The 121,896-nt window shown below is 36.5% G+C and overlaps 7 protein-coding genes and 1 non-coding gene across 8 annotated transcripts in view; 4 read left to right on the top strand and 4 right to left on the bottom strand.

Moving 5' to 3' along the window:
- The first annotated feature begins 251 nt into the window (after positions 1 to 251).
- LOC144446744 (uncharacterized) lies at positions 252 to 9,414 on the top strand. The gene is made up of 8 exons (XM_078136569.1): positions 252 to 335; positions 2,498 to 2,609; positions 3,456 to 4,299; positions 5,294 to 5,388; positions 6,373 to 6,652; positions 7,151 to 7,296; positions 8,036 to 8,141; positions 8,819 to 9,414. Exons 1-8 carry the CDS (start codon positions 319 to 321, stop codon positions 9,007 to 9,009), a joined length of 1,791 nt encoding a protein of 596 aa, XP_077992695.1. The 5' UTR covers positions 252 to 318; the 3' UTR covers positions 9,010 to 9,414.
- A 4,473-nt stretch (positions 9,415 to 13,887) lies between these two features.
- LOC144446322 (L-ectoine synthase-like) lies at positions 13,888 to 14,637 on the top strand. The gene has a single exon (XM_078136070.1). The coding sequence runs from the start codon at positions 13,888 to 13,890 to the stop codon at positions 14,635 to 14,637; it is 750 nt and encodes a 249-aa protein (XP_077992196.1).
- Positions 14,638 to 14,909: 272 nt separating this feature from the next.
- Positions 14,910 to 14,981, top strand: Trnah-gug (transfer RNA histidin (anticodon GUG)). The gene has a single exon. It is a non-coding gene; the product is annotated as a tRNA-His (tRNA).
- Positions 14,982 to 21,761: 6,780 nt separating this feature from the next.
- On the bottom strand, positions 21,762 to 43,523 carry LOC144446440 (uncharacterized). Its single transcript, XM_078136201.1, has 11 exons — positions 43,421 to 43,523; positions 41,165 to 41,329; positions 38,326 to 38,379; positions 36,190 to 36,294; positions 33,502 to 33,618; positions 27,780 to 27,952; positions 26,940 to 27,012; positions 26,167 to 26,251; positions 25,392 to 25,536; positions 24,630 to 24,721; positions 21,762 to 23,611 (listed from the first exon to the last, which is right to left on the bottom strand). Exons 1-11 carry the CDS (start codon positions 43,475 to 43,477, stop codon positions 22,434 to 22,436), a joined length of 2,244 nt encoding a protein of 747 aa, XP_077992327.1. The 5' UTR covers positions 43,478 to 43,523; the 3' UTR covers positions 21,762 to 22,433.
- Positions 43,524 to 49,254: 5,731 nt separating this feature from the next.
- On the top strand, positions 49,255 to 61,424 carry LOC144446759 (bone morphogenetic protein 2-like). The gene is made up of 4 exons (XM_078136587.1): positions 49,255 to 49,600; positions 59,478 to 59,750; positions 59,799 to 60,161; positions 60,624 to 61,424. The coding sequence occupies exons 1-4, from the start codon at positions 49,255 to 49,257 to the stop codon at positions 60,872 to 60,874; spliced, it is 1,233 nt and encodes a 410-aa protein (XP_077992713.1). The 3' UTR covers positions 60,875 to 61,424.
- A 7,093-nt stretch (positions 61,425 to 68,517) lies between these two features.
- LOC144446081 (glutaminase kidney isoform, mitochondrial-like) lies at positions 68,518 to 83,980 on the bottom strand. Its single transcript, XM_078135775.1, has 16 exons — positions 83,775 to 83,980; positions 81,714 to 81,816; positions 79,710 to 79,822; positions 79,263 to 79,392; positions 78,786 to 78,865; positions 78,219 to 78,382; positions 76,004 to 76,095; positions 75,241 to 75,299; positions 74,279 to 74,399; positions 73,670 to 73,846; positions 73,010 to 73,141; positions 72,538 to 72,633; positions 71,549 to 71,610; positions 71,255 to 71,331; positions 70,605 to 70,668; positions 68,518 to 70,158 (listed from the first exon to the last, which is right to left on the bottom strand). Exons 1-16 carry the CDS (start codon positions 83,837 to 83,839, stop codon positions 69,984 to 69,986), a joined length of 1,710 nt encoding a protein of 569 aa, XP_077991901.1. The 5' UTR covers positions 83,840 to 83,980; the 3' UTR covers positions 68,518 to 69,983.
- Positions 83,981 to 94,169: 10,189 nt separating this feature from the next.
- LOC144446321 (uncharacterized) lies at positions 94,170 to 103,175 on the bottom strand. The gene is made up of 8 exons (XM_078136069.1): positions 103,153 to 103,175; positions 101,365 to 101,485; positions 100,087 to 100,669; positions 98,906 to 99,003; positions 96,823 to 97,108; positions 96,002 to 96,105; positions 95,617 to 95,722; positions 94,170 to 94,213 (listed from the first exon to the last, which is right to left on the bottom strand). The coding sequence occupies exons 1-8, from the start codon at positions 103,173 to 103,175 to the stop codon at positions 94,170 to 94,172; spliced, it is 1,365 nt and encodes a 454-aa protein (XP_077992195.1).
- A 14,385-nt stretch (positions 103,176 to 117,560) lies between these two features.
- Positions 117,561 to 121,896, bottom strand: part of LOC144446320 (uncharacterized) — a 14,109-nt gene continuing 9,773 nt past the window's right edge. Inside the window, exons 5-8 of the mRNA XM_078136068.1 lie at positions 120,715 to 121,000; positions 119,161 to 119,264; positions 118,717 to 118,822; positions 117,561 to 117,751 (exon numbers count right to left, since the gene is read on the bottom strand). Of these exons, the coding sequence (XP_077992194.1) occupies positions 117,561 to 117,751; positions 118,717 to 118,822; positions 119,161 to 119,264; positions 120,715 to 121,000 (687 nt within the window). The remainder of the gene's footprint in view (positions 117,752 to 118,716; positions 118,823 to 119,160; positions 119,265 to 120,714; positions 121,001 to 121,896) is intronic.

Here is a 121,896-nt window from a genome sequence, read left to right as displayed (position 1 = left end):
TAAGGTCGACACAAACCTTAAACATCGCTACTACAGTGCCATATGAGTGGGAAATACTTATAGCATTTATAGTCCGATTACGGTGCCTAAAAAGTACCCACAGCGAGAAAGTGCGTACGTGTAAATTAATGTGTTCTTTGTGCACATCGCGTATAAGTACGTTGACCTCACAACACATTCTAAATCTCTCTTGTTGTGATTGTCTTCGTCACTGATTACATCACATCACGTGCTGTACAGTCAAGTTATTACTCAGTTCACAAAGATACTTGACACACTAAAGTTCTTGGAGTCTGTTAAAACGCTGTTACAATCGGTATGAAGATTAGAGGAAGGTGAGTCTCCATCTTCTGTACATGATCATATTGCATAGACTATATAATACGTCGAATGACCAGATAACCCACTGCACTGATATATGATGGACGGAATTATGGTATGACGTCACATGAGCAATAAATGCTGCCAGAATTCGACCCTCTTTAGTATGTTATTGGAATTTCTGATGATCTCAAATTACAGGTATCCACAGAAGAATCACAGTTGATGGTTTAATTGCCAATATCTTAGCAAAATTTGTTCATTTGATTCTATCTTCGTATCTAACGAGTCTAGTTATAAACTAGTGCCTTCGTCTTAGCTTAATGTCTGTCTTAATGTTAGAAGGCGATTTTTTGCAAACTGAGACTCAGTTCATGGTCTCAGTTTAATGTTTTATACAAACACATGAATACATTCATTCATTGAGTATACCAACATAATTTATAAAAAAATGTGATACATGGTGGTTATAAACATTTTGACTCATATTTTTAACACTGCAAAACTAATGACATATGTTTCATGTATTTTTTGTCTGAACGTGTTTAACTTGGCTTGTATAAGCTTTGTATTCATCAATTATTTAATGTCAAATGAAATACACTACACCTGACTATAGTATACTATGTTGTGTAGCAAATTATATGTAACCAATTTCCTGTTGCCCAGCTATGAACAAGTACCAGTTGCATATAATAATTTATATTGGGGCCTGAGGTGTCACCGTTGGCTTTGTTTGGGATGCAAGTTCTAAGTGTACAGTTATGAAGAAACAACAACCACACAAAGTCTGAGTTTTCAATGTTCACATCTATAATTGCAATCGGCACAAGAGATACAAATACATACAAAAAATACTCAATACATACAATTACATACATCAAACATCTAATTAATACAATAGGTGTCATCAATTAATTGTAATCCAACTGGACAGTATGCTTTGATGGATTAATGACTTATGCCAAGTATATAAATAGTTCAATATTCAAATACTTTAGTCAAACACAATAAATTCTAACATCTACTTCAATTAATTTCCAATGAATTCTGAGTCTCGTCGAGGTAGGATACCGGCTTGTCAAAATCTCAATTTAGAATGCAACGCTTCAATGAAATACTTAGTAGCTGTAGGAAACTCGGTATATTCCCACGTAACACTCTATAAATTCAATCTAGATTCTATTATTGTTTTATTGTCTTCATTCACCAATCAAGGTGCTCAAAATCAGAGGTTAAGTATCAATAAAGTTAATCAATTATTCGACGGAATTAATGTATTCAGTGACAATATAATTAATCCATAGTTCAGATCAGCTATATGAAGAATCAAATACAAACTAATTAATTATTCAAAGGAATCAATATCTTCAATGACAATATAATTAATTCATAGTTCAGATCAACTGTATCAGGAATCAAATACAAACTAATTAATTATACAATGGAACCAATTCATTCAGTGACAATATCATTAATTCATAGTTCAGTTCAACTGCATGAGGAATCAAATACAACTAATTAATCATTCAATGGACAGTGACAATATCATTAGATTTACAGGCAAAATAAGTAATTTACTGAACATGCACTCCACATGTGTAGAAATACATGTACTTGCAGACGAGTAGCTCTCTGTACCATTCAACTTCATAATTCAGCTCAGTAGCTTCAGCAACATGCCTTTTCTGCTCCTTCTCCTCAGCTTCAATTCTCTCTCTCTCTTTGTCTAACTCCTCTATCTTCTACCATTCTTTGCGTCTCCTCTGCTTCATACGTGCTTCATGCTTCCACTAAGTTCTAGCTAAAAGTTACAACTGCCCAAGGTCAAGTCCCAGGGTTCCTTAGTTAGGTCGAGTCATAGCGCCCTCGTGGTAGAGCTGCCAATACTTTTGTTTATATCATCTGGTTACATATAGAATCCAGTTGTAACCAGAAATGGCCATCTAATATCTACATGATTTGATGACCTCACATTAGCCTATTTCATTGTAGTGTTCTTCAATATCTTTAGTACAATTATCAAGTTATGTACCTGAATAGAATTGTCATTCAATTTTCTGTACAGTTGTAATAAAGTTATATCTAATCTATTAAAAAAATTGCACTACATTTGTCTTGTTCTTCGTATAGGCTCTGCTTAATATCTCTTGATCACTGTGTTTGTTTTCAATAGAGAGAAGCCTGGTGTGGCTCGAAATGTTGGAGATTTTGCTAATATCTTCAAAGCTTTCATTGGTGCAAATTTCCTATCTGTACCCTTTGACTTTATGCAGAGTGGTATGGTGGTAAGTTGAATTTATGCAGAGCATACATTTTATATTTAAACATGAATTACTGTGCAGAGAATGTATGCATTAGTTGGGAAAGTTTATTGCTCATAAATAAATGTCATTCAGGGCCACTCGAATGCATGCCAACTGTGGTATATTATGATTTTAACACAGTTTAACAGTTATTTTTTTGTCTTGACCAGTAACAGATCTAGATTTGTACCATCAAGGTTCTGGTACAGTAATTGAGATCTAAGTCTTTGTATTCCCACAGTAATTGATAATTCAACATTAAAACATCCGTCGCTGTCAATGTATGAGACTCACTCTCAATTTTAACTTATCAATTTGAAGAAAACTACCAACCAAGCTAACCAACCCATCAGTGCTAAGCAATCTACCAACCAGAGCTAACCTAGTACTTCAGTGTTTTTGCAATCCAAAATGGGTATTTGAAAAGTTTTGAGTTCACACCTCATGTCAGTGTCTGTGTCTTGATACAACACTTTTTTGTCAGTGTTTGTTAATTATTCAAATTCATTGTTGTTGTCATCACTATCATTATTATCATCATCAATGTTATAAACATGTAAAAAGAAAATCAATTATAATTCAGTGTAAATTTCATAGTAACAGTAAATTGATTGTTATCATGAGTAGAATAAAATCTTTATTGCATCCGTTAAGAAAACTACATTATTTCATTGGATTTTCTGCAATAAGTATATGGTGCTAAACAAACTAGTAAATATATAAACTAGAGTAATAATAAAATAACAAGATAAAGTTTATACAGAAGTGTAAACTTTTGGTTAGATAAGTGTAATGTATTTCTTTGCACTATTTCGTTTTTTCCACCAGCTTGGTATAATTGGACTCATCATCATTGCATCCATGACAGATCATTGTTGTCATCTCATTATTAAATGCAAAAATGAAGCCATCAGTCGTCTACATTCAATTCATTACACTCCATCTAAAGTTGATTTAGAAGCAGAGGACAGTAATGATGGTGAATTGGCAAAGAGTGGTGAAGAACTTCTGGAGCATTTTGAAGCATCTCTTACCTATGGTGACCTTGGAAAACTTTGTATGGGTGAGATAGGGATTGTGTTAGTTAATATTGGATTATGTATAACACAGCTGGGTTTCTGCACTGCTTATTTAATTTTTCTTGGAACAACAATCGGATCATTCTTTCCTCTCCAAGATGTTGTGAATAATGTAACAGAAGATGCTACACATATGAAAACCATATCACCATCCCTGTCTGTCAGTTTCAATCTTCAAGCAGTGGTTGAAACCGATTTACATATTCGCCATGGCAACAAGAGTGAAGCAGCTGATTTTGACATTACTCAGATATTGAATAACGAATCGTATATAGAGACAAAGAAAACGAATACAAGTCCAACGACACAGAAAATTGTACATAGATTAAATATGTATCTAGCCTCCAATTTGACCACACCTTCTCAAGATATGGACATTGCTTCAACAGAATCTACTGCAAACAGTACAGAATGTGAGAGTCCACTTCAAGAGTCAACAGCGCCATCATTTTATTTCCTTGTCTTGATACCTTTTCCAATTTTTATAATATTTTCCTTCGTACGTAACATGCGTACCCTTGGACCAATGAGTGCAATTGCTAATTTAGCACTTTGTCTTGGATTTCTAGCTTTGTTACTCTATCTAATCATTGGTAAGGATGTTTTTAGTTTTTCAAACATGCAAAAATATTAAAAAATAAATAAATAGATAATAAATAATGATTTTGAATTTATTTGGAAAGATAGTAAAATAGATAGTGGATTTATTGACCAATGTTTTGCTTTATGTGTGTTCAGACATTGTAGGATTAGAATTATAAATGAATAGATATCTAGATTTAGCATTCAAAGTGATCATTATGTGTTTCTATAAGTTTTTATTGCATTTAGAGTTGTATAATGTTGTACAAGGATTCATCAGTGCACAAAAGTCACAGGACAGGACAATACAGTAGCAGTATAGTGCCATGCTATACAGCACAGTGCAGCACAGCACGGCACAGCACAGTACAACAATACAGTACAGTGCAATACAAAACAGTTCAGTAACGGGACACAACAGTGGAATACAGTACAGTACAGTGTGATGCTGTACAGCATTACACAGTTTGATACCACAGTACAGTATATTACAGTAGAGTGTAGTGCAGTACATTTATATAGAACAATACAGCAGACACAAAGTACAGAACAGTGCCGTACAGTTCAACGCACTACAATAGAGAATAGCATTGTACATGGTACACAGCACAGATTACTGCAACACAGATGATGTTGTGCTACATGATAAGATGATTACTATCAGTGAATATCTGAATCATAGAATTCTTACTATTTACAGTTATATTAGAATGGTCCTGGATTACTACAGTAACTTTGTTTCCAATGCAGCTATGTCGATTAAATATACCTTTCCTTTTTTTGAGGATCAAATTTTTCAATAGCTCTGGCAGGCAACTTTTTCCACAACCTAATTTTAATCAGAATTTGACATTGTCTACAGGAATTAAACTTTTGACTGTCGATAGGTGTGACATTTTAAAATCATTCTCATTACATTTCATATGCTTATATCTTGTGTCATAAAACTTTACATCATCGATAAATATTTTTGCTCTGCTAATATTTATTGTTGAAATCTTTCAGATCTTGAAATACATGAAGATGTAGTGTTATTTAGGTGGGCAACATTTCCTGTCTTTTGGGGACATATGACTGCAGCTTATGAAGGCATTGGAGTGGTAAGTATTGGAAATGCTGTTACTACCAAACTGGAGAGAGTATAGAGTTTTAATCGGTCAACATGATGTTTTTACGTCTCATACAATTTATTTGTTGTGAGTTACACAAACAAAATACAGACACTGATAATGCACATGCATATAAGATGTTACATTTTATCTGACTGAAAACAAATAAACAGTGTATTTGAATTTGAGTCTTCCTTGTTTCATTCCACAGTGATGGGGTTTATGTCCAAAGTGATATCAAATGTATCACTGTATATGCTTGTGCACTTATCTGTGTCAGTATTTTGTTGTATATAATGTGCAACAAAACTAATCTTGCGTGAGACACACAAACATTGTGCTGCCTAAATTGAAACTCTGTAGTCTCAGTAGTAGTAGTAGTAAATACCACACCACCTGTTTCTCTGATAGTTTGGAGTGCAAAGTATCATAAAATTGACAAATCACAGTTGATAAAATGCAAAATAAATTAAGTAGATAAATGAGCAAAGTGAATGCATTATAACTTTATAAATTGTTATTTGCCATGTACAGTTAATAGTCATGATTATGAAATGATAAAAGTTACTGGCCTTGAAACTGCAATTCACTGCTGCAGGCCTTGCCACTGCCATTTGTTTCAAAATGGCTAAGATCCCTCTTCCAAGATTTGAACCATGATTGTACCCCAGCCGGTTACCCTCCACGTGATGAGGGTCTATGGAGGGTCTATGAGTCAACCCAGCTGTGTCATTTTGGACCTGGTAGGATAGAGGTTGCTATATGAAGGATTTAGTCTTACACATTTACGGAGGTTGCAATGGATGGCTGTTGTACCGTTATAGGTCTGTGCCAGGGTAATAATTGAGCACAATGTTGGAAAGCACTATAGAAGCACAATTACGTTACACTACATTACATTACATTACACTACATTATACATATTTATTCCACGGCTAATTGAGATGTATTTTTTTGTGTACCATTTTATACAAGGTGATACCAGTTGAATCTAGCATGAAAGGCAACCGTACAAATTTCCCAGCATTCCTTCATGGAGCTGTGCTGCTGTTGACAGTCATACTGGGTTTGTTTGGTGTGATTGGTTACTTTCATTATGGAACAGATGTCAATCAAATAATCACAGAGAACTTCCCACCACAATCAGAAGTTGTTTATATCGTCAAGGCAACTGTATGTGTTGGTATACTACTTACATATCCACTGCAAATGTTCCCAGTGATTGAGATCTTTGAAGCAATTCTGTTTGCCCCAGGTAAGTCAATCAGATGGATCTGAGTTTCCTGCAACTGAATACATAATTTAGCGATACCCAAGTCACGTAAGTGTTTTGAAAGGCATAATACATTTTTGCAGAAGTAGAACCTCCCCTTCCCTCCCCCACCCTCATACTTGAAGATGAGATGTTAATAGAACTTGCAAGTTGCAGTAAATCTTCCCTTACCTATTCCAGTGTTCAGAGCTTGGACCCCCTCCCCCATATTATACTAGAAATGGCAAGTTATGTCAACGACTTGACAATACAACAGGTTTCATGAAAATCTTACAAGAAATATTGAATTTCTCATGTTTCTTGTTTCCGATATATTCCTATTAGTACTACATTAGAAAACTGAATTTTCACTTTGAGATATCGGAAAAAGATTTGAGGACCTTTCTTTTAGTATTCATCTATTATGTTGGATGTCAGGTCAATAATCCCTCTATCATCTTTGTAAATGTATTTCTCTTTTCATCTTCCAAATTTTCCAAGGACGTATTTTTGGACCAAAGAAGGATAAAGTGAAAGGAGATGAAGATGAAGCATCACCCCTTATTAAATCAGAACCCAAGGGTCAAAGGTCATCTGATGACCACTTTCATAGCCTCCACACTGTAGCAGTACCTATACCAAACTCTGTAAGTAAAGTTTATATACTGTGTTCATTTCTGTGTCTGACTAAAAATTTATATACATATACAAACAATGTACTATGTTCGTTCCTGTATCTGACTCAGTAAGTGAAAGTTTGTAAACAGTAGCAGTTGCTATACTAGACTCTGTCTTTTAACGCTACGACTGTAACATTTAAAAAAGAAAGGTTGTTAGGTACAGTAACTAATAAGTAATATCATACACTGTGAAAAGTATTGCATCACCTGTCAGTGAACACATTTTTGTAGCTGTATACAAGATAAATCGAATCAAATTGATGTTTGGGTCTGCACCCAAAAATCAGCACCCTCAACGATGATCATGATTTCAACCTGTTTCTGTACTGGTTATGGAAAATATTTATCACTGATTAACATGCAAAATGTCTAATTATTGGTATTTTTAACAATTTTCAGTGAATATATTATGGTTGTCTGATTGAAAATGATACTTCATGTGACAACTAGTACAGTTTTAATAAGATTTCAACTTGTCACTACACTACCTACAGATAATATTGACCAACTTGACAATTAACATACGAACATACGTAATTGACCAATTTTTAGTGAATATAAAAATGTTTTTTAAAAAGTCCCACTTGCAGCGAGTGCAGTTTTAAGTGATAGAAGTTTAATATATGTTCATGTATTGATATTGTTTCAGTCATTTCAACAGATAGTTATACATGTAGTTATATATAATCTTTTTTGTGTATTCCAGGTTTCCGCATGGAAACGTAACATTCTGAGGATATTCTTGGTAATCACTACACTGGTTTTTGCCATCCTGTTCTCTGACTCATTTGCATATATTACAGCTGTTGTAGGTATGTTCATTTCACCAGTTGTCATAGCAACATCATCATTTTAGTACTGACCCATATCTACTATGATACATATGATCAGTCCTGATGGTCGTACAGTCACACAAGTTCAGTAATCAAAGTTTGTTCATTTAGGACAAAACCACCTCCCCTAAACAAACATTCACAACTTAGACATCAACACTATGTATGGTGTAAACCATGATGAAAATTGTAAAGGTCACACCACTACAATCGATGCAATGTAAAAAACATGATGGTAAACACATTAAAATACTAACCAGAAACCCAACACTGTATATCACATTAGAAGTAAATTTTAATCAACTTATCCACAGCTTCAGTAGTAAATACAGAACCTGTTATCATTGAAGGCATGAAAGTTTTCGAATTTGGTTGGAAGTGCGAAAATGAAGTCAGCAATTGCATTGATGCTCCCTAAACAAAAAAAAGTTCATTTATTGAGCTTGTGTGACATTGTGTGTGATCGTCCCTATGAAATATTGATTCAGTGAAATAGTATCTGACACTGGAAAAGTCAAAGGGGTTGATTTTTGAATGCCTTTGTCAAGACCAAACAAATTGGTAAATGAAATTATCATGTACATTAAAGATGAGGATCACACGTTTATTTGTCAAGTCATTGTAAAGTTAACTTTTGTATGTCTCTCTTTTGTCAGGTGCTGTTGGCAGCTCATTATTGGCCTTCATCCTACCATGTATCTTCCATTTGAAGTTAAAATGGAATGAGTTGAGCAAAGCACTCATAGTCAAAGATATATCCATAATTATTGTTGGTACTACTGGTGGTATTGTTAGTTTGGTAGTTGTCATTCAACAAATGGTACTAATGAGACAGGGACAATTATAGTCATTGTATTTTATGTCAGTATGGGTTAGTTTTAAATTCTCTGTGGCTATTTGACTAGACATATCAGCTATTCTAGCAAACAGTGTGTTGCCAAATCAGAAAGCTAAATCTCTGTCCATTTGTGATTAGGCAGGGAGAGTTATTGTTATTTTTCACCAAAATTGGAATGTTGAAATCTTGGAGGGTTGCAATTACTATTTATCTGCACCTAATTAATGTCATTTACAGTACATGTACTTGAATTTCTGGTACAAGTTACAGTCAGATTTTAATCTAGTGTTAAGTATGTGTGACCTTGGAATTATTTGAATTCTACAGTACTACTCAGATATGGATTTTGGGGAATGAGGTTGTATTCGGATATTAGGCAGAAGGGTCTGACCTTTTTAAAGACCTGTAAACACACACACACACTGTGACAGACAGACACACACACACACACACACACACACACACACACACACACACACACACACACACACACACAAGCTGCTATGTACAATATAAATAAACCATAAATAATAATACAATGTCCACTGAACACTACAGATTTTACATAGTTTAGTAACTCTATAGAAATATTTCATTGAGGGAATTTTGAATTGGGTATTAAGCTTTTATAATGTTAGGTATATCTGATGGTTGACAATAGAAATTGTCATATAGGGCTGAGTGTGGTAAGTAAAATGGACAATACATGTATACAAGTGACGGTGTTAGATGAAAATAGACAATGTTAAATTCCATCATTTACTGATAAGGCTAAATAAAAAAAGTTGTTTGGTTCTGGTTACCTGACCCCGACCTAGTTTTTCACGCTGACCCTAAATTTTTTTTACGTATTCAAGAAAAAAAAAAAGAAAATCACCAAAATTGTGAAGTCTCACAAGAAATAATGGATGTGGAAACTGACATCAACTTGAAAAGACAATATAAAACTGTTCTTCCAATCTGTAATGGCTGTACATCTGATGAGAAGAAACCAATAACACAGAGACCATATGGAAAACATCGGAAAACATAACTACCTGAACTAGACACTCACATATGAAAAAAAATATAAAAACTTAAAAAAATAAAATAAAAAAAATCTACCTACCCCACCAATTCTAAAATTGAATGTAATCGGAACCACACATTTTTTTTTTTACACCTAAGCAGTTTCCTTTGAAATGCGTTAGTTATTGTGAAATTTTATTCAGAAGTACATGTAGTTTGAAAACATTGTATTTACAACAAGATGTCCTGTACACGTTACTAGTATTGTAAATATATAACTGTTTAACAGTCAAATAAACATTGACATTTAGATAAATTTATATAAACATGCATGTGAGTTGAGCCAGGGCGGGCACCCTCTCATATAGGTCAAGTTGGTCAACCCTTTTCAGCAGGAATTGTACAGTTGTAAATTGAGTATACTAGGAGCAAAGCTGGAGGCCAGCTCCTTTCAGATAGCACAGGCTGATGACCTTTGTTGTATTGTGTGTACTGTATTGTGCTCTCTTTGGTCAGTACAGCCCCTCTATCATAAACAAGTCATTGAGAATGACATATCCCCACAATTATCACTACTCTGATCACGCAACAACACTTGTGAACCTAAATCAAACAGACTTAGATATGTTGTGTCTGCTTGTTGGACATGGAACATGCCTACAACAATAAAGGATTGGTCAGGTATGGGGGATCATATCACGATGAAAATGGATATGCACATGTATGTCATAGAACACTGTTCTAATACCAACTTTGAATGTGATCTGTTCAAGCATGTCTGAGTTATGGCTTTGGACATAGAAAAATTGCAAACAAAATGTCTGCCAGGTGGCCATATTAGATCATATTACAACAACAATGAATATGCACATGTATGTCATAGAACACTGTCATAGAACTTCACACTGTCATAGAACACTGTCCTAATACCAACTTTGAATGAGATCTGTTCAAGCATGTCTGAGTTATGGCTTTGGACATGGAAAATTCACAAACAAAATCGCATCTCCAAGAAACAGCTGCGGATGCACGGACAGACGGAACCCAATCCATAAGTCCCCGTCCCGGACTTTGTCGAGATCGAGAGAGAGAGAGATCGAGAGAGAGAGAGAGAGAGAGAGAGAGAGAGAGAGAGAGAGAGAGAGAGAGAGAGAGAGAGAGAGAGAGAGAGAGAGAGAGAGAGAGAGAGAGAGAGAGAGAGAGAGAGAGAGAGAGAGAGAGAGAGAGAATACAGCTCAGATGTTGTATCACATTGATTATCCAAGTAGGAAGCCATGATATAATTGTTTTATAAATATAAAATCCAAAATAAATACCAAAATCCTCCATCCATACGGCCACTTTTAAGGACCGTATATCTTGTCAGTGTATGACTGTACTTTTATGTTTTCGGTTTCTATCATTGCTGACATCGGCTAGCTAGGTACTTTGAAACATTCTAACACCTTCTTTTAATATGGGGGATTGCACTCTACTAGTCCAATCTGATTAAAATCTGATGTGGTGCGTTTTGTTTATTTACCTTTATCGGAAGGCGGCGATCACTCCCGAAACAAACAAAACGAAAAAACGACAAAATTAAACTAAAATAAAGAAATCGAGCCGTATTCACCACATCTCAGATTTTAATCAGATTGTCTTCTAGTCTTGCTGCATACCTTAGGTCGACTATCGTATCCTCAGACCAGTAGTCTGAGTTGAATCGGGAAAAAAGCCTGATGGTCGAGCAACATACGGAGTGCGTGCACCCTTACCATGCTTACTAGCGCTCCGAGGTACGAGTGCACTCGTAAACTTTATGTGACAGTGCCACGAGTTGATTGGGTCAGTGTATGTCCTTGAACGATCAAGATCGTTCATGCAAAACAAGGTGTAGTCTCAAACATTAAAAAATCGGCCTTTAGGGACCAGTCAGTTTCTCCAGCCTGGGGGGGGGGGGGGGGGCGGTGGATTCTTAAATTGGGCCGACAAAAAGTCACTGACCCCCCCCTATCTGTAAAACCCAAACAGAAAAGTTTAATACCATTATGACAGTAAAAAGGTTGTTGGTGCATCTGATTGTTGGTTGAATGCATGAGTGACCTCTGGGGGTGAGGAAGTCCTTGGGGCTTTCCCCTGGCAGATATGGAGTTTTTTGCTTGAGATACTAAGGCAATGTTTAGGTTATTCATAACCTTTGAGGTAATATTTCCAAGCTTCGAAAAGCTAACGTAAATGTACGTTTTAAATGAGTTTCCTATATCACATAAAATAGACATGTAACATTAGTATAGGGGCATTAATATATGTATAATAAAGTCACCGGTATGTTAGAGAACTTTAGTTGGTCATACCTAGTGTATAATAGAAACTGGAATCTGATGAGATGTGGTGATTTGTAGTGTCAACAACATGACGAGTAGAACAATTTAGATTAACTTCATTTATAAACTATCTATGAAAATTGCCATTACGAAACCTTCAAGTTCACTTTTGCCCCAAACTGCACTATAAGTGAAGCATTGATTGTGAAACAGCCAAGTATTTACATGACATGTTCTGTAACTAGTGTGGTAGCTAGGTAATACATGTATATGTATATGTTTGAACTAATAAGTAATATTAAAGAATTCATGTAAGAAACAGGGACAAGAACAAATATTGACATGTACCACATTTCAGACAAGGCTATATGCCATTGTAGAAAGGATTTTTTCTTCCATCAGAATTTAAAACACAATGACCCCCCTATCCACAATTTTCAAAACAGCATGACCCCCCCCCCTACTACCAATTTCAAAAACAGGGTGACCCCCCCCCCCCCTACCAATCCACCGGACCCCCCCCCCAGGCCGAAGAAACTGACTGGTCCCTTATGTCGCTCATGTACGAAGACTGGGTCGTTTTACGGTACGAGTCACAACCGAGATTGACTATTAGGTATTGTAATTTGGATATTTGTAAATTGGACATGTTAGAAGGGCCCTCAGGCTCTGATCTATCACATTACGGACAAGGAATCGCATATGTATAGACAGTAATGTGACGTTTGATAATGAATATTGTGAATGTTGTCCTTATAGCTCAGGTCACAAGTTCTGTAGCATAGAGGGTCAGGGGTATGTGATCCCGATTTTGGGCTGTAACGAAACGTAGGAAACCTGAAACAAACATCGTCTTGTTTGACAAAAAATCTCTCCAACACTGCTACACTTTTCTACCAAACCAGAGTGATCAAGTTTATGTATCATCTCGTGCTAGGAGTTTTGATAGATTATAATGAATCTATAACGAATTTGATACGAAATATCCAATATACAAGTAAGAACAGGGTGTGTCCTTCCCGATATGCTAACCCATGCATATGAAAATAGCTATTTGCACAGAACGAAGACTTTGTACAGAAATGTACATATACATTTGTCATTTGTACCCTGATCGACTTCATCTTGCAACAGAAAGACATCATTCATCCTGGCACCCAATCAAGTCTGCATGAATGTAAGTGTCCCTAAACCTGTATGATATGCCACATATCTACGTTGAATTGAATTAATGTAAAGAGGATTTTTTGTATGGAATGATTGTCAGTACACAGTGCTGTGTGGTATTCAAGGTCATTAATTGTCAAAAGTGCAGGTCATTGGCAAATTACACTATATACTACAGTAATATGTATATTAAAGCGAGAAGGTGGTATACATATAATCCAAGGAATTAAGTCACAGGCCGTGTGTGTGTGTGTGTGTGTGTGTGGGGGGGGGGGGCTTTATCTTTGAACGTAGAATAGTTAGTATTGTCATTAGTCTACTTTTGAATTGAAATGAGAGAATGTGTCCTTTCTATGATATTGCAGTTGTTGTATTCCAAGGCTTGTTGAATACCTACCCAAATTTAAACATGATTGTCCGTCATTCAGAAGACGTCCTGATAACCACACTCCCTAATACAGAATTAGAAGGGAAAGAGCTGATAGCTGATGGTGATGGAATGGGTTGCATGTCTTACGAGGTATTCATTGAAACCAAGATGACAGTGATATTGAAATCTCCAGAGAACCCAAAACTGAATCACATGTACTATTGTATTTCTGGTTCTGGAAGTATCAAGACTTGCAATAGTCAAACGTATGCTATGAAACCTGACCAATTTATAGCAATGTCTTCTGGTGTATCTGCTCAACTATCAGCTGAGACACGCATGAGAGTGTACATCGTCTACTGTGAAGATTCTGACCCCTCAAATGATCGTATCGTGTCTCGGTCCTTGAATGATGTCATTGGTACCGAACGAGATATCGACTGGGGGCATGGATACAGTCGACGTCTACTAGTGAAAAAAGATGGATTCCCAGTGAGTTTCCATAGCTCTTTGGCTAAAAGTGGACACACCACGAAGCTTGGATATTTGTATCACATGGAGTCTACCTACTTCATCACTGGAAAGGTTACTTATGAATGGAACGATGGCAGAGAAATGATACAAACTCGTGTTGGTCGTGACAGTGGTACTATTTACAATATGAATGAACACGATAAACATATTTTGGTGGCGGAAGAAGATGCCAAGGTACTCACTGTCTTCTACCCGGTGCTCAAAGGGACAGAGAACCATGTCCACGATGGTAGTTATTCCAGTTATGATCCATAAACGTACCAATCTGCTATTTCTTTTTTTCGCAGTCCTACTCTGCAATACTTTGATTGTCTTTTTATTGTACTTTATGATAATTTCTAAATTGGTTTCGTAATCAATGTATTCATTGCATTGAAGAAAGGACAATGAATTGTGAGAATGAACAAAAGAAAACCTAGCTGTAACAACCATAATATGAATCTTTCAGACAATGCCAATTTTTATTGTACGTCTTTTTGGTACTTATAATTTGCTATTCTAATGTCAATCAATGAGGTGTTTAGCTCGCCGTGATCGTATAGTGGTTAGTACATTGCGTTGTGGCCGCAATAACCCAGGTTCGAATCCTGGTCACGGCATGGAACTCCCAACATATTTTTTTTACACATACGGTGGTCAAAACATTTATCTAGATGACAGAGCCTCATAAATTTAAAATTGTTTTCCATTCTCAGTCGACATTATCATTATATGATCTCATCCGATGGAACATGTAGTTACTAGTAACTTTGCAGGAGAGGTATTGCATCATCCATATTCCTCCCATTCATGTATAAACTTACAATATTAAACACTAAGTACATGTTTTTTTGAATGGCAGTATATTTTCTGGATTTTCTGATTAGAAATAGATATTGCAATCGCCTTTCAATCGCTATATCTATAATTCCCATGGAAACATCAATCCTGACTTCCCAGTCATAAACAAATGTGACCACAAGAGGGCACTGTTTTCAACATACAAGATCGTGTTCTTGTGAATCGTAAATCAACCACTAAGTGGAATTGTTTTGTTGGTTTTTTTTGCAAAAATTCTAACATTTCACACCCAGAAAGGAAGGATAAATTATACAAGAACAGTTTAAATATCACCTGTGTGGATACATTTCAATGAAATATGATGTGAGCTCCATACCATTTGTACAAGTTGTGTTTTGTCACCACAGTAACCAAGTATGTTGGTTTAGCTTTGTAACCCCTGACATACATACACTTGGAATAAAATGGATAGCTTTCCTACACTATAATTTATTATGATCTAACTGATGTTTATATACATGTGTTCATTTTAGAGTAATTTCAAGCAGTGAAAGTCAAGGTAAGATGCCTTTCTGAAAGAATAACAGAAGTGAGGCTGGCTTTGACTTCGGTTAATTTTTCAGTAACTGTAAAGCACTGACACTACCACATACAATCTCTCTGAAATGGAGATACAATAGTTGCCAAATCTTGAAGAGCTGTTTTACACTGGAGTGAGGCATCATGGGTAAATAAACAATATTTGAAGCTTCACACTTCTTAAAACCTTGACCAACAATTGACACCAACTATCATTGTTTACTTACCCATGATGCTTTGCCCCAGTCTCAGGCAGGTCTCTCCTATGCCAGATTTGTAAATTTGTCTAATTCTGTTCTAGAGAGGTTGATGGAAATGCCTTTTCTGGGTTTAATAAAGCATGAGAAATGCTACTTAGGGCCAAACCAGCCTCATTTGTAGTCTATCTGCTAGACCGCGGATGTTCTTCCGATACAATACGACACACGACCGAACATCGCTATCGAGGATGGAACATCCGAGGTCTAGCAAAAGTCGTCTCTGCAGTTCTGGGATGTAAATAACTCCCAATCAGAGAACCGCATTGGTGACAAGCACAAACAGAGGACAACGGTTATTTTTCATGCATATTCAGCTTAAGGAGGGGCTTGTAAAAATAACCACCAATGCCTTAACTGAAATGCGTGAATGACAATGTCTACACACTCATCAAACTCACAATTACCATAAATTGATAACACATAATAGTTAGTAATTTGTTATCATCATGTGATATTGGACATTAGTATTATAGAGCATTAGCATTATAGAGGTCATGGGTTATTGAATATATTAACATATATATATGCATACATGGTCCAACCCACGGCCATATGTCATCTCAATGGAATGTGAAGTCTGAAAATGACATTAGCTTGACGTTCGGGCAAGCCCTCAATGCGAACTTTGTTCGCTTATCGTATAGGAAGAAAGCCTGAACGTATAGCAGCAAGACTACCTCATTTGTGTTAGTAAAAACTACATAGACTGGACTGGTGGAATGAAATATGACTTTATTGTATGACCCTATGTATATGTAGTATTATTTACACCCTACCTACATAATACTTGTCTTAATGTACATGCTATCAGACATGCTAATATTTACATTGCTGGATCACCAGGAAGAAAAACAAATCATTTATATCAAATTCCCATTTACTCAATGTAAAAACTATCCTGTACACAAATAATTTTGCAATTTTAATTTGAAAAAACCCCCAATAAAATGGGTAGAGCCTTGACTATCCCATCCAAATCTATTCTCATTGCACTAAACGTACGGTATAATTAAAAAAGTCAAAAGGAAAAAAGTACATGGATTTCTAGTACTTGTTAGAGTGGTATCCAATTTCTTCATATTTCAGATAATAGAACAGCGTTCAAATTACTGTAGTGTAATCCTTATCCCATTTTCTGTTAACTGAGATTTGTTATTTTGTATAATACACCTGGCTACAGGGAAGTACTCAGAAACCATATAAAGGGTTTGGACTAAGTTGATACCTCCACCCATGAAAAATACTCTTTACATGCTTTTTTGTCTCGATTGCAAACATCCGTACATTACATTACTTACTGGAATAACTTCACAAAGTATCTACTTAAAATAAACTATAAATAAATTATATGACAAATACAATTTATAACTTAAATAATCACACTTATTGTACCTGAATGTACTACTAAATCAAAGATGTAACGTTTGTATGTATGTGTATGATTTTGGGAAAACGTTGGATATATAAATGCTGCCATACTAAGTGATAAAGTCAATATTACATCAATTTATCATAAAACTGAGTACATTTCCATTATTGCACATTATAAGCCGACTACAGGATAGCTGAGTTTCCAAGGTCTTTTAAGTCTATCCTACACTAACTACATTGAAATAGAAAATCTAACACTGAATGGGTGATCTGGCTAGTTTTTCTTCAGTCTACACATTACTGGACATGAAAATAGTTGAAAACTGGACAGGTGAGTGTGTCGAGTCTCTGTATCTTTTTCTGAGCTAGACAGAATGGTCAGCAAATATAAGAATGCAGCATTATATTATATAGCATAATGACAGCATATGCAGCAATGCTGTACGTGTAGATATGAAGGTGACTTTCACAGCAAATGCCAAGGTCAATATCCAATATCTACCTACATATACAGTTGTCATAGTAACAGAAGATGTACAGTTTTCTGTACAGTTGTGTTGTTCTTCATATCTATTTAAGAAAACAAGTCCTCTGAGTACCGGTCAAATAACTTCATCTCTCTGTAAAGTTCACATCTATCAAATGGTGTTATTTCAGTTTTTAAACACTGCCCAAATTTCTGTGGAACTGAAGCACAAAATTTACAATTTACAATCACTCATGTGTTGTTAAAGTCAGTTTCGAGAAGGTCAAAGGTTAAGGGTTAAATGTCAGCCCACTTGACAAAAGGTGTCACAAATGAAGAACTGGTAACATTTTGCATGTGAAGCATGGCATGGCGATGTATGTATGTATGTTACTTGTCCTGGCGTACATTAGCTGATTAAGTAGGTAAGGAGCTATTTCATTGGCAAATATTCACAACTTTTATCTTGATTCTGTAACACATTCATTGATTAGGAATAAGAAGTCAGCGGTATCCTTGAATTTCAGTAACTGTTGTAGTAACTCTGTATAGAATTTTAAAACTATTTCTAACCAATATGGTGGCGACCTTATGTACCATCTACTAAATAATGTATGATCACCAAATGATCAAGCTGTATATTTACCCAACAAATGTCACAGGTCATTACGCTGAAAAAGAAAACTGACCTTAAACTGAAATTTACAATATAGAAAATCAACAGCATTACATAGTGGGAGTGAAGTGTGAATTCTTACTGTCAGCCATTTGTTGTCATGGGCTTAGCATGTACAGTCATTGACAAGTACATCAACATTTTAAACAAACTTAACAGATTTGGGTGATTTCCAAGCAGAGTAATGGCTTGTAGTTACTATGGCAATGATTTCAAGATTGTCCCATGAAATGGAGAAGGACGTGAAATTATGATTTATATGACAAAAACCTTGATGTAATATGTGTTAACACAGCCATATAAACCCACACTAAGGATTTGAACAAGCCAATGATATGCTTGACATGACAGCATGCTATTTTATAAGTATGTCCAACCCCTAAAGTACACTTATTTCTACCATTATGAGGAAACAATAGATTTGACTTGGCAGTTTGTTAGCTTTCAAGTATGTCCAATGTGACACCAATGTACACTCCACCCAATGTGACTGTAGTACATTCTACCCCTATGGCACGTACACCCCACCCGATGTGAAACTTACACTCGTACACCCCACCCAATGTGACAATTACACCCCACCCAATGTGAAACTTACTCTCTACCCCTATGGCATGTACACCCCACCCAATGTGAAACTTACACTCTACCCCTATGGTATGTACAACCCACCCAATGTGACAATTACACCCTACCCAATGTGACAACTACATGCTATCCCTATGACATGTACATCCCTACCCAAATTAATATGACACGTTACCCATACGGCATATATATCCCAGGTAATGTGACACTTTCATACTACCCTAGGGCCTATGGCACATGTACCCCAGCCATTGATACAGTTATGCCCTCACTCCTATGACAGAGTTTATTCACCTTGTCACGCTCTATGTTCATATCTCATAGCAAATATACTCTATTTCAGCAGAGATTATATTGGACAAGGATAATATAACATAACATTACTTCATTTCAAATTTTCATAATACTTAAAATATCAAATAATACAAGCAAGGAGTACTTTGAAATATAAGTGACCACAACATTTCAAGTAGCTGGCAGGGAAAGAAATCCTTGCCAAAGTTTGTAAGATTTTTGAGCGAGGATTTTTGCTGTATATCTGTAGTATTTTACTAACTGAAACATACTTTACTATCACTTGGTATTGGCAAAACTAAAACCAGGTATTGAGGCATAATATGTAGACAATTTGATGATATTATTTAGTATGCGTATACTGAAATACTGGGGAAACCCACATGCTAACAATGTCAGAAGATAATCCTAACGGCATCAATTAATATCAAACTTGTATACTTTAAATAAATATATATACTTTAAGGTTTTTTATAAGTATTTTCACTGGAGTAAAGAATGTTTTCAGCTCAGCTTGTGATAATTAAGTATGAGATATTTCAGACATAGAACAGAATGTATAACTCATTTTCTTCATCAAGGTTTACTTATCAAGTGTACATTATTTGTGAAGTCACTAAATGTGGTCAATGAACACAAAGCCTTACAAACCATGTCAAAAACTTGACTTTGAAAGTAGTGTTTGACATTTCTTGCTAGTTATCTAACCAACACTTTAAAACTAAACACTGAGGTTTCAAGATTAAAATGACAAATTATATATTTTTATAATCATCAAGCTGATTTCATCACATTAAAGCTGTTAAAAATAGGAAAAACTAAGGCTTATACATGGAAGGAAAGTTAGACTAAATCTCTGTTAAAATAAATGGATATTAAAATAACTCAAAACTGATGTAATAATATAACAATTCAGATTATGAAGACAGTACACTGCTCAACAATCTTAAAACCTGTGGAACTATAGATCTTGGAACAAATACAATACCCTGATATATTTTTTATAACTACAGAAACAATATGGTTTACTCCTAATTCTCCTTGCGCTTCACAAATATCAATTGGCACAAGCTTTGATTTAGCTAACTGTCACCAAACTAGGAAAACTTTGGTGTTTCTCACAAAAAAAAATCTTCCCAAGTTGCGACTTTGTAAGTAAATTTCAACCAATGAATCACCTGCATTTTTTTTTTAGTTTTTCTTTAAATAGGAACACAGTGTAAAAATAGTCAATTATTTGTAACCAGTGAGTCTTGCATAATAATTTATCATTCTGTTTCACTTGTAAGTTGTAATTGCAATGGTTATCCTACATTAACCAATACCACTATGGCACGATTAATTTCAAGAGACTCACAGAGACATAAAGTATGGCTATTATCATACATATAGTAGCTTACATATATGGGTGATAGCAGTGACTTGGTAATGTGTATATGATTACCATGTACTAAAGATAGTTGAAACACGGTACGTCCCCGAAATGTACACTGGAAATCTAAACACACAGCTAGCAGCATAGATCTTCCAATAGATAGAATCACTCCTACTCATCAGCCTCTTTTACGGTACCGTTCATTTCACAGTGTCGTGAAAGAAACATCACCTCTGGTTTGCGAGAACTACTGTGAGTGTAATCATATCAATGTCTATGGTAGCTATAATAAGTTTCGTTTGTTTCTGTCTTAGCTAGTTGAAAGTGATTTTGCTGGCGTAATATCACATTCCAAGATGACTCTTAGGCATATGATATTGCTCCATGTGAGTAATAACTTGGAAGTTTGCAATAATATCTGGTAATTTGAGCGATAAAGTAAAATCCCATGATAAAATGACTGAATGATTCACTGATTACAAAAGTAATAATCTTCCTCACAGTGGTGTTCCTTTCTTGCTAAATAATACTTAGAACTTTGATATAACAACTAAGGAAATATTTTCACATCCACAAAAATAAATATATTCTAACAAGTAATAAATACGACTTAAATACATTATATATTTTGTACATACAAAAAAGAGAAACTTTTGCACTAGATGTAACAATGGTTCTAACTGGTTGTCAGAATTAGAATAATTAAATTCCATGGCTAATTAGCCAATCAACAATCACATTACATTTTTAGACGATGAGCTATCATTAATGCTGAAAACCCAAATATAACTTGTAAATAATTCCGATATCAAGTTATGTAAAAAGTCTGCGGAAAGCAAGGTTTACAATTTTTATGATGTTAGCATTACACTGGTATAGAAAGATAAGTTTTGCATTGGTAGATTGACGACGCTTTGGTCATCTAATAAACATACTGGGAAAGTCTGGTAATATTATCTCTATATCTAGAACATTCAACCACAACTACAGTGGGCTCCCTGGTAAAATGATAAACTAATAAGTTAAAGTAAAGTTTACATACTAATGACATAAAATATTGATATATGATATATATAAATCAGTACTCAATATACAAGTTCACATCCCAGCTGCATTGATTTCATGATGATCTTGTTAGATTTACTTAGATATGAGCTGTGTCACTTGTTTCTTAGATTTAACTATTTCTAGAAAGTCAATTTTAACAGTAAATATTTCATTGAAAGTCATGGATGTGACCTGTATGGCCCCTAAACTGTAGGTTACAAATACTAAACACATTGTAAATAAGGAAAGGGACACATTTGGATTGTCTGGAAAAAATGGAGGAATTTTTCAACTAAATAATATTTGTCCTAATGTCAAATTCTACAACAATTACCAACACCCCAATCTTTAAAATTAAAACATTCCAATTACAAATCATATACCAGGGATCATTTGTACCCTATATTTTGTGTGGATTGCTTGGCTAATCATGTATAGCATCCAAAGTAAAACTTGTAAGATGTATTGCAACAAAACCCAATCATGTAAATATTTACAATGTTCATGTTGGCAGTCAGTTATATATATGTTGTAGCTAGTGGGGGTTTGTATCTAGACTACACTTCAACATCTTGTGCCGGTGTTGCTGGCAGTGGTGCTGGTTGTGGATGTTGTTTAGACTTCCACATCTCGTGCTGGTGGTGGTGGTGGTGGTGGTTGTGGTGGTTGTTTATTCAACAATGGTGAGCTAGGTCTGGCTGATTTCTCTCCATCTTTATTTTGTGATTCTGTCGATGTCTTGTGTGTTTTCTGGATAGCTAGTTTGTTAGCCACATCATCAAAGATATCCTCTATGAGTTCACCAACTTCATTTAATGTCTCCTGGTTTTCATTCATATCTGTTGACTCTAAAAATGGATTTGAATTCTGTGCTTCATCTGAAGAATTTACACTTTCTTCTTCGTCAAATGGATTTGCACCTGGTTCTTCATCAAATGGATTCACACCTGGTTCTTCATAGAATGGATTTGCACCTGGTTCTTCGTCAAATGGATTTGCACCTGGTTCTTCATCGAATGGGTTAGGCCCTTGAGTTTCATCAAATAGATTGCCACTAGATATGTGATCACTTAATCTAGGTGAAGTATTTTCAGAGATTAAATCAGCACCTGATGTTTCTTCCCTTGTATCTGAGTTGGAAGGATCTATATTCTGATTTGCTATGCAGTCTTGTATACTATTCTTATCAACAAATTCTCCCTGTGTTACTGACTGACAAGCTGCAACATCTGGTGTCACATCAATGTTGTTTTCCTTGATACTAGTTTCACTCTCGCTCTCTGTTTGTTTTCCAATGACATTATTAGTACCCAAGTTGTTGTCGTTAGGAAAGTCATCAACTTGAATCAATTCATCAACATTGTTTTCATCATGACAAACAGTGCTAGTGTCATTTGTTTCGTCTAAAAGTTCCACCAAGTCAACTTTTGTTATTTTCTTAGATATCTCTGGTTTTTCACTGTGTATGGAATTTGAGATACTTAGTTCCTCTGTCTTTTCATTTTGCACTGAATCTGACACACTAGAGGTATCACCTTGAGGAGATAACAGGTCTAGATCCAAGGACATGAGACTGTCTGTATCACTGCATGTAGTTGTAGTTTGACTTTTGACTTCATGCGATGGACTTGCCTGACTACTAGTTGGTGGTGTGGTACCATCCCGACTACTAGTGGGTGGTGTCATACCATCATCTGACTCCTGATCACTGGTGGCAGCTAGTCGTGGTGTTAATGCTTTAATACCTGCTTTCATCTCTTCGTTTTCAGCAATCACTGAGGCTAATGTTTTACCTTGGAACGAGAGAGAGGATAAAAACACATTAAAGAATATACTACTAATATCATATATAAAAGATCTAAGCATCAATTAATATCATGCAAAGGGATTCAGGGGTTGCCAGGCAAAATTCTGGATTACAGAACAAAGTGATTCATTCTCAACTTCATTCTTTCAAGGCTGTTAGAGTGTGTTACACATACTTGACAAATTGAAATAAGACAAAGTTCCACTTTCTTATGATAGGTGTGGCAAAGTGTCCCTTTGTTTGTTTGCATTGGAATATATTTAAGGCTACATGTATGAGTGAGAATGTGGAGGTGTGTGTGCATGCATAAAGTTGTGTGTGTATGTGAGTGTGTGTTGGGGGTGGGGGGGTTATTAGTCACTGGGGTATGTATGTGTGTGTGTGTGTGTGTGTGTGTGTGTGTGTGTGTGTGTGTGTGTATGGGTAGATATGTATGCTTATATGTTAGTGTGTACGTGTGTTTATTACGTGCCTCATATATTCGACCACCTTGCATTACATTGTTTTCTATGGAGAAAATAATGGTGATCTAGTGCTCCATATATTATGCTACTGACTGAAATCAACCCAGAACTGTTTTCTGTATTGACTGAAATCAAACTGGAACTATTTTCGATAGATATAAAAAAGAAAGTTTTTGTTGTAATACTGTAGCATAGAATGGCATTGGAATATTAAATTTGTATACAGCAATACATCACAACAGTTTATCAATGTAACTTTGTTCTAATGCACAATCATTGAGTATGATGTCAATCATGCCATGATTGACAAACCGAACTATTTTCCCGTCAAAATTATGCAAATGAGATTGACAGCGTAACAGCACATCTAAATATAGTAATCTGTTGTTGTTTTTATAACTCCGCTACATGTCGTGCTGAGTGTTATCCTTGCCTCAGGCATATAACCCAATACCAAGGCAATAATATATGATGTGTCTGCACATGTTTTTGAATTCATGCACATATGTCAATATATTAAACATTTCTAAATCCAATTACCTTTCAATTGACTTGTAGGCAAATTCCAAAATCCTGATACTTCCAGTGTTTTTAGCTTCTTTTCAAGTTCTGCAACTCTCTTTCCTAGAATCCTGTAAACACAACATGAAGTCAACACCTTGTGAAACTGTCAAAGCAAACATTAGAAAGTTTGATTGTGCAGCAAATATATGAATATTTATTAGATGTACACTGAATATTCATGACTCCTTTGAGTTTCTTTCCTTCACATAAATTAGGTGTTGTGAAATCATGAAATGATTCAACTTTAAATCATGATTTCATGGTATATAGTATTGTTTACATCATGTTACTAAATCTTACAACTTTTAGATCAAGTTCATAATTATGTCTCTGATGACAGACATTCATTTTGCAATTGCTTTCATTCTCTCTCTCTCTCTCTCTCTCTCTCTCTCTCTCTCCCTCTTTCTCTCTCTCTCTCTTTCTCTCTCTCTCCCCTCTCTCTCTCTCTGTCTGTCTCTGTATGTCTGTATGTCTGTCTGTCTGTCTGTCTGTCTGTCTGTCTGTCTGTCTGTCTGTCTCTCTCTCTCTCTCTCTCTCTCTCTCTCTCTCTCTCTCTCTCCTTATAACTGTTTGTAGAAACTACTAATTTCTTTGTGTTGGATTCAAACTGGATGACAAATTGATGTTTTCTGATGGTAGACAATGATTTTATAAAAATGTTTCACTGTATCAATTTCTTCAAGTTTGTGTGAATTATTAATTCCACTGTGTTGAAATTCAAGCTGGATAACTTACTTGTTTGTATTTCGTTGGTGATTTAAAGCTAAGTTTTTGTCGTTGACTGTATCCAATAAAGCTGAGGCTAAGTTCTGTAAATCTGCTACAGAAGATGGTGTGGCAGGAATGCCTGTACCTTTACCCTCAGCCAATAGTTGCTGAACTGAAACATTAACAATTATTCTGATATCAACATATATTCAACATCTATATCCATATCTACATGCAGATTTTGATTTACATTCAAACAAATATACTAAATACAAATTTGAAATTTTGATGAAATTACTGATTAAAACTACAGTACACATTTCTTTTCAAATTATTCAAATCAGAATATATCAGATGTAGCCATTTTGTTGTTGCATTTCATTTCTTTGATAGTCAAAAATTAATAATGAAATGGTCCTATTTCTCTACAATTATTATCATCCTACTACTAACAGTGTAGCTCATTTTAGTCTTGTTTTGTATATTACATGAGGTTTACTTCAAGACTTGTGATCAAAATAAAACATCAACTCAAGAGCACAGCCAATCTATAGCGCCCTCTCTAGACTACATTTATGATATCTATTGTTTTCAATACTTGGGCTGCTAACATCATTTATGGAGGTATTTCACAGCTTCTGTTTCCAAAACCAGGACTGCTAACACCAATAACGTTTTCCAATATGAAACAAAAACAATCTTGAAAGTTTCCTGCAATCCAAGCTGTCCTGTATTTAATGAAATCAACTGTAACCAGTGTTTATTTAAGGCTACACAACTGAAAACTTTAAAACTTTCCTACCTTGTTTTTGTGAGATTACAACTCCTCCTGTTCGATTACCTCCTAATTTCATGGTTCCTTTCCCTCTTCTTCTGTCCAATGCATTCTACAACAAATTATACATGAATCACACATCATTAGTTTAAAACTTGTGTCTGTTCTGATTGTATGAAATTGTCAAAGTATACATAAATATCACATCATCTATTTAAAACAATGTGTTGACCATTCAATCATTGTAAACTAAATGAAAATTTGCAGAAAAATGCTGATAGGATGTCTAGGTTCACATATGCTTCACTAAGTAAATAAGTTGAAAGTAAGAACAAAAAGCATGAAAAAGATATTCCAGTCACAACTACCATTTTTCACTTGGAATATCCATTAAGAGGCATATACTCATATTACATGTACACTCGCCCAGAGACCCGTCTTGGTATTCCTATCTCCAGAAGCTCTCCACACCAAGCCATGGCAGAGTTTAGAAAGCTCAGAAATATGTCTTGAATTTAAAATTACCACCAACAGCTTTGCTAATATCTAAGTGATTCTCTATATTGACTTAGGCATTTGTAATTGGCTACTCTCCTAATTTAATTTTCACACTTGGCTGCATTTACACCATAGGTTTACATACCAAGATCAACATAGATTTTAGCAAGGCTTTTTGGTGGTAATTTTCAAATTCAGAAAGTTTCTAAACTGTATCTGCCTTGGTTTGGTGTAGAGAGTTGTATGTAACACCAAGATAAGTCTCCGGACTGCAAATATACATGTACACTATATCAACTTACCTTATATTTAGCAAGAGTTTGATTGGCAAGATCTTTTTCTTCCTGACACTGCTTCAGTCTTTCCTTTAAATATCTGAAGGAGACAGAATATAATAACATTTTCAAGTCTTCTGTTTCACAAACATACAAAATAAATCTGGTAGGGGTGTTAAATATTTCTATGTTTTGAGTTTGACAAATTGATAAACTTCGTTATTTTATTCCAACTGAAATTATCAACTCTACTACAAAATCTAAAAATACCCAACATAATAATAATCTCCTGTGATTCATTTATCAATTGTCATTCTTATCTAGTGTGTCACTTTTTCATTCCATAGTTTAATAAACAACACAGCAGGCTTATGACTTCCTCCACCTCAGAACAGTACATCTTTAAAACCTCATTGGTTTCATACACCATGTCAATTTCACAGTAAATTCACTTTTTTTTTCACCTATCCACTTTATTCCCATCAGACCTTACATCAATACGTGCGTGCATATATGCCATTGAAAGATATCACATAGGATTTTATGAGGTCAAAGTTCACACTGAAAATTTAAAAGTCCACGGCAATGTACCCTCTAAGTCATTTTCATGCACCACTGGCACAAAGCGATTTCTTTTGACCCTCCAATATTTGGTGTTCCCTTATCCCTTAGTATATGGTGACCACCGTGTCCTGTAAGCTAATTTGATGTGCAACTGATGCACAGACATTTCTTGTAATGGATCAAAATTTGGTGTTCCCCTATCATACAAGAAAATCCACATTTTATTAATGAGGGGAGCGTGACATGACATATCTTTAATACAGTCTAACTATACTAAACTATAAGTATAAAACTCTGACGTACTGGTTCTCCATACACAGAGCATCAATATCTACAATTCTCTTCTCATCTCCACCAAGTATATAGTTCAACTCTTGGTTCAGTCGTTCTGCCTTTTGTCTGTAGTGTTCCTTCTCAGATAATATCTCCTCCTCATCATCTATTTTAGCGGTCAGTTCTCTGTCCAGTGAAACATTCTGAACAAAAAAATTCACATCAATCAAAAATTCATATTAACAAAATTTCAGGTGTCTGGCATTATTGAAATTCTCTATTGAGTAAAATAGCCTGTATGAAAAATACAAATTTTTCAAACATCTCCTTTTTTGGGAAATCAGTTCTGTACATTAAGTTGTAAATGAGATGCACACAAAAGTTGTATTAAATCAGTATCTCATTTAGAAATTTTCTATTGTGAGTTTAGGATTGTTAATTCGTGTACATTTAACTATTCTGGCTAGCTGTATTGTCTGTGACCAGTGTAACAGCCTGTACTGGGAGATCTAAATATATATCCAAATATTGCGTTTCATGATAGATTGTGATGTCTGGTATCCATTGCATGGCATTATATTAAGTATGATACCATGAACATCTGTGCATAAACAAAATATTATTTCAGAAGATTGAATGTACAACATAATACTGTTGATGAGATGTACACACTATGATATGATATTACATGTATGATGGATATGATGTATAATATATATACCAGTGATTACTTGCATTGGTTTGTGTGATTGCTATCAGTACTTGCACTACGATGCAATACCAATAACATACTGTCAACCTAGATATTTTCACCAATTTTTTTTATAGTCTTAAGCTAGTTCTCAAAGACTAATTTTTACAATGTGTTCAGATACAAGAAGACATATTGGTAACTACTTATTTATACATTTTTGTTTTCTGGTGAAGTAAGTGAAAATAAGTCTATAACGAAAACTTTATAGTATCGCATGCCTTTATGTGAACGAGTGTGCAATTGTTGCCATGTATGCGACATCAAGTGAATGCGTTGTTGTATGTTTTATGAAAATTTTTGCTGTTTTATGTGTTAATAAGAGAACCCCACAGACGTGTTTGTGCTGGTGTGGGCATTTGCACTCATGCTTGCTTTCTGTTGCACTTTCTTTCACTATGCTTGTCAAAGTATGGTTGCATCGAACACTACAAACTTGACTAATGTGAACAGCCTGAGTACTCTACATGAACAATTATACCAAGCAGGAGCCAAGCTGAACAAAAAATATGGAATATATAACCTGGTTGTTCTATGTCACGACAACACATGTCTCCGTCACTGGTTCTACTGTCTTCGAAATATGAGTCAAAACATTCAAAATTACCATTAGTTTCCCCAATTTTTCTTTGCTATTACTGCCCCTGGTATAATTATGTTATTCTCCAATATTTTTCTTCATTCAGCCGGAAAATTCTCATGACCTAAGGGCTGTCACTATTCGTCTATCGACTCATAGTTACAAAGACCCCTTAGGTCACTCGTATTTCCCTTGGCTGAAGGAAGAAAAATATTGGGGAATAACATCGAATTACACATCATGGGACTGTCATGTTCCATAGCATACTACTTGTGATGAAATATACACACGATGACATTCTACCCTTTGAAATCAACTCGTTATTAAACTCTAACCCTCCCACTTCAACTTTCACATATAAAAGGTGACACAGTTGAAAGATAATAATAATACTTCGGCCCAACAATATGGAAAAAATAATGAAATCCCAAATATAATAATAAAACTTTGGCCCACAATATGGAAAAATAATGAAATTCGCTTAAAGGAATTAAGGTTGTCGAGGCCTACAAAATTAGTTGTCAAGCACGACAGTCAGTCCAATTTCTAATATGATCAATAAATCTCGATAAATATATTTTTATATCATTTTTAAAGTGTATCCAATTTTAGGTTGATTTGAGCATTTATATATTGATGGTGTATACTTGAAAACAGACTTGCAAGACAGATACTTTACTGAAATAATAGTACAAAGCAAATAATAGCTTGGAATTTGACATTTCACATTTCACAGTAATTACAGTGTACATAGATGCAGCGTTATTTTGAAAATTTAGGACAGGAAGGAATTGATAGAGCAAATATGTGATAAAGATAATGTAAGATTGGGATTTTGAATTAATTTGCATTAAGTGGCATAGTCTGTGCCCGAGGCCACATTTACAACTAAATACTGTCAATGTATAATACTCCACCACATACGCTAAAGTGGCCATATGGATGAGGATTGGGTATTTATTTTGGATTTTTAATTTATAAAACTATTTTATCATACCTTCCTACTTGAAAAATCAATGTGAAACAACATATGCCAAGTCCTTGTGTGTAACTCGATAAATGGCAAAAGACTGTTAAGTGTGTAAAATGTTTGTTATTGTACGTAAAATAGCAAACTTTCTTACACATTTTTTTTTTTAGGCTTTTTGCAATGTATTGAGTTACATACATGGACTTGGTCTATGTTGTTTTGCATTGATTTTTTCAAGTAGGAAGCTATGATAAAATTGTTTTATAAATTAAAAATCCAAAATAAATACCCACTCCTCATCCATATGGCCACTTTAAGACTTCTACAAACTATACCTGAGTTGAGACTATGATAGCAGTGGTTAATATGCATAAAGAAGCTTGCAAAGTAAAGTTGGACTTTTTATAATTTGGTTCCTATAAAATATGTCATAATGTTCAGTTTGCAGAATATATAAATATCTAGATAGAACTCCAGTTGTTAACCCTAATTCAAAAATATTTTAGTTGTTGGAATTACCCAATAACAAAAATATATTTCAATGGCCTAGTTCCCACATGGAATTTGATTCGGATTACTTATTATCAAACTAAGTCACTTGAATACTCAAATAAGTCCACATCAGGCCTAACTGGTCTCGATCTGATTTGAATTACTTTGATCCGAATCGAAACCACCACCCAGCGTAGTCTTCGATCTGGATCAGTAATTTGAATTTGATACGAATTAACAACAAATATGGACAGGTAAATTGAGTTGTATCCAAATCTGATTTTGTAGTATGGACAGGCTTCATATGTCTGGAATACTTTGTTTCCCTCTTAAATTCCGGTAACCTTTAAAACACATACATACTTACTACTCTGGCAACTGAGGTCTAGGTTTACTAAGATAGACACACACTAAAACTATTGTTGTTCAATATGGTAGATTTCATGAGTGGCTGATAGCGATGTCTCTGTTGTGCAGATGTAATCACCTTGTGATTAAAAGAATACAAATACTGGAAAGCCCCAAAAGTGTACACTTCAAGGTCACAGGAGTCATCAGAAAGGTCACCTTACAGTGAGTACAATGTCAATAGCTTATAATATCAACATGTCACAACAACAGTTTCAGTTTGTGTCTATCCTAGTAGACCAAAACCTTGATTGCCAAAGTAGTAGGTATGTCAAAACTTGGCAGGGGTGAAAAGATCATTTTGTGAACTGGTGGTCCCCTGACCAGTGCCTTAAAAAAATCCAGTGGTCCTGCTGAAAGAATTAGTGGTCCCAGGTCTCGCTAATGTGAAACATTAAATCTTACCTATGAATCTGTATATTAAGACGACTTTTTAACATAGTTATTAACAGTAAGGTACTGGTCCAACAGTAAAATTTGTGTGGTGCGCTCCCAAAAAATTGCTAGTCCCGGACCCAGGACCAGTGGATTTGTTCACCCCTGCTTGGAATATTCTTTTGAAGGTTTTCTCCATAAATACCTAATTTCCCACAATAATCATCACATGATTTGTTCAGCTGGTTCATATCTTTCATGGGAAGTAACTGTAAGCCCATATTATACACAAAATAATTAATGGTTGATAGTCAATGAAAGATGACAAAGTTATATCTAAACAATTGAACTTTTTAAGATAAACATTAAGAAATAACATAACATTGGAAAATGTTCTGCTTTCAAATGTCAAATTGGGTTATGAATGAGAAAACACAATTTTGCTTGAAGTGCATCAATTTTGATTTGTGTTAAAAAATTTCAATCCCAAACCTGAGAAATCTAGGCTTGTCTGTTTCAATCTAATTTTATTTTTTGCTAGAGGGGGTCTGTGTCTGCAATTGATGGTGTTCAAGTTATAATAAGAGTGAACATGATAGCCAGGAATAAGATCTAACCACATTACTAGGGAGATTGATGAGAGATGGGGTAATTCACATTAACTCTACACTAAACACACGATGGGCAAATAGACTGCATTATTTAAGATGTCAGTTTGTATAGCAATTGCTTTATTTATTTTACTGTAATTAATCATCAAAGTATATGACTAGAATTTAGCGTGTCCTTAAAACAGCTTAATACATCTTACACCTGTTCAGTAAAAGTAGATTTGCTTGGTCAAACAGATAAAATGATCTTTGATGTGTCTGGCTAAAGTTTACAGATGGTGAAGTCCTGCTTATTTCACTGGAAGTTTGCCATATGTGTGTAATAATCAGTAGGTAAGTTATAGGTCTTGGGACTCAGTCCAAACATAATACGGAAATTAGTTTGGTTTGTATGGTGATACACATCCTGGACTTCTGTATATACCAAGTAATAGATTAGTAATGGTTATCAAATTAAGAATAAATACCACAATAATACTGCTTAGCTAATATCCGTACTGTGGTTTCATCTCTTTGTTTTGTCCCATTTACTCAGAGGTAACAGATACAAATATTTATGCCAAACACAAATTCAAATATAACAAATCCTTCATAAAGGTCTAACTTAAGGGGTAAGTATGGGGATTTGTACCTTTCAACTGGGATATTACCTGCTATTTTTACATTGGGTAGATCAATATCCAATATTCATTCACAAATGCCCATATTGGGACAGTAATATATGATATTTTCATCATCATACAATATGCACAATAATCAGATATTATTCCCCAATATTCTGTTTGTTCAGCCAAGGAAAATATGAGCAACCTAAGGGGCCTTGTCACTACGAGTTGCAAATCAAAACCTTTACGTCACAAGTATTTTCCAGCTGAATGAAGAAAAGTATTGGGAAATAATACCAATTATACCCGTGCAAGCAATATCTATGAAATATCTGGAAACGTACTGGTGATCTTGCACGTTTTACTCATATTTCGAGTACAGCAGAACCAATTATGTAGATACACATTTTCATGACACAGATGTGTGTTGTTGTGATGTAGGACAACAAGGGTGTCAATTCAATATTTTTTGTCCATCCTGGCTCACAAATGGTATAAATGTTCAACCCCACTTTGTAATAAAGATCACAAAAAGCCAGAATGTTCATAGTCTAAATGCTATTCATGGCATCAAATCTTAAGAGCTATCTTTTAATAAAGAGATGATTTGATACCACGGGTAGTATCAAGACTAGAAAAGTACCTGTCATTTGAAAATAAAAATGAAGATAAGTACATATTGTGAGATGCAGTACATGTACATGTGGTGTTCATTTGGAACAAGCATGTACATAGTATATGTAATGCACAATAGTGTTATTTCTCTGTTATCATAATAAAGAAAGGAAGTAGTTGAGAAGAACCAGATTACTCATCTATGTTCACAAACAAACACTTGACTCATCAAACAACAACAACAACAACAACAACAACAACAACAACAACAACAACAACAACAACCGATGATAAATGGTATATTTTAGTCAATAGATGCAAGTATGTTGTTAAACAAGTCTGTACCTGTTCTCTCAATTCTTCAATCTGTTTGACCAGTTCTTCTCTTTCATGTGCTGGGAAGTGCCTTGCTCCAACTCCTTCATCCCCTACCCTTTGTCTGGCTATGTTTTCTCTCAACAGCTGAAATAACAGTCAACAAACAAAAAAATTCTTTTTCTTTATGCTACTCATACTAGGTGTTCTGTAATGGAGATCTTGTCTATGTATGTAGCACTTCCTAAAATGCAAAGTTGGTAGAGGTGTCTATGTATATAGCACTTCCTAAAATGCAAAGTTGGTAGGGTTGTCTATGTATATAGCACTTCCTAAAATGCAAAGTTGATAGGGTTTATTTATGATCAGATTGGGATTCAGGTGTCGATGGTTTGGTAATAACAAAGTGTCAATCAAACATGTGTTATAGTACACACAGAGCATGCGCATCATAACATGGAAAGTCTGAACTATTTGGTGGGATCACATTACAGGCAGCTGGAAGGAGTTAGTGACTGGACAGGAAGCGTAGGTCAATATTTAGAATTCTGATGATACTTTAACATAAATCTCATGATATTATCCACTATGATTCTAAAATTGCTCACCCAAGGAATTTCAACAGACCGAGTGAACAAGTCCTGATATCCAGCATGATTCTAAAAGTACTGACCCAAGGAATTTGAGGAGTCTGAGTGGACACGTCAAGATATCCACCATTGACGATGACTCAGACTTTATCCTTCCCTGTAGTGTTGGGTTTGTTTTTAGTGACAAGAGTTCACCTCATCAAAACATCTGTACACCAGAGCATGCAAACAAAGTACAAATTTACAATCAAATGCCAACAGAGTCATCCCCTCCAAATGTGCAGATCAAATAAATCACGCATAGTAAAAGAGAAACTCTAAATTATGAGAGTAAGGAATGAAAACAGGCCTTCACATCTTGATGTGTGGCTACTTATGTCACATATCTACTGCATGGATAAGGAGAATTCAAAGTGAAATACTAGTACTTTAAATTAAACACATCATTTCAATGCTGTCCTAACAACATTGCCTATTTCTTCAAATGTACTTTCTTGTTCAATTACTTCTTAAATTCATTCTTTGGGGCCAAATTACAAATCATTTTCTCTCATTCAAGGAAAGTGGCACAAACTGTTTGAAAACTTTGATAATAAAATGTAGTGTATATTAAAGTTTGTATGTGAATCTTTTCAAGTTTTTGAGAATTTTTTTATCTTCCTCTTTCAGTAAGTTTTAAATAAGACAATTTGTTCCATTCACACATTTGTAAAATAACCTTGATGACAATTTAGAATTAAAAAACTTTTACTCCATTCTTGTATCATATTTTTTTTAAAGCAAACCATAGTATGCAATAAATGACTGAACAGTAGTCCCTGAAATAACCTGGGAACGATTTTTAACATCACTCGATGAAAACAAACTAGGAAATAATATGGATATACGAAAGGAATGCAAAAGTGGATGAAAATTTACTTGAAATATACAAAATCATACCTGAAATCTACAAAATTATGTTTTGAAATCTGCAAATTGTGTCTGAAATCTACCACATAATGTTTGAAATCTACCAAATTATGTCTTGAAATTTACCAAACGGTCTTGAAACCTACAAAATTATGCTTGAAATCTACCAAAATATGTCTTGAAATCTGCAAAACTGTGTCTGAAATCTATAAAATTTGTGAAATTGTAATGAACAAGATTTATATATTTGGTACCTTTCAGAGAAAGCAGAAATCTATTTTTGTACTGTAGCGGAGTGATGGAAATAGCCTAACAGTTTGACTTATGTGAACCTCTTTGATGATATAGCCATTATATCTGATGGATCTACTTACTGCTACATTGATTTGTGTTGAATAGTTTACATAACTACTAATTACTCCCAGACATTTCACTGCAGTGATATATTTATCAAATAAATGAAAGGTCATTCATTGTACTATGTGTTCTTAACATAGATACCTTGTCAGTTTTGTATGTGTGAATGTCTGAGTTTTAATTTGCTATTCTCGTACTGTTCTACGGTTTCATTGCACTGTCTGCAGTTGACACCAATTCAAATGTATATCAATGACACCTGGAAATGTAACATGTGCATACAAAACAGAACAAAACAGTTTGATGGGATGAGTATTTTATGCATGATTTATGACATCTTTACATGTGATCCAGTAGAGGTAGGGGTGGGTTTGGGGGTCAGGGGTTAGTTATTTGCTTTCCTTGGTATCAGCATGTGGTCCAACATTAGCTGTAAGCTGACTGTACCATTGAAGGATGGGGAGAGGGATGGGGGTTATTTGCTTACTTTCACATCACAATGGGATACAGCATAAGTTGGAAGTTTACTGCACAATTAAGGCAGTGGGGCGAGGGTGGAGTTTTTTTTAATAGATATTTTCTTACTAATATCAGTGTGCTGAAAATTGGCTGCACTATTGAGGGGAGGAGGATGAGGTAGGGTGGGTTGGAGTGAGGGTGGGTGGTTGTTATTTACATACCTGAAATCAACATGACATCCAGTGAGCCACTGGAAGTTGATTTTATATTGAAAGGCAGTGGGGATGGGGGATTGGATGAGGTGGGGGTTATTTGTTAACTTGATATCACCATGTGATCCAGCATAGGCTGGAAGTTGACTGTGTACCATCGAAATGTGCAAATGCGATACTTATTTCCTTACCTTAATATCACCATGTGATTCTGTTAATTTCTGTTTCAAATCGTCTGATTCCTGTTGGAGTCTTCTGTTTTGTGCTCTTGCTTCAGAAAGTAACTGTGCCAAACTCTGTCAAATTAACAAAATATTGTTAAATGTTCATACTCTTATCTAACGAATACCCACCATTAAGATTTCAATCTTTTAACTTTTCCTTATTCCTTATTTCTTTTCAAATTTTCATTTCAAATCAATCCTTGCCTATTTACTACAATCAGTAAAATTTGGAAAACTGCACGTCATGTTGACCTAGTTTTTGACCAAAAGCCACAAATAATTCCTTGGCGTTTAAAACAAACAAACAGCATCAGCTGTTAAAATTATTTACTTGCACTGACTGGGTCTGACATGAATACTTACATCCTGAGTCAGTACAACCTAGTCTTTGTTTGAAAATGTTGACCAAACATAACATGACAATGACCACCGCTAACAGGTGATAGCTGATGGAGATTTAGTTGAAATATTTAGATGAAGAAATAATTAGAAATACTGTCCAAACATATTGAAGTATTGTTCTATATTAATTAATTTTGTCTGCATTAGCCCTGTTTGTTAGGTCTACATGTATATTTTACTGTTGTCTCACCAGTATTACAGATAGAAACAATTGGTACATTTGTTTGGCATGCAAAACTTATCTGCATTTGGACAATACATTTTAGCATCTCTCATCAGAATTATGATTTGTGCAAGATTCTCTCATATTTTTGCAATACAGCGGGATAAAAATCATGACAAAATCAAACACCTATCCAAATCTGATTAAAATCTGATGTGGTGAAAGTGGTTAGATGTCTTTATTTACATCTGTTTTGTTCCGGGTGATCGCTGCCTTCCCACATCTGACCCTGTGTAATAGAAAATCTTGTTTGAATCGCAAGGATCTTGAAAGGTTTCTTCAACCAATCAGCATGCTTGTTTCAAAATCGTTCAGAGAGACGGCACCGCCACCAACGGATTGTACCATCAACTAGGGTGCCATGCATCCTCCATGTTGACCTCCACAGTGTGTAAGGGTACGTTTGTTTGTTTGATTTTTCAATGTGCACAGCTGCCAACGTACTGCTCATCCTGATTGGCTACTCAAAACCGCGAGATTCAAACAAGATTTTCTATTACACAGGGTGAGATGTGGGAAGGTGGCGATCACCCGGAACAAAACAAATGTCACAAAACAATGGAAACAAAGGTAAATAAAGACATCTAACCGCATTCACCACATAAGATTTTTATCAGATTGACATATATCTCATCCTATAAACATCTAGCATGCAATAACAATATTACAGCTACAATATGTACATTTAATCATAAACCCATTATTGCTTTCAGTGTAATTCAATAGATATTCTTCACATCACACCCTGGCACACTTTGTCCAAATATGGCAAGTGGCGTGCTTGTTGATATCCGTTCACTCAGTGATTTGTTGGCTTTCATTGTTTTCTCACTATCTTTACATTTTAGCATATAAAATAATGTTTCACTATCAATTTATGTGGTGATGTGACTCATAGGGCATATGATAAACCTCTTTACGGCCTGGATATTACTTGGTAGTCCTCAGTAGTATGGCTTCCACCGTACAACCTTGGTCCATAAACTCATATCCAGGCCATGATAAAGATTATTTGTGCCTATCAATGGGGAGGTTTACCCACCCTCTTCACAAGCAGATAATGATAGATCTCATTCATAAATATCCATCCTGGGGTTGTAACATAATGACTTTTTGGTGACAAATTTATGACTTGATCAAATCGATCAAAATGTCCTGATTTCCAAGGTAAACACCAGCTATATTGTTTAACAGTTTCATTCAATACTCATCATTTCTGACCCCTATGACATGGTACATTTGACACTACAGGACTTACAATATACTGATGATAGATGTTTTACATTCCGAAAGTTTATAGTTGACAGTTTAATAAAATGAAATCAAAACTATGCAAATCATAAGAGATCTGTGTTCACAGTGTTAGTGTGTGGTCATTTCCATTTCTAATAAGTACAAACACTAACTTGTGCAAAGCTATCTGAAATTCCCTATTTAGTATTTGATAATTGTACACACAAATCTAAGAATCGACTCACGTGACTTCTCCTTTCTGCTACGTGATCATTGTCTGGTGACCATAGTCCAAGTGCCTACAGATAAATCAAAGAGTGTCATGATCAGTGTTCCCTCTAAGTTTTTTGAGACTCAGTAACTTAAGGAGAAGGGATAAAATGGAAAGGGTGACATGGCAGCTTGTGCTTGCATGGCCATGGGAAGATAGTCCATAAAGGGGTATATCCCCTTCCGGCCAAAGGCCAAAAACAAAATCATATGTTTATTTACAATATGAAGCTAACACTTTTCACCTGCTCTTGGATGCTTAATAGAGAGAAATAAAACTCTATGACAATATTTCATTTAATCATTAATTATACTTTATTTGTATATATTTTCTGTTTCATTCTTGATTCTTGGATATAAGGTTGTGCAAAACATGAAATTTGACTGTGACAGCAGACTGAGACCTTGCACAAGTAGCGCACAAATAACTTAAGCCTTAGTGGGAACATCTGGTCATGATGTTCCAAAACTAGCATCTTTTTCTCTAGAGTCTCAGCATTCAGTGAAAAATACTCCCAAGCAAAATTAATGATTTCAAAAAATATTCAAAAATTAAAAGAAATGAAACCGTAAGCCAAAAAGGAAATTCTTTTTTGGGGATACTACTTCAAATGTTATTTAAGGAAGAGCATGGGTAAAGTACCAACAGATTCAAATAAAAGAGTTTCTTTTATTATATTGATGTGTGTTACATTCACTGTAGATTTGCAAAGTCATGGATACAAGACAAATATTGTAAAAAAAAATCTTGATTTTGATCCAAATAAGCCTATAGGACACGTCCTTGATTTCACATTAAAGAAGAACAAATTGATTAAAATTGAAAGCTGACAAGGATAAAACAGTATACATCAGACTGTCTTTGGCACTATACAATTTCATGAATCACAGACTCTATGGCAGTGACTATTGCACCAAGTATTTTGTTTGGACATTCCTGCTGAGATTTTCATTAACCTGCTGTTCCTCCCACAGTGACATGGTTTGATAAAATACTAACCAAACAAGTTTGTACAATTAGCTACTGATTTCTTTATAGATCTCTGTATTAAATTTTAATTGAGCTCCATGCATGGTGAGTGTACAGTATCAACATATACTATGAGATTTAAAAAACAAACTACCAGTAGTCACTTGTATCAAGAGTTAAACTACAAGCTCAATTTTACTTGCAGAAGAGATTTGTTTGTGACTCGACTCTGAGTTCATGTTGAATAGAATTCTAATCACAAAGTCAGAACATTATTGAGAATAATCTAAACATTTTCACAAACGTTTCATCTTTAGGGGTATAATTTTCTTATTCTGTATTAAGTAATTTTTTTCTATAACTGAATGAAATTTGACAAGGCTTCATCACATGAGGGTTTATTTTATAATGAACACAGACATATCACTCCCATATCCTTCCCATAGCGATAGCCATAGGCAGGGTTTTGATATGATAAACTAAAATAGATGTATGTATCCATAATAGAATGACGATGTTCATATCACTTTTCTGAAATGTAACGTTCTATTCTATTCTCTTTACTTCAAAATATCACATTTCTTTACTCTGAAAATCAGACCTGTTAATTGTTTAATAATAACACAAGAAAATATCAGTATAAACCATATAAAAGAGTTTATTAAACAGAGGAAACAAATAAAAACACAAAACAATTCATCATCTGTGCCATTCATTAAAAGGAAAAAAATGAACTGTTCATGTTATGTTAGGCCAGATCTGAACATTTGTCAGTGTCATCTCAATTTGTCTAAAGTTGGTCTATGTCCCTTTAATGAAATTAGATACTGAATATTGTAGGTAAGAAATAAGAATTATGTCATAGTATTAAAATATTGTACATGACTATGTGTACACACAGACAAAAATAATAACCTGGTACAAAGCTCACATTATAATTTGATCATTTTTTCAATGTGCAACATTTTAGTTTTTTCATAGATGGGCCCAGAAATGAGTCATTGTCAACAATGTTATTTACATTTGTAAATCTTTGTAACCAAAGTATACATGTATTACATATTTTAAGAAATTTAATTCCCACAGTTGCAATAGTACTGAAAACACTGTATAATATTACCCCCCCCCCCCACACACACACACAGACCTAAAAAGTTACAAGCCTTGATACTTCCACAACTCCCTGTGTAGCATTCAGCTTGTGTTGCAAATAAATGCATAGGATGAAATCCCTGACCTTACAATCTGTCCTATCAGGTCCCCATTTATACAGCTAGGCTGCACAACAATGATTCAAATCTTGCCCGAGACCCTGAGCCAATCATTGAATCAGAAACAAATGGGCACAGCATGGCTAAAACCAGTAATATGTCAGATTACAACACAAGGCAGTCCTTCTAATTACTGTATCAATGTTTAAGGTTAAAAACAAATGGTATGCCACTGTATACCCTTTTTCTAGTTGTTAAACACTTTTTTGTCAATTTTAAAAGTATTTCGATATTTTTATTGACCATCACAATTTCTGACACATCAAATGAAGATGTAATGGATCGATGATATTTTCACTGAAAACTATTTAACAACTGCTTGAACCACTTTCACCATGTCAACAGTTGATTGGTGGTCCTCACAACCCAGCCCCCCCCCCCCCCCCCCCAAAAAAAAAAAAAGAAAAAAAAGAAAAAAAAAGAGTAAAAATGTACATTAAGATACTATTGCAGAGCCAAGGTGAATGATATTATACATGTAGGCCATTATCAATATTTCTCTTGAACACAGATAACAGAAAACTGGTCCAAACCACTGAATTCTACAAAGCTTGAACAGATAGTTTTACTCACTTTTTCTCTCTCTTCATACTTTCTTTTTTGTCCATGATACTTCTCTCTCAGTTGTTCTGCCATCAACTTATATTCATTTCGTTCACCTCGGATTGTATCTAGCTCTTTGGATAAAATCAGCAACCCATCTTCTTTGCTCTTGAGTCTTCTTTTACATATATTGAACTAAAAAGAAAACATCCTTAAAATTTAAGGTAGCAGCTAACAAGAACCAATATTCTGTGGGAATACAGGTAGCAGCTAATTAATTCAAATGTTCAAATCATATCATATCATATCTTGTGTACAAACAAGAGATGATAAGACGAGTTGATATAAGTCAAGATGTAGTTAGATAATCCTTCATAAATGAAATATGGGACATTCATCTTTCACAAAAACATTTACACCAGAGCAAGTAAATGACAAATAACTCAAATACAACTGCACAATTTTTATATAAAATAAACACTGAATTACAGAGTATTATAAGGAGTAATCTGAGTTCCATGATCATACACAGCAGAACTTGCAATTGCGAAAACATAAAAACACTAAAATATTACAGATAATGGTAGCATAACATTTGATATTTATTCTAACAGCACACATGATAGAAAGATTTCCGAAAACTGTTCTTCCTGGCCTGAAGCACCAGCTAGCACTCCTACAGAAGCTGACCTTAGGCACCAGTAACCACCTCTGGAGAAGTCAGTTGGAGGTCAGGAAAGGAGTGTTCTCCTCCTCAAGGAGGAATTCAATATGTTTATTAATCTAGGGCCTTGTTGACTATATGTCAAGGGCATGATGTCAGGGATTTTCTTATTAAAATCTTAGTTTCAAATGAAATGATTTATACATTTATTTCCTCAGTCCTAATTAAACACATTCGATCAAATATGGTACTAACAGAAACCTGACCCTGCATGTGGATATGATATACAAATGACTCAATGGCATTATAACTTACACACAATGTCCTAATATATCGGTCATGTGTATAAATAATGAACTGTGCATATTAAAGTTATCACAAATAAATAAATTTGAGTTCAGAATTAATTGTCAAGGTGATAAACATGTGCCAAGTCCTTGTGTCTAACTCAATAAACTATAAAAAATTACTAAATGTGTAAAATCTTTGTGCGTACAGTAACAAACTTTTTTACACATTTTTTTTGTTGGCTTTATGCAATGTATTGAGTTACAAACACACACTTGGTCAATGTTGTTTCACATTGATTTTTCAAGACGGAAGCCATGATAAAATTGTTTTATAAATTACAAATCTAAAATAAATACCCAATCCTTATCATATGACCACTTTAAAAATACCACAGTCCATACATGAAGTTGCCAATACTCTCAGTATGCACATTCAATATTTCTACCTCCTCTTCCATATTCAAGTTACAAACATTTGCTTTAAAGAAGTCTTACTGTTTATACTTTACATAAGGGTATTTTGTACACCAACTTTAGCTGAAAATTTTACCTCGGTGACAAATAACGGACAGCAAATAATATAATGTTGTCAACAATAATTCCAATGTTTTCTAGAAAATTGTGGATGTATCTTGTACTTGCTCTGTGAAAATATTGGCTTTCTAACATTGTTCATATTTTAAAAAAATATATCCATGATTTGTCATATTCACAGTGGGACATTATATGATACAAAATATTTTACCAGCTATACACTATACATACGAAGTTGAAACTTGCCCATTTACACGTGTCACACCCTGTAGATATGTTTTCGAAATCATTTTGGAAGTATGAAAAGTTTGCTCGGTACTGCAGTTTAATAATGTTGCATACCTGCATGTGTGTTTACTCTGCACATGACATCATCATGTTTGTGTTTGTGCATGGATGTGTTAGTCTCACCAATATACCCATACTAACCATATCGGTGTGTGAGTTCGAGTATCAGTGTGTGGTGTGTGGTGGTGGTGGTGGTGGTGGGGGGGTTAATAACATTGTCGTGACAAAGTTAACAGAATAATCTCGTCAAGTACTCTGTTAGCATCGGTAGTATGCCATAGCGGCAATATATGCCAGCAAAAATGTCGTCTTAGTACTAAAATTATAGACCATATGCCAGTATTACTGAAAACCACAGACAAAATCAGCGTAACCTTCAGTATGTACCGTGTACGTACGTAATGTACAAATATGAGGGCAGCTCAGATAGAATTGTGTCCAGACATTTTATGAAATCTAAAGGTAAATTTTTCTACAGCCGTGCTTGATACATATAATATTATGTTTTACCTCGCTGCAAAGGGCTTGCCAGTCCCTGTCGCTTCTCACATTTAACTGTTTTGACATGGTTGGTCACTTGTAGTTCATGTTTCTAGTGACATCTCGACAAAATGGCAGCCATTAAGACTCCTTATCTCTCTAATCATTTCAAGAATTGAAGTCGTCTATTCATTCGACCATCGTTAGATGGCCACGATTGAATACCTCACGCTTTAGACGTTGGAAGTAAAGAGAAAGTAATAATCATCTCGAATTTCTGTTATTGGTACAGGAAATGAACTGCAAACGAAAACCAAGTAATTGAATAAGTAGTGAGTTAGGGGGTATTTATTTTCCCACAATTCTATTGGGGTCAGTCGGTAAAAGTTCCCAAGAAGTTGACCAACCACTCGCAAAATGTGTAGCTCCATGACTGTGATTCTCCTGTCATTGCCTGTAGAAGTCTTTGAATCAAAACGTTGCATCTATAATAGTTATTTACATAAATCCGCACGATTTTGGCTCATAAGATGTAAATACACCGTGTATCACTGCATACTGGTAAAGTTTCCAAGCCATATCTTTCATAAATAGACTCGCAATATTCGGTCATAGCACCTACACCCTTCGTTTTGTTGATTGTGGGTTATAGTGTTCTCTCAACACTCTGAGTGATGAGCCTAGGTGTTCATCATCAGACTAAATGTGATGTTTTTAATTGAATCATCCCTCCCTCCAAAACAAATGTGAGGAGGGTGTTTTGCTGTTTTTGTGCCCTCACACTGGTAGGGAAGGATATCTGCCTTCCCTCCTTCCCTCCCACTGGGTTTCAACTTGCCCGCCAGTCCACTGCTCACCCAATACAGAAAATGATTTGCCCACTCCCCACCAGGAAAATGTTGCTATCCATTTAACCATGGAAGTATACTTCCATGATTATACCAACAATTAATTTTGACGTACACAATGTGCGCCCCTCCCCTCACAATTCCACGATATATATATATATATATATATATATATATATATATATATATATATATATATATATATATATATATATATATATATATATATATATATATATATATATATATGGGGATCGTAAAGTTTGTTTTCTGACTTATCTATTGATCAAAAAAAATAAATGTAAATAGCCAGTATGTTGGAGTCACATATAACTTTGAAAAGGATAACAGTCTGTCACACCATTTCAAGTTAATAATTTGTACACAGTCGGTGAATTGTGACCAAAATTCAGACTGTTCTGTTCCACTTTCTTATTTGTATCAATGAATGTGGTTAGATACATGTGTATCAATGTAGATGATATCCAAGCCAATCGTTAATCCATGCAATAAGCTTCTGTATAGATGATTTACCAATCTTATCACCTCATCCATGTAATATGGTTATGTATATCCAATACTGTCTCAAAGCAATCTTGTTTTTTAAACAGCAAGTCATATGTCATTTTAATTTTTAGTAAGATCTATTAAGACACTTCGCAATGCAGAAATTTGAAAATGTCGCTCGTTTGTAAAATATCATTTGTATCGGGTCCCTGACAACATATTGGAAAACAATGGTAAATATAGTTTTCACGTTGTATGCCATAAATTATTAAACTATAAATCGACTCGTGTCTGTTGAAATTCACAACAAAGTTATAATTGTTTATCGATGTTCACCTGTACGGTTGGAAGGTCAGCAATAGTTTCAGCAATAGTTTCGACTAGAAAGGCTTCTACATTTACACATCTGGAAAGTTTTCAAATACTAGTCTTACCTTTACAAGTCTTGAAAGGTTTCATCTATAGTGCCACCTTTAGGAGAAGGAAAAGGTTCGTGTTATCCTGTTTTGTTAAAATTTACAAAATTGTAGCACGTACCCATTTAAACGCTAACCTACGAAACTAAACTCTGAAGACAATCATATATGCTATTACAAACACACACACACACACACACACACTTTGACAATGAGACAAAAACAAGTGACTTTTACAAAACCAATTTTAAAAAATGAATGCAACATTCGTGTAAATGGTCTCTTTCATTGCCACAGCCAAAATACACCGAATGCCGACTGTAACAAAGCATTGCGGTGTACAGACATCATGTACTTGGTCACCATAATGTATGCAATTAAGGTCTTAGTTTCGACATAGAAAAGTTGGATCACCCATACAGAAGAGCTGACTCGACTACCAAATGGTTATTGTGTTAGGAATTAACTACATACTGACTCACAAGTATCATGTTTTCTGCTTATCTGCGCTTTGACACGTGTGAAGTGGTAAGAAATCTAAGAGTGGAATAGTAGATCTTTGTTATACATTTGCAACGTAGGTTTTGTCACGGTGTTTTCACATTGACACTGATCACAATCTGAACAGACGGGGGTAGAGAAATTCTCTGTTAAGCCCATATATCAGTTACTCGGTTTTCTCGACTATGAATGGGTTTGGTAAATTCTTCCCCTGTTCCTTATTTCCAACATGGCTGTCATTAACACGTCACCTCTTTGATAGGCAGGTGACAAACACCGATGGTAGTTACGCACTTAACCAAGACTTGGCTCTATAAGCTCTATAAGGGTGACATTTTAGAGATAATCACACTTTGGGTAAAAGAAAACATGGTGTATGGTGTCGAATTCGTGTTCGTTTATTGGTATCATCATTAGCCTTCCTAACAAGACCCCTAACAACTGTAAAATTGGGCTATATTAGTAACAAACCACACCCATTATGGATTATAACCTACCAAATCCGAAAATTGCCGGGCAATCGAGCTGTATTGATTGAGCTGAGAAAATATGCACCTTGTTCGCAACACAATATGTCAGAATAATTATACACCTACAAACTTCGCTTCATCTCTACTCTTTCAGACCCTGTTTTCGATTTCCATAGGCGTGTCCAACATACTGATGTTAAACAGACAATACCTTCACTAGTGATAAATCAACTATATTCGCATTCCAATCTGATCTTTTTCATGTATGATGTGTTAAAATGAAATGAGAACAAACTTGTTGTTACACGTTTGCTAATATCCACCCCACCCCCGCCCCCAATTAAACGATGTGTTATGCAGAAATCGGTGACGAAGACGCCGAAAAAAAGAACGATCACACATTTAATTTTGTGAATATAAACTTAACCTTGTTGCACACCAAATTATGTTGATTCCTTGGGTATAAACCAAGATGTCATGATCAAGTACGTGTAATATGTTGCAGCAAATTTGTATAGATATAAAATAGATGGGGAGAGGTGGGGGGGGGGGGGGTCGTGATGATCTTTTATTGTTTCACTTGTATTTGTATTTGTATTTCTTAAGTCGCACTTTTTCGCACTTACATAATGTGTATGGTCGATTGTGTACGGACACTATTATTGTTCGTTGCTGTTTTTGTGCATTCACCGACAGAATTTGAAGCAAAAACATATTGCAATGTTCATAGAGTTGAATTGGTGTTCTAGTGCACTCAACGATGAAACTGACAAAAGTTGAAGAGAAAACATTACTGTGTGGATGTTGTGGTCAATAGCACTGGAGTAGAGGATTGTGGTTAAACACACACACTAACTATCAATCATACTAAAACAGCATGTGGAACTTGATTAAGAACTTAGCAAATTACAAACAATCGAATGAGATTTCAATTGATCAAACGTCCCCTTCAAAGTCAAAGCCAACTAAACCCCGTTTGCTTCAAGTGTATATATATTCCTTTAAATGTGATTAAGAGGACAAAAGCAGAGGAAGCCGGACCATAGCCGTTCATTAGCAATGTAAACCTATACAACAAAGCCACTAATAGCGCTATGTAAACTCATTGACAGCGTCGTTTTTGTTCACATATCTGTACAAAGAAACTTGGGGCTTTTTACCATGTTAATCTATGTGTTGTACAATGCCCTTCGATTGAATTTCTTTTGTGGACCTGCAGAGGAGTTCCACTCGACTGTACTCATAAAACGTTTTGTTGTGATATGAGCTTCCTTGCTTGACCCCCTCATTAAAAGTCGTTGGGGCTAAGGGGTCTCTAGCCGACTGTAGAATTGAACAAACTGTGTACACCTTGGTATAGGTAAGTTAATACCAGCAGCTCTGTTCCAATGACTATCATATAGCAAGGATACAATTAAAGGGTCGGTTAAAATAAGTAAGTCTAAAAGCATGAAATTCCTCAATGTGATTGGGTTTGTTCTTTGACCGAATCACAGTTTCGGTCAAATGTTGTTTACACCCGTATACTCTACATGACAAAGTACCACCTCGTCATACACAACTTGAAGAACACTTAGAGGAAGGGTTAAGCAGTCTCAAGTGGGCTTGGTGATTTTTCCATTGTCCACATCACAAAAGACCAACGGAACCTCTGCTAGAAATACTGGCGTTTCACTCATTGAACAACTGGCGAGCACTTGTATGGTATCCGCGATCGGATGCGGATGCCCAAGAAACTGGCATTACGTTTACGCACGATATCTGTCAAAGCGTTGGATGTAATTTGGTAATTGAGAATATCACGTGCTTAAATAACACCAAAAAGAGGGGATATCGTTTGCTATTTTTTGAAATTAGGTTAGATAGGGTGACGAAAACACCAACAAAAGACGGGACATATCTTGGCAAATCTAACTTTAGGATCTTAGCACGAACGATTGTTGAAGTGGTAACTAAATTAGTCGTCATCACTCTTGCTAATTTCCTATTTATCGCTGCAGTTAGAAGTCTTTATTCTAAGCCGCACCTTGAAAGAAATTTTACAACAGGGCGAGAAACTTTCACTTTCGTGGGTGCCACAGTGACTGTCACTCCATTAACTTTCGACACGTAATTTCAACCCGCGCCTCAAAAGTCGTCGACAGCGAGGCATCTTCGGGTTGAATCTGAGACATGCCCTGCCCTCTCATTAAACTTTCTTTAATCCGATAATGAAGGCGACCCAAGAGTCGTCACCAATTTGCATACCGTTAAACGAGCAGTCACCAAAAGAAATTCCCGACTCGAGTTTGAAAACAACTGAGGAATGCACGCATGAAACGGTATAATGAACCTGACTAAAAGTAGCCATGAAAGCGAGCTCCAGCTAGACAAAACATGAAGCATTAACGTGTTACAATTGGCAATTTTCTTCCCTCCTTAGGTATTCATCCACTTTCACTGCGAGAGATAGGAAGTGCAGCAGGAGGCCGGAGGGAGGCGATTGGACCAACATTCCCCACCTCTCGTCGTACAACACAAGTCAGATCATTGGTATTTTGGCGACAGGATCTGTCGCAAAAAGCACTAAAGTTACAGCCTGAGGTGTCTGTATATGGGTGAACTCTTTTGTAGAGACAGCAGTCAACTTAATTTCACTCCATTTCACTGAACGTCGCTGCATTGGTGAACAAGAGACGAAGATAGCTGCTGAAGACGATAGTCTGGTCTGTGTAAACATTTGGCGTTCTCGTGACGACGAAAGTACATAATTTGGAAGGAAAGCTTTAAAAAGAGAAGAAAGCGTGGGAGTAGCTCTATTTTTACTCACAGGAACTCAGGTTGTCAAAAGCATCTTCGACTGCCTATCTGTTTTGTGTGATTGTCACTTCCCTGTGTAGGTTTGCAAGTGAAAATGAGTATGTCCGTCAGCTGGCAGCCGGGCGTAATGTGAATGGTATAAACCCTAATAATCATGTGCTATGTGATGTCTGATTGTACCGACCTAAACACCGGGCACCTGAAGTTACACAGCGTAACAGTCACCACACCTTACAGAAACTACTGGTTCTTGTGTAGTGTCGACGTAACGTGAATTCTTAAGTTACTTAGTAACCCCGAGTGAAAGAAAGAGTTCTTCCGCCATGAATCTGAATTTGGGCATTATTTTTGGATTGCTCTTACTCTTTTTATTGTCCACCATTCTGGGCGTTCCAGTCAAAACGAAATCTTGGAAACATCGCAAAGGTTCGGCCACTAACTTTGGAGAACTACACAGCATGAAAAAGAGAGAGCGCAGAGGGGATGTGTTAGAGACCAAACTGCTCGATGTGTTCGGGTTGAGAGAAGTACCAAGGCATAGTCGAAAACAGTTTGAAACACCTCCGTTCATGCTCGAACTTTATCAGAACCTTGCTGGGAAAGAGAAAAGTCAACATGAAACAAAAACAGGCCGAAAAGCCAATACCGTGAGGAGTTTCTTAGATACGGGTGAGTAAGACATAACCCAAATTTCTTTCTTTTTCTTTTTACAAATATCTTTAAAATGGTAAATACAGGCGACTATTAACATTCAGACTAGATAGGTAGCCTGCGGTATTACGGTGTGAGTTGTTCCGCTAAAGTGATTTTGTCTAGTCTGCTCACACCGATGAGAGAATCCCTTGGCATCCCTGTTTATTTTGTCCCTTTGATACGCCCTAAAGATGTTTACAGAAACCTAACATTTGGTTGTGTGTTAAAGGTTGATCAATCATCGTGCTGGAAGGAGGCACTCTTTTGTGTGTCACACACGTCCAACTCTATGTAACCTTTGATGAAGTAAATGAAAACACGACCACGTCTCAAGTTTTATAGATCGAATGGCAGACTTCATGTATAGCTCTCGTTAACATCATTCCTAAGACAAATTCATACACACTGACAATTTGATCGACGTTAAGAGTTTACGCCAGTGCAAGCTATCGATAGACATATAGCCTAGTCTAATACAGTACTGTAGTATTGAATCGACAATTCACTGATAATTGCTGAAGTTGTTTGGCTTCTTCACACACAATAATAGTGACAAGAGTTTGTAGTTAAGTAGGGTCAAGTGGCTCCCTGTTGCGATAGACAGTGTCTATACCGGTATGTTTGTCGCACGAGACGAGCAATTCTCTTCCTTCGAAAGACTGTCTCTTCGCCGTATATTTATTATGTACTACTTTACGACTATGTCTCTTGGTGTGATTTGACCATTGTCTGTAAGCGCCATGATTCAACTGCTGGCCGACATGTATACATATTCATTACTTTCTCTTACCAAGGCCGTCATATACATTTGTCGTTCCAGTAGCCTGCGTTGCAATGCTTCAGCAGTTGTGTGTCGGAGACACACGAGGAACGAACACTCGCCAATTTCTTCGACTAGTATAGCAAGGGTTTGGGATAATAGCATTACAAAAATATGCCTCATTAAGTATGTACTTAACTATATGGGAGAGAATTACTGTTCTTTGGAGTGCATATCTTAAGTGCTACTTTTGTCTCATCGAATCGGAAACGTAGAAAGAGACGAGAGAAAACCAACCAAGCAGTAGCACTAGTTGGATAAACTCACATCTCAAGAAAAGTGTCACATTTGTTATATATTTCGACATCAACTTGTAACCCTAATCTCGTCGCATGTTCAGGTCCTTAAACATGTACATGTACATGAACTTGAATGTAAGGATATTCGGAGGGAGTGCACGGTCGAATTATGTCTTAGGGTAAAACAGCACCATTTTTCATGATGACTAAAACCCACAGCTTGCATGGGTGGGCTCAAACATTTCATGCATGGAGACGCAGAGACATTGAGTTATTTCGAAAATGTTGCTTTTGCAACTTTTAGATCGCATGTCTTTATGTTCTCCATCAATTATCATCCAGCTTTCAACTCCGAAAACGGTCATCGGCGTATTAGCTGTCGACGACCAAGATGAATAGTGGCAGCCGAAGGACGTTTGGGATGCAAAATAAAAATAATAACGACACAGGATATGGCCTAGGGGGTGACAAGCATGTGGCTGCATAAACATGATACATCCACCACGCGTATTTTTCCATAAAAATTCTTTACCGTGGCATCTTGAATGGTGTTCATTCCATTGAAATCTCTGGTTACCGTTGCTCTTGCAATGTTCATTTCACACCAAGATGTTCTAGACATCTGTGACGTGTTTTTTTTTCTAAGCACGAGAAAGGAAACGTTTTCATCCTAATCGAAGTGAAAAACACGGTGCTCCGCCCGTGTTTATATTTGTCTGATTATTTTGTCATTATGTGTGAATCCGATAGCCTGGTTGCACCAAACTCATTTTATGGTCCAATTCAATAGAAAAATATTATGCTTGAGTCAGACTGTAAAAGCTGCGGGAACGTAATGCGATAGCCCAGTCGTGGTTAGGGTGACTGGTTCGGAGCGCTTTGTTTGTCTTTTCACTTACGCACCGTCGAAATAACCTTGCTAATTATTTTACTTATGTCTTCAATGTGGCCTCATTCGATAATGGGCTAAGCAGAAGTCGAGGTATATAACGCGATTGAGTTTGCGTTGGCGAGCCAAATACATGTAAATTTACTAAGCATTGTATTTGAATATTTGTACTGTAAATAATGAGATAATTATCGGAAATACATCGTTGTAACAGTGTATTCTATTCTACGCATTATCATGTATCTATTTCCCATCACGCAGACGTCACTTGCAAGTTCTCAGTTGTTTGCTTTGCGTAGGTCAATACGATCTCTGTATATCCGGGTAACTGTATATTTTTGGTGCAATGAAATACGTTTGACACCTTTCTCCTTAAAACTCGTCTCCGACATCGATCTTGATCGCCGAGACGTAATTAAAGTCACGGTTTCTTCCTTTAGTGCCACATTTTCACAGTATGACTTTCAAGTCAATGACACGCCACTAAAAACGTATGGAAATTTTACATCTTGAGCGCTGCGGCTTCATCATCCGAGAACGAAAATATTTGAAATGTAAATGTGTCGTTGGGTTATGGAAGCTGACTGACTCACCGCTACTGATAGATTAGTATTATTAATCATACTTGTCCATATCCCCAGAGACCATACACAGGAAACCGAAATCCTTGGAATGCCAGAAAATGTTATGGCAAATGGGATGACATTGGAAGAGAGCCAGTGTAGTAGTAATATCTAGATCTCTTCTGCTTGGAAATCAGATGTTGAGAACGCTATCCAAATATTGATATACCCTTGAGCCAGGCTGCTTGTATTTTCAGGAGGTCAATGCCAGTTTAAGCTATATGTTTACATGTTTTTGTTTGTCCAAACGTTTACCATTTAAATTCTGACTCTATTTAGACCGATTATTTGGTTTACTTGTGTTATATTTAGTGTCATCCCAAAATGTAAATTTCATTTATTTGTTTTACATTTGTAGTCCACGTTAAACACCACCACGAATTGTTTACGTTCATTTACTTATTTGCCATTAGCGTATTTGTTTACATGTGTATATTGCATTTAAATTCATCTGTATTGTTGATGATGGCAAGACAGAAAATATTCTAATATACATATTTTCTTTACTGTAAATATATGAAGAGAGACTCCCACCAATCTCAAACGCTATGACGATCTCAAACATCGGTCAATTTCTAAATATAGTAAAATCAAGGAATATCCGATATCCGATTCTTCTTTACCTCTTGTTGCCGTGACAACGTCGCCATCACTTGTTAGTTCTCTTTTACATATATGAATTCCACTTCAGACAATCTGATGACATCATCCCTATTTTGTGTGGCTATTTATACAGGTGTACGAATGCGTAGGAGAACTTTCCCTTTCCGCTCATTTGGGTTTATGTTTACGCGTGTTCCCGATCCACTGTCAATAATTCCTGCTCGAGATAACGTAACGTAAGGCGATTTTTGTCCCAAATTTAGATCAGTTGTAGCGAATAGGAGGACACTGTGTCAGCTGGTTTTGTCTTGTCTTGTCAAAGCAAACACGCCAACACAAATCTTATTTCTTACAAGTTAAATCCAGATTAATTTGTCTTTGCTAAAATCTCCCTTCTTTCTTGTGATTGAAGATTAACACATTTAATAACGTTACGGTTGCCCACAAGGACAAACCATGGCTGATTTCTATTTGAGTATCATTAGTCAACTGTCGACGTCTGCAACGCCGAGACGTAAAATAGGAATAATGCTGTTGGCTAAAGACCATTCGTGGCACCACCGTAACACACTCAACAAATCACTGTGTAGTACTGAAGAAATATACACAAGTTTACTTAAGCTAGCCTTTCAAAGAAAAAATATGCCACTAAAGACATTAAGACGGGTTTTCTCGAAGGATTGAATAGACAGTGGTTAATGTATAGTAATACTATTATGTAGAAATGTTGTATCTCATCAGATTTGAAATCCGACAAATTGCAATTTGAGTATTGCGTTCTGTCATCTTTATTTCTGTTCAGGGTTGATGGTTTGACAATTTATGGGTAAATCTGTATGCTAATCAGAACTTAGAACGTTGACTAAAATTGAAAATAAGAATTCGAAATTGCATGGCAAAGGTTAAGGGTCAAGCCAATTGACATTGCAAAGAAGTTCATTGAATATCTTGACATGTCATCTCGATAAATACGTATGTTATCCTTTAAGTATCTTATGCAACATTTCAACATTTTGCATAAACCCCTGAAGGTATTTAAAGATTTTCAAGATCGAAACACTCACGAGGGTGGTCTTCCCTCGGGGAAAGAGAGACTCGTATTTCGATGCATTCAATGATTCTCCGTCTCGAGTTGTGAAAGTGAGCTTTTTCAAATAGTACAGAATACACCTTAATGTATGTATATTCTTCTCTTGGACGTCTGCCGTGGCATTGTTTCCGTAAAGCTGACACCTCTACTTATAGCCCTACTACATTTGATGAGCACTCAGCCAGGAAAGTGTAACACTTGTCGGAAATATTTGATAGAAGTAAATATTTGTTTTTGCGTCCATACGGTTAGCGACTCCCGCGAAGACGTCCCAAAATAGACAAACGTTCGTCTCGTGTTTCTGTTCCGGTGGAAGGGTTTATACCATGTACAATCCTTATCTATAAGAAAAAAAAAGCGAAGGTCGTCTTGCATAACGATTTTGGCGAAAAGATAAAGGACTCTTTGCAGACTTATCAAAACTATCACTAGGCCCGTGCAATGACATCTTGGCCCTTTGGGAGCACGTGTTTTGTCGATGCACTTCCCAGCCTTTTCTCATGTATAACAAAAAGTCCTTTCTGCAAGTCGGAGAGACAACGAAACGAGAAGGTATTCATCGACTCGTAGTCGGTCTACGGTCTGTGATCTCATTTATAACCATCACACGTTTATGTTTGGTAAACGAGTTTTGACCCCAACAGACAAAGTTGTAAAAACTTTAATTTACGATCAGCTTCGTTTGGACAACTGATATAACAAACTCGTTTTTCATTGACGATCACGTTTTGTAATTTGTCTATCGCATTTGCATCAAATATCCACAGCTACACGAATACCTGGTGTTCATGTAACGAAATGCGTGATGATACACTATAGTTTTGGGGAAGAAGTCCAAGATTTCCACTTCTTTTAAAATTTAAAATATAAAATTTTCGACGATACGACGTAAACAGGAATGAACGTTGAGATACCAATGGTAGAAAATGAACAGAATAATTGCATACATAGAGGTTATGTTACTCATATTTGCTTCCCAAATTTGGTCTACATTTAGAGTCTTTCTGATGTTTGTGTTTTTTCCACGATTCTCACACTCGTTTGTTTACTCAAATTTTGGGTCCCCATATTTTATTGATTGTTAGTTCTACATTATTAATTCTTTCCATTCTTCCGTAAAGACGGTAATGGGCCGACCCAAAGTGCAAAGTTGCTCCCCTTTGTGTTATTGAGTTCGTGCATCCCCGCTAAATGATGTATAAGTTAGTTGTCGGTCAGCAACCTATTTATACCTCTATATAGATTGTGTATCTTTTGCATCAAACACACCCACATTTTGGCTAATTTGCATGCATTATGTCAACGTCAAACAGTTCCCTACCCTAATCTACTATTTTTAGACACCTCAAAAAAAGTTTGCTCTTAGTGAACCCTTTCTTCAGATTTCTTCGAAATCCATTTGCAAACTTGTATTGGTCAACATTCGATGATACTAGACGTATAAAAGACTTCCATCGTATATTAAGAAACTATAACAGTAACAATACATGTTATTGTTTTTCCTAATTCGGAATAAAATCTGACAAAAATATCCTCTAAATCTTCACACAGAACCCGCTGTTTTCAACAATTGCCATCTTAAAACTTGAAGAAAGACACACAGAACGGCATCACTTTAAACTTTTCAACATTTGCTAATAACAACGTTTATTTTAGCAGCAAAGACTAAGCATTATTTTCAACTGTTCATAATTTCGACGGTTAGGGACCGACATGCCTTCACTTAAAAAACAAATTAATTATTTTGATAAGGTGTGCAGAGATCGGCTAATACAAATACTTACGGAAATATAAAAACAACATCTTTACGTCCCAATGCACGTCAAAAATCTTTTTTTTTTTCAAAAGACGTCTTAAAGATGGATTTGCTGTCACTTTAACTGGTATCGAACTTAAAAGGAATAACACCCCGGCGTAGTTTTAAGTTTATTTCTGTAAAAAAAACCCGATTGTATAACTAAGTGTTTGGGTATACTATTTGGGACAATATTTTGTGCCTACCCTTTCACATGGAAATAGGTGTTAGGATAGAGGTGGGGCCATGTTGTTGTTTTCGTTTCAGACAGAGCCTTGAATTGTTTCGGTGTAGTAGTGTAGTGCTGTGTTATTTTAGCTGTTATCGGGACAGGTATAGCAGGTTTCAGTGTACTCTATAGTGGGCATAACCGTGACTGTGTTGTGTATGGGGCGACCGCGTGAGGTTGGGTATGTACGTATTACATGTAAAAGCGCGTTTTTCTCAATGGCATTCGTTAAAGGTCTAATACTTGTAGTTGTTATATATCATCCAGCAATTTCTTCCTGAATTGGTTTATTTGTGAATTTGTGATTCATTTATTCCTAAATTACGTAGGTTAGAATGGGGTTGATATTGTAAGGTGGGGGGGGGGGGGTAATCGGGGTTGGAGGATGTAGTCGAATATTGGTCTGTGACGATGTGTGTGTACAGCCGCATCTTTTGCCATTTAACATGCTTAAACTCATTCAAACTTTACACAAATCATGGTCTGGTGTTGATGTGTCTGTACGTGAGCGTGAATTGTGTTGTTGAATGTCAAAATTTAAGGTGACACATTTGTCATGTTATTAATATTTCATATGATATTATGAACAGAACTGGATTGCAATTATTGCTTGATAACACTTCACTATTTTGTTATGTTGATATTCTAGACAACAATCAATTACATGCCGTTCACGTCATCGACAATTGTTCTCTTTATTCTCGATAATTATAATCCTTGTCAAACATTTTATCTTCTTTCCCGGTTGATTATGACATAAACTTATTCACTAGTACCAATATCTTTGACGATGGCAATCGTAAACACAAAGAGACATTTGGTCGGATGTCGACATTAAAATACACCATTGAAAGACGCCTCCTTAGTTTAACTTTTACACCCAACATGTTATAAGAAATCTACTCTTTCGTAAAACCACGGCTTGACTACATATTATACCATACGTAACTCAAGTTAAACGGGCTGGAACAAAAACTATGGGGTTTATACCTTGGTTATTCCGTGTCATCACGCGCCTCTACCTCTGCGATATCCGCACTGTGTAGTGTTCGAAGTATGATTGTAGGTGGGATTGGTCAAACTTTCAAAAGTCGCCATTACTTTTCCCCAAATCTTCATGAATTATGGTTGCGAATGTATGTTATTCTCCAAAATCCATGTATATTATTCTCCAAAATTTGTCTTCATTCAGCGGGAAAAGTTCTGACCTATTAAAGGATTTTATCATCTCTCGTCTTCGACTCGAAGTGACAAGGCCCCCTAGGTTACTCGCATTCCCCTTTGCTAAATAAAGAAAAAAATATTGGGGAATAAAATCCAATGACCTTGTATACAAATACATAAATTCGATGATTCAAATCCTGTAGAGTTGAAGTGGCTCACGATACGATATATGCGATATGCATGTATACAAGTTTCCTCATTAAAGCTACAGAAAGTTGTCGAATGAAGGACAGACTTTAAGACAGTGGATTAGTTATATTAAAAAGTGTGGGAATAGCTAGAAAACAGTAGTTGTTCTATTTTCTTAAGTTTCAATATAATAGCGCCTAACATATCCGGGACATTTAGCCACTACTTTTCTGTTCGAAATTAATTAGTTTGTTTTGTGTAAATGGAAGGTCGTACCTTCCTCGTGTAACTTTTGTCGCTTCTCTACTTTTGTACCGATTACCTTCAACGGTGAATTGATCTCAAATTAAAATTAAAAAAGAATTGATAATATTCAAGTAGAGAAAATAATCGAAGCAACTAAATCGCCACATCTAGTCTGTGAGTTTTGTTCAAATCAAATTTGACGAGATAAAAATGATATTTTAAAAACACAACACTATCCATGTGCACGAATGTAGAATATCAATATGTACTATAGTCAATGAAAAAATAGATTATTTTTTTACCGTATCTAGGATTTGAAAATGTTGTATCCATTTGTTCAAAATAAAATACACGCTTTAAAAATGTTATGATATAGTAACATAGAGAAAAGTGGGATGACAAACCGATATAACATCTTTTACCCACACTAAAAGTTAATCTTTGCAATTTTGACAACGAACAAAACTTTGGGGGAAGAATAATTAAGTGATTGGTGATTTTCATATGACCTGCAATGTACCGATCTGAGATGTAGTTTAATTAAAAACTGAGAAGAGATTTACATACAAATTGTTCTAATGAAATTTATAACCACCACCACCACCACCACCACCACCACCACCACCACCACCACCACCACTTAAATTAGATATTACTTTGTATTCGTACAATTTGAGATGTAAACTAATAGTTGCAGATTGACATCATTTTAGTTAAATACCACTAAAATGTAGTATGTGCATCGGAAATACAAAGTTTTAAACTTCTGTTGTTACTTTGCCATTTTAGAATCCAATATGGCCGCCGAATACCATCACGGGAAATTGACGAGTTCCTTGAAAATAAGACCACGAACCTCCATATTTCTTTTATTATTTCAAAGACCAAGAATAATCTTTCATATGGCAAAGTTTGGGGAGATGTTTAGAACTTTAATTTTAAGCGAAATTGGTCACGTGGTACATTATTCCTAAATGTGTACTATGCAATAGAATATGGAGATGTGTTTATGTCTTTTCTGGTCCTACCTACTACTGACGTCAGATATAAAACAAAATACATTAAATCCGGTCAAAAGTCGAACTAGATCCTCTACTTTCTTGTGTGGTCCAATTGACGTCAGCTGAGAATAGTTTAACAAGAAAATGAAAAGTATCGTATACAACTCTTTAAAATCAAGGCTTTGTATTTAACGTGGCGATTTTCATGATATTCCTATTTTAAAAAAGGAACAATCGATCTGACACGTGTCCCTTCATCACGTTGGTCATCCATTTATTAAAGTTTTAATCAAATACAACTTTGTAATGTTGAATTTAATATATCATGTGATTTAAGTCTAGTTCCCTGTCTCCTGTCTCATGTAAAACTATATGAACTAAGTATCCATATTGTGGTATACTATACTTGCAATGACAACCATTGGTTCACACGTGATGTTGTCTGATAGTCTTTATCAACGGTTCACCACAAAGTGCAATCGCAGCATGGTGAATCTCAATGTAATAATTGTTGTTACCGATTCTCAATATTATCACAGTGCCTACTTTTACAGGGTGTACTTATTTTAAAACTCTGTACAGATAAAGGTACTATACAAACAACTAAACAAATTTATGGAATGAAATAGATCAGTTAGAAACACGTACAGATTTCTTGTATTGGAATAGTGTCACGTTCCTTAGATTAACAGAACATCGTGTTGTATCATTTGCGCATGACTTGAGAATGTAAAGCTTTATTAGTAGTATTGCAGTGAAATCAAACTTTTCAACTGTCTGTCACATTAATCCATTGATTTTGTACTTTTTGACGTTTAACCTGATAACGTTAAAGTTTGTCTGTGAATCACCCGTTTCTACTTCTAGCCTGTCAGTAAGTAGGAAGATACGTTACACATCACTTCACTCGATATGTTCTTGAGTGGTTCTCACCTAATTGATTGCTTTTGTACGATGTTTTACAGGGAGAGGCCAGGAAAATGGTTTTGTGTTCGATTTACATGGATTGCTGCCAAGAGAGACAATTCTGACAGCCGAGCTACATATTTATAAAAAGAAAGATGGAGCCGATATTACGAGTTGGGAATCGACGGATGTAAATCTGTATAGAGTGATAGAATCAGACTTGGGTCGAGAAATGAGATTTATAGAGAAGAGAACGATTAAGTCAAATAATAAAGGGTGGCTCGTATTTGACGTCACTCAAAGTTTTCTCCCTCACCATGGAGACGTCATGGGCAATCATAGGCTTGAGAACGAGGTCAGTCCGTTCTTGGGCCTCGGAGCGGCTTCCTTTGAGAACACAACTGTTGAGTTTGAATTTGACGAAGAAAGTGAGGAGTATGAACTTAAAGTATTAAAAAATCCAAGTAAACGTCGTGAAAGGACTCCGCTTTTGATTTTATACCTCAACGACACTGCCATAAAACACAACGATATAATAACGCCTGTGTACATGGGACTACACGGAAGTGAAGATACGGGGGTGCAGGATATAGAAATTCACAGAGAAGGCAGAAGGAGACAAAAACGATCATCATCAGTTAACAGAAGAAGCAATAAAGGAAAAGCTAAGAAATGTCAATTATATGAATTCTACGTGGACTTTCAGAAAGTGGGTTGGAGTGACTGGATAATCGCTCCAAATGGTAAGTTTTGATTCTTGAATAATTGCACCTTCGGAAATTGAACAGGGAGAGGGTGGTACATACATACATACATACATACATACATACATACATACATACATACATACAGACATATAGATAGATAGATAGATAGATAGATAGATAGATAGATAGACAGACAGACAGACAGACAGACAGACAGACAGACAGATAGATAGATAGACAGGCAAGCAGACAGATGCTATGGTATGAAATGTTGATAATCATTGGATCTTTGTTATGAAGGAAACTAAGGTGATGATTAATGACTGCCACTTTTCCTTTGTCTGTCTGTCTGTCTGTCTGTCTGTCTGTCTGTCTGTCTGTCTGTCTGTCTGTCTATGCATGTGTATACATCTGCGTCATTGTATATTATTTCACCCACACCTATTATTTATTTGTTACTCTAATAAACAATGTTTTCTTTCAAATCGATCTTTGCAGGTTACTATGCTAATTTTTGTGATGGACACTGCCCGTTCCCACTGGATCCCCATTTCAACGCTACAAACCATGCCACGGTTCAGGCTATCTTACACACCAGGGACTTTTCTCATAAAGGCAAGAGGATTCCCAAACCGTGTTGTGTTCCCAACGAGTTCGAAAGCATCCACGTATTGTACCTAGACGATTACAACAACGTAGTGTTGAAAGAATTCGATGACATGGAAGCCAAAAGTTGTGGTTGTCATTGAGTTGAACTCCAGTATATGTAACAATGTCCATTCCATTGTATGATGACACAACTAAGCCATACTAGACTTTGATAATAACCAGTGCTCTATAGAACGCTCGATTCATATTTAAACTTTATTTTTATAACCCATCTAAGCTTATTATATTTAAAGATGAGAAGGGGATCAAGAGAAAGGGGGTGGGGGAAAGAGTCCAGTTGCAAGAACAGCCCATAAAAGTAGCATTGTAAAAGTCCTATTCGTATAATGCCTGTTTAAATGTTATAATATAAAAAAGTGAATGTGTTGATTGCAAAGTGAAATGTACAATCAAATGTGTTACATATAATATTCGTCGTTATGTGTTGAAATTGACAAAGGTGTCTGAATTAACTTTCTACAATGTGTGAGAGTTTAACCCAACGTGGTATGATGATGTCTGAACAAATATTTATATTGGAACCGTTCGGTCTTCATACACAGTAACGTTATACCATTTAGCGATGACAATGGTACTAAATATAAATGTATTTTAATTTCATTTAAATTTCATTTGCTTTGTACAGATTTTTACAGCTATTTTATTTTCCAAGATGAAATAAAATTTAGGAGAATAGATAAAAACAATTATTTATGTGTCTACATTGTTGAATTATTGCTAAAATATGTGTCCAAATTATTACAGCGTTGGAATTTTGTGTCCAAATCATTGTAGGATTGTTGTTTCCAGAAAGAAGGCAATCCAATACACTTAGTCTGAAATAGGATTTGTAAGGTGTGGATTATGGGGAAATCGTACAGAATAAAAAAATTACTATTTACATGGTTTCATTATCAAATGCATCGACAATCCAACGAAACGATTACTCAGATACTTGGGTACTGAAAGTTCTTCAAAATACAACCGGAGTTCAAACGATTTCGTGAACTCGAAAAAAAATGAAAAATATGAAACTGTCAACATGAGGTGGACACCGTGCCATGTGGTAGAAAAGCGGCGCAATTGCAAGACCACACATTTATTTGTTCACAGTATTTTAATACCGATTTGTGTAGGCGCTGTGAAATTCTGCTCAACAGAGCGTGATAATCTATGACCCCTTTTAAATCTTGCGCAATTTTCCAATTAAAATCGTAATTTCGAGGAGTATTTCACTTTATTTGACATGATGTATTATTCACATGATATTCACTTGAAGTTCACCAGAAAGACTCGGAAATTGAGTCAAGATTGTTAGAATTACGTCTAGTATTGGGTAATAGTAGTTATCAGTGAACGACATGACTGTTTGCATCTCGAGGTACTAGTACATTTCATGATAAAAGCGATAAGTAGTAATTGTGTGGTCTGACAGTCGATGTAGACAGACTTGTCAACATAATAGAGATACAACTAATCCAAAGTGATGCTGCAAAGATCACAGAAATTGGAAGATCACCACGATTATTCAATTTGTACTTTAGACATATAGACGACATGCTCCGGTCTTTGTGGTGATGACTTCATACAGTAGAACCAAGACAATATAATAGTCACATTGGTAAGTATCACCGGCTGAAAGCTAATCACAAATATCTGATACAAAATTAAAATTGCGGACTTCCAATCCCCTGAAGAAGCTTGCATCGCCAACAAATTGCATGTTGATATAGATGGTCTCATTTTGATGAAGAGCGAGGGCAATTTCGCATTGACAATTCGGGCGCCAGGTTGTCGGCGTAGTTTTCACTTGTATAAAGCGCTCATTTACATTCTTTTGAAGGGATTTCAAATGGCCACAAATGTATTAAGATCATTACTACCCAATCGTATTGTTAGCTTATCAGAGCTCATTTTGAATGGACGACTCTCTTCAATCCGGGTATAGGCAATGACAATACCGAGGCTTAACTTGACTTAAACATGGTTGGTAAACACCATCTCGAATGGAATCGTTTCGCATAAAAGCCGTAAATCATTGGGCTCATGCTTCATTTTCTTCCGATTCCCATGTTGCGGGGAACCGAATTCTAAAGATTTCGGCGAAGGCTTTGCTTTGAAATTTAGCCGTTTCTGTAAGTTCTACAGGAGAGTCATGAATAATTTAAACCAGTGAAAGTGATTGCAAAACAGGTCTCGTGCAGTTACGCCATTGCGAAAAGCAAAGACACACGACGATCTAAGTTCTCAGAGTTATGCTTATGCACTTCATACCAGCAGACGATAATCAAAACACTGACGATCACTGAACACTGTCCTAATAAAGCAAAAAAAATTATGTCTAAATTATCTCGGCGACAAACTCGAGGATTTCTTGAAAAGTGTAGAATATTTACGTCTTGAATGAAATGAGAAGCGGATATACCTTTGTCGCCATAGTAAGTAATATATTCCATATTTATAGCTTATTAAATCGACTCCGTGACACTTCAGCTTTGATCGATACGACTGACTAGCGATACAATTGAGACACGTTGTCTACGTCTCTGTGAAACGAGGGTTACCTTCCTCTACTACTCCCATTCACCGTCTTCTGTAGTCTATAGCCATGTGTTTCATACAGCTCAAATACTATAGTATGGTCAATTTTGTGTCTAAACTTCTGTGTTTCATACAAGTCAGGTATATATCTAAAGTTATCTAAGGGCCCGTTTTCGTACGAGTCGGGTAATGTCTCAGACCTTTAGTGATCTGAGGTAATATACAGTACATTTGTTCCAACGTATCAATTTTAAGTCTAAAACCCTGTGTTTCGTGCGAGTTAACACTCGACTGTATGTTCTATTCCCATTATATCTATTCTATGTATAAAACCACGTGTTTCGTACAAGCATGGAAGTGTGGTGATATTCCATGGTACAAATCAGATACAGTATGTTCCCAACATATCTATATTGTATCTAAAGACATTATGTTAACGGTACTTAGATTTGCATGTTCATCAACATATCGACAATATTACCAAAACGCCAAAACGCCAAATTATAAAATAAGTATATAATAATAATAATAATAATAATAATAATAATAATAATAATAATAATAATAATTATTATTATTATTATTATATTCCATCTTTCCTTTTAATAAAGGCCCACTTCAGATTAGGATTAAAATCTAAGTGTGAAGAACGGTTGTTTGACAGAACTATTATAGGAAAGGTGTGTCCAGAACAAAGGAAAAATCCCGTGTTATCCATATTAAGATAACACGAATGCGATGACCCTGGATTGAAACAGCCCAACGTGCGACATATACCCCAAACGGAGATTTCTTCCCTTTTTGGAAAAATCCTTACCCTAGTCATCGCCCAAAGTTCGAGTCTTTAAGCCTTATTCATATACCATGGATCCGTCAATTAATAGATTCATGTTCATATTTATTACCTCCAAACTACATTCTGTTTTGGACCAACCTAATATAGTTTGTATATCTCATTCACTATTTGCCCTCAATTACATATACCTAGCCATACACGAGGGACATAGTGTAAACTTCAATTTGTACAGGTTAAAATGATCTTGGGTATTATGATGCATCTTGAATTGAATAACATAAATAATGTATATCTGACGTTTAACATCAGTATTATGATTTCTAACGTTCATACTTCTCGACATAATTACATTACGTCGTCTTACGTAATCGGATATGTAAAGGTAAAACAGTACAAGTTTCGGCGTTTCCATGGCAATGTTAATCAGCTTTTAAGAATTGACGTAATACTTGTCCTATTTTCAGAACCAACGTCAAAAAACTTCAATTGCTACGACTGTACGGGTCTCATTTGTCGAAGCCTATTTTCCTGGAAATAAAGGTGACACAATACTATGTACATGCACATGATGTTGACGAGTATTGAAAAAATAAGATTCACTACTCTCTGTGAGGAGTGCAAGTCATAAGAGACATAGGGTCATCAGCGTCAGTAGATAGTAATTCGAAACTGTTTCACCGGAAAATGCCACAAATCATGATTGCGAGACACGGTGAATAAATATTATCCTAAAGCAAGTCCTCAAAAGGTGAATGTCTGCGTCACTTTACCATACATACACACTTTTACAAATGAATTTTGCAGTCTCCGCGCCAGTCTGGATGACGAGGAGAATGAAAATTCGACTACCATCTAGTCGTGTTGATGATTCGGCGCCAATCTTGCAGACTCCAAAACGTCGATATCCCTCGGGCTTGCTATGTGGGAGTTATTAATTTGGATATTGGAGTTGTAATATTGTGTAAAGATGAAAGGCTGTGGTTGAAGAACGCCGACTCTTCTGAGTCTAGCAGATTGAGATTTTAATTGACCGATTTGGACTTCTGATGTAAGGATACCATGCGAGGCAGACAGTCTTACAGGCAACGTTATATTATGGTGTTGCCTTGGAAACAGGCATAGGTTTATGCGTCAAATATCACCGTATGCGATAGATAAACCTGGGAACTCAGTCTTGTAACTATGGGAAAATACAATCAGTCAGATTTTGATTTATCTTTAAGAATGAGTATTCAATGACATGTGATTGTATCATGAAATTTGCTGTTATGGAAAAGGTAATATTTGATACAAATATTTTGGATAAAAATCAATTAGTACAGTACATCTTCACTTTCCTGAAATTGCACGCGAATCTCGAAAAAGTGGGGAGAAATTGGAAAACACATACACAAATACACATACACACAAATACATACGCGTGCGTGCACACACACGTGAACACACACACACACACACACACACATACATACACACACATACATATACATACGTCACGGGCGGATCGAACTAATTTGCATACAAAAAACGCAAGAATCCCAGCATACACAAATGTAATACTTTTGCCTAGTATTAATTACTACTACCCAACCGTGTTGAAAACCACTCCTGTGAATTACACAGATTAGATGATTGGGTATAACCCGTTAATTTCAAGGTCAGGATTTCAATCCCAGGTTCTTGCATTAGTGTTATCTTATCATTGTAGCCATAAGGATTACATAGGATTATTCTTTTGTTCTGGACCACATTTTGTATAGCTCTACTAGGCAACTGTGTTTACTACCTAGATTTTAATCTGGTCCTTTAAGACAGATTGGGTGGAACCAGACAGTTCAGCAGATTTTGTAGAACCAGACCTCGGAAATATAGATCCTCAAACCACTATAGCTACAGTGGTCTGAGATAGATCTGACGATTGGGTAGAACCAGACATCCTGTGAATCAGACAAGTCGGTCGGACTATAGATCATTGAGGCTCAGACCACTATGTAGTGGTCTGAGATTGAGGGGACCAAACCTGTGAATAGTGAGTGAGATCAGATGACTGGGTAGGACCAAACCTGTGAATAGTGATTGAGATCAGATGACTGGGTAGGACCAAACCTGTGAATTGGTTAGATCAGACAATTGGGCAGACCTGTGAATCTGACAGACGACTGCACAGAACCAGACCCGTGAATAGGACAAATCAGACGATTGGGCAGAACCAACCAGACCAGACAATTTGGGTAGGACCAGACCTGTGAATTAAACAGACCAGACGATTGGGTAGAACCAGACCTGTGAATTAAACAGACCAGACGATTGGGTTGAACCAGACCTGTGAATTAAACAGACCAGACGACTGGGTAGAGCCAGACATGTGAATTAAACAGACCAGACGATTGGGTAGAACCAGACCTGTGAATTAAACAGACCAGACGATTGGGTTGAACCAGACCTGTGAATTAAACAGACCAGACGATTGGGTAGAACCAGACCTGTGAATTAAAAAGACCAGACGACTGGGTAGAACCAGACTTGTGAATTAAACAGACCAGACGATTGGGTAGAACCAGACATGTGAATTCAACAGAACAGACGATTGGGTAGAACCAGACCTGTAAATTAAACAGACCAGACGATTGGGTAGAACCAGACGTGTGAATTAAACAGACCAGACGATTGGGTTGAACCAGACCTGTGAATTAAACAGACCAGACGACTGGGTAGAACCAGACCTGTGAATTAAACAGACCAGACGATTGGGTAGAACCAGACCTATACAACGTCGTTAAGCACGGGCCACTGAGAGCTTCACATTTCGTTGCTTCAACAGAAATATGTACTAAGGCTTGCGAGAATGTACCTAGAAATCTAACTCTGATCAGACCATTGGATAACAGAGTTCAACCTCTCGTTCTGGTTTGTCGTTATAAGTGGATCTATAATAATTGCACCACAAGTATAGTAATGGGATCCACTAGATTACTCACAACTCAATCGAATCGTTTATTGAAGTCACGTCATTTCCTCGTTAATACACTACACGAAACCAAAGCTTTCCAGCTGTGTCTAAATATTTCCGATTGAATTAACGCTTTTTATTCAATTTTCAATTTATATTTAAAATTGAGGAATAAGTCACGAAAACAGTTTGTCTTATACAAAGGTGACGCCCACGCATCGATATATCTCTTCACAGAAAGTACACAGTTTGTGTAACTGACATATAGTATCATTACCTAAGGTAATATAATATTTCTATTCTTTAAATTTAAAGTCCTCGCCCTGTCAATAAAAGTTTAATACGGCTAAATTATATCTACATAGCACATTGTCAGCTGTAATAAATGATTTTATCACTTAAATCAACCAAAGTAACGTGAGACAGATAAAAAATTAAGACATTACGTCGAATTTCTAACTCGTTTTAATCTATAACTTTAGTTATTCTGCGGAATAATCGAGTTACGGTCATTGAGCTATAGACTGTACTCATAATGGCCGACGAGGGCGTGAATCCCGGTCCAGAAAAGACTGAAGTTGTTGGATACTCGCAGTAGATTACAGCTTGCTGGAAATATTTTTCAAAGTGTTTAAGGGTAGCAGCATTTTGTTGTGTAAGGTTTTATTTTACATATATGTTTTGATTACTGGTAAATTATACTGAACGTGACATTACACCATTTGAATAATATACTAGTATCATGGAAGTACTCTCACTCACTCACTCACTCACTCACTCACTCACTCACTCACTCACTCACTCACTCACTCACTCACTCACTCACTCACTCACTCACTCGATAGTTAATTATTGTATCGAAATTGTGAGAACTTGGTGACACCTAGATACCGGCGTTCTGATGTTTCAACAGACCACGTGACAGCATAAAATTATACATACCGTTAAGAGACTCCAAATCAATTCCCAAATCAATAACATTATTCAAAAAGTGCATGAATATCGATTTTATTTACATAAAAAATAACGTTATTTGTATTTCACTTGTTAATGACAGATTAAAACGTAACAGTAGCTTACTTCATACATACCTCATCTCAACAATTGAGAAACATCAAACAGGAAATATGAATACCCATAAGCACCCTCGGTATTCAATACACACAATGCGACTAGTATCATAATCAACAATCTGATTAAATCTGATGTGAGAAAAACGTACTCACTCGTGGAACAACAAACTCCAAGACAAACAATATGTGAAGGAAATAGAGGTATTTACAGCATTCGAGCTGTATTTCCTACATCAGATTCTAATAAGATTGATAATCAACTTAATCTGAAGCTTGAGATGTATATTTCATAACCAATATCTACAATTTTACACCTAAGCGTTGTTGGTACATACAGCAACCACTGACAAAGAGTCATGGTAAATGTTATACTATATACATCTATTTATCACCTAATTATTACCTCAGTAATTTTACGAACGAAATTTAATACACGTGTACAGTTTTGAAGTTGACTAGTTATGTAAATCTTAGTTCAGTAGTTAGGTAAATCTAAGCCTACTTTCTCGAGAAATTTGTTGATACCTGATTTTTTTTTAAAATGTAGAAATGTAAGTTTGTGGAATCACGTCCACGTGACTTATTGCACTTCACACTGGTCTTGTAACTGATCAAGTGTGGGTACCAAATCTCTATACACGTATAGCCATACTTGTCCAAGTGAAATCTACGTTATACCCCCCAAACAGCTGCTGGTTTTCTCTTGGAGATTTTATCGCTTATAGCTTATAAATAATTTAACTCAGATATATAAACATAATGTACAATCTAATCCATGCCATACAAAATTAATAATACTGACGAGTGGACCCCCTTTTTTTTACTAAATTAAAAGATGCATTTACATGATTCAATCAATCGATACACTTGACCTATTAACCCTATATACACCACGTCACGCCACGAGTGCATCGACACTGAACCGATAAAACCTCCGAAATAAACGAGTTCGGAAATATATTATAAAACAACTGAGGTAAAATATAAGCACCTTGACTTGTTTTTTTTAGAACAATTAAATCTACGAGGTTTTGTGTTGTGCATATTAAACGGCAAGATAAGTGACATTGGCGACTAACATTCCGAGTGTAGAATATCTTGGATTATGTCTCAGACCACTAAAATGTCTTCCAAATCACTGTAAATCTGAGAAAAGTCGAACACTAAATAATAGTAACTATCGCACTGATATCAATCATACCACCATTCACGTATCCAGATCATTCTGGATTTGCTGTTGTGTGAATAGCAATAGTGTTCCGTTCTTTCTTGAACGCTTCTTCGGGTTGACATGGGCTGGAGTTTGAAAAGGGTGTGAAAGCCATACGTGTAAAACGGCAGGAGCCCTCTACGTCATAACTTGGAGGGCGCGTGCAACACCGTTGTCGGACACAAAATCCTCAACGGATCTCATTATCACATGATAATTCAACTATGTCACGTGTCATCAACTACCCGTCCCTAGATCATTAGTCAGTCTGAAGAAGCTCCCAGGATAGGACATGAAACTGTTGTCACTGCAGTAGGATAGATGGTAACTACTACTGCTCCATTATTAATCATACTGATACTATTGTCCAAATTGTAAATACAAAAAAAAAAACCTCAAGAAATAGTTCCATATGAAAACCCCAACACGACAATGTAAATAACAGAATTGCTATAAAGTTTGTTCCAGGTACTCTGTGAGGTTGATTTTAGCTGCCTTACTTCGTTGTTACCACGCCACCTATCATGACAGTGACGAGGACGTACCGTTGGGATCGTCCCTTCGGTTACATGTAACGATTCTTTACACTGCCAATGAAATTATTATGTAAGGTAGCTGCCTTCTTTGATAAAAGATACATTCAAAGCTGTGGCTGTTGTCGCTCGGTTGTCTTCTTTGATCTCAGACAGATTTCTGAATCTGTTGCCTTTCTCTTTTTTGTCCTCGTCTTTCTTCCAGGCGTGATTCTCTCAAGGTACTCTGCCACGCCTGTATGTCCGAATCGTTTGGCTTCATCCAGTGGTGTAAAACCCCACCTGTGTAATAAAATATATATAGAAATAACACTTTATAGCACATCAAGCCATCACTATTAAAGTCACACACGTTAGAATATATTTTGTGATTGAACCAAAAACAATAAGCTAAAACATTTGCAAAGATAACGTTGGGGGCGCTACATACAATGATACATCAGTTGAAAAATAGTCATATGTTGTGAAGCGTGACCTATCGTTATTCCACGATATTGAAATTCCTAAAAATGACTACCAGTGGTACGATTAAAGTATTGGCTGAATTAAGATGTTATCCTAAAACTTACCACGAGACAGGTACCCTATTGCATGCCCAGATACGTTTGAGGTAGTGATCTGATTCGATAACGTAAGTGTGACGTCAGCAATGCATGATATCGAAAACACTACGTGAACTAGGAAAGTCGAATCCACTATTTTCAAACTGATCAACTGTTTGTAATTACCTGTCACGTGGACAAAGCTCGATTTGACATCTCTCAACCAAAAACTTGACGACGTCGAGATGGCCTGAAAAGAAAAGAAATTTAAGTAGATATTATCGATTTGTGTGATGACGAATCATATTTAGAATTCTGATTTGTGTGATGACGTATCAGATTCAGAACGCTGCAGTTACTGAGATGACGTAGCAGATTTAGAATTCTGATCTTTGTGATGACGTATCAGATTCAGAACGATGCAGTTACTGAGATGACGTAGCAGATTTAGAATTCTGGTCTTTGTGATGACGTATCAGATTTAGAATTCTGATCCGTGTAATGACATATCAGATTCAGAACTCTACTTTGCATCGTGCGATGATTTATAAGATTTGAATACGACTTTGTAGTTGCTGTGATGGCGTATCAGATTTAGTAAGCTGACTTATGTGATGACGTATCGGATTGAGAACTCTGATTCGTGTCATGACGTATTAGATTTATATTCCTTGTTGATTGATGACGTAAGAGATGACGTAAGAGATACACAATTTGGATGGACTTAAAGTCACGACTTTATTCCCCCAATCTTGATATTGGCGGAAATAAGGCGGTAAACATAATTTACTCGTTTGTTTTAGTTAAATAGTTGAAATAATTATTAGTTTACACACCTTCAGCTGCACCAAGATGAAGGGCTGTCCTTCCATCGTAGTCTGCTTGCCCCATATCAATATTTTGCATAGAATACCTGTTCAAATTTAAACCGTATACAGAATTCGTTAATTTTGTATTTAAGAACGTGAATTCATATTAACTATTAAGGTGCCCTTTTCTTGTATCTCCCTCACGTTGACAAATAAGCACATAATTATGTAAATGTTACAAAGACGTCCTTACAATTTTGATACTACTACAGTAGATATCACAATACAGAATACGAAATACAGGGAAAGTATAGACAGTACCTCCTTATTGCTGTCACGTCCCCATTTGCAGCACTAAATAACAAATTGACAACCACTTGACCCTGAAAATAAAATACGGCATTACGTTTTTGCACATGAAATAAACAATAAAACATAGATATGATAAATGAAGAACACATGAAAATAATACAAGTAAATGATATGAAGAGTGACGTAAATTGTCTAACCGGTGCCGAAATTCAATTAAAAGAAAATGATAGTGTTGTCAATTGAAATGATATGTGAATGAACTTAACGTCCTATAAAACTATAACCGTGCATTTCTGGATCTAGACTGTAACATACGTCGTGTCCTTCCGCCCTCACCGGCCTCCTGTCACAAGGAGGGAGGGGGTTGACCGATGTGTGAGGGCGCCCTGTCATGGCTTACTATACCTTACAGACTATTCTGGCTCCAGTACATCAAACTGACACTGTAGGGGCCACGGTACGGCTACAGGTCATTTGAAATGAGTTTGGATAAATGATTGATAATGCCCTACTCTGTACCATATATTAGCTGGAGAAATTATTACAGCGCGAAGCCTTGCCAATTGTACAGAATGACATCTCTGACTACAAATAATGCAATATACAATGCAAATCACGAAACCTGAAACAAAACGTCGTCGGTCTTTTCAGGCCATCTCGACGGCGTCGTCTCTACAAAAATCTCACTAGCACTGCTACATTTTATTGTCTGGCTTAACAAAAATCTTACTAACGTTGCTACATTTTATCGTCCTGCTTAGCAAATATTTCGCCGTTCTGGTTACAGTAATTTTTTTTTTACTAGATTTGGCGATGATCTGTTAGATGCTGGTAACTCACACAAAGAAATTATAGCAATATTCGTAAGATGTTAGTCGAGCCACATGATAAAATGCAGCAGTGTTTGTAAGATATTTGTTGAGCGAGGCGACGTGTTGTTTCATCAGGTCTCGTGATTTCCATTGTATTTCCGACATTGTCAGCTATGTTAATCTTACCAGGACATCCGATCTCCTCTTACGAGGGTCTAACTTGTTTGTTCTGTGGTGTTTCAAGATATCGTAGTTGTGAAAATTAAATCTGGATACAAGTTCCTACAAAGAATTGATGCGAGATGATGAATAACTTAAAAACAACTACCATAACGTTTTCTTGATTAATATTTGCAATATTCGTCGTTTTGAGGGGTTCATTATAGACTGCCAAATCAGCCTGTCACCAAAAGCAACCAACTCTAAAGGTAAAGTCACGATGAAGTAACTTAGACTTTGATGTTGACATATACAAAGCGATACAATCTTCGATTTTGATTGTCTGGCTTAACTCTACAGTTAGCATAAATTATACTGGTTTGGATCTAAAATTGAAACACACGGCTGTAAAAGGACATACACAGCAGCACATGAACTAAACGTCTAAAACGACAAGTATGTTGTACATAGTTTACAGCTCTAACACTTTAATACTTACATTACAAAACTGAACACCACGACAACTGTTTCCCAAACTGTCCAAGGGTGGGGACCAAGTCATTATTCCACAAACGTTTGGAACAACTAACAGAACAGCACCAGCTACACCTGATTTGGCGGGAAGTCCGACCTGCAGACGAGAAATAAAAATAGATATGGAATTTACAACTAAGTTGCCACACCATTTCAGGGTTACCCTTCGGATCTTGTTCGTATGTTCACATGCACATTCGGTGACTAGTGCCTTGCCAACCCCCCCCCCCCCCCCCCGAAAAAAAAAAAACACAACAAACCCCCAAACAAACAAAACAAACAACAACAACAACAACAACAACAACAAACAAAAAAACAAAAAACACAAAACAAAACAAAAACAAAAACAAAACAAAAAAACAACAAAAAAACTAACAAACAAAACCAATAAAAAATACACAGATATGGAAATCTTTCTTTGTCAATTCCAAATTCCAAATCAAACCTAAACAACATGCTAATCAAAGGACCAGGCGAATATGATTAAATATAAAATTTGATGTGTCTGAAATACTAGTAAGTCGGGATAAAATATCAGAGGCTGCGAATTCAGTGCTTATTCCCCAACATAAATGTCATGTTCACATTCAAATTAGCTTTTCGAAGTTAGCTATAATACCTTCACCTTGAAAGCAAATTCGCCGGAATAATCGTACATTCCACAAGAGTGCATAAGTGACAAAGTATTGCGAACTGCGTCAGGATCCAGAACGCGTTCGTCGGTGAGCGGACATATTCCGCCATTTGCTAAGGTGGCTGCCATGACCGCTCCAGCTTCACAGGTCACTTCAACTGAACACAACTGATAAAGAACAGAACGAGTGTCGTTAGTATGTGATAGAATTGATATTGTTGTACACTTATTTATTATGAGAGAGAGAGAGAGAGAGAGAGAGAGAGAGAGAGAGAGAGAGAGAGAGAGAGAGAGAGAGAGAGAGAGAGAGAGAGAGAGAGAGAGAGAGAGAGAGAGAGAGAGAGAGAGAGAGAGAGAGAGAGAGAGAGAGAGAGAGAGCGAGAGAGGGAGAGGAGAGGGGGAGAGAGAGGGGGTGAAGATGGCCAGACACACACACAGACAAACAAACAAACAAACAAACAGACAGACAGACAGACAGACAGACAGACAGACAGACAGACAGACAGACAGACAGACAAAAACATCAAGAGCCATATAAAGTAATTCTTATGTCATTAATATGTTATTATAACAGTGAGAACGAAAGTTTTAGTAGGTTACCTGAAAGTAAAACTCCAATGTTTCTTGAAGACTCGAGGATCCTGGTGGAAAACATTTATTTTCTCTCATGTAGTAGGCCAAGGCAAAATTCCGATCTGCTGTGTCTCTTTCTGATAGGTAACTACAAGAATAAGAACTATACAATTAGACATTTGACAAAGAGTTCCTTGACAATTCGTACCATAAACATCTCACTCACTTAAAAGAAATACGTTTTACACCGTGTTAAACTTAGTGTCACGTAGTTCGTAATCATGTGTGAAGCCACGGGAATGATGTATATTGGGAATTCTCGTAGTTTTATTCGAGCAATGTTTTTACTTCATTCCTTTGTACCCAATAATGCTAAATACACAAATCCAGAGGCCCTTCGCACCTGTTAATTTCACCGACGCTTGTTTGTTTGTTTTCACGTGTTCTTCCTCCTTCTACACTTTGTACCGGTGGAGAGTATAACAAATCGAAAACATTTATGAGGTCGACATTAAGAGTATGATGTGACGAGAACAAAGGTGAATGCTGATCTTATTTCAGCTTATCCTAACCCTGCATCGCGCGACCTCTCCAAAATAGAGCTATAAAATGGCAAATGTGACATAGAAAAACCCTGCGGTACAATGGGTGAGGTATTGTGGGAAACATAATAATTTCATCGTGGCGAGTTCGCTCGATGAAGGATTGGTGAAAATGACTTTCCTTCTAAATTCTAGATCCCCTAAGCCTGCAATAAAAATAACATCAACCTCACCTAAGCATAAAAGGAATGCAGCTAAGATATAAATCAAAGTAACCATTGTTCCCCTTTATTAGAGCACTAGGACCTGACTTGGCATTCAAATTGATTAATAGTTAACATGACACCATTCCATTATATTCAGTTGTAGCTATCTAATGAGACGACGATGTGTAGGCCATTATAACCAGATTAACATATGTAGTCATCTTGCAGTTGTTTTACTTACGTAGCATTACTGAATCCAACGAATTCTCCACCTGCCATTCTTTGGTAGGCATTCACCATCTAGTAGGTTACAAACAAACAAACACACTTTGTGAGACTCTAGGTTTCGTTCACAGTAGAAAGTAGAACGCTTGCAAGACACAGCAGTGTGTCCGTCTTTCACGTGTACAAGAACATGTTAACGTAACGTGGGAGAATTAAAACGAGCAATATCACTAGTTTCTTTCCCTTTTCTTCAAACTCAGGCGCTGTAGATTTGTTTTTATTTCAGAGATCTGAGTATTCAGGGGCATAAGCTGAGTTTGCACATTTGGAGGGTATTTCTGTTGTTTATTGAAATGTCATTGTATTATTTTACTAACTGAAGTATACAGTTACCCTCACTTATTATTAGCAGAAATCAACAGTGGTATTCAGGCATAATACATGAACAATGGCATACCATGGCATAATTCAGTATACGTGTAGTTAGTTGTCGAGGAAACAGAATGTACCACTGACGGCATGCATCTTCAGTAACATTTCACCAGTATAGTTTTCGTTTTGCATCACTTTGAATAAAACTATCATTAGATAGCCAATCAGGCCAGTTTTAAGCAAATCACGTGGCGGCATTGAGAAGTACATAACCAATCACGCCAGTTTACACGTAAATCGTGTGGAGGCACTGAGAAGTGTGTCAACGTTTACTATGAGAAGGCTTGTAGATGGATGACGTCACAATTTGTCATGGTACAAAAATAACATCGGATATGGTGACTTACATAGTCAAACCTGTCTGCCGCAGACAGGTCTGGTTTTATAATCGATGACATCAAAATAGCACCAGCATTGATCATCGGATTGTGAGGTTTTTCTAAAAATAGAGAACATGTCAAATATGTAGAGATTATTTTATTGAATTTTAAGCCAAAGACAAGTGATAATATAATGTGAAAATTATTACGACAACGATCATTGAATATACATCAAAATTAAATCATATAGTGAATAAAACAAAAAATACCGCCAATGGCGTTGTAGCACAACTGTAGTTTTTAAAAATGTTTATCCATATGCTAGTCTATGTTGCTATGGGCGTGGTCTTGTTGCTAGGAAAATTTACATACATTTTTTGAATGTTTATTCAATTGTCTATTAAACCCTGTTGTTATCTTTGTGAAATACACCACCGTTTGGCTGTTGCTATGGGCGTGGTCATGGTTACTAGGGTATTTGCATACATTTTTTGAATGTTTATTCATCTGTCTTTCTATTCCTGTTGTTATCTTTGCAATATACGTGATTATTTGGCTGTTGTTATGGGCGTGGTCTTGTTGCTATGCAAATTTACATACATTTTTTGGATGTTTATTCAATTATCTATTAAACCCTATTGTTATCTTTGTGAAATACACCACCTTTGGCTGTTGCTATGGGCGTGGTCATGGTTGCTAGGGTATTTGCATACATTTTTTGAATGTTTACTCACTTGCTTACCAGATGATGTTGTTATTTGACCAAAATATACTGCCATTTGGTTGTTGCTAAAGGGTGTGGTCATGGTTGCTAGGGCCGATTTTGTCAAAATATTTTGAAGAAAATCTGCAGAATAACAGTTTCAGAAACATCTTGCCAAGTTTCAGACTAATTGACCAAGTACTTTTTGAGATATAAGTTTTTGACCAAAAATGAACATTTTTACACCTAATTTGCATATCACTCATGGAATCATGGTATGCTTAATGTTTCTTCGTCCATACATCCCTAGATACATTCCCATTACATTTCAGCCCAATCTGCTCAGTAGTTTTAGAATTAAAGATTTTTAACCAAAAAGACACATTTTTAGCCCTAATTTGCATATCACTGATGGAATCATCCCGTCATGAACAAATCTTACTTTACACCCCCTTAAGAATGTTCCCACCAAATTTCGCACCAATCTGCCCAGTAGTTTCTGAGTTTAAGTTTTTTGACCAAAAATCACATTTTTTGACCCAAATCACACACCTGTGATGCGATCATTTTGATTTGAACAATTTCCCAACTAGACACCCAAAGTAATGGACCCACCAAATATCGTGGCAATCGGTTCAGCGGTTTTTGACTTTAAGTTGTTTACACACACACACACACACACACATCCACACACACAGACAGACAGACGCCGGGCGATCCCTATAGCACTACTGAACAAGTTCAGTTGTGCTAATAAAATCACAACGCCTACGTATACCTAGACTGCATGACACAAACCAACTATACTTACATTCACCAAACAAATGCATATGCGCGCGTACACGTACACACATATATACACACACGCACGCATGCCCCATCCATCCACCCATCCACATACATACATACATACATACATACATACATACATACATACATACATACATACATACATACATACATGCACACATACACACACACATGCATGCATGTATACATGCATACATACATACATACATACATACATACATACATACATACATACATACATACATACATACATACACACACACACACGTGCGTGCGTGCGTGTATGCATGCATGCATGCATGCATGCATACATACATACGTACGTACCGTACGTACGTACGTACGTACATACATACATACATACATACATACATACATACATACATGCATGCATGCATGCATGCATGCATGCATGCATGCATGCATACATACATACATACATACATACATACATACATACATACATACATACATACATACATACATACATACATACATGTACATACATAAATACATACATACATACATACACACATACATACATACATATATACATACATACATATATACATACATACATACATATATATATACATACATACATACATACATACATACATACATACATATATATATATACACACATACATTAAACCACAGACAAGAGACAAAATTAAACACATCGACAATTAAACAAACACAAACAAATACACACGCGCGTATACTAACTGTTGTGATTTAGTGATAGTTCGTTAAAACTTCTCCCACTAGGTTCTAAACCAACAAATTGATGTACATAGTCAGCACCCATCTCCGTTTCTGCAATAGCATATGTCATTGGTTTGCTGCACGATTGCAAGGATAAAGGCACGTTGGTATCCCCAATCCCATACCTTTAACATCAAAGAAGAGAAATGTCATTTAACGTACGCGTCGACCTGTACTGTTAACAGCAATCAACACTACCTCTCAAAAAACAACAACAAATAAACGATATCCATTTTCTTTCGTATTTTCAAAGCCACAGTGACTATGTGATATTGAACTTGGCTTTATTTTAAACCTGTCCAGCTCATAAGCAAAGATGAGCAGAAATAGCAAATATTAGACAGTTGACAAACTTAAATAACATTAACCAATATCTTGTACATATTTTGTGATTTTCGTAAACATAATCTTCCTCATTCAGCGCTCTAATTGAAACAAATCCATCCGTCAAATTTCACTTTTCCTCCCATCTTCTACGATCACACAAACACGCACAGACAAGATGACATAACTTCATGTTGGACTGACCTTTGACCGTCAACTGAACATATGGCCACTCCCCAATTGTCGGCACTGAATCGTGCTAATTGCGGTATGTAGTCTGCTACCTATAGACGAAAATGCAGTACATAAATGCCTAATCTTGTGATACACAAGACACATAATACACTCCTTGGCTTTAGAGAATTCATCAGTGATGAATAATAATTTCACATCCAAAATAAATGAGAACACAGTCTGACAATTTGTTTTAACCAAGTTCATTTGTAGGAATGTCAATCAAATCTCCATTATGCTAATTTGTAAAATGGAGAAGTTGGTGTAACATGTATACGCTTCCTTTTGGCAAAACGTGATCTTGGAGGGGGGCAGGTTGTCCAAGATCTTATGGGCAAAATTATGTTGTTGTCTTTTGAAGTCAATGAAATGGCCCACTTCTCAATATTTCACAGATATGACACACATCTATCATTTATATGACTATCTACAAATTGTTAATTTTACCTTTCCATTGGTATTACTTTTCGAATTGTTGTACATTTCTTCTATATTCGAACAGAATGATTTCCATTCTGGAATAACAAAACTACTAGTCAAAGCACGACCGATGAGGGCGATGTTTTCAGATATACATCTGGAAGAAGATATGTATAATTATGTCGATTTGAGGATTAAAATAAATAAATACACATATAACAAATGAACAATCAATTGCGCGTCGTTTCATTGATTTATGTAGACTATATGTATTTATAGTCTGTTGGATTAGAGAGAGAGAGAGAGAGAGAGAGAGAGAGAGAGAGAGAGAGAGAGAGAGAGAGAGAGAGAGAGAGAGAGAGAGAGAGAGAGAGAGAGAGAGAGAGAGAGAGAGAGAGAGAGAGTGTGTGTGTGTGTGTGTGTGTGTGTGTGTGTGACTGATGAATTAAGTTCATTGAAATGATAATTACTTACTGCTTAAAAGTGTCTCTGTTCATACTATCTTCCTCTAGTAGAACTTGGTGTAAGTGTTTCATACATTCTTGTAGTCGTGGGTCATCCTGTCGTAAACCACTCTCTTCTAAAGCCTGGATGTAAACAGGGAAGCAAAGAGACTTAAAGAAACATTGAGTATTTTTTAACACTTATAGTCCTTTTCATAATTTGGTATCGATAGGGATGTTAAGACTTCATTGTTGGGATTGCAAATCGTCTGTTTTGGCTGAACTCATATTTACTCACTATTATATTATATATGATCCATCTTTTATACTCTTACTGTGAATCCACGTAATTAGCATCTGAGAAACTCGACAAAAAGAGAAATTCATGCATATATTTTATAGACTGAGAGAGAATTGAAAATCCAGGGACAATTACTCATTCCTGGGACAACGGAGCTCGTGCTTGTGGAGGCGCTGCCGCAAGAGGGCGTATGTCATGTGACGTCGTCAATGGCGTTCTTACGTAGAAGAGTTTGTCGTCTGCCAGTCCTGCGTTTGAATTTTTGTAATATATTGTATTCTTTCGTCAAGTACCAAAAATAACATGGTCCGCTATGTCTGTAACGCGCCTAGATGGAATGCTTCGGTCGACAAACAGAAAAAGCTGGAGAAATATCCGTGGATGCGTGGTGTCAGATTTGTCCCTTACTTTGCGAAAGTAACGGAAGCAGTGGGTGAATGAAGATGCTGAGGCGAGCGGAAAGTTGGACACCAAACTACTGTTCTAGAGTTTGTTGTAGACATTTTGATGGGGTACAGGGACCAAAATCAACTAATCCTGTCCCAACTTTGTCGCTTACAACAACTACAAGCAGTCTGTAGAATGTCAACCAGCTGACACTGTAGTGTTCAAACGTCAACAAGCAGCTGCGTTTGCGTCTTGGAAACCTTCTCCCATAAAGATCCGAGTACGCTGCCAGATCAGGAAAATCAAATATCACCAACACGAAGTGCTGGTACTACTACAGATGAATGGCTGGACATATCAAACTTTTGGAGAGGTTATTTCATGTATTTCTTGATGTCTGTGGACCTGATACGACTAATCATAATGTCTGGTAGGTACTCAGTACTTTCTTTGTCGTCATTTTGCGATGTCAACATTTTAACAATCTAACCATACCCTCCTCAGAGAGTAGATACACAAGTTTTGTCATGTTTAGACAATTATTTTGTGGCCCATTTTTAGACAGAGTATGTAGTAAAGGTAATGAGATATATTAGAAACACGGAGATATAGTATTCAGACTATTCTCCTCATCGGTTTTAGATTGGGTGAGTACCTTTCTAATAATTTGTACTTGTTTACTAATACATGTATTTTGCTATCTAGTATTCCTAGTAAAGCACCCTCATGTGTTGTCACCGTCTGTATTTAATTTCCTTTGAACACAGTACTACCTAAGTTTACTGGTCATTTTGTTTACACCTGAAGAATCATATTATAGTAGTATATCTGTTTTGTTCCTATTGACGTACACTATTTTTTGTAATAACAAATTCATAAATGGAATTGACTATGAAATTGATTTTGGCAGTCCTGGTCACACATATCCGTTAAACTTTGATCTTTCCATGGCTGAAAGCCTCTATGGTATTCTACATTTCATTCTGCATGATTTCGTTGCCGCCACATGTTCCCTATTTGGGGATGTGAATGATAGCTAAGAATATGAATTTTAAGTAGTAGTCGCACCTGTTGTGATAAACTTCAAAGCAATGTTCAGCTAGACCGCTTAAACTTATTAATGAAAATTGGAAAGTATATCGCACAGATTTTGTTAGTTGTTAAAGTGTTAATGTACGCAAAGTCACACGCGCGAATTTAACGCTGTTCATTCATGACTGGTGATCGTGTTACTGAACTTGACTGACACATTTCGGTTTAGTATTAAAAAGCAAGGACCCGGATGTTCAACTGTATATAAACACTGACAGTACGACAAAGGTAGATTTAGGTTAATTCGTCACTTACCTTCATGAACGTGGCTACAGAAAGTAGGTCAGAGTCTACGTCACGGAAAGCATTGAAAATGGAATCTTCCAATGTATCATTTCTAACGGCAGAAGGTGTAGATCTGGGTAGACAAAAATTAATCAAATTATTAATACGAAACGATATCTTTTTATATTAATTACTAATATTATGTTCTTATTCATATAAGAAACGATGCTGCGAAAGACAAACCGTACTGATATGTTTTATCAAAAGGACGCCATCACTCTACGGTAAACGTCATCTCTATTAAAGGTTAAAAGTAGACTATAGACATCCAAACATTTGAATTCATCGACATTGTAGAGTCTTAAAATAGCTTTAAAAGTATCACTACCTTTAAATTCAACCAATGTCAATGATTTAATAACATACTGTAAAATGTAATTTACAAACATCATAAATGTATTATAGACTGTAAACTATTTATAACACAATTGAGTGATATCCTCAATGACGCATGGAATTTTGCAAGAGGGCTATATCGTACGATACGGAATACTTTAAATAACAACAACACCTATTAAGCCGACCATAGTGAAGGGCTATGATCCGACGCAGACGCACCACACTGTCAATTGTTGCTCGTATTCATGTTATTCTGTGTATATATCAAACAAACCATAGTCGTATAGACCCAGCAATTGCCCAGTGTCATGTCAATAGTGTTAAAAATAGGCAACCATGGCTTTGAAATTGTGTACTTGTACTGGCTGGACTCTCTTTTGTTTTGCGACGGACGATTTTCCACAGCCATGCATTGAGAGGTCATTGCCCCACGGTTTACCTCATACGATTCGATTCACGGTAGATACATGCTAATGTAAGTTATTCGCGGATGCCTTCATATCTATTGATTTTCATAAAGCTCAATGTCCATCTTTCTCCATTAACTGCACAGTTAAAATTTAAGCAACTGTTTTCGCTGAAGCTGTTATTCAAAGCATAACTGCATATACAGTAGGTCAGAGGGTACGTCGTGGGAGTATACAGGGTGTGTCACTGAATGGTCCATTGTGATTGGCTATTGGGTGGGTGGTAGGAGGATGATTTCATTAACACGTGATCGTGTGATGCCTGTGTTGTTATGAAAGCAATCTGTCGATATTTGGTTCAGCACGAAATAAACTATAAATCTACCAAATCAAGCCATGAAATTATAATCAACCTCAATAAATGTTACAAGATGCTTCAGATCCATGTATGATTGACAACTGTACGCTCTTTGAATTTGGCTGAGTAAACAATATTCATCGTACAAAGACGATGGCAGCAAGCCATGACGAATACCTACGTTATCACTCTTGTCGTTATCTAGTAACTTCTCCGCAAATAACGAACTTTGTCGTTATGTTGCTATGCGATCTAACTATGTCCAAATCTGAATGAAATTAAAACTACACAACACCCTACCTACATATACAAAATAGCGGCACGTCGTTTTACTAATTTTTTCTCTTGAGTTTTTAAAAATCTGGAGAACATGAAACGAGTAGGGCAACTTTCAGATTGAACGCTACATCTCTTGCAGGCGAGTGATAGAAATTTAATATCGCAAATAAATTAATGTCGGAAGCCCTGCTATGTCTGGCATAATAGCGATATCATTAAATCAGTATACACGTAGACCTTAGTTTCGATGTCGCATACACGTACACTTCAAATAAACTTTACAATGCGGATGTTTACGTCGACATATACCCAAAATGTTGGCCAACTTTTAGGTAATCAAACTCTTGCTAGCCTGGCCTATTTAAAACTCATATTCGTGGATCTCGTTCTCATCTCGTTGGTATATTTTTAGTTTAAATTTTGGAGATGATCTTTAGGATGCAATCTTTGGCATCACGCGTGGTGTCAGTTATAAGAAAGTTGGGTTACATTTACTAGTAAAAGTGGATTCGTTAGATACCGCTGACGTTTTAAGTATCTGATTCTAAGTATACGTTACTGATAAAAATGAAATGCACGGGCCCATGACCTGCTTGAAACAACCTCTGTTGTAACGTCAGCTGTATATTACCCCGGTGTATTACTTACGTTTCAACACAGTGACTGCGTTCGTGTTTTAAGTGACGGAGTGTTAACCGTTGGTTGTCTGTCATCCGTTGCTGTCCATGTCGTCGCACACGGGCGTCTTTTGACGAACTCTCGCCTACAGAACATGTGGTGAGTTTCAAAGTCCGTGCTAGCTGCTCACTAGATATATTCGCCAAGTTGTTTTTATAACTAGAACTAGTTTCAACGGTGACCGCTGTGGCTGAGTCAGCCATGTCAGTTGCTTATAATAATATATACACATTAGGTGGACAATGGTCACGTGACCCGTGTTCGATCATACGTCATGTAAATAACAATACGACACACTCCACTGTCCACCGACTGCATTATTTCACGGTACCATTCGATTCGAAATTACGTATTCATGGCACAGGTGCTTGTGTTTATTACATAATTTAACAGCATTTGAATAACTTATTAGCATTTATTATTAAATTTATGAATACTAGCATCGCACACATCGGGAACGAGAGTGATTTTTAATTATACCGTTATATGCATTACGTAAGTAAAATCGATTAGCGATACAAAAGAACGTACAAATTACCATGCAATGCTGCTAGGTATGCAATGTATTTTGTATCTTCATGTACATGTAGTACGCGATTATTCAATTTTATAAAGATAGTTCGCGCATGACCTTGACTTATGGGTTATTTGTAGGACCTCACAGGCAGGTAGTTTTGTCAACTTTGAAATGGCAAGTGGAATCAACGTATTCGCAGTACACAATGACTTTCCAAATGCCAGAGCGTACAGAGAGTTCCTGACGACCATGTTGTGATTGACACTACGTCATCTTCACACATTCATACATATCTACATAATGTGTGAAGATAACGGTGTGTAAATTGGAACACGGTCGTCAGGAACTAGACTAATGAGTGACGGACTAAATGTATGTTATACCACATGACCTTGTCTGTTTAGTTTGTATTATGGACAAATGAGGTACCCATTTGCAAGACAAAGGACGACAAATACAATGAAATAAGATGAGATGAAACAAACCGTTGCTGAGCTCGACAACAATACTGGTACTAGTACATTATGTTGTCTGACGCGTCGACGAGATCTTTAAAATCTTACAATTATTAAACACTGCCTCCTTTTCACGAATTGGGTAACAAAAATCTCTCACAGACTTTGTACATTGTACAGCTAGTGGTTGATTTAGGCTATAGCTATTATATCGCTATTACCCACAACTCTAGTCTGGATGTCAACGTGGTCTCTGATGGGCAATAGCCCATAGCCCAATACGTATAAACTACCACAAGCATACAATCTAGATGTGATGATCGGATGTAACTATGTTTATAACAGAATTTTTGTCAAACCAGGTGACGATTTGTTTCAGTTCAACTGATTTCCGTTGTAAGTAGACGCACGTGGACGTGAACGTGTGAGTACAATAGTATTTATTGTACTGACCTATACTGCATATTAAACCGTATAGTACATGTTATTTTAATCAGTGTACACAGTGTATCACTGAATTTCATTAGGTTACATGTATATTTCAATATCAAGCAAAATTCATCTAGACACACTAGTAAGTTTTCAGAGAATATACACAGTTGCTCGATGGCATGTTTCAAAGTGGCCCTGGACTAGAATGTTAATGGTCGATTACTCTCAGTCTCATCGGCATCCATCATGGCCGCCATGTGACCATACCGTGACCATGCCGTCGGTCGTCCAATGGACCATGCCGAAAGCTTGCATCGACCTAGCTGGGGGAAGCCCAAGAAATGTCCTATGTTTACTCAAAACCATTGCCTTTAGGGCGACACAGCTACTCTATAGGTATGTTGTGTCGTTTTTGACCCAAACACAGAGTAGCATATATTCTATGCAGCAGATATTGAGTTGTGGGTTGTTGGTATTTGCCTATTAGAATCATCTACAACGAGGTCGAGCATGTACATAATTGTACAAAAAAAAAACGAACTCTACCAATACCATTCACAAATGAACTTGTCACTGTACATATTAATAGACAAAATCACATAGATCTACATACCTTCTCCTCACTGTACTGTGTGTAGTATTAAACGACCCATCGTTTACATGTGAGTTGAGTGACATAGCCATTGACTTCATTCGGCACGAGATCGTGTATATGGGAAGGAAGCACAGTATGGAACGAGCACAATTTACGGCCGGGGGGGGGGGGGGGGGGGGAGGGCTTCGCGCTCTCAAAAGCTCATGCTCCCACCCCCGAAATGAACCCAAGAATTTTCGCAGGCCCCCTGACTGTACTAATGTCTATATGTGTAATTATAAGGGGACCCCATTCTATGGTATACACTAAAATAACACTTTAAAAAAATGAGGACATATATACATGTCAAAGGAGGCCATTTTAGTGACAAAGTTTCAAAATCATACACATTATTGAAAGCCATAGAGTACTTGAAAATTGTCTTTAATACCTCAGTTGTACTCTCAATACATTAATAATATACAACTGTATGGCCTGGCTATATTGTCTACACTTTAAGAGATATTATGATAGAAATACATTTGTTTGGTTATCGACTCCATCATAATTATATGGTAGGTAAATAAACCAAGCAATTTTGGTAAACGATTGTCCTGAGGCTTGATTTTGTTCGAAGAGTCACTTTTACTCTCTTTTTCTCCCCCTTCACATCCTCAATTTTTTGCCCCCTTCTGCTTCCCTTACCAGCATAAGGGGAATAGACCATCTCTGGAAATGGTCACCACATACACATTGGTTTTGACCAGATGACTCGCCCACGTCGGGGCGTATATGTTGTCGACTGGTCAAAACCTTGGGCGGCTATACCGTGGTTAATGGAGTGATTAATATATATATATATATGACACCTTTTATCTTGCAATCACAATCGAGGCAAACAACTATTGCCCATATTGGGCGAATCAACTTCCATCATACAATGCAAATATCGTCACGTGATTAAAAAGAATCCTCTACAATTGCAATAATTATCGGTATGTTACATTTACTCTAGTTGTACGTTGTGTATAGTTTATCCTGTTTTAGTATATTGATGTGTGTGTGTGTGTGTGTGTGTGTGTGTATGTATGTATGTATGTATGTATGTGTGTATGTGTGTGTGTGTGTATGTGTGTGTGTGTGTGTGTGTGTGTGTGTGTGTGTGTGTGTGTTACAGAGTGTAACTAGGTACCTACGGACACATTGTCAATTGTTCTTTACGAGCAAGATATATTGGAATAACGCATTTACACAAGTAACGATGGTACAAAACAAACAGTACCATACCCAGGGTAGTAATTGCAAGTTTAATTTAATTCTTATTAGTTTTATCTTCTAACTGTATTCTTTGTTACTGTGCATCTTACGTGAACAAGTCCAAACATTTCAAGAACTAAATTATGTTATCTGATTAACATACACAATAAATCTATTGCAATTATAGTACACAATATGTTTGTGAAAGGTGTTCTTTCACCATGAGAATTTAATGATCTTTTAAAAAACAATCCACTATATCTAACACAGCTGGTAAATATTGGAGACCCTTTCTTGACGTACAGTTGTAGGCCTTCATCTCAATATTGAAATGGTCCCTGGTAAGTCTGTGGCATCATATGATATAACCCACTTATATAAGAATTTATTTAAATGTGTAGGCCCAACTTTATAAACTTCCTTTACGACTTGATGTACGTATATGTGACAGTACAAGTGAATTTAAGACAGTCTATGTTCAGCATTGGAAGCACTTGTAACTGTACACTAGTTTGTAACGTAGCTGTACCCTTTCACGATTTCTTTTGGTGTGTTATGTAGTGTCCTAGGTTTTTGTATGTTTTTCAGTGTTGCAAATTTTTATTTTCGAATAACTCGAAAGACAGGCGAATAGAAGTGAACAATAGTAATAAATGATTATTTTGTGCGAGATCTACGTTGTGCACTCTTCTTGACATGAATGCCCTGATGTCTCTTCAGGTTACCTGACTGAGTGAATGCCTTCTGACATCCACGGAATGTGCACTTGTATGGTTTATCTCCAGTGTGGATGCGCACGTGCTTTCTGAGTGTCGATGCATCGCTGAATTTCTTCTTACAGTGTTTACATTGGAATGGCTTCTCACCACTGTGGATACGGAGATGTGCCTTCAGTGTTGAGTTTTGGGTGAAATTCTTGCTGCATTCGTGACAGTGGTACGGTCTTTCTTTGCTATGGACTCTCAAGTGTGATACCATGTTAACTTTTTGTCTAAAGCTCCTCTTGCAAATATCGCAATTGTAGGGTTTATCATTGGTGTGTTTTCTGAGGTGGATCTTGAGTGAACTGGCTTGTGTATACACATGGTGACAAAATGCACATTTGTGGCTGGTGTTTTTAATTCGTTTGCATCCATTTCGCTTCTCCTTTCGGGCACAATTTGCTTTCCGTAATTTCAAAGTGAATGTCGAATTCTGACTGATAGTTTCTCGAGACGAATCTACCGTTGGAATTGGTTTAACTTTTCTTCGTAATATTTTGTCCGAGTCGTTTTGGCAAATGCTGTCGAATCTGCCGGGAAGACTTTCAGGGAGTTCGGAGAAATTTATGTCGTTGGAAGGTTGTGTCGCTTCTCTGATATCAGAAACTGGAATGGTTTCGAACGTAGTTGGCGGGAAACTCGATATCAATCGGAGATCAGTTGTACACATATCTGTCTCCTTTGGTATGGTCATGGTAGGTTCACCTTTTCGGTCATGTACAGCGGTCATGTTAAAATTTACAGTGTAACGAGACTGACATACTTGAGCAGTAATATCCGCCACAACATCCTTTTCACAAACAACTTCATGTTTGACTGGTAATCCCTCCAGCTGACTGCCCTCAATAAACGAGTTATTACGCATATAATGACCATTTGTAAACAATGTAGTATCATTAGAGAGCGCTAACAGGGCCAAAGCGACGACTTCTCGGTCATGGTCAACCATACTGTAAATAAAAAGGAAAGTTTTAAACTTTTTATCGGGGGGGGGGGGGGAGAAGACAGAGAAACAGAGAGAGGGAGAGAGAGCGCGTTGTAGAGAACTCGGTTTCGGAACCAGAACCAGTGTTTGATTGCACTGGGTGACTGCTTATTGAAAATTCACTGATCGACGGTCTGTTTCTCTGACGGTAGTGAAAATTAAAAAAATCAAATGTCATTAGGATGGCGGAATAGCGTAGCAATAGTCGTTCTCAAGTCTACTAGGCTAGTTTCCATAATGACACTTGCTTACGCTAGAGCTGAGAGCCGTTGGCTTTCGTATCTGGCGATCATTTATAGTAGTAAAATGATCACCCAACAACTAGTCTCTATAGTGTACAACATTGTATTAGCCTTCCAGATTTTAACACGAAAACCTTGAATTGTTTCAAACTCATCAGTACACTCAACCCCTCGTCTAGGAATCAATACTCATGAACTTGGGGAAACATATAGGGAAATGTTGAATAGCTGCACTTAAAATTGTATGTCACTTTCAAACAAAACACGTTCATATCGGAATAAATCACATGATGTAATGAGCCTCTTACCCTGCTCTATATGTCAGTTAATTGTAGTATTGTGTGAGCCTGGACGTGATTTCTGCCTGAGAGCTAGAGTACTGGGATGAAACAATCGTCGAGATGTTGTGTTGTGTTGCTCCGTCTTCCTTGTACTAGTAAATGTGAATGTGTATACTCACTATCACCACTATGAACTATAAATAAATGGACCCACAGTGCAATTTACGATTTACAAACAAGCACTTCGGAAGTTGCATCCTCATCTATTTCTTATCTCTGAGCGCTATCACAAAGACCCCCCATCACGTCATGAACTAGAGCTTGCTTATCCCATAGGAAGTATTCGGAAGTTTTTTCGTTACGTAAACTTTTATGATTTGTCGGCTCCTCAGTATAATTGTCGCACTTGGGACGTCATGTATTATTGATGTGATCTTAGCAACCAGACTCGTAAGAAAGCGACTGATACTCAAGAAGCGAATTGATACTGTATACTGTCAGAGCGGTTCAAGGACGGGGTTCTTAATTAGGTTAATTGGTTGTTTTGTTAACAAAAAGTAGACAGATAAATAAATAAATAAACAAATAAATAAACAAACAAACAAACAAACAAACAAACAAACATACAAACAAACAAACAAACAAATAAACAGCCACACTCCAAACGCAACAATACATTAAGGGGATGAATAATTGCATGAGGAGGGGGTCGAAAATGAGGTGGAAATCAAATTTGTTTTTGAGGTACAGTTAAATCCCTGGTTAAATCATTCTTTTTTCCGGTAGGTGCATTTAGACTTGGGGGGGGGGGGGGGTCGTCGTGTACCCTAATAATGTGACGTGCGTTAACCAATATTTCACTGGTTTCCGTAATATTTGTGTTTAGCTAGTCTAGTTACTATACACCATCGTTACCATTAAAGTACGTCCACTCACACCACAGTTGGCATCCAGACTAGTGTTTAGCCTACACTCTCAGCCGCAGCAATCATGGGTCTGCTATCCCCATGTAAGCAAATGGTATAGTCAAGTAAATTCATCCACAAAAACATACAAACATGTGACAAAATATATGTACAAAGAAAGATACAACAACACTACTACTAATAAATTCAACAGGCTTGTCTAAATTGATGGCACTGAAAAACATTTAACTGATCGAATTGAATCATACTATAGTCTAATAGCTTGAAAATACATAAGAGGACACTGGAATTGAATCCAACCATCATGTATTTAATTATATAGAACAGTGCTATGTAGAAAATTAGGTGCTGAGAGCTTGAAATTGATGTTGATGATGTGCCTAACATTAATGACATGGTCAAGCTTTTGATAAAATTCTACTGATTAGTTCCCCGCATTGTTTTGAAACTGTCGTGAATAAGGAACTTCTTCGGGCCTCGGTGGGGGTAGATTCATGCATGATAGTTCTTCCATCCTTGGCATCATTTCAGATTCGGTGAAATATAGACGATGCCATAATGTCGTAATTAAGCCATGTCGATAGCACACATGCTTGAAGGCCAGAACTTGAAAAGCTTCGCATCACACATTGCTTATGATAGCAAGTCATTTAATGTTACATGACATGCTATGGCTATAGCACTCTGTTCCTATTTCTGTTTCTTTTCTTGTCTGCTTGGTAGGTGTTGGGTTAGTCTTGCTGCTAGACGTTCGGGCTTTCTTTCGATACTATAAGCGAACGAAGTTCGCAGTGATCCTCGATAGCGATGTTCGGTCGTGTGTCGTATTCTACCGGAAGAACATCCGAGGTCTAGCAGATAGACTAGTGTTGGGTAAATTGGGGACGGCAAACACAGTTTTGAATTTTTTTTGAAATTGATTGTTACATTATAATTAGCATGACAGTGGTAGACAGTGCGTTAGACAGTAGACAGTAGGAATTTGAGATACGATTTGAGTGAAAACTTTCACCGTGAGCAATTGACAAGGAAACATTAAAAGAAATATTAACAATATCCATGTTCAAGTTTTATCAAACATCTCATTATATGTTATTCTCAGTAGTAATTTCTTGAATGAAAAACGTCACACGTTTAACTTACAACAACAAGAGGGTACACACAAAGGCAAGACTGGCGAGGGAGATTTACGAGAGAATAGCCAGTAATGATTGGTTTTGAGAGTCCAATGATGTCAATATTTACATCTATGATGCCGCATCAAAAGTATGTTTATTCCACTGCAGTTACGGAGCCATTCACACCGCTTTATAAGCGGTGATCAACTTGTTATGCACTCATTTCCGGTGAGATAGCGCATATAATGTTGACATTATCAGTCCGACATCACTCCAAAACGGGAGTTTTCCCAATTTTCCCCTTTGCCCAATCCCCATGTATTATACATCAATGGAAAGCTTACTTTCCGTACTACAACCTTACAAAGACTGTCTTTTTGAAGACAAAATACGTCGAGCAAAGCTCTGTCAAATGAGACAATGAGTGCTAGATGATCAAGCGACAAAAACAGACGAATTTCCAGCATACGGCAAGTGATACTTCGATTGCTCATATCTGATGAACGCTTGAATCTAACAAGCTGGAAATCAACATATTTATAGAGCTGTATATCATCATGATTTAAAAAAAAAATGTATAGTGAATAATATTATTCATATACATTCCCCCCCCCCCCCCAATCATACAGATTGATTGATTGGAGTGCCTGTGAGTTGAACCTTCCTCGAACCAAGTTCGTGACTTTTTTTTTTTTTTTTTTTTTTTAAATTATTTTTTTATTTTCCAAAAGAATATAGTAACAACAAAAAGGAAGGAAAAGAAAAGGAGAAAGGGTTACATTGCACGGTATAAATTGCTATAAAATGCTATAAAGTGATAGGAATCCTATAATGCAGAAGTATCACTCGATTCTTAGATTGTCCCACTTGTTCGAGCAAATTTCTAGCTTATTTTTCCTCTTCGCTATAAAAATCTCTGTCTCTCTAGCGATTCTGACATTTACTTTGACAAGATTGAATGAAGGAATAGCTTTCCTAATTTTGCAATCATAGACTGTTTTTTTGACAATCAAAATAAGATGGTTGAACAGTATGTTGAATGATGGGTCACCAAGAAGTATCTGCTTAGTAGACAATGTCAATGGTGAATTAATAGCTTTCCCCCACAAGAGAAGAAAGCTTTTCCAAATGACAACAACACATTCACATTTAACAAACAAATGAACAAGGGTTTCAACCTCCATATTGCAAAATGTACAGTAGCTACTGTTGACTCTCGGGGGATTCATACGACATAACACATAATTTGTATAGAGTATATTATGTAAAATTTTAAACTGAAATTCTTGGAGCTTTGAATTCATCGTCGTCCAAAAAGGCAAGGTAAAGATTTTTGACCACTCATCGTTTTGGATGTCAAGAAAACTTGCAAAATAAATTTTAGCCTTTGGGGGGATAAAGTAATCTGATGTCAATCTTTTCCTGATATGCCTAGTTTTGCATTCATTAAGACGTGTTAGTTTGCCACAATTAAGAAAACCAATTGGTATCTCTGGCCTTACAATCTCTGCCTTGCCCTTTTTCCATTGAGTCGGAATCGAATGCAAAATACCGTACCAACATAAAAGATTATTGTGATTACACCCTAGACGAGAGAGTTCCTCCCAGCCTTTCAACTTATTTTCTTCGTTAAAAATATCAGCAACAAATACAATTCCTATTCCGTATAAAAACTGGTTAAATACAGACTTATGATTCACGAGAATTTCTGAATTGTTCCAGATAACTTGGTGTTCTGTAGGGAGATTAGAAATATAATTGATTTCACTCCAACACACAAGGCTTTCTTTAAAGAAACTTGGAAGTACAACTGGCAATAAATTGACATTATAATTAAGTTCGTGACTTCCGTAATATAATATTCATGAGTTCAAGAGGGGAAAGAGGCTAATTTCCCTGGCCATAGATTATAGATTGTAGACTGGTGCCTGGTCACTGGAGCAGTACCGATAGCTGTCGCAAGCCTCTGACCGCACAGATCCAGGCGTTGTTTCCGCTAATAATACTGTAAACGCTCAACGTGAGTGGTAACATAAGCGGACCAACGACTATGGGAGTCTCTTGATAGAGAACTCACACATCGATCACAGAGTGCCAAGTTATTATTATTTGGTGGCTCGTTTATTTTTTTGAAAGTTGTCATGGTTAGCAATCTCTGCAATTCACCGTCCTCTACGGACAAACTAAAATAGCCGTCACTAAGACGGCGACATTACAATCTAGGGAAATAATATGTATATAAACTATATATGATTGATATACATCTCGTACCAACACAATTCATATAAAGTTACTATCGCCAACTTATTCAGTTTCTTTTATTCAAATTTTTCAAAAATTTGAAAATGAACAAATTTTTATCACAGTGTTGTTGATTGTGCTCAGTTGGTGTCTAAATGTGATTGTGGGTTAAAAGTCTGTGCAGTTATACATTTGGACATTACGTAACTGGTCCAATAAACACTAACTTATTATTATTATTATTATTATTATTATTATTATTATTATTATTATTATTATTATTATTATTATCATTATTATTATTATTATTATTAATACTCGATAGATATGATGCTAGTGTCCGTGTGGGTGGTTGACAGGATGAGGTTGAATTTTATATTTCATCTCGTGCATCTCAGGACTTCATTGAGCTAGACTGAAGGAGAGATCTTAAGATTTGATGAAGGATAGCACTAGACTATCATGTGGATATAATCTTCCAGTAATCAATATATTGGCAAACACTGGAAGTTCTTCAAAATGTACACATCAGAAACGCTACAACCTCAAACGCTACCCTAATCATTTTAGATAGTGTTAAGCTCGGTTTCCGCCGCCGCCGCCGCCGCCGCCGTCGTATGCTATGTGTGTTCATTGTTGATATCGTTAAGTTTCAAATACACAACATCTTTTATAACAAGAACAGTACATATCAATCCAAGAGTTGTACACACTATGATTATAACGAAATGCAGGACTTTAATTTGTAGACTTGTCTGGTTCCATTGTAACTTCAGGTAGAACACGCTCGGTAAAATAAGGCCAATCATCACACCACCCGTCGAACCTGAAAAAAAACACATGTTATGTAATAATTAGATATTATCCCCAGCATTGTTTCGTTCAATCTGATTAAAATCTGATGTTAGATAGGCTGGTTTTCCTGTATTTACCTTTATTCCATCGTTATTGCGTCTTTTACGTTAGTTTTTTTTCCTAGGGGGTCTCCCTTAGAAGCTTTTCAAGTTTTTATTTACCAATTTTGGTGAATCTTATTATTGGTTTAACGAATGAGTGGCCTCTGGGGTGATGGAGTCCAATGCCCCCCCCCCTCCCGCCAGATCTGCAGTGTTTTGTTTCTGGGCAATTTTTAGGTTATTCATAGCCTCTGAGATATATATTCTAAGCATCGAAAAGCTAAAGTAAATTTTTAAATAATTTTTCCATGTTATAAAAGTTGGCCTGTAACATTGGTAAAGGGACATTGATATTGCATGTATAGTAAAGTTACTGTTAGAGCACTTTAGGAGGTGATACCTAGTGTACAATAGAAACTTGAATTTGAGTTGTGGTGTCGATATATGTAGTGTCTGAAATAGGAATTATATCATCCCTTCTGACAAAATACTGAAGAAACTAGAACAATTTAGATAATCAGTAAATGTTCATATAACATCCACAAATCTCATATTTATAATTTGTTTTGTCTAAGTTCTTTTATAAACTATCCAATAGTATGAAGATTACCATTACAAAACCTTCAAGTTCACTTTTGCCCCAAAGTATAAGATAAGTGAAGCACTGATTGTGAAACAGCCAAACATTTAAATGGCATGTTCTGTAACTAGTGTGGTAGCTAGGTAATACATGTATTATATGTATAATTTTATGTATAGTTATGTTTGAACCCTTACATGAAGTAATATTTAAACCATTTATGAAAGAAACAGAGACAAGAACACATATACGTGTATGTAACGAAACTGACTGGTCCCTGATATGTGTTTGAAAATGTTTGTCATGATTTGACAAGTGTCCTTGTTGGAGAGGTACGAGCAGGTTGAACAGTATACGTAAACCTGTGCATCATTTCCCTGCCAAGACATTTTTTCTAGCAGCAGTGGTCCATCTTTTTTTCTATCACCCATTCATATCCGGATTTTTTTTCAAGCAAATCCATTAGGCATCTTTTTTCCCCCGAAATCTTCCAAGCCCCCCCCCCCCCCCCCGATATCAAATGGTCCACCTCTAATAACTTCAATACCTGCAAATGCGTTCACATAGGAAATGGAGTCGTTCAGTAAGATAGCAACAGCGGCGGTCAATAGTACCAATGCCACCCTCACAATATTCCGTTTCCATGCTGCAACCTGGGGGAAAGTAAACTTAGTTGTAATAATAGTATTGGAAAAAGAAATGAAATTTAAGGAGTCATCAGAAAAACTATAATAATAAATGTGATAAGCATTATAAGAGACTTAGCCATGATACACGATGTAGCTGAACAACCTCAAGTGTCGGACAATGAACTGTAGTTTCAGGAAAAACCCTCCCTATCTCACGCCCTTTTAATCCGCCATCTCGATGTTTCAAAAATGGAGGTGATGAAAAGTGTTTCACTTTCTTCGCCCATTACGGGTAATACCAACCGATTTCGGAATTGCTTCAGCTCGATGAAGCTGGTTATCAGCTGTATCATCATCAACCGAAAGACTTCGTTCTTCTTCAACACTGTTTGGACCACATATCTTGCCTGCTTTTGGATATAAAAGACAGTGAATCAGGTACTCTGGATCATACTATACGTGATGTTATTAATGATATGTCATCTATGTCTCTCTATTTTGTGAAAAAGCATCGAATTGACAAGTTACCACTAAGTCTACGTTTTTATCGCCCATAGCATTGAGGACGGCATTGTGGTTGGTTTAGCGAAATGTGTTGGTGACGTCAGTACGATGTATATAACACATTTCACCTTACTCTATTTTGTACAAAAAGCATCTCAGCGTTTTAGGTTGTGTTAGTTTTAGGAAATCTATAATATCAAAATGTCCTGCATTGCTGTATTCAATAATTTAAAATTAGATTTACTGTATCAGAGTCTCCTAAACTCTCTAGAAATTCCTCATGATTTTTTCCCATACCAAGTCATCATTAAACTGATATAAAATAACTTCTGTGGATATACAACATCAGAAAAAATGTCGTATCTTTATTGATGCAGCATATAAATCGAAAATCGAAAGTAAATCCATGTGATACGATTGTGTACCCAGCGTCTGTTGTTTCAATCGAATACTTCGCTTACAATCAACACGCCTGCAAATTTTGAATCGTATAACCTAGCCAAAATGTTCATCATATACAAAGACGTCAATATCTTCACCACATTTTGAAATGGCGATGGAATGTGCTATGAAAATATTAAAATTTGTCGTTTTTTAATGACATTGAAACAAAAACACACCTTCGGTAAACAACAACTTTTCGACGACTTCAATCAATGGCTGTATTTGCAGGGGATATGTAAATAACACACTTAGGGAAATGGCGATTTGGAGGAATAGCAGAAGCTCAGAACTCGTATGGTTGGTCAGGTTGTCAAGAATAATTTGCTCTGTATCATTTCCAAGGAAAAGGTAGCCCACCACACCAACAGTAATCATCAGTATTGAGAAGGTAATTATTACGATACTGAGAAATATCGGGAATCGCTCTCGGTGTCCTACCATGCTGCTTTCTACTGGGATAATCTGTGAATATCAACAATTCTTGATCTGTTATTTATCTATTTTGAGAAGATGAAACATAGTAGAGAAAAGTGGAAATTACAGTTATATGTCCCTTGATGAAGATATTTCGGATTATGCTACGTAATAAGGTCTAAAAACTGCATGCCAACAAGTTGTTGCTATGACCCAAATGATAAGTATCCATAAGGTGCTGCTAGTATTTTATCAACCCATATAATAAATGCCCACAAGATGTTACAATAAATCAACTCAAGTGATAAGTATCCACAGAGTGCTGCGAGTATTGTATCAACCCATTTAATACATGCCCACAATATGTTGCAATAAATCAAGCCATGTGATCAGTACCTACAAATGACATGGCTAGTATAGTATCAAACCATGTAATATTATTATTAAACTGTCCATGCCACAGGGTGTTGCAAACAAATCAAACTATCATCTGTAATTTGAACAACTGTAAGCAAATCAACCTATGTATATATGATAACTACCGGCACCCATGAGGTGCTGGAAGCAAATCAGCCCCCATTATTAACTGCCCAAGAGGTGTTGCAAGCAAATCAGCCCACATTATTAACTGCCCAAGAGGTGTTGCAAGCAAATCAACCCACGTGATAACTATCCACAAAATGTTGCAAGAACAACAACCTATGTGATAACTACCCACAAAATGTTGCAAGAAAATCAGCCCATGCGATAACTGCCTGCGAGGTGTTGCAAGTAAATCAATCCACACGGTAACTGACCACGATGTGTTGCACTGAAAGTAAACCCATATGATAACTACCCACAACGTGTTGCTAGCAATGTATGAACCCATGTAAAAAGTGCCCATCAAGTTTGCTAGCAGTGTATGAACCCATATGATATCTTTCCAGGAAGTGTTGCTAGCAATGTATGAACCAATGTGATAACTGACCACAGTGTTGCTAGCAATGTATGAACCGATATGATGACTGCCCAGGAAGTATTGCTAGCAATGTATGAACCAATGTGATATTTGTCCACGAAGTGTTGCTAACAATGTATGAACCGATATGGTGACTGCCCAGGAAGTATTGCTAGCAATGTATGAACCAATGTGATAACTGTCCACGAAGTTTTGCTAGCAATGTATGAACCGATATGGTGACTGCCCAGGAAGTATTGCTAGCAATGTATGAACCAATGTGATAACTGTCCACGAAGTGTTGCTAGCAATGTATGAACCGATATGGTGACTGCCCAGGAAGTATTGCTAGCAATGTATGAACCAATATGATAACTGTCCACAAAGTGTTGCTAGCAATGTATGAACCAATGTGATAACTGTCCACAAAGTGTTGCTAGCAATGTATGAACCAATGTGATAACTGTCCACGAAGTGTTGCCAGCAATGTATGAACCAATGTGATAACTGTCCACAAAGTGTTGCTTGCAATGTATGAGCCAATGTGATGACTGCCCATGAAATCTACCCTAACAGTATTCTGAGTAATGTATGAATCAACCTTGGTGAGTGTAACCACGGTCTGGAAGAAGTCGGAAGTATTGTAATACCTTACTTGACGCCTCTTTACATGGTGTTTCAATGAATGTATTTCCAAGAGAGGGTAATTATTTACGTGAATGACCCAAAACCTTGGTGGCGTGACAGTTGCATATTTTGGATGGAAAGTGGCAAATTATGTAAATATTAACCCACCCATAACAAAGTTACCTTTCCAGGACATCACCCCATGTTTGTACTGTTAGACTATCTTGTATTGTAAGACTATGTGTATACCTACTGTGCGCGCTAAGAAACACACTTACCATTCCAACAGATTCATATGCAGATATGGCCATCCCAAACATTAGGAGAAAAGATTGCCAATTGAACAATACAACATCATCACTAACAACGTGTGAAACTGGAAAGAAGAAAAAAGAAGTGTTTGAATCACAGAGATTCTATTTAGTATTGGTAGACTCCACAGATGAACAACACAGGAAATTTATCAGTTAATGGAAAGTCAATCTCGAAATAATGGTACTGTCTATAAACCGAAGCAAGAATATCATAATATAAGCATATCAAAATTACTAAGTACTTCGTCAGATATGTACATGTATTCATGATCAAACAGTTTCGTTACCTGGAAACCCAAACACAATAGCGTAAATAGAACCAAAACGTACTCTGACAGTTCAGAATGGTGTTTTTAACATATATTTTACACAGACACAGACACACACACACACACACACACACACACACACAATCAACCTGTGATAACTAACTCAATTAATCACTCACTCACTCACTCACTCACTCACTCACTCACTCACCCACCCACCCACCCACCCACCCACCCACTCACTCACTCACTCACTCACTCACTCACTCACTCACTCACTCACTCACTCACTCACTCACTCACTCACTCACTCACTCACTCACTCACTCACTCACTCACTCACTCACTCACTCACTCAATCAATCAATCATTCACCCCCCCCCCCTCCTCCACACACACACACACCCGAAGTGGTTTTTTTTTTGTTCGTATAACATCCGGGTACGATGGCGCCAGCTTTTAATGAACCCCTTTGCACTTAGTATCGCCACACATATTACGTATCATTGATTAACCTGTAAGTTGATTTGATATTAAAACGCAGGCTTGGAGGTATTAGACATAAATTTAGCTTGTAATGCCAAGCAACCATTTGAAAGATCAATTTACCTGTTAACAGAGCAACTATGAGGGGTAGAAGACAAACAAAACAAGCAAGTAACGACACACTACTGATAATACCAAGATGACGAATGTTCCGCAGAAATGATAATAATCCTAGGATAGGTAATGGAACTAAAATCCATAAATAACATCTGTTTGTGTCATCATCATCATCATCATCATCATCATCATCATCATCATCATCATCATCATCATCATCATCATCATCATCATCAACAACAGGTTGGTCTGTACTACTCTCTATTAAGTTACTATGTCGTAAACCATCGTCAAAGCTCAGGTCAAAAGAACCAGCAACGTTCATATTAGGATTGTCTTGTATGCGTTCACTTGATTTCTCATCGTTTGCTTTCCTAGTGACAATTCCATCGATCCCGCTCGTGTAATTTCTTCTTTCAACATCTCCTGCTAGAGGACTTGATATATTTTCAAACTTCCATCCACTGGAATCTAGGCCACTTTGTGCAAATTTGTAGAAAATCATGGTTTCATTTACTACTGCTGGAGTCTCCGTGGTTATTGGTTGGTGATCAATACAGAACAATGATGCTAGTGTATTGCCTATAAACACTAAATATCCCACACAAAATGAAAACTGGGCTACACACAGGGAGACTTCAACAAGTGTTTTACCAATTTTTCCAAAGGAAAACTGTGCTATATCCATGTATGTCAAGTGTCTTTCAAGATATTCCAGAGCTTCGTCATCACTTTCTTCGTCATTCGGTGATGCATTTGCTTGCAATCTATGAACAACAATTTTCTTACACTTGATGATTACAAGACAAGCGTGATAAAAAAGGCTAGCTACCACGATCAGTTGGAGAAGTCCGAGCTGTAATAAAATATGTGGATCAATCAATATATTACAATACCACGATGTACTAATGTCTAATCGGGGGTGGTGATGATGGTGGTCGTGGCTTTGGTGTGGTTTGGGGTTGGATTTATGGCAGTCATTTTAACTTGTTTTTTGGTGGAAATGGTGTCGCTGGTGGGCTGGGGTCATTTTGGAATACACCACTTGAAGTTGGGGATGGGGTGGTGGTGGTTGTTTTGGAAAACAATAAGATCAGTGTACGTGTCATTTTGGTGCCGTGAAATGACTCCCGCGAACAACTATAATTTCACAAAATGTTATACTGTGGGGTGGAATGGGGCGTAACCCTCCTTTACCCCGTACATGTATTTACAGCCCGTTTCATGACAGTGTTCACTGACTGTTTATAAAACCATTTCATTTAGACAAATGTACCAAGAAATTGCGATCTTGCTATCTTAAACTGTAGAATGTGCAGTTTGGTTTCTACATGGTTGTATATGTATCAAGCAGAACCGGTGTACAGACAGTGATTCAATGAAGACATGAAAAGCGAGGCGGAATCACAGGTCCGCGATGTTGACAGACTATTAGTTCTCCTTTCTAAACAACGCAAGTATTGCATATACTGATATTGTCTATAGTTTTCTGTGAAAGTTTGAAAATATACAACACACACCATATAGAGTCAAGATAACAATATAGCTTACAATTATTCCACTCTTTCGTAATCCAAATGGTATTGTGATGTAAGAGAGACCAAGAAATGTTTTAAACAAGTTTGCAAAGTCAGCGCAGATAAGTAACAATCCCGGTCTCTGTGTCTGTCTTCTGAAATTGAAAGAAAGTGAAATAAAAAAATTATGATTCATGTAACAAAGGGAGGGGTCATGCTTATTATCCACACCTGGCCCTCTCCATTACCACTATTGAAAGATGGAAGGTCATTGAATAAAATTTTCATAGAATGTGTGCTAGGGCTTTATAGGTTTAAATGTACATGAACAGATGGGCTCTTGGCGTGGTGGAAAATTTTAATTGCCAAGTCGTTTATTGACAACTCAAAATGGCGCTCAGTGGGCAAATTAAAGTAGTTACATTGTTAAAAGTCTGGACAAATAAAGACAATCAATACAAAGATCTTAAAACTGTCGTAAAAGTTGCAACAACAACAACAAACAAAAGTAATGGTAAACCATTTTAAAACACGGTCATGCATACACAAAACCAACATCCTGACACACACACCACTGGTTGCAATGGCCACCATACTACATGATATGTAGGTGGCGCTATACGTCGTATGAGGGAGCTGTTCAATTGGCATTATATAAGAATATCATAAAGAGGTAATGGAGTAAATATATGGCAAGTTTCACAATTTTACCACGAAATGCACAATCATACCTTTTTGGTGCTTATCCGCCTAATTAAAAAAACATGATTGACCATAAGTTTGTGTGGTCTCGAACACCACACGAAATTGTAACATTGTGGACGGTGGGATGCCTTGAAGAAGTTTGTATTTGAAAACATGTGTCACCTCAAACAGCCACTTTTTGATGTGTTCTGTTCTAAAGTAAATTATCGCATAAAACCCTCAAATTTAATGCTAAGCATTTTATGAAAAAGGGATGTATGCGTGTCAAACACCCAAATGCTAAGCATTTGTGACAAAGAGATAGAATGTGAATACACAAGGTTTTTTTCTGCACACACTCCGATGTTAATAAAATTTACGTGTAAGCCCACCTTGTCAAGCTATACATGAAAATTCTCGGCAGGGTCTAATCAATGAGATGCAAATTCGTTTCAAGACTTTAGTACTCGCTCAATATCTGCATAAGACCCGTAAGAAATGCAAAAACACACTTCAGCATAGACGCTGGAGTGACAGACGAGGGCTTACTGATCCATGGCCACAGGTCAATGTCCTTTCAGAAACCACGACTGTGCATATTTTTGTCATATACGTTGTAACTGAATTGATGATATTTTCTGACGTCGTCTGTGTGACATTTATAAAATCAGACAAAAGAACAATATTAATAGCGTGTTTGCTTTGGTGAGCATTTTCCGTACCTTAATCACCAAGGTCGCTACAAACAATTACTTATTAAACGAACGCATATATACAGAAATCGTAGGGCAGTACTGTGTGTGTGCGTGTGTGTGTGTGTATCTGTTTGTCAGCCAACTAACTCATAACGTATTGAGTACACTATTGTTTTAATATTTGTCTGTTTTGAATGTTATTCATGTACTGACGTTTTCTGTAAATTGTAATTATTCGACGCACGAATGATAGCCTAAATACTAAACGAAGGTATGAGTTCGTCGTTATCTAACCGCGAAAATTTACATGGCAGTACGTTAACCAGAGACTGTGACACGCCATCCTTGACAAATGATGAAAAGAGAATTCTATATATCCCTTTATTAAAAGAAATATGATTTATGCAAATAATTATACTATGGTAGATGTGGACACAACTTACCCTTTCCTTGATTCGTCATCCATTTTGTGCCCTTTTTAGCGTTTGTCCAAACGGCATGAATATGTGCATAGCTCTATTACTAATAATAGATAATACATTATGTTTTGTGTGATATTATCCCCATGTCATGTACATACTTGATTTCAATCATTGAAAATGCAAATATTTCATTTTTATTGTATATTCAACCCTTCACATCCACTGCCCATGATAACAGATCAGTGGTCTGAGCTATGATTCAACATTGCTACGTCATGGACATTTACGGTTAATAACCTGTTTACATCGCGATCTATGATTTAATTTACTTACTGCATACTTCAACGATGGACACAATACACGAAGCTTTAGCTGACAATAGTTATAGTTATAAATAGATGCGAATATATATATGTTACACCCTATCTGTGAAATTGCCCAATTTATGAAAATGGTAGATTAAATTACCCAGTTCATGAAAAAGGCAATCGTGTTGCCCAGGTTAAGTTATGAAGTGGGTATGGTGAGATATGCCCAGTATATGAAATGAGCATCTGTTGTAGGACACACACAACATAAATATCAATCAAACAACTTTATTATCATGTGTTTATAAACTCATCACTTCACAATTCTTATTTTATTATAATTCAGAATTCAGTGTAGCTTGTATTTTTAATAGAGTTCGATAATCAACAACCCATTTCTAAACTCTTGCCACCAAAATTTAATTTCGCCTCTTTGACATCGTAATCTATACTCTCATTTGCATAAGGTTGACCAGTCCATTAACTGGGCAAAGTTACATGCACATTTCATGAATTGGGCAGTTTGACGGATCGGGTGTAACATATACACACACGGTCGAAGGAACGTCGGTTTTCCGAACATCAAATTAAATTTCGGATTATTGAAACTCGTTTTCACGGTCCCTATTTTGTTATTAGCTCGTACAAAAGTCAAAGTTCTCTCTTTGACACTTGGTTGGTGAAGGGTCTATGCTTTGACACTTTGTTAAAGCATGGAAGTACAACACACTGCCATAGTTGAAACAATAGGAAATGTTGTCCAGTGTATAGAACTACACTGAATATCTCTGCTACAATAAACGTGTCAAGCGACTCACACTTTCACCTTGAAATCATAGGGATGGCACAAATGTACACGAGTACTGGGAAATATCCCTTTTGAAGGTCATGGTACCCGCTCATGCTTATTCGTGCTCATATTTGGATATACTTAATACATTGAAGATAGATTGGTGGCGGGACCCACAAAGCGATATAGTCTGGGTAGGGAGTCTGGGGTGCCTGGGACTACTGCCATGTGATTTGAATGCACTTCAATGACTGCTACAACAGCATCGTTCGTGAAAAAGCCAGCCACTTCCGTCTTTCATAAGGTATGTATTTGAAATGACAGCATAAAAGTACCATAAAAATATATGTTTGACGTCATAATGACAACAATATACAATAGGTAGTCTGGTTAGCATTGAGACCTATAGGAAAGTTGGTAGTGTGCTTGTTTTGCATTTCTTTTGTCACAGAACACGGTCGCGACAGAGAAATTCCACTCCAGTATTATATAGATTACACAAATAATAATAATAAATTTAATGCAGTTACACCTGAAGTTAGCCTTTGGACTGAACCCTAGTTATTTGAATCAAACCTGAAATGCTTGAGAGTTCAACAAATGGTAAATGTGAATATAATTTATGGACATGAGTAGTATAGTTGTAAACTTATTTACGTTACTAGCTAATAATTGTGTGCAAGAAGCAGTTTTGTCCAGTCAAAGCCTTTCGTAGTCTACATGTACATTTTGTGAACAAAAATAGTGTGTATTCCCGTTCACGTAAACTTGTACACAAGAAACAATTTTGTCCAGTCAAAGTCACAGCCTTAACCAGCCATTGCATATAAACACGGATCACTAGTTTTTTCTAAGTTAACACATTCAAACTGCAGATATCGATAGTCGACTAGAAAAACAACTGGTTTTATTGCAAGCACAAGTTAAAAAGTGAAAATGAAAGATCAGGATGCAGTGATATAATTATCCGAGAGACTTGCCTTTGTGTTAACATCTCAAAAACTGTAGTATATTAATAAGCTCTCAACACCCAGAGTGTTGGTGTTACTATCTCAAGAAGCTGTCCATACCCTGAAACTTGTCTTGGTGTAATATCTCAGTCACTCAGTGACTCACTAAGTCGCTCACTCAGTCACCTGCCACGGGTACAAATAAGACTATCACTTCGGTTGTAAGCTTTAACAGTTGAAAGGTTGTCACGGGTACAGATAACACTATCACCTCGGTTGTAAGTTTTTTGAAACTTAACAAATGCTCGAATGGTAAATATAAAAAACAAAAAAATATTATCAACAGACTTTAACCACAATCACATACAGAGTTCTAGAATTAATTAACATTTTCTTTTATATCCACAAAAAATCTTAAAACCAAATTGAATCTTTCATGCGACGTCAATTAAAATTTTAAAAATACAATAGTTACTCCCTGAATATATATTTGCAAAGAAAGTGTTGCCAAATCTACTATTCTTCCATATATATTTTGAGATAAGAAGGAAAGTATTGCTAGGCTTCATGACCCTCAAAACTGTTTTAAGAGAATCCCGTTCAGATTATCAGGATTGACAAAACCTCTGATTACTGTTTGCCTTACCTATCAACGTTGTGGAAATCATTCATGTAACAGCATTTGATATATGTATGAGCCGTGAGCCATTATATTTTCTTGCTCTTCACTATATATCTGTTTGTTATTGTTTGTTTGTTTGTTATTTGATGTGACTTGTGCGCTGTATATAATGTACTACGTTGGTTGATAGGCAATTGCCGTGGAGAGGAAATTGTTTACGATCTCTACAGCTGCAGGATTTATTAGGTGCTTGTGTAAGATCTGCACTGACTGCCTTGTTGTGGGCTTTCACAGTACTTGCTGTATTTGGCATATAAAGTACTGTAACTGATTATCACATTTAGACAAACTTTACTTAATTCACGGGAGTTGATTAATATAGATCATTCATTCATGTGATGATGGATAAACGCTAAACAACAAACAACCCATTATTTCAAAATACAACTTACGTCAGAACTGCCCTATATAAAGAGGATTATGGCTAATCTATGCAAATGCGGGAAATTCAAACTGCTGTACAGAGCACTAGCTTCTGGGTCTTGTTTTCAGCATTTTTTTCTGTGCTCCGAGAAACACACAGGTCATGTATCATGTACAAATTGTTTGTGAATGTCGTAGGATGGTAACTTGATACACAAATTAGTTGAAAATCAGTCTGTTTGTTTCATAGAATGAAAAAAACCTTTCCAAATGAGACAAATTCCCCTGCAAATAGCTGCTTAGATTGTGTGTCATTCAGGATTATTCAAATATGCGGCATTTGCACGTGAAAAACCCAGATATAGGGAATGTTTCTATTTTGGTGATTACTTGCCAGTGAGTCATCACAAGTTCTCCACCTCCAAACATACAGTCAGTCATATGCAAAATAGGGTCCCAGGTGACGGCAGTTGTCTGTTTAAGATCGCTGTATCCAAATCTACCTTCGGGTTTCTTGGATAACTATGCGTTTCTATCATTCTCAGTATCGCATGCGTGCAAAATAATAATATGTTCTGCAATACATTTACTGTTATTGTCCGTTAAGTTTCAAATACACAACCTCTTTTATAACAAGAACAGTACATATCAATCCAAGAGTTGTACACACTATGATTATAACGAAATGCAGGACTTTAATTTGTAGACTTGTCTGGTTCCATTGTAACTTCAGGTAGAACACGCTCGGTAAAATAAGGCCAGTCATCACACCACCCGTCGAGCCTGAAAAACCCCCAAACATATGTTATGTAATGATTAGATATTATCCCCAGCATTGTTTCGTTGAGCTAAGGAAATTATAATAATTTAATTTATATAGCGACTAAAATCAGTGATAAAACTGTTCTTCCAATCTGTATTGGCAGTACATCTGAAAGGAAGAAATAACAACACAGAGACCATTTGGAAAACAATGGAAAACCTGAACTAGACACTCAGACATGAAAGAAAGAAATTAATAAAAAAAAAAAAAAAATATACCTACCCCAACTATTTTAAAATTGAATGTAATCGGAACCACACAATTTTTTTTATGCCCTATGCAAAATATAGACTCCGCATATCATTTTAATACCTGCAAATGCGCTCACATACGAAAAGGAGTCGTTCAGTATGATAGCAACAACGGCGGTCAATAGTACCAATGCCATCCTCACAATATTCCGTTTCCATGCTGCAACCTGGGGGAAAGTAAACTTAGTTGTAATAATATTATTGGAAAAAAATGAAATTTATGGAGTCATCAGAAAAACTATAATAATAGATGTGATAAGCATTATAAGAGACCTAGCCATGATACACGATGTAGTCGAAACAACCTCAAGTGTCGGACAATGAACTGTAGTTTCAGGAAAAACCCTCCCTATCTCACGCCCTCTTAATCCGCCATCTCGATGTTTCAAAACTGGAGATGTTTCAATTTCTTCGCCCATTACGGGTAATACCAACCGATTTCGGAATTGCTTCAGCTCCATGAAGCTGGTTATCAGCTGTATCATCATCATCATCATCATCAACAGAAAGACTTCGTTCTTCTTCAACACTGTTTGGACCACATATTTTGCCTGCATTTAGGTATAAAAGACAGTGAATCGGGTACTCTGATTCATAATATGTGTTATCATTAATGAGATGTCATCTGTTCTGTCTATTTTGCGAAAAAGCATCGAATTGACAAGTTACCACTACGTATTTGTCTATCGCCCATAGCATTGAGGACGGCATTGTGGTTGGTTTAGCGAAATGTGTTGGTGACGTCATTACGATGTATATAGCACATTTCACCTTACTCTATTTTTTACAAAAAGTATCTTCTGCGTTTTAGGTTGTGTTAGTTTTAGGAAATCTATAATATCAAAATGTCCTGCATTGCCGAATTCAATAATTTAAAATTAGATTTACTGTATCAGAGTCTCCTAGAGTCTCCTCCAGAAATTCCTCACGATTTTTTCATTAAACTGATATAAAATAACTTCTGTGCATATACAACATCAGAAAAAATGTCGTATCTTTATTGATGCTGCATATAAAAAATCGAAAATCGAAAGTAGATCCATGTGATACGATTGTGTACCCAGCGTGTTGTTTCAATCGAATACTTCGCTTACAATCAACACGCCTGCCAAATTTTGAATCTTATAACCTAGCCAAAATGTTCATCATATACAAAGACGTCAATATCTTCACCACATTTTGAAATGGCGATGGAATGTGCTATGAAAATATTAAAATTTGTCGTTTTTTAATGACATTGAAACAAAAACACACCTTCGGTAAACAACAACTTTTCGACGACTTCAATCAATGGCTGTATTTGCAGGGGATATGTAAATAACACACTTAGGGAAATGGCGATTTGGAGGAATAGCAGAAGCTCAGAACTCGTATGGTTGGTCAGGTTGTCAAGAATAATTTGCTCCGTATCATTTCCAAGGAAAAGGTAGCCCACCACACCAACAGTAATCGCCAGTGTTGAGAAGATAATTATTACGATACTGAGAAATATCGGGAATCGCTCTCGGTGTCCTACCATGCTGCTTTCTACTGGGATAATCTGTGAATGTCAACAATTCTTGATCTATTATCTATTTTGAGAAGATGAAACATAGTAGAGAAAAGTGGAAATTACAGTTATATGTCCCTTGACAACAGTGTTGCTAGCAATGTATGAACCGATATGGTGACTGCCAAGGAAGTATTGCTAGCAATGATCCCATGTGATAACTGTTCACGAAGTGTTGCTAGCAATGTATGAACCGATATGGTGACTGCCCAGGAAGTATTGCTAGCAATGTATGAACCCATGTGATAACTGTCCACTAAGTTTTGCTCGCAATGTATGAAGCAATGTGATAACTGCCCAGGAAGTGTTGCTAGCAATGTATGAACCAATGTGATAACTGTCCACGAAGTGTTGCCAGCAATGTATGAACCAATGTGACAACTGTCCACGAAGTGTTGCCAGCAATGTATGAACCAATGTGATAACTGTCCAAAAAGTGTTGCTTGCAATGTATGAACCAATGTGATAACTGTCCACGAAGTGTTGCTAGCAATGTATGAACCAATGTGATAACTGTCCACAAAGTGTTGCTTGCAATGTATGAACCAATGTGATAACTGTCCACAAAGTGTTGCTTGCAATGTATGAACCAATGTGATAACTGTCCACGAAGTGTTGCCAGCAATGTATGAGTGTAACAACGGTCTGGAAGAAGTCGGAAGTACTGTAATACCTTGCTTGACGCCTCTTTACATGGTGTTTCAATGAATGTATTTCCAAGAGAGGGTAATTATTTACGTGAATGGCCCAAAACCTTGGTGGCGTGACAGTTGCATATTTTGGATGGAAAGTGGCAATGTAAATATTAACCCACCCATAACAAAGTTACCTTTCCAGGGCATCACCCCATGTTTGTACTGTTAGACTACCTTGTATTGTAAGACTATGTGTATACCTACTGTGCGCGCTAAGACACACACTTACCAGTCCAACAGATTCATATGCAGATATGGCCATCCCAAACATTAGGAGGAAAGATTGCCAATTGAACAATACAACATCGTCACTAACAACGTGTGAAACTGGAAAGAAGAACAAAGAAGTGTTTGAATCACAGAGATTCTATTTAGTATTGGTAGACTCCACAGATGAACAACACTGGAAATTCACACACACACACACACACACACACACACACACAACCCACCCACTCACCCTCTCTCCCTCCCACCCTCACTCCCTCCCTCCCTGACTCACTCACCCACCCACCCACTCTCACTCACTCACTGACTCACTCACTGACTCACTCACTGACTCACTCACTCACTGACTCACTCACTGACTCACTCACTGACTCACTCACTGACTCACTCACTGACTCACTCACCCCCCCCCCCTCACACACACACACACCCGAAGTGGAGGGCATGGCGTTTTTGTTTGTACAACATCCGGGTACGATGGCGCCAGCTTTTAATAAAACCCTTTGCACTTAATATCGCCACACACATTCCGCATCATTGATTAACCTGTTAGTTGATTTGATATTAAAACGTAGGCTTGGAGGTATTAGACATAAATTTAGCTTGTAATGTCAAGCAACCATTTGAAAGATCAATTTACCTGTTATCAGAGCAACTATGAGGGGCAAAAAAGAAACAAAACCAGCAAGTAACGACACACAACTGATAATACCAAGATAACGAATGTTCCGCACAAATGCTAGTAATGCTAGGATAGGCAATGGAACCAAAATCCATAAATAACATCTGTTTGTATCATCATCATCATCATCATCATCATCATCATCATCATCATCATCATCATCATCATCATCACCATCATCAACAGGTTGGTCTGTACTACTCTCTAATAAGTTACTATGTCGTAAAGCATCGTCAAGGCTGAGGTCAAAGGAACCAGGAACGTTCATATTAAGATTGCCTTGTATGCGTTCACTTGATTTGTCATCGTTTGCTTTCCTAGTGACAATTCCATCGATACCACTCATGTAATTTCTTCTTACAACAGCTGCTGTGAGAGTATTTGATATATTTTCAAACTTCCATCCACTGGGATCTAGGCCACTTTGTGCAAGGTTGTAGGAAATCATGGTTTCATTCACTACTGCTGGAGTCTCCGTGGGTATTGGTTGGTGATCAATACAGAACAATGATGTTAGTATACCGCCTATAAACACTAAATATCCCACACAAAATGAAAACTGGGATACACACAGGGAGATTTCAATAACTGTTTTACCAATTTTTCCAAAGGAAAACTGTGCTATATCCATGTACGTCAATTGTCTTTCAAGATATTCCAGAGCTTCTTCATCACTTTCTTCGTCATTCGGTGGTGCATTTGCTTGCAATCTCTGAACAACAATTTTCTTACACTTGATGATTACAAGACAAGCGTGATAAAAAAGGCTAGCTACCATGATCAGTTGGAGAAGTCCAAGCTGTAATGAAATATGTGGATTAATCAATATATTATGATACGACGATGTACTAATGTCTAATCGTGGATGGTGATGGTGGTTGTGGTATGGTTTGGGGTTTGATTTATGGCAGTCATTTTAACTTGTTTTTGGTGGGGATGGTGTCTGTTTTGGAAAACAATAAGATCAGTGTACGTGTCATTTTGGTGCCGTGAAATGACTCCCGCGAACAACTATAATTTCACAAAATGTTATACTGTGGGGTGGAATGGGGCGTAACCCTCCTGTACCCCGTACAGGTATTTACAGCCCGTTTCATGACAGTGTTCACTGACTGTTTATAAAACCATTTCATTTAGACAAATGTACCAAGAAATTGCGATCTTGCTATCTTAAACTGTAGAATGTGCAGTTTGGTTTCTACATGGTTGTATATGTATCAAGCAGAACCGGTGAACGGACAGTGATTCAATGAAGACATGAAAAGCGAGGCGGAATCACAGGTCCGCGATGTTGACAGGCTCTTAGTTCTCCTTTCTAAACAACGCAAGTATTGCATATACTGATATTGTCTACAGCTTTCTGTGAAACTTTGAAAATATAAAACACCATATAAAGTCAAGATAACAATATAGCTTACAATTATTCCACTCTTTCGTAATCCAAATGGTATTGTGATGTAAAAGAGACCAAAAAATGTTTTAAACAAGTTTAAAAAGTCAGCACAGATAAGTAACAATCCCGGTCTCTGTGTCTGTCTTCTGAAATTGAAAGAAAGTGAAATAAAAAAAATATGATTCATGTAACAAAGGGAGGGGTTATGCTTATTATCCATACCTGGCCCTCTCCATTACCACTATTGAAAGATGGAAGGTCATTGAATAACATTTTCATAGAATGTGTGCTAGGGCTTTATAGGTTTAAATGTACATGAACAGATGGGCTCTTGACGTGGTGGAAAATTTTGATTGCCAAGTCGTTTATTGACAACTCAAAATGGCGCTCAGTGGGCAAATTAAAGTAGTTACATTGTTAAAAGTCTGGACAAATAAAGTCAATCAATACAGAGATCTTAAAACTGTAGTAGAAGTTTTAACAACAACAACAACAACAACAACAACAACAACAACAACAACAATAACAACAACAACAAATAAAAGTAATGGTAAACCATGAGGATAAAAAGCGTTAACACACTGTTATGGATACACAAAACCAACATCTTGACACACCGCTGGTTGCAAAGGCCAACATACTACATGACCTGTAGGTGTCGCTGTACGCCGTATGAGGGAGCTGTTCAATTGCCATTATATAAGAAAATGATGAGGAAGGAATGGGGTAAATATATGGCAAGTTTCACAATTTTACCTCGAAGTGCACAATCATGCCTTTTTGTGCTTATCCACCTAATTAAAAAAACATGACTGACCATAATTTTGTGTGGTCTCGAACACCACACGAAATTATAACATTGTGGATAGCGGGATGCTTTGAAGAAGTTTGTAGTTGAAAACATTTGTCACCTCAAACTGACGCATCTAAATGTGTTCTGTTTTAAAGTAAATTCTCGATAAAACCCTCAAATTTAATGCTATGCATTTCATGAAAAAAGATTGTATGCGTGTCAAACACACAAATGCTAAGCATTTGTGACAAAGAGATATAATGTGAGATTATATCAATGGAATAATTTGAAATTATAATGGTGGATATTAAACTATTCATTGTACTTTCTTATTGGATTACAACAAAACACGAAATGTTGTATCATGATAAAATTCAAAATAATTGGATCTTTATGGGGGGGGGGGGTAGATGTAGGTATGGGTCATAAACCACCGGTTTCCTGTGTATAAGGAAACAATATTTTTCCACCTGTCGGTCCTTATGACCAAGAGTAGGTTCCCCTTAATTTCACACACGTGTACATATACAACTATCCAAATTGGTGACAAATATTCGTAAGCTTTTCTTCTAAACCATCAATACGATAGTGCTTTGTACAAATGGCAAAATTATACACAAGGTTCTTTTCTGCACACACTCCGATGTTAATAGAATTTCTCTGTAAGCCACCCTTGCCAAGCTATACATGAAAATTCTGGGCAGGGTCTAATCAATGAGATGCAAATTCGTTTCAAGACTTCAGCGCTCGCTCCATATCTGCTTAAGACCCGCAAGAACATTTCAGCATAGACGTTGGGGTTTACTGATCCATGGCCACCGGTCATTGTCATTGTCATTTCAGAAACCACGACTGTGCATATTTTGTCATATACGTTGTAACTAAATTGATGATATTTTCTGACGTCGTCTGTGTGAAATTTATAAAATCAGACAAAAGAACAACATTAATAGCGTGTTTGCTTTGGTGAGCATTTTCCGTACCTTAATCACCAAGGTCGCTACAAACAATTACTTATTAAACGAACGCATACAGGAATCGTAGGGCGAGCTACGTCAAACCCTTTATCCACAATACTGTACTGTGTGTGTGTGTGTGTGTGTGTGTGTGTGTGTGTATCAGCTAACTAAACTCATAACTTACTGAGTACACTATTGTTTTAATATTTGTTTGTTTTGAATGTTATTCATGTATTGACGTTTTCTGTAAGTTGTGTGTAATTATTCGACGCACGAATAATGGCCTAAATACTAAACAAAGGTATGAGTTCGTCGTTATCTAACCGCGAAAATTTACATGACAGTACGTTAACCAGACACTGTGACACGCCATCATTGACAAATGATGAAAAGAGAACTCTATATATCCCTTTATTAAAAGAAATATGATTTATGCAAATAATTATACTATGGTAGATGTGGACACAACTTACCCTTTCCTTGATTCGTCATCCATTTTGTGCCCTTTTTAGCGTTTGTCCAAACGGCATGAATATGTGCATAGCTCTATTACTAATAATAGATAATACACCTATTATGTTTTGTGTGATATTATCCCCATGTCATGTACATACTTGATTTCAATCATTGAAAATGCAAATATTTCATCTTTATTGTATATTCAACCAGTGTTGCAGCCAGCCTTTTGAAAGAGTGGGACATAGTGTCCCGAGACTTTCATTTTTCTGGGTCATCATAAATTTTTTTGGGACATTATAAAAAAAGAGACAATGGAGTTGTAGCACAACTGTACAGTTTTTTAAAAATATGCTGATCCATGCTAGATATTTGCTAAATGAGTATGCAGTTGTCTATCCAACCCTGTTGTTATCTATGCAGTATACGCAATCATTTGGCTGTTGCTATAGGCGTGGTCATATTGCTAAACATATTTGCATACAATTTTAGTGTGGGTCATCTATGACCCATCATTTCCGAAATTGTGGGTCAGGTCCAAAAATGTGTGTCAAATAACCCAAAAACCCCCTCTGGCTGCAACACTGATTCAACCCTTCACATCCACTGTCCATGATAAAAGATCAGTGGTCTGAGCTATAATTTAACATTGCTACGGCATGGACATCTATGGTTAATTACCTGTTTACATCGCGATCTATGATTTAATTTACTTACTGCATACTTCAACGATGGACACAATACACCCAAGCTTTAGTTTCACGGACTGGGTGTAACATATACACACGCGGTCGAAGGAACGTCGGTTTTCCGAACATCAAATTAAATTTCGGATTATTGAAACTCGTTTTCAAGGTCCCTATTTTGTTATTAGCTTGTACAAAAGTCAAAGTTCTGTCTTTGACACTTTGCTAAAGCATGGAAGTACAACACACCGCCATACTTAAAACAATATGAAATGTTGTCCAGTGTATAGAAGTACACTGAATATCTCTGCTACAATAAACGTGTCAAGCGAATCACACTTTCACCTTGAAATCATAGGGATGGCACAAATGTACACGAGTACTGGGAAATATCCCTTTTGAAGGTCATGGTACCCGCTCATGCTTATTCGTGCTCAGACTTGGATATACTTAATACATTGAAGATAGATTGGTGGCGGGACCCACAAAGCGATATAGTCTGGGTAGGGAGTCTGGGGTGCCAGGGACTACTGCCATGTGATTTGAAACAGTTCAATGACTGTTACAACATCGTCGTTTGTGAAAATGCCAGCCACTTCCGTCTCTCATAAGGTATGTATTTGAAATGACAGCATAAACGTACCATAAAAATATATGTTTGACGTCATAATGACAACACTATACAGTAGGTAGTCTGGTTAGCATTGAGACCTATAGGAAAGTTGATAGTGTGCTTGTTTTGCACTTCTTTTGTCACATAACACGGTCGCGACAGTGAAATTCCACTCCAATATTATTGATTACACAAATAGTAATAATAAATTTAATGCAGTTACACCTGAAGTTAGCCTTTGGGCTGAACCCTAGTTATTTGAATCAAACCTGAAATGCTTGAGAGTTCAACAAAAGATAAATGTGAATATAGTTTACGGACATTAGTATAGTTTTGAACTTATTTACGATACCAGTTACTTTAATTGTGTGCAAGAAGCAGTTTTGTCCAGTCAAATCCTTTCCTAGTCTGTGTGTACATTTTGTGAACAAAAATAGTGTGTGTTCCCGTTCACTTAAACTCGTACACAAGAAACAATTTTGTCCAGTCGCAGCATTAACCAGTCATTGCATATAAACACGGATCACTAGTTTTTCTAAGTTAACACATTAAAACTGCAGACATCGATAGTCGACAAGAAAAACAATTGATTTTATTGCAGGCACAAGTTAAAAAGTGAAAATCAAAGATCAGGATGCAGTGATATAATTATCCGAGAGACTTGTGTTAATATCTCAAGAAACTGTACTACCTCAATAAGCTCTCAACACCCAGAGTGTTGGTGTTACTATCTCAAATAGCAGGCCATACCCTGAAACTTGTCTTGGTGTTAATATCTCAGTCACTGAGTGACTCACTCAGTCGCCTGCCACAGGTACAAATAAGACTATCACTTCGGCTGTAAGTTTTAACAGTTGGAATGATGTCACGGGTACAGATAACACTATCATCTCGGTTGTAAGTTTTAACAGTTGGAATGCTGTCACAGGTACAAATAACACTATCATCTCGGTTGTAAGTTTTAACAGTTGGAATGCTGTCACAGGTACAAATAACACTATCATCTCGGTTGTAAGTTTTTTGAAACTTAACAAATGCTCGAATGGTAAATATAGAAAACAAACCAATGTTATCAACAGACTTACCACTATCAAAGCATTCTAGAATTAATGAACATTTTCTTTTATATCCACTAGAAATCTTAAAACCAAATTGAATCTTTCGTGCGACGTCAATTCGGAAATTTTAAAAATACAATAGTTACTCCCTGAATATATATTATGTAATTTGCAAAGAAAGTGTTGCCAAATCTACTATTCTTCCATATATATTTTGAGATAACAAGGAAACTATTGCTAGGCTTCATGACCATCAAAACTGTTTTAAGAGAATCACGTTCAAATTATCAGGATTGACAAAACCTCGGATTACTGTTTGCCATACCTACAAACGTTGTGGAAATCATTAATGTAACAGCATTTAATATATGTATGAGCCGTGAGCCATTATATATTTTCTTGCTCTTCACTATATATCAGTATCAATTTATTGCCGCCAACCCATTCAGGTATCCTATTCTACAAAGTAAATAAACATACCTTATTTTTCAAAGCTGCCACTTTACTATCCTTTAACACATCTTTTGAATATGATGGTGGGTTAAAATTTCCTGTAGGCAAATTTCTATTTATCATCGTAATAAAGACGGTATAGATTTACATATACAGGCCGGATCTACACAACTTTGAAAGTCACTATCTGACGTAATTTCTTTCTTGTGTCTCTAGGGGCATAAATTGATCATTAAATATAATGTAAGTACAGTTTTGTGTTTGTTATTTGATGTGACTTGTGCGCTGTATATAATTTATTACCTTGGTTGATAGGCAATTGTCGTGGAGAGGAAATTGTTTACGATCTCTACAGCTGCAGGATTTATTAGGTGCTTGTGTAAGATCTGCACTGACTGCCTTGTTGTGGGCTTTCACAGTACTTGCTGTATTTGGCATACAAAGTACTGTAACTGATTTTCACATTTAGACAAACTTTACTTAAATCACGGGAGTTGATTAATATAGATCATTCATTCGTGTGATGATGGATAAACGCTAAACAACAAACTTCCCCACTATTTCAAAATACAACTTATGTCATTTAAGATCGCTGTATCCAAATCTACCTTCGGGTTTCTTGGATAACTATGCGTTCCTATCATGCTCAGTATCGCATGCGTGCGAAATAATAATATGTTCTGCAATACATTAACTGTTATTGTCCGTTAAGTTTCAAATACACAACCTCTTTTATAACAAGAACAGTACATATCAATCCAAGAGTTGTACACACTATGATTATAACGAAATGCAGGACTTTAATTTGTAGACTTGTCTGGTTCCATTGTAACTTCAGGTAGAACACGCTCGGTAAAATAAGGCCAATCATCACACCACCCGTCGAACCTGTTAATAAAAACAAGAATAATATGTGATTTGATGATCACGTTCATTGAAATCTCTTCTAGTTATCGCGAATACAGGGCTTATGGTAATCAGCGAAACGAAACGAAACGAAACCAGGCTTGTGGTATTCAGCGAAACGAAACGAAACGAAAAGAAACGAAACAAGGCTTAAGGTATTCAGCGAAACGAGACGAAATGCAACGAAACAAACAGTAAATAAATAGTCTACTCAGTGATATCATTCACAGGCCAGATAGTCATACACCAGTAAGATAGCTAAAGTGGCGATCAATATCATAAAATGGGTCGACCTGATGATGCTCTGTGAACAAGACGAAAACTAGTCAGGGTCTTACATGTAAACCACTCACTTTGTTTAATTGTATCTGTTTAAGTGCGTCAGAAGAAACGGATACTGATAGAGATACTTTATTAAGCACATATGCAATGATATATTTTATACTTTAGCTCCCTAAGACTAGCAAGATCTCTTTCCATAAACAACAACAACAACAACAACAACAACAACAACAACAACAACAACAACAACAACAACATCTCCTGATGTGGCAGCATGATATAAAGACATTGTGACTGCTTGGCAAAGTTTTGCAGAACAGATAGCAACTATGTGCCTAACAACTGACTAATTCATTGAAGGGGTTTTGAAAGGAAATGTATTCCAATATGACATCAGTGCTAAGTATCTATACTAACTTGATGAAGTTATGGTGAAATTATTGTGAATTAGAACATGTCATAGGCCTCTAATAACTCCTTGTTGTTCTTATCCAATGGTTGCATAGGATATCATCATGGAATGTTAAGCGTATGACATGCACGTGCATTTCATGTCCATCAACTTTATGTTCGTTAGTGAGATGCAAATGATCTTTAGAACCATGTATGTCTACAGAATGCATAATATACACTCCGTATATGGATACACATACACATAAACTTACCTGCAAATGCGACCACATAAGAAAATGAGTCGTTCAGTAAAATAGCCATGATGGCGGTCAAAAGTACCAATGCTATCCTCACACTATTCCGCTTCCATGCTGCAACCTGAGAAAAGACAAATTTTCGTTGACAACATAATCCCATACATTAAATGTTAATTGGTGTGAAAAATAAGGTCCTTCAATTTATATATGTATTCCATATTTATTGTTGAACCTGGCCGGTGAATTGTATAATCAGTGATAGTTTATGTAATTCCTCTGCCACTCCAACCCAAATATCACAATTATCATTTTAGAGACCTGATCAACATGTTCAATAATTATTATCATCACATATCTATTACAGAATATCGATTTATCAATTTATCTGGGCTTTACAATGTATTGAGTAGAAATACACTTACAGTATGAGGCTTACTGGCATAGTTTGCTAATACTAACCGATTTCGGAATTGCTTCAGCCCCATGAAGCTGATTCTTAACTGCATCATCATCAACACAAAGACTTCGTTCTTCTTCAACACTGTTCGGACCACATATTTTGCCTGCATTTAGGTATAGAAGACAGTGAATCAGGTACTCTGGATCATAATGTAAGTATAAGTGTTCAAAATCTAAATTTGCAAAACTTACGATCAAATTTAAATTTTTGCCTTTACATCTGCTATCCATAGCATTTGAGAACGGGATATTGATTGACATTTATGCCTTTACATCTGCTATCCATAGCATTTGAGAACGGGATAATGATTGATTTAGCAGAATTTCAAAGAGTTGTCAATATCGTGCTTATGGCACTATTCACTTGAAATTATTACAATTAGATGGGCTGAGACGGAAATTGACGTTAGTTTGAATTGTAAATGCTACCCATTTTTACTCATGTTTTCCCATGATTCAAATAACAAGATAGCAATTTACATTAATTGATATCGGCCAACAGATTCGAAATTTACAAAGAGCAAGCAACCAATGAGAGTAAAGATGTAGTTATACGTATCAAGTATTTAAATACGAGGAATTTGAAATAAAATTTAGATTATTTGAGTAAGGACACACCCTAAAGACCAGAATCGACATATGTGCTTTTGATTTGAACATACTAAGGTTTGGACTCTGAGTGTTGGATTGTCAATCAAGCACGCATGATCAAAGATGGAAGAAGTGATAACCCATAACGAGTTCTTGCTATAAAAGTGGTCTTGTTTTAGGCATAATTATTTGCATACATTTTTTGAGCATTTACTTACTTACCCACAGAATAATCTTGTTATTGTTATGTTGTTACAAAATATACAGGCATTTGGCGTTTTCTAAGGGCATGGTCATGGTTGCTAGGGCCAACTGGGTCGATGTTTTTTTAAACAACATATGCAGAATAACACTTCTAGAAACATTCCACCAAATTTCAGCCCCATCCACCAAGTAGTTTTTTAGAAATAAGTTTTTGACTAAACTTCCCATTTTAACCCAATTTGCGAATCAATGAGATCCTCTGGTTGAGGTCCTGAATAGTTTTTCATCTGCACCCCTGAAAACATCTCCACGAAATTTCAGCCTTGTGTGCCAAGTGATTTCTGAATGAACGATTTCTGATCAAAATGACATATTTTAGAGCTAATTTGAATTCCACTGCTGGGATCACTCCACTACATTTCAGAGTAATCTGACCAGTGGTTTTTTATTTTAAATCTTTTATACCGAATATCACATTTTTAACCCAAAGCCCACGCTATCATTTCATTTGTACAATTTCCCATCTACACACTATGAGAAATGTCACCAACATATACCAAGGCAATCGGTTTGGCAGATTTTGACATTAAGTCATTCACACACACACACACACACACACACACACACACACACACACACACACAGAGAGAGAGACACACACACACAAGACAGACAGACAGACAGACAGACTGACAGACAGACAGACAGACAATTCATCATAACACTACTGAACCTCAATTCGGTTGTGCTAAAACGTACCTTCGGTAAAGAGGATCTTTTCGATGACTTCAATCAACGGCTGCATTTGCATGGGATATGTCAATGACACAGTTAGAAACAAGGCGATTTGGAGGAAGATCAGAAGCTCAGAACTAGTACGGTTGGTCAAGTTGTCAAGAATCACTTGCTCAGTATCATTTCCAAAGACAAGATAGCCAAGTACACCTATCATTATCAACAGTGTTGAGTAGGTGGTGATTACGATACTGAGAAATATCGGAAATCGCTCTCGGTGTCCCACCATGCTGCTTTCTATTGGGATAATCTGTGAATATCAACAGTTCTATTATGTATTTCGGGAAAATGAAAAACAATAGAGAAAAAAGTTTTATGCTGACTTGTAAGTACCCGCAAGATGTTGGAAACTGTATCAACTTTGCAACCCTTGTGATAAATCGACCCACGTACATGTATTAAGTTCGGTACCCACATAATGTTACGTGCAAATTAACCCATATGTACGGTGGCCCACAGGTGACAGACGAAAACTTAATTTGTGCTATAAATAATTGATTTTTGAGGGCAAAATATTTAATAAAAGGGTAACACTTTTATTTCATACGACAAAACATTAATTTCTTGGGTCAATATAGAAATATCAAAGCAAAAAACTACAATTTCTGTGACAAATAAATTCTTTTTACAGAGCAGAAAATTAATTTGCGAAACGAAAATTTTTATTCGTGTGGCCCAAACTTTATTTTCGAGTAATAACATTTAAGTTGCGGGATAAAATGTTTAATTGTTGGTGCAATGTTTGAAACATTAGAACCGGTTTTTCTAAAGTTTTCTAACAAGACTTAAAATTCCTCATTGGAAACTATTAATCCTTAGAGCAGTACACCAAGTTTTCGTGAAAAAACTCTAAATTTGTGGAAAAAGTATTTAAATGTCAAGCCGGAATATGAATTTAAGTCCCTTACAATCTTATACTCTGACTGCAGAAACAACATTTGTCACCATACAACCTCCTTTTCTAATCGACGAGATTTACTTAACACAGGATGCAACATTAATGTTTGGGGACGAAACATTAATACGCGAGGACAAAACTTTCTTTTTGCTTGACGGAAGTTGGACTGCGTGACGGAAATTGATTTTTCTCCCACAATCCTTGGCACACTCTTGGCGGCTATTTCAACTTCGCGACCAGCACTATAT

This window comes from Glandiceps talaboti, chromosome 15 (assembly GCF_964340395.1).
Source record: "Glandiceps talaboti chromosome 15, keGlaTala1.1, whole genome shotgun sequence".
Lineage (NCBI taxonomy): Eukaryota > Metazoa > Hemichordata > Enteropneusta > Spengelidae > Glandiceps > Glandiceps talaboti.
Note: the sequence above shows the minus strand (reverse complement) of the source record. Positions and strands in the feature narration are given on the sequence as shown.

Excerpts from the sequence above, each read along its gene's own strand:
- LOC144446744 (XM_078136569.1), top strand. Across the intron at positions 2,610-3,455 it reads TTATGCAGAGTGGTATGGTG|CTTGGTATAATTGGACTCAT; the intron begins GTAAGTTGAATT and ends TTTTTCCACCAG. Across the intron at positions 6,653-7,150 it reads AGCAATTCTGTTTGCCCCAG|GACGTATTTTTGGACCAAAG; the intron begins GTAAGTCAATCA and ends AAATTTTCCAAG.
- LOC144446322 (XM_078136070.1), top strand. The coding sequence starts at position 13,888 with ATGATTGTCCGTCATTCAGAAGACGTCCTGATAACCACACTCCCTAAT.
- LOC144446440 (XM_078136201.1), bottom strand. The coding sequence starts at position 43,477 with ATGTCAAAACAGTTAAATGTGAGAAGCGACAGGGACTGGCAAGCCCTT. Across the intron at positions 38,380-41,164 it reads AGTATGAAGAGAGAGAAAAA|GCACTTGGACTATGGTCACC; the intron begins GTGAGTAAAACT and ends ATTTATCTGTAG. Across the intron at positions 25,537-26,166 it reads TGTAATCTCACAAAAACAAG|TTCAGCAACTATTGGCTGAG; the intron begins GTAGGAAAGTTT and ends TTAATGTTTCAG.
- LOC144446759 (XM_078136587.1), top strand. The coding sequence starts at position 49,255 with ATGAATCTGAATTTGGGCATTATTTTTGGATTGCTCTTACTCTTTTTA. Across the intron at positions 59,751-59,798 it reads TCACCATGGAGACGTCATGG|CGGCTTCCTTTGAGAACACA; the intron begins GCAATCATAGGC and ends TGGGCCTCGGAG. Across the intron at positions 60,162-60,623 it reads CTGGATAATCGCTCCAAATG|GTTACTATGCTAATTTTTGT; the intron begins GTAAGTTTTGAT and ends CGATCTTTGCAG.
- LOC144446081 (XM_078135775.1), bottom strand. The coding sequence starts at position 83,839 with ATGACAGACAACCAACGGTTAACACTCCGTCACTTAAAACACGAACGC. Across the intron at positions 70,669-71,254 it reads TCATCTTGGTGCAGCTGAAG|GCCATCTCGACGTCGTCAAG; the intron begins GTGTGTAAACTA and ends TTTTCTTTTCAG. Across the intron at positions 70,159-70,604 it reads GAGCTTTGTCCACGTGACAG|GTGGGGTTTTACACCACTGG; the intron begins GTAATTACAAAC and ends TTTATTACACAG.
- LOC144446321 (XM_078136069.1), bottom strand. The coding sequence starts at position 103,175 with ATGGATGACGAATCAAGGAAAGG. Across the intron at positions 101,486-103,152 it reads GATGACGAATCAAGGAAAGG|AAGACAGACACAGAGACCGG; the intron begins GTAAGTTGTGTC and ends TTTCAATTTCAG. Across the intron at positions 94,214-95,616 it reads CTATGTGAACGCATTTGCAG|CATACGACGGCGGCGGCGGC; the intron begins GTATTGAAGTTA and ends GAACACACATAG.